This window comes from Rattus norvegicus, chromosome 20 (genome assembly GCF_021556685.1).
Source record: "Rattus norvegicus strain SHRSP/BbbUtx chromosome 20, alternate assembly SHRSP_T2T, whole genome shotgun sequence".
Lineage (NCBI taxonomy): Eukaryota > Metazoa > Chordata > Mammalia > Rodentia > Muridae > Rattus > Rattus norvegicus.
Genome location: NC_141553.1, coordinates 26,900,739 through 27,022,634, shown reverse-complemented (window position 1 = coordinate 27,022,634; position 121,896 = coordinate 26,900,739). Strand labels below are relative to the sequence as shown.

General features: G+C 41.1%; 1 pseudogene; it reads right to left on the bottom strand.

Moving 5' to 3' along the window:
- Positions 1-2,431: 2,431 nt before the first annotated feature.
- Positions 2,432-78,408, bottom strand: LOC147998611 (amine sulfotransferase-like; annotated as a pseudogene).
- Between the last annotated feature and the right edge of the window lie 43,488 nt (positions 78,409-121,896).

The following is a 121,896-nucleotide window of genomic DNA, read 5'->3' as shown; positions in this document are numbered from 1 at the left end:
TTTATTGACATGAGCCCTCTGAGTGGGGATTATAGGTTTAATATGGAAGCTTGCACAGTTAAAAATGGTGTCAGAAGTTTGAATAAAGTGTTTATCAAACAATGGCCTACTGAAAAGGAGTTGGAGATGCCTGATAGCCCTTGGCTTAGTTTTGGTGAAGAGATTTTAAGGCTCAGGGAAATTGCAATGCTAGAGTGGATACATAAAACCTAATTCTCCACAATGGGAGGGCCCAGAAGGTATGCCCTTCACAAATCCTATAAGACGCAAACTGGTGAGATGGGCACCAGCACATTTGAAGGGTTTTGTTCTTACCCTTTTCCTTGTGCCAGACCTTAGGGTTGGAGATGCTGCTGTTCAATTAGATTAATTAAATGCAATGGGTTTAATTGGGCCCCGAGTTGACAAGGGCCAGGTGGCAGCATTGAATCGCCAGAGATAAAGTAATCATAGTTATTATAATGGACAGCATAGACAAAATGTTTATAATGACATAGCCCATAATGGCCAGCACAGGAGAGATGAAATTTATAATGGCATGACTTGTTTGGACCTTGGGTACTGGCTAATGAGTTGTGTTGTTTCCAGGCATGAAATAGACGGGAAGTCTACTATTTATCCATTTGATCTGTGGTTTGCCTTGGAGTTATCTATATTTTGATGCTAATTCCACTGCCCAAGGACAGCTGCCTAGTCGAGTACTCAGGAATCAGGTGACTTCACCAGAAACTTCTCCCCATTGAATTATAAAATACAGGTGAGGGGCAGGTACAGGATAGAAGGAAGCCTGTCATTGGAGGAGAAGGAAGGATGGGCGGGAGAGAAGTTTGAAGGAAGAGGAGGAGATTGGAATGGAAAGAAGACAGGGGGTAGAAGGAGAGAAGCCATAGCAGGACAATGGAAGCTGACGTTAAGATCCGCTCTGTGTATTTACAGGCTGTTATTAATGTTCTTAAGGGATGGGTGGTACCGGGCTTTGTATGTTTAAGTGGGCAATTATATCTTACCAGTTGGGTCAAAGGTTATTGTGTTGTGTGTTCTTTTATGTGACGGTTTGAGTGTAGGAAAGTGTGCTGTGGCTGGAGACACTGGGCAGCCGCGGAGTTGGGATATGTTTCTACCAAGATATCTAGCAGGTATTTTGGGGCACTGAGGTGCTGAACCTAGCAGGATAAGAGACGATATCCTTTTTTTATTTTTATATTTTTACAACAACACAGAAAAATTCTCAAACAAATAAAAGAACGGCTACATTGGATCACAACAAAAGGCAATCTCGGCTATTGAATCAGTTTCCAGACTTGAGCCAATTTGCAGAACCCCTTAAATTAAAGGGTGGTCAGGTTCCACTGAGGAAGGATCTTGATAAGACACCCTCCTTCTCAGAGTGTGCCATCCTCTTCAGATCCTCACAGCTCCCCCTCCACCTCAGAGTGAATCCTCCTCGAGTTTCTCTTCTTCCCCAGAGCTCCTCCTCCTGGTCCTATGAAGCTCCAAACTTCTCAACTGAATTTCAGAAAGCACATGAAAAGGCAATGGCTGCGGGTCTGCCCATTTGCTGTGAAAGGGGTGCGAGGCGGGCCCAACCCCAACCCCTGTGCCAGGGGTACTGGAACTTGGCAGTCCCTCCCCTCTGGGCAGTGCTGGAGTGGGCAGAGGGGAACCCCAGGGCTTCTTGTCACATGAGGGAGGATGGAGTAAGCTGTTTTCGGTTGTCCTGGTCTGAGGCTAAGATACCAGAACCATCTAGAATCTGGTAAAGGGCAGGTTTTGAGGGGCTCACCCCAGAGAAGTCACGGAGCTGGGGAACCTGCCTGTAGCCAGGCCTCAGGGCTGAGGATCTCTGTTGTACAGTGAGCAGGGTGGAGCCTGACTCCTGGACCTTTGCATAACTTGCTGTTTGAAATGTATTCTGGGCTTCCTTGGGACAGGTAGTACCTAAGCAAGCCAATAAATAACATGCCTCCATGGCCCCTGCATCAGCTCCTGCTCCTTGACCTGCTTGAGTTCCAGTCCTGCTGACTTCCTTCCTGAACAACAATGTGGAGGTGTAAGCTGAATAAACCCTCTTCTCCCCAACTTGCTTCTTGGTCATGATGTGTGTGCAGGGGTAGAAACCCCGACTAAGACAAATTGGGGAAAGGTTGAACTCTGATTGCTAGGAACTGGGAAGAATCCTGTATGGGGGTGGGGGGGGAGTGAGGGTGTAAGAGCGTGATTGGATAAGACCAATGCATGCTGTTTTCATAGATGAAAGTACCACACTGACTCTAATAATCGAAGGATAATTTCTTGAAAAGCAAATATACTTTAGATACATAAGATTATCTTTATTGATCAGGGGGCTAAATAAAAAGGAATCACAAGAGACAACAATAAGGAGAAGAGCCATGGGGTAGACCTGCCAGTAAAGGAAGTGCTGGATGTCAGGAACTGTGAGGTATGAGGATACCTGGGAGATGAGAAATCTTCAAAACACCATTCTCATCTTACCTTCTTCATAGCTTCATAGCTAGGAACATTATATTGAAATCATGACTGTGTTCATATCAGCCTCTGATGTGGTCAAACTAACAGCTTGCTAGAAATGAAGGGAAAGTTACTGAGTATTAACCAATGTCAAGGCACTATATTTAATAAACAGAAAACTCAATTAATTTTTGTTTCTGATTTAATTATTCAGAAATAAAAACAAAACCTCAACAATCTGATATCTTCATAACTGTTTTGAAAGAGTTATTTGGGTATAAGAAACACACAAGGTAATACTAACTTATTTATGGCCACAGCAAGACCTATATTGAAAATTTCAAGGGTTTGTTTCTGGACACACTGATAATTGTTAAGGCAATGGCTGCTCTTGCAGAGGGCCTGAGTGTGCTTCTCTGTATTCACAAGGCAATTCAGAACCCAGGTATAGCTCTAGTTCCAGGGAATCCGATGCACTCTTTTGACCTCTGTATTCAATGCACATATATGATGTAAACTCAGACCTGCAGGCAAAACACTCATAATAAAACAAAACAAAATGAAACAAATCAATTGAAAATATTTTAATGAAGAAGTTCAAGGGTCTAAATTTAAAGCTACATTTAGGGGAAGTTACTTTCTCTCCTATCTGAAGGAAACTGTCTCCATTTCTCATACCCTATAGGGTCTCTGAATGGCAGTGTTTCCTGACTACAATGAAACAGAACCTGAATATAATAATAGCCATATGTGAGATCATGATTCCACACTCCTTATGCCTTTTTCATTAATCAATTCTCTATTGTGGAATAAAAACATTTTCAGCTTCCCAACAAGTGTATCCCATTCAGAGCACAAGTTTGCTATATGACTCTTCATATGCCACTGGATGGAAGAAAAAAATACATAAATGTTTGTAAATATCTGTGTTCTTGCCAAAATACCTAAATTGTAAGTTTGATAACCTTCAAACTGTTCTGACAATGGCAGAAAATCTGGTGTTCATCATGTTAAGTTGCTTCAGAATTATTGTTGCTTTTTATATGCATCCTCTTACTCCCACCTTCTTTTGGATATGTGTTCCCTAAATTGAGACAGCTTAAAGGTCATCTGTACTTTATAAATAAATGAGAGGGATTAAAAATTACCTTTTCTATCAAGGGATTTCTCTAGATAATGGTCTATGGTATCTGTAGGTTAGAAGAAATCAACCCAATTTGAAAAAGGAAACAACGAGATCAAAGTGTGTTTGGGATTTCTGTGAATATAAAGAATATGCAGAAAAAAGGGTATTAAACAACCATGTAATAGTTCATTATCCACAGAAATATTTATCTTCATGCAGGTAATAGTTATGAAAGTTTAGTTGTTTATCAACTTGATGTTTGAGGCTATAATAAGTGAATGAATACTTTCATTTACATAGTATTTTCATTCATGCACAGGAACACAGGTTAACCTTCTTGAAATTGTTATTTGTAAAGTTGATAAATATAGTAAACACATTTTCCTTATTATTGCAAATGACATTCATTGAGTTTGCTGAGATATTTGATATACAATCAGGGTAGCACTGGATATGATCAACTCTAAACAGAGAATTTAAAAAGAAAATTCTCATAACACTATGAATAATAACAAGTGTATTACCTGTATCAGAAGATATATCTATATCTATATGTATATTTATATCTATAGCTATATCTATATATGGTCTTGAAACCAGGGAGATTCTTAAATTAGGTCTTGTATTAAGTTTTTGCCATTTTACTTTTTATTTTAATTTTTTGTAAAATAATTTCAAAGTTGGTGGATAGAGATAGGTAGGGACTTTGGAAGGATTTGGGGATGAGAAAGAATATTGGCAAAATAGCTTTAAATGCAATTTTTATTTTAATGAATAAAAATAAAAGTGTGAAATCATATTGTTAAAAACTAAAAATGTTTGATGATACTAAAAGTAAAAATGTTACTAATCAAATTAAATCACAAAATTATAAATCATGAGAAAGTCCACAAATATAAGCACTTTAGTATCTAGAAGTGACAGAATTAACATCAGTAGTATGCTAAAATCATTATTATGAGAAAATGGACCCATGGTAGATACCTTTCACAGAATCATTGTGAATAAGTATCAAACATCTTTAATCACGTTATTGAGAACAGATATGCAAATTAAATCCTGTGTGAGACACCATTCAAGAACTGCTACTTAAGTCTGATATATCAAAATCCCAGAAGAAAAATAAGAATTCATCCTTTGCTGATTTTAGCAATTACGGATTCTCCACTTTCTTTAGAAACAGCACCACCTCCTTAAGTCCAGTACTCTGGTACTTGTGGCTCTGTAATTCCATTCCTAGATGTGGATTCTGTGAAGACTTGGGGAAGAATACTCAGGAGACATATTCAAAAATGTTCAGATGCACCATCATAGCACAAATACTGAAAAATTATATTATTCAATTATTAATGTATTTTATGTCTATAAAAAGCAGCTGAGCTCTCTGACATACTTTAGTCTTTTTGTCATTAAGAGCTTTTGGTACTAAGTAATATGAAAGCTGGTAAGTGAGGATGGCATTTTGACATAGTCTAATTTGTGAATATTGTACTCAAAGCATGGTGCTCTCTTTCTTGTTTGGATATTTTCTGTGTTATTCCACTGACCTCAGAACTGAGGTCAAGCTGAGGATCTGCTGTGCCCAAACGGTACATGGCAAAATATATAACAATCCTGCTGTAAATCCTGAGGTAGATTTAAGTAATAAATATCTATAGTAATAAACTCAATCTTAAAGAAATATGTGCCTTAAAAATATTCCATGTATGTTAATGTACCACTGTAGTTTTAATTTGATTTTTATTTATATTTGGATATAAAATTCAAAAAGGTAAAAATTAAGGGCTCTGACTTCTTTTTTTAATTGTGTAGTTTTTCTATTCTGCTTTTTGGATAATGTTTACTCAGTGATTAATCCTGTAGCTTCTCTGTAGTCTATGTTCCACGGAAAGTCTTTTATTGTAGGATTTTAAACCACATTTGCAGATAGATGCTCTTTGTAAATGTTAATGTGTATAATCTTATAAAACCAATATGAACTCTCTGTGGTAAAATCACATCAGGGTGAGTAGTATTTACATCTTTTACCTTTTTATTTGTTTAGAGCCTCATTGCCTAGTTATTTTTGATCTGGTGTGTGTGTGTGTGTGTGTGTGTGTGTGTGTGTGTGTGTGTGAGAGAGAGAGAGAGGGGGGGGAGGGAGGGGGAGGGAGAAGGAGAGAGGAGATAAAGATATTTGTGCATATACACATTCATATGTGATTTCAGTCATGCACATGTAGAATACCTTTGTAAGTGTAAAGTCCTGTAGAGTACAATTGCCTTCAACCTTGGTTAAGATAGGGATTTTTGTTTGTTTTTTGAGGATGTGGTCTGCCTGACTCATAAAATTCTGGAGATTATCCTGTCTGTCTCTGCCACCTCACCATAGGGATGTCAAAATTACAGAAATACATTACCACATCAGTCTACAGGTGTTTAAGTGATTCCAACTCAGGTCTTCATGCTTACAAGGCCAAGATATATTTGCTCATTGAGCCACATCTCAGCCTTGAGAAGACTTTTATGGCTGAGCTATGTACAATTCCACTGTCTATAGTATTCAAATGCAATACACACTTTTTTTTAGAGCTATTTGGATATTTTATTTATTTACATTTCAAATCTTGTCCCCCTTCCTGATCTCTCCTCTGCAAACTCCTCATCTTATCTCCCCTCTCCTTTGCCTCTAATTGAATGTCCTACCCCCACCCATTCCTACCTCACCTCTCTAGAATCCCTTTATGCTGGGTCTACAAGCCTCTACAGGACTAATTAATGCCAGATAAGGCCATCCTCTGCTACATATGTACTTGGAGCCAGGGAGCTATCCATGTATACTTTTTGGTTGGCGAGTTAGTCCCTGGGAGGTCTGGGGGAAGAGGGGGTCCATTTAGCTGATACTGTTCTTCTTTATATTGGATTGCAATTCCTTTCGGCTCCTTTAGTCTTTCCCCTAACCGACTCTTCATTGGGGTCCCTGGGCTTAGTCCAATGGTTGGCTGTGAGTATCTGCATCTGTCTTAGATGCTGGTGGAGCCTCTCAGAAGACAGCCATACTAGGCTCCTGCCTGGGAGTACTTCTTGGCATAAGTAGTTGTGTTGGGATTTGATGTCTGCAGATGGGATGGGTCTAAAAATGGGGAGGCCTCTGGTTGGCCTTTCTTTCAGTCTGTGTCATTTTTTTTGTGCCTGTGTTTCCATTATATGGGAATAATTCTAGTTTAAAATTTTTCCGATGAGTGGGTGACCCTGTTCCTTAACTGGGGGCCATGCCTATCTACTGATGGTGATCTCTTCAGTTTCTATCTCCACTCCACTGCGTATTTCAGCTAATGTCAACCCTTTTGGGTCATGGAAATATTTCCTTCAGTGTGCTTTAAGAGGCATTGTTACACTCCCAGTCAGGAAGCTCATGATGAAATACATAATGGGTGATAGGTGAGATATGGCAATGACTCAATGCCATTTTTTTCACTTCATCAATATTCTCTATGAATAGACTCTCCATTGATCAATGTTATGTCCTGTGTAAATTTTTATAGTGCACTTCAAAGGTTAAATTTAAGTTTTCTATTTCAAAACCAATGCCATCTACCTCAACTGAAACAATGTGTGTCTGTTGTTAATTTGCAAAAAATGTTTCTTTTTTTCTCTTCTCCTATTTAACATCCTTTTCCTCCTAATTTTCCGATCACATCAATGATCAACAATTCTCATACCAATGCTAATTTTGTCTATTTTAATGCAAGAAAATGCTTGTATAATTTCATTCGATAGCAGAAATCACCAAGCTACTGTTCCTATTTTAAAAGGCTGTTAATGGTGGTTGTAAATATTTATCTTATAGGGTCACAGTAGTGATAGCTCTGATGTGCTCTGTGACCTTGACATCATTAATTGAAACACTTTCATTCTCATTTTTCCTGAAAAATGGAGAAATTTACCAATGTATGTTATATATATATATATCATTCATTCATTTGTATGGGGTAAAGAACAATTTAATTTTTAAAGTTCCCCTCTTGTGGCACTCAGCAATTATAATTATTTCTTATATTGCTTTCTAATTGTTTATAATGAATTTTAACTTGAATATTATATTACACCAGGAATGGTAGTGCACACCTTTAATCCCAGCACTTTGGAGGCAGATGTGGGTGGATTTCTGTGCATTCAACTTATATCACAACACTTTCCTCCATCCTTTTACTAATTACAACCCCTGTCATGTCCATAGCTCTCATCTTCAGCCAGACACCTCCCCACCCTCTGAAACTGGCTTAGTTTGGCTTTTACTGCTGTGAACAGAAACCCTGAGCAAGGCAACTCTTATAAAAAAACCAAAAAACCAAAAACAAAAACCCCCAACAGTTACTTGTGGCTTGTTTACAGGTTCAGAGGCTCAGTCTATTATCATCAAGGCATGGCAGCTTTCAGGCAGTCATGGTACAGGAGGAGCTGTGTGTTCTACATCTTCATCTGAAGAAGAAGACTGGTTTCCAGGCAGCTAGAATGAAGGTCTTAAAGCTCATGCTTACAGTGAGACACTTATTGAACCCCAACAAGTCCATACCTTCATATAGTGCCACTCTCTGGGCCAAGCATATTCAAACAACCACATACCACTCCTTGGCCCCCATAGGCTTTTTCAAATATATGAATCTATGGGGCCCGCACCTAAAAATATCATAATGCAAAATACATTTAGTCCAAAATTCAAAAGTCCTCATAGACTATAGCAGTATCAACAGTGTTAGAAGTCCAGAGTTCAAAGTCTCTTCTTAGATCCTTCCAATCACTTAACTGTAGTCCACAAAGCAAGAGAGGAAACCAGCTGGGCAAACTCCAAACTCTGCATCCCCATGTCAAAGCAGTCTTGAGATTTCCAACTACTTCATCTTTATTGACTACAACAATTTTTTTCTCCTGGGATGGATCCACTCTCTTTTAGTATCTTTCCTCAGCAGATATCCCTCAACTCTGGCATCTCTAACGTCTTGGGGTCTCCAAGTCAACTTCAACTGCACAGCTTCTTGTTCCAGTGACTGAGAGCCATACATAATCTTATGGGTTCCTCCAGCTCTGCCCTCTGTAGCACTCTAAGGTCAGGTTGACTCCACTCCACTGCTGCTGCTGTTTTTGGTGATCGTCTCATGGTACTGGCATCTCCAATACACTAGAGTCTTCTGCTGCAACTAGGCTTCACTAACATCCTTTCATAGTCTCTCTTCATGGTCCTGAGCCTCAAATCCATTGCGTGAGCCCTTTAGCCCTGGGCAGTCAATTACAACTGAATTTCATATCATGAATCCCAATAGCATTCATCTCCCCTCTCTTACATATCAGCTGTCTGCCCTTGCCACTTACCCCAGAAAAGACAATTAAAAAGAAAAAAGAGAAATTATTTTAAAAAGTGTACCGCCCTCTCTGTGGAAGCTGTAGTATGTAGCATGTCACAGTGTGGTACAGAGTATACCTTTTTGTCCCAACAGCTTCACTTCAAAATGTTTATTGAATGACTAAACAGTCTGTGTTGAAGCATCTGGTTTCTGATACACTATCAATACCAGATCTTCACTTGGATTGTCTTCAGATATTCTGTTATTACTGTGTCAAGGAAATCTTATACATGTGGATCTGCAGGACCCCAACCCTTGACACACTCCAGCTAAATTGTTCAGCCTGTGAGCTCTCCTGTGTCAGCACCACCAAGGCCAGATCCCCAAGTGAGGTACAGACTTCATCTTTCAAGTGCTGCAACAGACAAGGGCAAAGGAAAGTTCTCCTGCTCTCACATCCGTGGCCAATCACCTGGGCCACCACCACCAATGTCAGATCTACTATGCTACCTACAGTGCAGGCCTGCTCTTTTGAGTGCTGCAGTCAATGATGGGTAGGTTCATCTCTCTTACTCTTATGCCCTTGGGCCCAGCTCATGCACATGCTTCAGGTGAGGGAAAGTGGAGACACCTCTCCCTGACCCATGCCTACAGGGCAGATGAGGGGCAAAGCTGGCACAACAGAACCCTGGCCCCAAGGGCCCACTTTACTGCATGACCAGGTGAGATGCAGACTCATTCTCCCTGGACCAGCTCTTTGTCATACCTCCAGAGCCAGGTTTCCCATGCTGCCCAGTCAAGGGTTAGAGCCAGGTCTCCTGATCCAGGCAAGGGTGACTGTAAGTATTGGTCTAGGAGTGGGACCTTGAAATTTCTTTCTTCCTTGCTAGCATGTCTATTGAGATTTTCATAGTTCAGGTATTGCTTAGGCAGTCATGTTATTGTGATGTCATGAGTATCTTGTCTCTGTATTGCTTCTTTGTCATTTTTAGAGTCACAATATTTTACTTTTTCATTAATTTATATACAAATTGCAGACCCCTCCCTCATCCCTTGATCACAAATCCCTCCTCTTTTTACATTCTCAGAGAAGGGGAAGGCCCCTCTTGGGTAACAGCCAGCCCTGCGACATCAAATGGCAGCAGTGCTAAGTGGATCCTTTATCACTGAGGCCAGATCAGGCAGTCCAGATAGGTGAAGGGGATCCAATGGCAGGCAACAGAGTCAATGACAGACCCCATTCCAACTGTTAGGGGACCCATATGAAGACCAATCTGTGCATCTACTACAAATGTGTGCAGATTTAAGTTCAGCCCCTGCATGTCCTTTGATTGGTGGTTTAGTCTCTATGTGAGCTCCCATGATCCCAGGTTAGTTGACTCTATAGGTCTTCTCTGGTGTCTTTGACCTCTCAAACTTGCTCCTGTCTATCACTCTTCCTCAAAACTCCCTAACCTCTACCTGATGTTCAGTTGTGAGTCTCTGTATCTTTTGTACATCTGCTACTAGATGAAACTGTCTCTCAGGAGACAGTTATGCTCGTCTCCTCTCTGGGAGCATAGCAGAGTATAATCAATAGTGTTAAGTGTTGGTTCTGTCCTATGGGATGGGTCACATGTGGGACTGTCATAAGTTAGCTGCCGCAGACTGCCCAGGGGAGTGTATCAGCAGAGGGACCAAGACTTGGATTTCAGGTAGAGAACGGATTCTGTGCGACAGATAGACACAAACTTGAGGTGTGTGCTGCTGCAAAAAGCTTTACTTCTTGGCACAGATTTAAGCAGTTAGAACAGGTACATCATAATTGGCAATCATCCAGCTCTTATTCATCACCCCACCAAATGTCCCTTGCAAAGAGGAAAGCTGAATGTACAGTCCAAGAAACAATTCTCAGCTACAGACAATAGTTTAGAAAACTGCAGTCATACTGCCAGACTTGTGGGCACCAGATATACATTCAACATTTACCTTTATTTTAATTAAGTTTCAACTGTATGTTTATGGCCCCTCAAGATAATATGGAAACTCTTGTAACCATTCTATAATTTCTTTTATTTCTTGCTCAATGTTAATTTCTCTTTTCCTTCTAGTTAACTCTTGATAATTTTGCTCAACTTGTTGGAACTTATCAATGATCTTTCTAGAAGAGTCACTACTATTCTGAATCATGCTAAACAAAACTTTCCCAAAAGGGGGGAAAGGCTTTTCTGGAAAAGTCATGTTCCTAATAGCTGTAATTAATCTCTCTCCTATTTGCTGGGAACTAATAGTGCATCAGTTGAGTTCATCGCAGCCGTTGAGTTCAGGATCATGATGGTGTGAGACGTTTCTGTCTCTGAACTTTCAGTTCCTGAAACATCTAAAGGTACATGACCATCTTCTCACACTGCTATATTCTTAAAATCAGATATTGTTGACAGGCTTAAAGTTGTTAAAATCACCAAGGCTAGAACACAGAAGGCACCTCCACCTAGTCATCATCTTTTTGTAGGGAGACTGTCAGGGACCTCCAGGAGGCCAAGCCATTCCAGGCACATGCCTCTGTTCTGGATAGTAATGAAGCACAAGAGCTTCATGTCACACAGACTCCACTGGAGTGGGCGTGGCAATTAGCCATTCCCTCAGTCTCTGCTCCATCTTGATCCCTGCATATCTTGTAGGTGGAACAAATTTTGGGTCAAAGGTTTTGTAGGTGGCTTGATGTACCCTCCCTCTACTGGAAGTCTCACTTGGCTATAAGACATGGCCAACCTGGTCTCCATATCCCCAGATAAGAAGAGTCTCAGTTCGGGTCAACCCCATAGACCACCTGGAACCTATTAGCTATCAGGTCTCCAATTTGTCCCAGACTTGTCCCCTCAATCCATTGTCATTATCACTCCCAACCCTCCCCCACACTTCCTTTCCTCATCCTGATCCTCATTCCATTTCCATTACTCATCCATTCTCCCACCCAGTCTCCTCCCTCCATTCATTTCCCATGACTATTTTGTTTACCCTTATGAGTGAGATTCCTGCATCCTCCCTTGGACCTTCATTATTTAGTTTCTTTGGGTCTGTGAATTATAGTATGGTTAACCTATACTTTATGGTTCATGTCCACTTATAATTGAGCAAATACTATACATGCCTTTCTGGGTCTGGGTTACCTGAGGATGATATTTTTCTAGTTCTATTTGCCTGAAAAATTCCTGATGTCTTTTTTAAAATAATTCAGTAGTATTCATTTGTATTGATACACCACATTTTCTTTATCCATTCCTCAGTTGAGAAACATCTCATATATTTCCAATTTCTGACAATTATGAATAAAGCTGCTATTAAAATACTTGAACAAGTAAGTGTCCTTGTGATATAGTGGGTCTTCTTTTGGGTATATGCCCAATAATGGTATGGCTGTGTCTTGGGATAGAGTTATTCTATTTTTTCTCAGAAAATTCCAAATTTATTTCCAAAGTTGTTGTACATGTCTCTACTCTCAACAGCAATGGAGGAGTGTTCTCCTTGCTCCCACATTTTCACCAATAGTTTCTGTCACTTGAATTTTTAATTTTAGGCATTTTGACAGGTTTAGGATAGAATTTCAGACTCATTTGTAATTTCCCTGATAACTATACATGTTGAACTTTTTTTGAGTGCTTCTGTTGAGGAATTTCTGTTTGGTTCTGTACCCAATTTTTTCTGTTCTGTGTTTTCATTAGTTGGTTTATTTATGCACTTTTCATCCTGATCACTTCCCCCCTCCTGATTCTCCCTTACATAGCCCTTCCCTAGATCCTGCTTTGTCTTGTTATCTGAGAAAGGGAGGCCCTCCTGGGTTTCTCCAACATGGCACAAGTCTCTCTAGGGCTAGGTGCATATTCTCCCATTTGCCAGGAAAGACAGCTCAGTTAGGAGAATGGATTCCACAGACAGGCAGTATTTTTAGGAAAAGCCTGCACTCCAGTTGTTAGGGGACCCACATGAAGACTGAGCTATACAAGTGTTAAATAAGTGCAGGGGGCCTAGGTCCAGCCTGTATATCCTCTTTAGGTGGTGTTTCAGTCTCTGAGAGGCCCCCAACAGGGTTCTGTAGATCTTTTCGTGACATTCTTAACCCCTTTGGTGCCCTCAAACCTTCCTCAATCTCCTCCATAAGAGTCCCCAAGCTCCATCCAAAGTTTGATTGTGGGTCTCTGCATCTGTTTCAGTCAGCTGCTGGGTGGGGCCTTAAAGAAGACAGTTATGCTATGCTCCTATATGCAAGTATAGCAGAGTATCAGCAGTAGTGTCAAATACTGGTCCTTGTCCATGGGATGGGTCTCAAGTTGGGCCAGTTATTGGTTGGTCACGTCCTTAATCTCTGCTCCATCTTTGTCCCTGAATTTCTTGTAGATAGGACAAATTTTGTGTACCTCATTTTTATTTTTATTATTTATTTATTTTTATCCCAAATTCTGCTACCCACATCTTGTCACACCCTCACAAAGTCCCTCCCAGTGTTGTTTGTTTTTTTGGTATCTAATTTTTTGAGTTCTTTATATAATTTGGTTATTAGTTCTTCGTTAGTGAATGTTTTTTCCTATGCAGGAGGCTGCTGTTTTGTCCTATGAATTATGTCTTTAGCCTTGTAAAAGCTTTTCAGTTTCATAATGCCCCAATTAGTAATTGCTTATCTTAGTGCCTGGACTATTGCTTTTCTGCTAAGTATTTTGTCAACTTTGCCAATATGTTCAAGTAGTTCTCCATTTTCTCTTCTTTTAGATTTAGTATGTCTGGTTTTATGTAGGTATCTTTGATCCACTTGGACTCTGGCTTTATGCAGGATGATAAATATAGCTCTATTTGCATCTTATACATACAGACATCCACTTAGATCAGCACCATTTGTTGGAAATACTTTCATTTCTCCATTGTATGGTTTTGGCTTCTTTGTAAAATATCAAGTGTCCTTAGGTGTGTAGTTTATATCTGGGTCTTCAATTCTATTCCATTGATCAACCTATCTGTTTTTATGCCAATACCATGTGGGTTTTATTACCATTGCTTTGTAGTACAGTTTGAAATCAGATTTGGTGATACCTCCAAATGATTTTTTTAATTTTACAAATTGTTTTAGCTATCCTGAATTTTTTAATTTTTCCATATAAACTTTAAAATACCTCTTCCAAAGTCTATGAAGAATTGTGTTGGAATTTTGATGGAAATTGCATTGAATCTCAAGATTGCTTTTGGTAAGATGGCCATTTTTTCCTATGTTAATCCTACGATGAGCATGGAAGATCTTTCCATAGTGTGATATCTTCTTCAGTTTCTTTTCTCAGAGACTTTAAGTCCTTGTCATACAGGTATTTCCCTTGCTTATTTAGAGTTACAACAAAATATTTTCCGTTATTTGTGGCTATTTGGAACACTGTTGGTTCCCTAAGTTCTTTCTCAGCCTATTTATTGTTTATGGAAATAAGGGCTATTGATATTTTTGAATTAATTTTATATTAAGCCATATTGCTGAAGGTTGCTCATTAGCTGTAGAATTTCTAGAAAAGCTGCTCTTTTATAGAATTTTTCAGGTAACTTATATATACTATCATATCATCTTATCAAGGACCTTTCTGTTAATTGTAAACAGTATTAAATAAAGTCAACTATTGATCAAGAGGCAGAGCAAACATCCAGTTGACCGAGAAGAGACATAGAATAAAACCAGAGAATAGGTAGAAATCAGAAGAATGGATAGAGAGACAGGGAGTAGAAAGAAGGGACATTGAGTTTGAGGGGATTTTGAGACAGCATGGGGAAGAACTTCCTTTTGGGACACTGTGGAGGACGGTCAGCTGCTTTCTCTGCCTCTCTGAACTGGTAGGCTTTCACCCAAGCATCTGGCTACTAAGTCTTAATTTGCAAAATCAAATGTTTGAGATTTTGTTAAAAACAAAATTTGGTACTCCAATGCTTGACATGACTACATGGACAGGGAAATCATGCCAGCTGTAGGAAACTAAGAAGCTATCAGATTTGGTAACTCACTGGGTAGTTCTCAAGGAGACAGATAAGGATGAGAAATACTATAACACAAGGCACTTGGACTGCATATATAGATATATTAGATGGCTTGAAAGTAGAATCAGAAAATTGAAAAGTTAAAAGACTTAACTGAAATTACTTCAGTAACAGTCATGATTATCATTGTTGTTGATTTTTTGTATTTCAGATTTTATCCTTAATACCCATTACTAGCTTTCTGTACTCTCTAAAAGAGAAAACATTTAGAGATACAGGAGAAAGAAAACTCTGTTGACTGATGAGATAGAAACATTCAAAAGACTTATAAACACAAGTAAAATACAGACCCAGACAGGGGAATTTAGAAAAACCTTAGATAGACTTGTCTTTCTTAGAAATGAAAATAGGAAAAATACTCAGATATAGACAGAAGAATAGATAAGAACCTACTGTAGCACCCCATGATGAAACTGAAGAGACTATGACCCAATGTTTTAGAAAATCAATTTCAGTTTGTCCAGGTATTCTGGATCTACAAGCAGATGATAGACATTCCTAAGTTTATGGAAAAATTAAATGGAATCCTGTAGACATATTAGGTTTGAGAAAATGTAAGAAAGTGATTGTTTCATAATGTTTGTTGGGGTCCAGGAATTGCCTCACACAACACTGATCCAAGTTAGACAGAAATAGTTTATTAAGCATATGCCCCAAGGCTGATCAACCAGAGTCATGATCCAGATTCGGGACCTGAATTATGACATTGACTGAAGATCCTACAAAATTTTAATGGGTAAAATCACAAACATCTGTGTAAAGTTATTCAAGCAGTCATGATTTAGGGATAGGGAATTTCCTTAGGAACATGACTTTGTTGTACATTTATCCTGTTTCCATTGGTTGGGGTATTCAACTGATTTAGGGGATTTGCCTTGTCTAAAGTCCATATCTTAAGTTGTATACCAGGATGGGACTTGCCTTGTCTAACATTCATGTCTTAACTGGCCAACTAGGTTGTCAGTTACCCACATGCCTGTCTTTTTCTGCCAAGTAGGATGTCAGGTATCAGAGATATTACTCAACCACTTCTCAAAGTGGAAGTCTTATTCTAAATAGTTTCTTAACTTTGGTGTAGGTGTCTCTTTTATGTTGGGGTCCATCCCAGGGACAAGTTATACCATAAAGACTTGTACAGAGGTACAGGAAATTCTGCTGGGTGGTTGGTTTGGGTCCAAATTTATGGTTGGTAATTATGCAGAAATATTTCTACTGACTCCTACTATTTTTTTTTATTAACTTGAGTATTTCTTATATACATTTCGAGTGTTATTCCCTTTCCCGGTTTCCGGGCAAACATCCCCCTCCCCCCTCCCCTTCCTTATGGGTGTTCCCCTCCCAACCCTCCCCCCATTGCCGCCCTCCCCCCACCAGTCTAGTTCACTGGGGGTTCAGTCTTAGCAGGACCCAGGGCTTCCCCTTCCACTGGTGCTCTTACTAGGATATTCATTGCTACCTATGGGGTCAGAGTCCAGGGTCAGTCCATTACTGACTCCTACTATTATTGGGTTCTAAGAACATAGAATATGTAATCAACGTGGGTATGAGAAAGTTTTCTATTAACATCTGAAGCATACAAGAAAGTTTCGTTTTAATAGATGGCTCGACAGATAATGGTTCTCTAGGCCTCAACCTTCTGTGATATTAAATTAATGGATAACACAGAAGAAAATTGTCTCCCAAGAGTGGAAAGATTTGACAAAAGCAGTGTTAGAAGCTGGTTCTCATTTACAATGGCAAACACAATTGAAAGAGGAAGCTAGGGCCATAGAACAATGCATAAGGCTAGAGGCATTGGTATTTCCCTGCCCCGACCCATAGGACAGTCAGCAGGGGTTGCGGACCACCTAGGAGAGAGTGAAGGACAAGAAGTATAAAGAAGGACGCCAAGACAGGAGTCTGATCAAGGTGACATGTTGGGAGCGATGCCCTTGAAACCTTCCATTATTGATGTTATTATTATGGTTAGAATTAAGTATGACTGGGTTCATGGAAAATCCCCAGCCAGCTGCAGAAGACTAATACAAATCTGGTGGTTAGGGTGAATAATGATATGATAAAGCTTTGACCTTGCTGAGAAATACATCTGATGTCAAGATGACTAATGTGATGACCTATAACCTTTCTGAAAAACCAACATCCTGTTGACATCAGCTGACCACAGGAATACTGTGTTCTTGGCCTGAGTAAATGTTTCACACTTCCCCCCTCCCTCTGTTACCCATGTTATGGTATAAATTCAGCCTTGGGAAAAAGTAAAATTGTTGCCTTGATCAGACTCTTGTCTTGGCGTCCTTCTTTGCATCTCTTGTCCCCTATTCTCTTCCAGGTACCCTCAGCACCCTCGTTGGCAAATGGTGCCCAATGTGGGGCTGTTTGGAGATCTCCTGGTGGAGAACATCATCCCCTGTGAATAGACAGGCCTGTCTTTCTTCTTTGTCAGAGCCTTTGCTCCCTGTCCCCCACCCCCGCTTCTGGCAACCATGGACCGTCTGACCTTGGTTCAGATGCTTGGTGTCTATCTCCCCAGACGATGCAGATCTCAGTGGTGAGTGATGGGACAAGCATTATAGAGGTACCTTTTGTGACAGGACTCAGGCAGTCCCTCAGGATGCGAGGAATAGGGTTAAGAAAAAGATTTAAATAAATTCTTGGCAGTCCAGACACCGCCCGGACCTGAAGGGGACTGGTCAACAGTTCTCTGCACCCAAATCCCATGGGAGGGAGAGCTAAACGTTCAGAGGGGCAGACATGCCTGGGAGAGACTACACTCTGCCCACATTTCTGACTCCAGAGGAAAACACCTAACACCATTTGGGACCCTGGTGCACGGGGCCCCCGGGAGAAGGCAGCACAGGCCCTCCTGGTTGCTGCCCTCACGGAGAGCTCAAAAGCAGACCCCCCATGAGCAACTTGAGCTGCAGGACCACAGGTAAGACCAACTTTTCTGCTCTAAGCGACCTGCCTGGTGGACTCAGGACACAGGCCCACAGGGAACAGTTGAAGACCAGTAGACAGGAAAGACTACACGCCCGAAAGCAGAACACTCTGTTCCATAACTGGCTGAAAGAAAACAGGAAAACAGATCTACAGCACTCCTGACACACAGGCCAATAGGATTGTCTAGCCACTGTCAGAAATAGCAGAACAAGGTAACACAGGAGACAACCTGAAGGCAAGAGGCAAGCACAGGAACCCAAGCAACAGAAACCAAGACTACATAGCATAAGTGGAGCCCAATTCTCCCACCAAAGCAAACAATGAATATCCAAACACACCAGAAAAGCAAGATCTAGATTTAAAATCACATTTGATCATGATGCTGGAGGACTTCAAGAAGGACATGAAGAACTCCCTTAGAGAAAAGCAGGAAAACACAAATAAATGAGGAGAAGCCTATAGAGAGGAAATGCAAAAATCCCTGAAATAATTACAGGAAAACACAATCAAACAGGTGATGGAATTAAAAATGGAAATAGAAGGAATAAAGAAAGCACACAGGGAAACAACCCTGGATATAGAAAACCAAAGGAAGAGACTAGGAGTCATAGATACAAGCATCACCAACAGAATACAAGAGATAGAAGAGAGAATCTCAGGAGCAGAAGATTCCATAGAATTCATCGACACAACGGTCAAAGATAATATAAAAGGGGAAAAGCTGCTGATCCAAAACATACAGGAAATCCAGTACTCAATGAGAAGATCAAACCTAAGGATAATAGGTATAGAAGAGAGTGAAGAGTCCCAGTTCAAAGGACCAGTAAATATCTTCAACAAAATCATAGAAGGAAAATGTCCCTAACCTAAAGAAAGAGATGCCCATAAACATACAAGAAGCCTATAGAACTCCAAATAGATTGGACCAGAAAAGAAACTCCTCCCATCACATAATAGTCAAAACACCAAATGCACAAAATAAAGAAAGATATTAAAAGCAATAAGGGAAAAAGGTCAAGTAAAATATAAAGGCAAACCTATCAGAATCGCACCAGACTTCTCACCAGAGACTATGAAAGCCAGGAGATCCTGGACAGATGTCATACAGGCCCTAAGAGAACACAAATGCCAGCCAAGGTTACGGTATCCAGCAAGACTCTCAATTAACATAGATGGAGAAACCAAGATATTCCATGACAAAACGAAATTTATACAATATCTTTCTACAAATCCAGCGCTACAAAGGATACTAAGTGGTAAAGCCCAACATAAGGAGGCAAGCTACACTCTAGAAAAAGCAAGAAACTAATCGTCTTGGCAACAAAACAAAGGGAAGGAAAGCACACAAACATAATATCCAAATATGAATATAACAGGAAGCAATAATCACTATTCCTTAATATCTCTCAACATCAATGGTCTCAACTCCCCAATAAAAAGACATAGATTAACAAACTGGATATGCAATGAGGACCCTGCATTCTGCTGCCTACAGGAAACACACCTCAGAGACAAAGACAGACACTACCTCAAAGTGAAAGCCTGGAAAACAACTTTCCAAGCAAATGGTCTTAAGAAGCAAGCTGGAGTAGCCATTCTAATATTGAATAAAATTGATTTTCAAGTAGAAGTCATCAAAAAAGATAAGGAAGGACACTTCATATTCATCAAAGGAAAAATCCACCAAGATGAACTCTCAATCCTAAATATCTATGCTCCAAATACAAGGGCACCTACATACATAAAAGAAACCTTAGTAAAGCTCAAAGCACACATTGCACCTCACACAACAATAGTAGTAGATTTTAACACCCCACTCTCATCAATGGACAGATCATGGAAACAGAAATTAAACAGAGACATAGACAGACTAAGAGAAATCATGAACCAAATGGACTTAACAGATATTTATAGAACATTCTATCCTAAAACAAAAGGATATACCTTCTTCTCACCACCTCATGGTACTTTCTCCAAAATTGACCATATAATTGATCATAAAACAGGCCTTAACAGATACAGAAAGATAGAAATAATCCCATGGGTCCTATCAGACCTCCACGGGCTAAAGCTGGTCTTCAATAACAATAAGGGAAGAATGCCCACATATACATGGAAGTTGAACATTGCTCTACTCAATGATAACCTGGTCAAGGAGGAAATAAAGAAAGAAATTAAAGACTTCTTAGAATTTAATGAAAATGAAGGTATAACATACCCAAACTTATGGGACACAATGAAAGCTGTGCTAAGAGGAAAACTCATAGCTCTGAGTGCCTGCAGAAAGAAACAAGAAAGAGCATATGTCAGCAGCTTGACAGCAAACCTAAAAACTCTAGAACAAAAAGAAGCAAATACACCCAGGGGGAGTAGAAGGCAGGAAATAATCAAACTCAAAGCTGAAATCAACAGAACCAAAAGTTGATTCTTTGAGAGAATCAACATGATAGATAAACCCAGACTAACGAGAGGACACAGAGAGTGTGTCCAAATTAACAAAATGAGAAATGAAAAGGGAGACATAACTAGAGAATCAGAGGAAAATCAAAAAATCATCAGATCCTACTACAAAAGCCTATATTCAACAAAACTTGAAAATCTGCTGAAAATGGACAATTTCCTAGATGGATACCAGGTACCAAAGTTAAATCAGGAACAGATAAACCATTTAAACAACTCCATAACTCCTAAAGAAATAGAAGCAGTCATTAAAGGTCTCCCAACCAAAAAGAGCCCAGGTCAAGATGGGTTCAGAGCAGAATTCTGTCAGACCATCATAGAAGACTTTATACCAATACTTTCCAAACTATTCCACAAAATTGAAACAGATGAAGTGCTACCAAATTCCCTCTATAAAGCCTCAATTACTCTTATACCTAAATACACAAAGACCCAACAAAGAAAGAGAACTTCAGAACAATTTCTCTTATGAATGTCGACGCAAAAATACTCAAGAAAATTCTGGCTAACGGAATCCAAGAGCACATAAAAACAATCATCCACCATGATCAAGTAGGCTTCATCTCAGGCATGCAGGAATGGTTTAATATATGGAAAGCCATCAACGTGATCCATTATATAGACAAACTGAAAGAACAAAACCACATGATCATTCCATTAGATGCTGAGAAAGCATTTGACAAAATTCAACACCCCTTCATGATAAGAGTCATAGAAAGAACAGGAATTCAAGGCCCATACCTAAACATTGTAAAAGTCATATACAGCAAACCAGTAGCTAACATTAAACTAAATGGAGAGAGACTTGAAGCATTCCCACTAAAATCAGAGACTAGACAAGGCTTCCCACTCTTTTCCTACTTATTCAGCATAGTCTTGAAGTTCTAGCCAGAGCAGTCAGACAACAAAAGGAGATCCAGGGGATAGAGATTAGAAAAGAAGAAGTCAAAATATCACTATTTGCAGATGATATGATAGTGATCCCAAAGGTTCCACCAGAGAACTACTAAATCTGATAAACACCTTCAGCAAAGTGGCTGGGTATAAAAATCAGTAGCCTTCCTCTACACAAAAGAGAAACAAGCCGAGAATGAAATTAGGGAACCGGCACCCTTCATAATAGTCCCAAAAAATATAAAATACCTCAGTGTGACTTTAACCAAGCAAGTAAAAGATCTGAGTGATAAGAACTTCAGGCCTCTGAAGAAAGAAATTGAAGAAGACCACAGAAGATGGAAAAATCTCCCATGCTCATGGATTGGCAGGATTAACATAGTAAAAATGGCCATTTTATCAAAAGCGATCTACAGATTCAATGCAATCCCCATCAAAATATCAATCCAATTCTTCAGAGAGTTTGACAGAACAATTTGCAAATTCATCTGGAATAACAAAAAGCCCAGGATGGCTAAAACTCTCCTCAAAAATAAAAGGACTTCTGGGGGAATCATTATCCCTGAACTCAAGCAGTATTACAGAGCAATAGTGATAAAAACTGCATGGTATTGGTACAGAGACAGACAGATAGACCAGTGGAATAGAATTGAAGACCCAGAAATGAACCCACACACCTATGGTCACTTGATTTTTGATAAAGGAGCCAAAACCATCCAATGGAAAAAGATAGTATTTTCAGCAAATGGTGCTCATTCAACTGGAGGTCAGTATGTAGAAGAATGCAGATTGACCCATGCTTATCACCCTGTACAAAGCTTTAGTCCAAGTGGATCAAGGACCTCCACATCAAACCAGATGTACTCAAACTAATAGAAGAAAAAGCGGGGAAGCATCTCAAACACATGGGTTCTGGAGATTATTTCCTGAACAAAACACTATGGCTTATGCTCTAAGATCAAGAATCAGCAAATGGGATCTCATAAAACTGCAAAGCTTCTGTAAGGCAAAGGACACTGTTGTTAGGACAAAACGGCAACCAAGAGATTGGGAAAAGATCTTTACCAATCCTACAACAGATAGAGGCCTTATATCCAAAATATACAAAGAACTCAAGAAGTTAGACCGCAGGGAGACAAATAACTCTATTAAAAATGGGGTTCAGGGTTGGGGATTTAGCTCAGTGGTAGAGCGCTTGCCTAGGAAGCGCAAGGCCCTGGGTTCGGTCCCCAGCTCCAAAAAAAAGAACCAAGAAAAATGGGGTTCAAAGCTAAACAAAGAATTCACAGCTGAGGAATGCCAAATGGCTGAGAAACACCTAAAGAAATGTTCATTATCTTTAGTCATAAGGGAAATGCAAATTAGAACAACCCTGAGATTTCACCTTACACCAATGAGAATGGCTAAGATCAAAAACCCAGGTGACAGCAAATGCTGGCGAGGATGTGGAGAAAGAGGAACACTCCTCCATTGTTGGTGGGTTTGCAGACTGGTACAACCATTCTGGAAATCAGTGTGTAGGTTCCTCAGAAAATTGGATATTGAACTACCTGACGCCCCAGCTATACTTCTCTTGGGCGTATACCCAAATGATGCCCCAACATATAACAAAGACTATTGCTCTACTATGTTCACAGCAACCTTATTTATAATAGCCAGAAGCTGGAAAGAACCCAGATGCCCTTCAACAGAGGAATGGATACAGAAAATGTGGTACATCTACACAATGGAATATTACCCAGCTATCAAAAACAATGACTTTATGAAATTCATAGGCAAATGGGTGGAAGTGGAAAATATCATCCTGAGTGAGGTAACCCAGTCACAGAAAAACACATGGTATACACTCATTGATAAGTGGCTATTAGCCCTAATGCTTGACTTACCCTAGATGCAGAGAACACATGAAACTCAAGAAGGATGACCAAAATGTGAATGCTTCACTCCTTCTTTAAAAGGGGGAACAAGAATATCCTTGGGAGGGAATAGGGAGGCAAAGTTTAAACAGAGGCAGAAGGAACACCCATTCAGAGCCTGCCCCACATGTGGCCTATACATATACAGCCACCCAATTAGATAAGATGGATGAAGCAAAGAAGTACAGGTCGACAGGAACCGGATGTAGATCTCTCCTGAGTGACACAGCCAGCGTACAGCAAATACATAGGCCAATGCCAGCAGCGAACCACTGAACTCTGAACAGGATCCCCGTTGAAGGAATCAGAGAAAGGACTGGAAGAGTTGAAGGGGCTCGAGACCCCATATGAACAACAATGCCAACCATCTAGAGGTTCCAGGGACTAAGCCACTACCCAAAGACTATACATGGACTGACCCTGGGCTCCAACCTCATAGGTAGCAATGAATAGCCTAGTAAGAGCACCAGTGGAAGGGGAAGCCCTTGGTCTTTGCAAGACTGAACTCCCAGTGAACATGATTGTTGGGTGGAGGGCGGTAATGGGGGTAGGATGGGGAGGGGAACACCCATATAGAAGGGGATGAGGAGGGGTTAGGGGAATGTTGGCCTGGAAACCGGGAAAGGGAATTGAAGATATAAGAATTTCTCCAAAGCACTCTCACTTTCTCCATGAATTCTGTAAGTTCTACATTGTCGTTGCTGGATGCAAGTGTGATTTTAAGGCTATAAGAAGAATTTCATGGAAACAATATCACTTTCTCAATAAACTCTGTAAGATCTTCATATTCCTATATCTTGAAAAGTACGCTTGAATCAAGCAAGATCTGTTGGGAACTTACAGACTTCGCCAAGAACCTCAGATTCTGTCCGTGAAAATTTTCCCATATAGTGAAAAGTATGCTTGAATCAAGCATGTCCTATTGGGATCTAAGAGAATTCGCCAAGAAACCGAGATTCTGTCAGTGAAAAATTTCCTATATCTTGATATGTACTTTTGAATAAAGCACATCCTATGGGGAGCTAATAGAATTTGCCAAGAAACTGAGATTCTGTCCATGAACATTTTCCTATATCTTGAAAAGTATGCTTGAACTCAGCACTTCCTACTGGGAACTAACAGAATTTGCCGAGCAACTGAGATTTTTTTTCGTGAAAAATTTCCATTATCTTGAAAAGTATGCTTGAATAATGCACTCTTACTATTGCGAAATAACAGAATTCGGCAAGAAACTGAGATTCTGTCAATGAAAATTTTCTCATATCTTGAAAAGTACACATGAATGAAACACATTCTGTTTCTATTGGGCAGGAACAGAATTTGCTGAGAAACAGAGATTCTGTACATGAAATTTTTATTTTATCTTGAAAAGTATGCTTGAATCCAGCACGTCCTATTGGGAACTAAAAGAATTTGCCGAGTAATTCAGTTTCTGTCCGTGAATATTTTCCTATCTTGAAAAGTATGCTTGAATCAAACACATCGTATTGGGAATTAACAGAATTCACTGAGAAACTGAAATTCTGCCCGTGAAAATATTCCTATATCTCAAAAAGTATGCTTGAATCAACCACTTCCTACTGGGAACTAAGAGAATTCACTGAGAAACTGAGATTCTGTCAGTGACAATTTTGCTATGTCTTGAAAAGTATGCTTGAATGGAGCACTTCCTATTGGGAACTAAGGGAATTCGCCAAGAAACTCATATTCTGCCCGTGAAAATTTTTCTATATCTTGAAAAGTATGCTTGAAACAATCATGTCCTATTGGGAACTAATATAATTCTCTGAGAAACCCAGATTCTGTCTGTGAATATTTTCCTAAATCTTGAAAAGTACGCTTGAATCAAGCATGACATATTGGGAACTAAAACAATTTGCAGAGAAACTGAGATTCTGTCATTGAAATTTTTCTTACGTCTTGAAAAGTACATGTGAATCAAGCACTTCTTTCCAGGAACTAGCAGAATCCGCTGAGAAACAGATTCTACCGGTGAAAAATTTCCTATATCTTGCAAATTATGCTTGAAACAAGCACTTCCTAATGGGAACTAAGAGAATTCGCCGAAAAACTGAGATTCTACAAGTGAATATTTTACTATATCTTGAAGTGTATGCTTGAATCAAGCACATCCTATTGGGAACTACCAGAATTCAGCGAGAAATTGAGATTCTGTTCTTCCACATTTTCCTATATCTTGAAAAGTACGCTTGAATCAAGCACTTCTTATTAGGAATTAGCAGAATACACCAAGAAACTGAATCTGTCAGTGAAAATTTTCCTATATCTTGAAAAGTACTCTTGAATCAAGCGAATCCTATTGGGAAGTAAATGAATTCACCACGAAAGTGAGATTGTGTTCGTAAAAGTTTTCTTTTATCTTGAAAAGAAGCTTAAATCAAGCACATCCTATTGGGAACTAACAGAATTCACTGAGAAGCTTAGATTCTGTCCGTGATAGTTTTCCTTTATCTTGAAAAGTATGCTTGAGTCAAACACATACTATTGGGAACCAAAAGCATTTGCCGAGAAACTGAGATTCTGTCAGTGATAATTTTCCTAATCCGTGTAAAGCACGCTTGAATCAATCATGTCATATTGGGAACTTACACAGTGCACCGAGAAACTGATATTCTATGTGTGACCATTTTTCTATATCTTGAAAAGTATGCTTTTAATCAAGCATGCCCTATTGGGAACTAACAGAGTTTGCGAGAAACACAGATTCTGTTGTGAAAATCTTCCTATAACTTGCAAAGTACACTTGAATCAAGCACATCGTATTGGGCACTATCAAAATTCACCAAGAAACTGAGATTCTGTTTGTGTAACTAACACAAGTTGCCAAGAAACTGAGATTCTGTCCGCGAACATTTTCATATATCTTGAAAAGTAGGCTTGAATCAAGCACATCCTACTGTGAACTAACAGGATTCAACGAGAAAGTTAGATTCTGTCTGTGACAGTTTTCCTTTATCTTGAAAAACATGCAAGAATCAAACACATCCTATTGGGAACTAAGAGTATTTGTTGAGAAATTGAGATTCTGTCAGTGATAATTTTCCTTTATGGTGAAAAGTATGCTTGAATCAAGCACGTAGTATTGGGAACTAAGAGAATTCACTGAGAAACTGAGATTCTGTCCGTGAACATTTTCCTATATCTTGAAAAGTATGCTTGAATCAAGCACTTCCTATGTGAACTAAGAGAATAAACTGAGATACTGAGATTCTGTCCTTGAAAATTTTGGTATATCTTGAAAAGAAGACTTGATCCAACCATGTCCTACTGAGAACTAAGAGAATTTGCTGAAAAACTGAATCTGTCAGTGAAATTTTACTATATCTTGAAAAGTACTCTTGAATCAAGCATCTCCTATTGAGAACTAACAGAATTCCCCAAGGAAACTCAGATTGTGTCTGTGAAAATTTTCCTATGTCTTGAAAAGTACATTTGAATCAAGAACATCCTATTGGGAACTAACAGAATTCCTGAGAGACTTAGATTTTGTCCATTAAAAATTTCCAATACCTTGAAAAGCACGCTTTTTTCAAGGACGTTCTCTTGGGACCTAACAGAATTCACGAGCCACTCAGATTCTGCCTGTGAAAATTTTTTACATCTTGCAAAGTACATTTGAATCAAGCACATCCTAATGGGACCTAACAGAATTCAATGAGAAACTGAGATTTTGTTCATGAAAATTTTCCTATATCTTGAAAAGAACTCTTGAATCAACCACGTCCTTCTGGGAACTGAGAATTCGCCACGAAACTGAGAATTTGTGAGTGAAAATTTTCCTGTACCTTGAAAAATACACTTGAATCGAGCACGTCATATTGGATACTATCAGAATTCACTGAGAAAGTGAGATTCTGTCCATGAAAGTTTTCCTTAATCTTGAAAGTACGCTTGAATCAAGCATGTCCTATTGGGACCTAACAGAATTTGCTGAGAAACTCAGATTCTGTCTGTGAAAATTTTCATACATCTTGCAAAGTACGCTTGAATCAAGCACTTCCTAATGGGACCTAACAGAATTCAATGAGATACTGAGATTTTGTTCAGGAAAATTTCCTATATCTTGAAAAGAACTCTTGAATCAACCACGTCCTTCTGGGAACTAAGAGAATTCACTAAGAAACTGAGAAGCTGTTAGTGAAATTTTTCCTGTACCTTAAGAAGTACGCTTTAACCAAGCAGGTCCTAATGGCAACTAACAGAATTTGCTGAGACTGTGATTCTGTCCCTGAGTATTTTCCTTTGTCTTGAAAACTACGCTTGTACCAAGCACAGCCTTTTGGGAACTAACAGAATTCATCAAGAAACAGAGATTCTGTCTGTGAATATTTTCCTAAATCATGAAAAGTATGCTTGAACGAAGCACATAATATTGTGAAATAATACAGTTCACTGAGAAACTGAGATTCTGTCCATGAAAATTTTCCTATATCTTGAAAAGTACACCTTAATCAAACACTTCCTAATGAGAACTAAGAGAATTCGCCGAAAAACTGAGATTCTGTCCCTGAATTTTTTTCCTATATCTTGAAAAGTACACTTGAATCAAGGACTTCCTATTCGGATTTAAGAGAATACACCGAGAAACTGTGATTCTGTCCGTAAAAATTTTCGTTTATCTTGAAAAGAATGCTCAAATCAACTTCGTCATACTGGGAACTCAGAGAATTTGCTGAGAAACTGAATCTGTCAGTGAAAATTTTCCTATATCATGTAATGTACGCTTGAATCAAGCACATCCTGTTGGGAACTAACATTATTCACTGAGAAACACAGATTCTGTCTGTGAACGTTTTCCTATATCTTGAAAAGTATGCTTGAATCAAGCAAATCCTATTGGGAAGTAAGAGAATTCACCGTGAAACTGAGATTGTGTCCGTGATAATTTCTTTTATCTTGACAATTATGCTTGAATCAAGCACCTCCTATTGGGAACTAACAGAATGAACTGAAAAACTGAGAGTGTCATGAAAATTTTACTTTATCTTGAAAAGTATGCTTGAATTAAGGACATCCTATTGGGAACAAACAGCGTTCGCTGAGAAATTCAGATTCTGTTCATGGATATTTTCCTATATCTCGAAAAGTACGCTTAAATCAAGCACATCCTAATGGGACTTAACATAATTTACTGAGAAACTGTGATTCTGCCTGTGAGAATAGTCCTATATCTTGAAAAGTATGCTTGAACCTAGCACTTCCTACTGGAAACTAAGATTATTCACTGAGAACCTGAGATTCTATCAGTGACAATTTTGCTATATCTTCAAAAGTGTGCTTGAAAGAAACACTTCCTATTGGGAACTAAGAGAATTCGCCTAGAAACTGACATTCTGTCCGTGAAAATTTTCCTATATCTTGTAAAGTATGCTTGAACTAAGCAGGTCCTACTGGGAACTAACATAATCCGCCAAGAAACCTAGATTCTGTCTGTGAATATTTTCCTAAATCTTGAAAAGTATGCTTGAATCATGCACATCCTATTGGAATTAAGAGAATTCAACGAGAAACTTAAATTCTTTCAGTGACAGTATTCTTTTTTTCCTTGAAAAGTACGCATGAATTAAGCACACCCTATTGGGACCTAACAGTATTTGTTGAGAAACTGAGATTCTGCCAGTGATAATTTTCCTATATGGTGAAAAGTACGCTTGAATAAAGCACGTCGTATTGGCAGCTATCAGAATTTACAGAGAAACTGACATTCTCTGCGTGAACATTTTCCTATATCTTGAAAAGTATTCTTGAATCAAGCACTCCCTATTGGGAACGATGCGAATACACAGAGAAACTGAGATTCTGTCCGTGAAAATTTTTGTATATTGAAAAGAACGCTAGAATCAACCACGTCCTACTGAGACCGAAGAGAATTCACCGTGAAAGAGAATCTATCAGTGAAAATTTTCCTATACCTTGAAGAGTACACTTTTCCTGAATGGAGCTGCAGTTTCTAAGCGAACTCTTCCTTTCAAGTGGGACTGACTTGTAGAAGGTGTAGTTTTCAAGGTATAGGCAGGGCAAGTTTTCACGAAAGGAGCTGCAGGTTCTAACCCAATTCTCTTCGTTCCAAGCGAAACACTTGTACCAGGGGTAGATTTCAAGATAAAGGCAGGGAAAAATTTTGAGAATGGAGCTGCAGTTTCTAAGCGAATTCTCTTAATTCCGAGCGTGACACACTTGTAGCAGGCAAAGTTTTCAAGATATAGGCAGGAAAAGTTTTCTCAAATGGAGCTGCATTTTTTTAAGCGAATTCTCTTTGTTCCAAGTGGGACTCACTTGTAGCAGGCGTAGGTTTCAAGATATAGGGAAGGCAAGTTTTCACGAAAGGAGCTGCAGTTTCTAAGCGTATTCTCTTCATTCCAAGCGAGACTTACTCATACCAGGCCGAGTTTTCAAGATACAGGCAGGGAAAGTTTTCGAGAATGGAGCTGCACTTTTTTTTTTTGTTCTTTTTTTCGGAGCTGGGGACCGAACCCAAGGCCTTGTGCTTCCTAGGTAAGTGCTCTACCACTGAGCTAAATCCCCAGCCCCGGAGCTGCACTTTCTAGGCGAATTCTTTTTGTTACAAGTGTGACTCACGTGTAGTAGGCATAGCTTTCAAGATATAGACAAAGCAAGTGTTTGGCGAATGGAATCGCAGTTTCATGGCGATTTCTCTTCCTTCCAAGCAGGACTCACTTATAGCAGGCATAGTTTTCAAGATATAGGCAGGGAATATATTTGCGAATGCACGAGCAGTTTCTGAGCGAATTCTCTTTGTTCAAAGCGGGACTCACTTGTAGCAGACGCAGTTTTCAAGATACAGGCAGGGCAAGTTTTAGCAAATGGAGCTTCAGGTTCTAAGCAAATTCTCTTCATTCCAAGCAGGACTCTCTTGTAGCAGGTGTAGCTTTCAAGATACAGACAAAGAAAGCATTTGGTGAACATAATCACAGTTTCTTGGTGAATTATCTTCATGCCAAGCAGTACTCACTTGTCGCAGGCATAGTTTGCAAGATATGGCAGGGAAATTTTTTGTGAATGGACCTGCAGTTTTTAAGCGAATTCTCTTTGTTCCAAGTGGGAACCACTTGTAGCAGGCTTAGTTTTCAAGATTTAGGCAGAAAAAGGTTTCACGTACAGAGCTGCAGTTTCCAAGCGAATTCTCTTTGTTCAAAGCGGGACTCACTTGTAGCAGGCCTAGTTCTCAAGATATAGGCAGGGAACGTTTTCACGAATGGACCTGCAGTTTCTAAGTGAATTCTCTTCATTCAAAGCGGGATTCACTTGTAGCAAGCCTACTTTTCAAGGTACAGGCAGGGAAAGTTTTCTAGAATTGAGCTGCAGGTTCTAAGCGAATTCTCTTCGTTCCATGTAAGAACCACTTAGAGCAGGCGTAGTTTCAAGATTTAGGCAGGGCAAGTTTTTGCGAATGGAGCTGCAGTTTCTCAGCGAATTTTCTTCGTTCCAAGTGCGACCCAATTGTAGCAGGCGTGGTTTTCAAAATATGGGCAGGTAAATTTTTGCCAATGGAGCTGCAGTTTCTAAGTGAAATCTCTTCATTCCAAGTGCAAACCAATTGTAGCAGGCGTGGTTTTTAAGATATAGGCAGGGAAAGTTTTCACGAATGGAGCTGCAGTATCTAAGCGAATTCTCTTCGTTCCAAGTGGGAACCACTCTGGCAGACGTATTTTTCATGATATAGGCAGGAAAAGGTTTCCGGTATGGAGCTGCAGTTTCTAAGCGAATTCTCTTCGTTCCAATCAGTACGCCCTTGGATCAGGCACAGTATTAAAGATATAGAGAGGGAAGGTTTTCGGAAATTGAGCTGCAGTATCTAAGCGAATTCTCTTTGTTCCAAGCGGGACTCACATGTTTCAGGCATAGTTTTCAAGATATAGCCAGGGAAAATTTTCGCGGATGGAGCTGTCGTTTATAAGTGAATTCTCTTCGTTCCAAGCAGTACGCCCTTGGATCAGGCACAGTATTAAAGATATATAGAGAGAAGGTTTTCGGAAATTGAGCTGCAGTATCTAAGCGAATTCTCTTTGTTCCAAGCGGGACTCACATGTTTCAGGCATAGTTTTCAAGATATAGCCAGGGAAAATTTTCGCGGATGGAGCTGTCGTTTATAAGTGAATTCTCTTCGTTCCAAGCAGTACGCCCTTGGATCAGGCACAGTATTAAAGATATAGAGAGGGAAGGTTTTCGGAAATTGAGCTGCAGTATCTAAGCGAATTCTCTTTGTTCCAAGCGGGACTCACATGTTTCAGGCATAGTTTTCAAGATATAGCCAGGGAAAATTTTCGCGGATGGAGCTGTCGTTTATAAGTGAATTCTCTTCGTTCCAAGCAGGACTCTCTTGTAGCAGGCGTAGTTTTCAAGATATAGGCAGGGAAAGTTTTCGCGAAAGGAGCTGCAGTCTCTAAGTGAATTTTCTTCGTTCCAATTGGGAAGCTATTGTAGCAGGCGTAGTTTTCAAGATAATGGGAGGGTAAGTTTTTGCAATTGGAGCAGCAGTTTCTTTTTTTTCTTTTTTTTTTAACCATAGTAATTTTTTTTATTAACTTGAGTATTTCTTATTTACATTTCGAGTGTTATTCCCTTTCCCAGTTTCCGAGCAAACATCTCCCTAATCCCTCCCCCTCCCCTTCTTTATGGGTGTTCCCCTCCCCATCCTCCCCCCATTGCCGCCCTCCCCCCAACAATCACGTTCACTGGGGGTTCAGTCTTAGCAGGACCCTGGGCTTTCCCTTCCACTGGTGCTCTTACTAGGATATTCATTGGAGTGGTAGTTTCTAAGCGAATTCTCTTCGTTCCAAGCGGGACTCACTTGTATCAGGCATAGTTTTCAAGATATAGAGAGGGAAAGTTTTCGTGAATGGAGCTGCCGTTTCTAAGCTAATTCAATTTGTTCCAAGTGGGAACCACTCTGGCAGACATATTTTTTCTGATATAGGCAGGAAAAGGTTTCCCGTATGGACCTGCAGTTTCTAAGCGAATTCTATTCGTTCCAAGCAGGACTCTATTGTACCAGGCGTAGTTTTCTTGATATAGGCAAGGAAAGTTTTCCTGAATGGAGCTGTAGAGTCTAAGCTAATTCTCTACGTTCCAAGTAGGAACCACTCTGGCAGGCGTATTTTTCATGATATCGGCAGGGAAAGGATTTCCATATGGACCTGCAGTTTCTAAGCAAATTCCATTCGTTCCAAGCGGGACTCACTTGTATGCGGCATAATTTTCAAGACATAGACAGCGAAAATTTTCACGAATGGAACTGCCGTTTCCAAGCTAATTCTCCTCGTTCCAAGTGCGAACCACTGTTGCAGGCATATTTTTCTTGATATAGGCAGAGACAGTTTTCGAGTATGCAGCTGCAGTATCTAAGCGAATTCTCTTAATTCGAAGCAGGACTCTACCGTAGCAGGCATAGTTTCAAGTTATAGGCAGGGCAAGTTTTCGTGAATGGAGCTTCAGTTTCTAACCAAATTTTCTTCGTTCCAAGCGGGATTCTCTTGTAGAAGCGTAGTTTTGAAGATATAGGCAGGGCAAGTTTTCGAAAATGGAGCTGCATTTTATGAGCGAATTCTTTTCGTTCCAAGTGGGAATCTACTGTAGCAGGCATAGTTGTATCAGGATTAGTTTTCAAGTTATAACCAGGGAAAATTTTCGCGAATGGAGCTGCAGTTTCTCAGCGAATTCTCTTCGTTCCAAGTGGGAACCATTCTGGCAGGCGTATTTTTCATGATATAGGCAGGGAAAGTTTTCCCATATGAAGCTGCAGATTCTAAGCGAATTCTCTTCGTTCCAAGCGGGATTCACTTGCATCGGGTGTAGTTTTCAAGATATAGAGTGGGAAAGTTTTCAGAAATGGAGCTGTTGTTTCTAAGCGAATTCTATTCGTTCCAAGGGGGACTCACTTGTATCAGGCATAGTTCTATATACATAGTTCTCTGTATATAACCAGGGAAAATTTTTGCGAATGGAGCTGCAGTTTCTTTTTTTTCTTTTCTTTTTTTTTTTTTTTGAATGTGGTTTCCAAATTCATTTTGGAACCTAGGACTCTCTGGATGGGAATATCCAAGGATCTGCAAATACAAATAAGAAACAAGAGGCTGCTGGTCCGGTATTTCCAAATGACCTATGATGAAGATTAACAATTTGAAAAAAAAGGCTCATTTTAAAGAATATTATAACATGTATTTTAACTTCATTGTTTTTTTTCTTATTAACTTGAGTATTTCTTATATACACTTCGAGTGTTATTCCGTTTCCCGGTTTCCGGGCCAACATCCCCCCTAACGCTTCCCCCTCCCCTTCTTTATGGGTGTTCCTCTCTCCATCCTACCCCTATTGCCGCCCTCCCCCCAACAGTCTAGTTCACTGGGGCTTCAGTCTTAGCAGGACCCAGGGCTTCCCCTTCCACTGGTGCTCTTACTAGGATATTCAATGCTACCTATGAGGTCAGAGTCCAGGGGCAGTCCATGTATAGTCTTTAGGTAGTGGCTTAGTCCCTGGAGCTCTGGTTGCTTGGGATTGTTGTACATATGGGGTCTCGAGCCCCTTCAAGCTCTTCCAGTTCTTTTTCTGATTCCTTCAACGGGAGTCCTATTCTCAGTTCAGTGGTTTGCTGCTGGCATTCGCCTCTGTGTTTGCTGTATTCTGGCTGTGTCTCTCAGGAGTGATCTACATCCGGCTCCTGTCGGCCTGCACTTCTTTGCTTCATCCATCTTGTCTAATTGGGTGCCTGTATATGTATGGGCCACATGTGTTCCTTCAGTCTCTGTTTTAATCTTTGCCTCTCTATTCCCTGCCAAGGGTATTCTTGTTCCCCTTTTAAAGAAGGAGTGAAGCATTCACATTTTGATCATCCTTCTTGAGTTTCATTTGTTCTAGGCATCTAGGGTGATTCAAGCATTTGGGCTAATAGCCACTTATCAACGAATGCATACCATGTATGTCTTTCTGTGATTGGGTTAGCTCACTCAGGATGATATTTTCCAGTTCCAACCATTTGCCTACGAATTTCATAAAGTCATTGTTTTTGATAGCTGAGTAATATTCCATTGTGTAGATGTACCACATTTTCTGTATCCATTCCTCTGTTGAAGGGCATCTGGGTTCTTTCCAGCTTCTGGCTATTATAAATAAGGCTGCGATGAACATACTGGAGCACGTGTCTCTTTTATATGTTGAGGCATCTTTTGGGTATATGCCCAAGAGAGGTATAGCTGGATCCTCAGGCAGTTCAATGTCCAATTTTCTGAGGAACCTCCAGACTGATTTCCAGAATGGTTGTACCAGTCTGCAACCCCACCAACAATGGAGGAGTGTTCCTCTTTCTCCGCATCCTCGCCAACATCTGCTGTCACCTGAGTTTTTGATCTTAGCCATTCTCACGGGCATGAGGTGAAATCTCAGGGTTGTTTTGATTTGCATTTCCCTTATGACTAAAGATGTTGAACATTTCTTTAGGTGTTTCTCAGCCATTCGGCATTCCTCAGCTGTGAATTCTTTGTTTAGCTCTGAACCCCATTTTTTAATAGGGTTATTTGTCTCCCTGCGGTCTAACTTCTTGAGTTCTTTATATATTTTGGATATAAGACCTCTATCTGTTGTACGATGGCTAAAGATCCTTTCCCAATCTGTTGGTTGCCGTTTTGTCCTAACCACAGTGTCCTTTGCCTTACAGAAACTTTGCAGTTTTATGAGATCCCATTTGTTGATTCTTGATCTTAGAGCATAAGCCATTGGTGTTTTGTTCAGGAAATGTTTTCCAGTGCCCATGTGTTCCAGATGGAGCTGCAGTTTCTAAGCGAATTCTCTTCGTTCCAAGGGGGACTCATTTGTATCAGGCATAGTTCTATATATATAGTCAGAGAAAATTTTCGCGAATGGAGCTGCAGTTTCAGAGAGAATTCTCTTCGTTCCAGGTGGGAACCACTCTGGCAGGCCTATTTTTCATGATATAGGCAGGGAAAGGTTTCCCTTATGGAGCTGCACTTTCTAAGCAAATTCTCTTTGTTCCAAGCGGGATTCACTTGTAGGTAGCGTAGATTTCAGGATATAGGCAGGGGAAATTTTCGCGATTGAAACTGCACTTTTAAGCGAATTCTCTTCGTTCCAAGTGAGAACCACTGTGGCAAGCAAATTTTTCATTATATAGGCAGGGAAAGTTTTCCTTTATGGACCTCCTATTTCTAAGCGAATTCTCTTCGTTCCAAGCGGGACTCACTTGTAGCAAGCGCAGATTGCAAGATATAGGCAGGGGAAATTTTCGCGATTGAGACTGCACTTTTTAAGTGAAATTTCTTCGTTCCAAGCGCGACTCTATTGTAGCAGGTGTAGTTTTCAAGATATAGGCAGCGCAGGTTTTCAGGAATGGAGCTGCATTTTCTAAGCGAATTCTCTTCGTTCCTAGCGGGATTCACTTGCAGGAAGTGTAGATTAGAAGATATGGGCAGGGGAAATTTTCGTGATTGGAACTGCACTTTTTAAGCGAATTCTCTTCCTTCCAAGTGGGACTCACTTGCATGAGGCGTACTTTTTAAGATATAGAGAGGGAATCTTTTCAGATTTGGAGCTGTTGATTCTAAGTGAATTCACTACGTTCCAAGGAGGACTCACTTGTATCAGGCATAGTTCTCTATATATAGCCAGGGAAAATTTTCGCGAATGGAGATGCAGTTTCTAAGTGAATTCTCTTCGTTCCAAGCAGGAACCACTCTGGCAGGCGTATTTTTCATGATATAGGTAGGGTGAGGTTTCCCATATGAGGCGGCAGTTTCTAAGCGAATTCTCTTTGTTCTGAGCGGGACTTTATTGTAGCAGGCATAGTTTTCTTGATATAGGCAGGGAAAATTTTCGCAAATGGACCTGTAGTTTCTAAGCGAATTCTCTTCATTTCAAGGGTTACTCACTTGTATCAGGCATAGTTCTCTATATATAGCCAAGGAAAATCGCGAATAGAGATGCAGTTTCTAAGCGAATTCTCTTCGTTCGTAGCCGGACTCACTTGTATGAAGTATGTTTTCAAGATACATTCAGTGCATTAATCACAATTGGAGCTGCAGTCTCTAAGCGAATTCTCTTCGTTCCAAGCGGGACTCTATTATACCAGGCGTAGTTTTCAAGATTTAGGCAGTGGAGGTTTTCAGGAATGGAGCTGCATTTTCTAAGCGAATTCTCTTCGTTCCTAGCGGGATTCACTTGTAGGAAGTGTAGATTTCAAGATAAAGGCGGGGGAAATTTTCACGATGGGAACTGCACTTTTTAAGCAAATTCTCTCTGTTCAAAACGGGATTCACTTGCATCAAGTGTAGTTTTCAAGATATAGAGTGGGAATGTTTTCAGAAATGGAGCTGTTGTTTCTAAGCGAATTCTATTCCTTCCAAGGGGGACTCACTTGTATCAGGCACAATTCTCTGTATATAACCAGGGAAAATTTTCGCAAATGGACCTGCAGTTCTAAGCGAATTCTCTTCCTTCCAAGCAGATTCACTGGTACAAAGCATAGATTTCAAGATATAGGCAAGGGAAATTTTCTCGATTGGAACTGCACTTTTTAAGGGAATTCTCTTCCTTCCAAGTGGGACTCACTTGCATGAGGCGTAGTTTTTAAGATATAGAGTGGGAAACTTTTCAGATTATGGAGCTGTTGTTTCTAAGCGAATTCACTACGTTCCAAGGCGGACTCACTTGTATCAGGCATAGTTCTCTATATATAGCCAGGGAAAATTTTTGCGAATGGAGATGCAGTTTCTAAGCAAATTGTCTTCGTTCGAAGCGGGACTCACTTGTATGAGGCATGGTTTTCAAGATATACTCTGGGCAGTTTTTCACAATTGGAGCTGCAGTCTCTAAGCGAATTCTCTTCATTCCAAGTGGGACTCTATTATAGCAGGCATACTTTTGTTGATATGGGCAGGGAAGGTTTTCGCAATTGTAGCTGCAGTTTCTAAGAGAATTCTCTACCTTCCAAGGTGGACTCTACTGTAGCAGGCATGTAGTAGTTTTTTTGATACAGGCATGGAAATTTTTCACGAACGGAGCTATCGTTTCTAAGCGAATTCTCTTCGTTCCGAGTGGGAACCACTTGTAGTGGCGTATTTTTCATGATATAGCCAGGGAAAGTTTTCCTTTACGGAGCTGCAATTTCTAAGCGAACTCTCTTCGTTCCAAGCGGGACTCACTTGGAGGAAGCATAGATATCAAGATATAGGCAGGGTAAATTTTTGCGATTGGAACTGCACTTTTTAAGCAAATTCTCTTCGTTCCAAGCGGGACTCACTTGCATCAAGCGTAGTTTTTAAGATATAGAGTGGGAAAGTTTTCGGAAATGGAGCTATAGTTTCTAAACGAATTCTCTTCGTTTCAAGGGTTACTCACTTGTATCAAGCATAGTGCTCTATATATAGGCAGGGAAAATTTTCGCGAATGGAGCTACAGTTTCTAAGCGAATTCTCTTCGTTTCAACTGGGAATCTATTGTAGCAGACATAGTTTTCTTTATATAGGCAGGGAAGGTATTCGCAAATGGAGCTGCACTTTCTAAGCAAATTCTCTTCGTTCCTAGCGGGATTCACTTGTAGGAAGCATAGATTTCAAGATATACGTAGGGGAAATTTTCGCGATTGGAACTGCACTTTTTCAGTGAATTTTCTTCATTCCAAGCGCGACTCTATTGTAGCAGGCGTACTTTTCAAGATATAGGCAGTGCAGGTTTTCAGGAATGGAGCTGCATTTTCTAAGCGAATTCTCTTCGTTCCTAGCGGGATTCACTTGTAGGAAGTGTAGATTTCAAGATATAGAGTTGGAAAGTTTTCTGAAATGGAGCTGTTATTTCTAAGCGAATTCTATTCCTTCCAAGGGGGACTCACTTGTATCAGGCATAGTTCTCTGTATATAACCAGGGAAAATTTTCGCGAATGGATTTGCAGTTTCTAAGCGAATTCTCTTCCTTTCAAGCGGATTTACTTGTACAAAGCGTAGATTTCAAGATAAAGGCGGGGGACATTTTCGTGATTGGAACTGCACTTTCTAAGCGAATTCTCTTCGTTTCCACTGGGAATCTATTGTAGCAGACGTAGTTTTCTTTATACAGGCAGGGAAGGTTTTCGCAAACGGAGCTGCACTTTCTAAGCAAATTCTCTTCGTTCCTACGGGATTCACTTGTAGGAACTGTAGATTTCAAGATATAGGCAGGGGAAATTTTCGTGATTGGAACTGCACTTTTTAATCGGATTCTCTTCGTTCCAAGCGGGATTCCCTTGCATCAGGTGTAGTATTCAAGACATAGAGTGGGAAAGTTTTCACAAATGGAGCTGTTGTTTCTTAGCGTATTCTATTCCTTCCAACGGGAACTCACTTGTATCAGGCATAGTTCTCTGTATATTACCAGGGAAAATTTTCGCGTATGGACCTGCATTTTCTCAGCGAATTCTCTTACTTCCAAGCGGGATTCAATTGTACGAAGTGTAGATTTCAAGATATAGGCAGGGGAAATTTTCGCGATTGGAACTGCACTTTTTAAGCGAATTCTCTTCCTTCCAAGTGGGACTCACTTGCAAGAGGCGAGGTTTTTAAGATATAGAGTGGGAAACTTTTCGGATATGGAGCTGTTGTTTCTAAGCGAATTCACTACGTTCCAAAGCGGACTCACTTGTATCAGGCATAGTTCTCTATATATACCCAGGGAAAATTTTCGCGAATGGAGATGCAGTTTCTAAGTAAATTGTCTTCGTTCGAAGCGGGACTCACTTGTATGAGGCATGGTTTTCAAGATATACTCTGGGCAGTTTTTCACAACTGGAGCTGCAGTCTGTAAGCAAATTCTCTTCATTCCAAGTGGGACTCTGTGGCATAGTTTTGTTGATATGGGCAGGGAAGTTTTTCGCAATTGTAGCTGCAGTTTCTAAGAGAATTCTCTTCCTTCCAAGACGGAGTGTACTGTAGCAGGCGTAGGAGTTTTGATACAGGCATCGAAATTTTTCACGAACGGAGGTATAGTTTCTAAGCGAATTCCTTCGTTCAGCGTGGGAACCACTTGTAGTGGCGTAGTTTTCATGATATAGCCAGGAAAAGTTTTCCTTTACGGAGCTGCTATTTTTAATCGAATTCTTTTCGTTCCAAGCGGGACTCATTTGTAGAAAGCGTAGATTTCCAGATATACGCAGGGGAAATTATTGCGATTGGAACTGCACTTTTTAAGCGAATTCTCTTCTTTCCAAGCAGGACTCACTTGCATGAAGCGTAGTTTTCAAGACATAGAGTGTGAAAGTTTTCGGAAATGGAGCTATAGTTTCTAAGCAAATTCTCTTCGTTTCATGGGTTACACATTTGTATCAGGCATAGTGCTCTATATATAGGCAGGGAAAATTTTCACGAATGGAGCTGCAGGTTCTCAGCGAATTCTCTTCCTTCCAAGCGGATTCACTTGTACAAAGCGTAGACTTCAAGATATAGGAAGGGGAAATTTTCGCGATTGGAACTGCACTTTTTAAGCGAATTCTCTTCGTTCTAAGCGGGACTCACTTGCATCAAGCGTAGTTTTTAAGATATAGAGTGGGAAAGTTTTCGGAAATGGAGCTATAGTTTCTAAGCGAATTCTCTTCGTTTCAAGGGTTTACTCACTTGTATCAAGCATAGTGCTCTATATATAGGCAGGGAAAATTTTCGCGAATGGAGCTACAGTTTCTAAACGAATTCTCTTCGTTTCCACTGGGAATCTATTGTAGCAGACATAGTTTTCTTTATATAGGCAGGGAAGGTGTTCGCAAATGGAGCTGCACTTTCTAAGCAAATTCTCTTCGTTCCTAGCGGGATTCCCTTGTAGGAAGCATAGATTTCAAGATATACGTAGGGGAAATTTTCGCGATTGGAACTGCACTTTTTCAGTGAATTTTCTTCATTCCAAGCGCGACTCTATTGTAGCAGGCGTACTTTTCAAGATATAGGCAGTGCAGGTTTTCAGGAATGGAGCTGCATTTTCTAAGCGAATTCTCTTCGTTCCTAGCGGGATTCACTTGTAGGAAGTGTAGATTTCAAGATATAGAGTTGGAAAGTTTTCTGAAATGGAGCTGTTATTTCTAAGCGAATTCTATTCCTTCCAAGGGGGACTCACTTGTATCAGGCATAGTTCTCTGTATATAACCAGGGAAAATTTTCGCGAATGGATTTGCAGTTTCTAAGCGAATTCTCTTCCTTTCAAGCGGATTTACTTGTACAAAGCGTAGATTTCAAGATAAAGGCGGGGGACATTTCGTGATTGGAACTGCACTTTCTAAGCGAATTCTCTTCGTTTCCACTGGGAATCTATTGTAGCAGACGTAGTTTTCTTTATACAGGCAGGGAAGGTTTTCGCAAACAGAGCTGCACTTTTTCTAAGCAAATTCTCTTCGTTCCTACGGGATTCACTTGTAGGAACTGTAGATTTCAAGATATAGGCAGGGGAAATTTTCGTGATTGGAACTGCACTTTTTAATCGGATTCTCTTCGTTCCAAGCGGGATTCCCTTGCATCAGGTGTAGTATTCAAGACATAGAGTGGGAAAGTTTTCACAAATGGAGCTGTTGTTTCTTAGCGTATTCTATTCCTTCCAACGGGAACTCACTTGTATCAGGCATAGTTCTCTGTATATTACCAGGGAAAATTTTCGCGAATGGACCTGCATTTTCTCAGCGAATTCTCTTACTTCCGAGCGGGATTCAATTGTACGAAGTGTAGATTTCAAGATATAGGCAGGGGAAATTTTCGCGATTGGAACTGCACTTTTTAAGTGAATTCTCTTCCTTCCAAGTGGGACTCACTTGCAAGAGGCGTAGTTTTTAAGAGATAGAGTGGGAAACTTTTCGGATATGGAGCTGTTGTTTCTAAGCGAATTCACTACGTTCCAAAGCGGACTCACTTGTATCAGGCATAGTTCTCTATATATACCCAGGGAAAATTTTCGCGAATGGAGATGCAGTTTCTAAGTAAATTGTCTTCGTTCGAAGCGGGACTCACTTGTATGAGGCATGGTTTTCAAGATATACTCTGGGCAGTTTTTCACAACTGGAGCTGCAGTCTGTAAGCGAATTCTCTTCATTCCAAATGGGACTCTGTGGCATAGTTTTGTTGATATGGGCAGGGAAGTTTTTCGCAATTGTAGCTGCAGTTTCTAAGAGAATTCTCTTCCTTCCAAGACGGAGTGTACTGTAGCAGGCGTAGGAGTTTTGATACAGGCATCGAAATTTTTCACGAACGGAGCTATAGTTTCTAAGCGAATTCTCTTCATTCCGAGTGGGAACCACTTGTAGTGGCGTATTTTTCATGATATATCCAGGGAAAGTTTTCCTTTACGGAGCTGCAATTTCTAAGCGAATTCTCTTCGTTCCAAGCGGGACTCACTTGTACGAAGCGTAGATTTCATAATATAGGCAGCGGAAATTTTCGCGATGGGAACTGCACTTTTTAAGGGAATTCTCTTCCTTCCAAGTGGGACTCACTTGCATGAAGCGTAGTTTCTAAGATATAGAGTGGGAAACTTTTCGGATATGGAGCTGTTGTTTCTAAGCGAATTCACTACGTTCCAAGGCGGACTCACTTGTATCAGGCATAGTTCTCTATATATAGCGAGGGAAAATTTTCACGAATGGAGATGCTGTTTCTAAGCGAATTGTCTTCGTTCGAAGCGGGACTCACTTGTATGAGGCATGGTTTTCAAGATATACTCTGGGCAGTTTTTCACAATTGGAGCTGCAGTCTGTAAGCGAATTCTCTTCATTCCAAGTGGGACTCTATGGCATAGTTTTGTTGATATGGGCAGGGAAGTTTTTCGCAATTGTAGCTGCAGTTTCTAAGAGAATTCTCTTCCTTCCAAGACGGACTCTACTGTAGCAGGAGTAGGTTTTTTGATACAGGCATGGAAATTTTTCACGAACGGAGGTATAGTTTCTAAGCGAATTCCTTCGTTCAGCGTGGGAACCACTTGTAGTGGCGTAGTTTTCATGATATAGCCAGGGAAAGTTTTCCTTTACGGAGCTGCTATTTTTAATCAAATTCTTTTCGTTCCAAGCGGGACTCATTTGTAGAAAGCGTAGATTTCCAGATATACGCAGGGGAAATTATTGCGATTGGAACTGCACTTTTTAAGCGAATTCTCTTCTTTCCAAGCAGGACTCACTTGCATGAAGCGTAGTTTTCAAGACATAGAGTGTGAAAGTTTTCGGAAATGGAGCTATAGTTTCTAAGCAAATTCTCTTCGTTTCATGGGTTACACATTTGTATCAGGCATAGTGCTCTATATATAGGCAGGGAAAATTTTCACGAATGGAGCTGCAGGTTCTCAGCGAATTCTCTTCCTTCCAAGCGGATTCACTTGTACAAAGCGTAGACTTCAAGATATAGGAAGGGGAAATTTTCGCGATTGGAACTGCACTTTTTAAGCGAATTCTCTTCGTTCTAAGCGGGACTCACTTGCATCAAGCGTAGTTTTTAAGATATAGAGTGGGAAAGTTTTCGGAAATGGAGCTATAGTTTCTAAGCGAATTCTCTTCGTTTCAAGGGTTTACTCACTTGTATCAAGCATAGTGCTCTATATATAGGCAGGGAAAATTTTCGCGAATGGAGCTACAGTTTCTAAACGAATTCTCTTCGTTTCCACTGGGAATCTATTGTAGCAGACATAGTTTTCTTTATATAGGCAGGGAAGGTGTTCGCAAATGGAGCTGCACTTTCTAAGCAAATTCTCTTCGTTCCTAGCGGGATTCCCTTGTAGGAAGCATAGATTTCAAGATATACGTAGGGGAAATTTTCGCGATTGGAACTGCACTTTTTCAGTGAATTTTCTTCATTCCAAGCGCGACTCTATTGTAGCAGGCGTACTTTTCAAGATATAGGCAGTGCAGGTTTTCAGGAATGGAGCTGCATTTTCTAAGCGAATTCTCTTCGTTCCTAGCGGGATTCACTTGTAGGAAGTGTAGATTTCAAGATATAGAGTTGGAAAGTTTTCTGAAATGGAGCTGTTATTTCTAAGCGAATTCTATTCCTTCCAAGGGGGACTCACTTGTATCAGGCATATTTCTCTGTATATAACCAGGGAAAATTTTCGCGAATGGATTTGCAGTTTCTAAGCGAATTCTCTTCCTTTCAAGCGGATTTACTTGTACAAAGCGTAGATTTCAAGATAAAGGCGGGGGACATTTTCGTGATTGGAATTGCACTTTCTAAGCGAATTCTCTTCGTTTCCACTGGGAATCTATTGTAGCAGACGTAGTTTTCTTTATACAGGCAGGGAAGGTTTTCGCAAACGGAGCTGCACTTTCTAAGCAAATTCTCTTCGTTCCTACGGGATTCACTTGTAGGAACTGTAGATTTCAAGATATAGGCAGGGGAAATTTTCGTGATTGGAACTGCACTTTTTAATCGGATTCTCTTCATTCCAAGCGGGATTCCCTTGCATCAGGTGTAGTATTCAAGACATAGAGTGGGAAAGTTTTCAGAAATGGAGCTGTTGTTTCTTAGCGTATTCTATTCTTTCCAACGGGAACTCACTTGTATCAGGCATAGTTCTCTGTATATTACCAGGGAAAATTTTCGCGAATGGACCTGCATTTTCTCAGCGAATTCTCTTACTTCCGAGCGGGATTCAATTGTACGAAGTGTAGATTTCAAGATATAGGCAGGGGAAATTTTCGCGATTGGAACTGCACTTTTTAAGCGAATTCTCTTCCTTCCAAGTGGGACTCACTTGCAAGAGGCGTAGTTTTTAAGATATAGAGTGGGAAACTTTTCGGATATGGAGCTGTTGTTTCTAAGCGAATTCACTACGTTCCAAAGCGGACTCACTTGTATCAGGCATAGTTCTCTATATATACCCAGGGAAAATTTTCGCGAATGGAGATGCAGTTTCTAAGTAAGTTGTCTTCGTTCGAAGCGGGACTCACTTGTATGAGGCATGGTTTTCAAGATATACTCTGGGCAGTTTTTCACAATTGGAGCTGCAGTCTGTAAGCGAATTCTCTTCATTCCAAGTGGGACTCTGTGGCATAGTTTTGTTGATATGGGCAGGGAAGTTTTTCGCAATTGTAGCTGCAGTTTCTAAGAGAATTCTCTTCCTTCCAAGACGGACTGTACTGTAGCAGGCGTAGGAGTTTTGATACAGGCATCGAAATTTTTCACGAACGGAGCTATAGTTTCTAAGCGAATTCTCTTCATTCCGAGTGGGAACATCTTGTAGTGGCGTATTTTTCATGATATAGCCAGGGAAAGTTTTCCTTTACGGAGCTGCAATTTCTAAGCGAATTCTCTTCGTTCCAAGCGGGACTCACTTGTACGAAGCGTAGATTTCATAATATAGGCAGCGGAAATTTTCGCGATGGGAACTGCACTTTTTAAGGGAATTCTCTTCCTTCCAAGTGGGACTCACTTGCATGAAGCGTAGGTTCTAAGATATAGAGTGGGAAACTTTTCGGATATGGAGCTGTTGTTTCTAAGCGAATTCACTACGTTCCAAGGCGGACTCACTTGTATCAGGCATAGTTCTCTATATATAGCGAGGGAAAATTTTCACGAATGGAGATGCTGTTTCTAAGCGAATTGTCTTCGTTCGAAGCGGGACTCACTTGTATGAGGCATGGTTTTCAAGATATACTCTGGGCAGTTTTTCACAATTGGAGCTGCAGTCTGTAAGCGAATTCTCTTCATTCCAAGTGGGACTCTATGGCATAGTTTTGTTGATATGGGCAGGAAAGTTTTTCGCAATTGTAGCTGCATTTTCTAAGAGAATTCTCTTCCTTCCAAGACGGACTCTACTGTAGCAGGCGTAGGTTTTTTGATACAGGCATGGAAATTTTTCACGAACGGAGGTATAGTTTCTAAGCGAATTCCTTCGTTCAGCGTGGGAACCACTTGTAGTGGCGTAGTTTTCATGATATAGCCAGGGAAAGTTTTCCTTTACGGAGCTGCTATTTTTAATCGAATTCTTTTCGTTCCAAGCGGGACTCATTTGTAGAAAGCGTAGATTTCCAGATATACGCAGGGGAAATTATTGCGATTGGAACTGCACTTTTTAAGCGAATTCTCTTCTTTCCAAGCAGGACTCACTTGCATGAAGCGTAGTTTTCAAGACATAGAGTGTGAAAGTTTTCGGAAATGGAGCTATAGTTTCTAAGCAAATTCTCTTCGTTTCATGGGTTACACATTTGTATCAGGCATAGTGCTCTATATATAGGCAGGGAAAATTTTCGCGAATGGAGCTGCAGGTTCTCAGCGAATTCTCTTCCTTCCAAGCGGATTCACTTGTACAAAGCGTAGACTTCAAGATATAGGAAGGGGAAATTTTCGCGATTGGAACTGCACTTTTTAAGCGAATTCTCTTCGTTCCAAGCGGGACTCACTTGCATCAAGCGTAGTTTTTAAGATATAGAGTGGGAAAGTTTTCGGAAATGGAGCTATAGTTTCTAAGCGAATTCTCTTCGTTTCAAGGGTTTACTCACTTGTATCAAGCATAGTGCTCTATATATAGGCAGGGAAAATTTTCGCGAATGGAGCTACAGTTTCTAAACGAATTCTCTTCGTTTCCACTGGGAATCTATTGTAGCAGACATAGTTTTCTTTTCTTTATATAGGCAGGGAAGGTGTTCGCAAATGGAGCTGCACTTTCTAAGCAAATTCTCTTCGTTCCTAGCGGGATTCCCTTGTAGGAAGCATAGATTTCAAGATATACGTAGGGGAAATTTTCGCGATTGGAACTGCACTTTTTCAGTGAATTTTCTTCATTCCAAGCGCGACTCTATTGTAGCAGGCGTACTTTTCAAGATATAGGCAGTGCAGGTTTTCAGGAATGGAGCTGCATTTTCTAAGCGAATTCTCTTCGTTCCTAGCGGGATTCACTTGTAGGAAGTGTAGATTTCAAGATATAGAGTTGGAAAGTTTTCTGAAATGGAGCTGTTATTTCTAAGCGAATTCTATTCCTTCCAAGGGGGACTCACTTGTATCAGGCATATTTCTCTGTATATAACCAGGGAAAATTTTCGCGAATGGATTTGCAGTTTCTAAGCGAATTCTCTTCCTTTCAAGCGGATTTACTTGTACAAAGCGTAGATTTCAAGATAAAGGCGGGGGACATTTTCGTGATTGGAACTGCACTTTCTAAGCGAATTCTCTTCGTTTCCACTGGGAATCTATTGTAGCAGACGTAGTTTTCTTTATACAGGCAGGGAAGGTTTTCGCAAACGGAGCTGCACTTTCTAAGCAAATTCTCTTCGTTCCTACGGGATTCACTTGTAGGAACTGTAGATTTCAAGATATAGGCAGGGGAAATTTTCGTGATTGGAACTGCACTTTTTAATCGGATTCTCTTCGTTCCAAGCGGGATTCCCTTGCATCAGGTGTAGTATTCAAGACATAGAGTGGGAAAGTTTTCAGAAATGGAGCTGTTGTTTCTTAGCGTATTCTATTCCTTCCAACGGGAACTCACTTGTATCAGGCATAGTTCTCTGTATATTACCAGGGAAAATTTTCGCGAATGGACCTGCATTTTCTCAGCGAATTCTCTTACTTCCGAGCGGGATTCAATTGTACGAAGTGTAGATTTCAAGATATAGGCAGGGGAAATTTTCGCGATTGGAACTGCACTTTTTAAGCGAATTCTCTTCCTTCCAAGTGGGACTCACTTGCAAGAGGCATAGTTTTTAAGATATAGAGTGGGAAACTTTTCGGATATGGAGCTGTTGTTTCTAAGCGAATTCACTACGTTCCAAAGCGGACTCACTTGTATCAGGCATAGTTCTCTATATATACCCAGGGAAAATTTTCGCGAATGGAGATGCAGTTTCTAAGTAAGTTGTCTTCGTTCGAAGCGGGACTCACTTGTATGAGGCATGGTTTTCAAGATATACTCTGGGCAGTTTTTCACAATTGGAGCTGCAGTCTGTAAGCGAATTCTCTTCATTCCAAGTGGGACACTGTGGCATAGTTTTGTTGATATGGGCAGGGAAGTTTTTCGCAATTGTAGCTGCAGTTTCTAAGAGAATTCTCTTCCTTCCAAGACGGACTGTACTGTAGCAGGCGTAGGAGTTTTGATACAGGCATCGAAATTTTTCACGAATGGAGCTATAGTTTCTAAGCGAATTCTCTTCATTCCGAGTGGGAACCACTTGTAGTGGCGTATTTTTCATGATATAGCCAGAGAAAGTTTTCCTTTACGGAGCTGCAATTTCTAAGCGAATTCTCTTCGTTCCAAGCGGGACTCACTTGTACGAAGCGTAGATTTCATAATATAGGCAGCGGAAATTTTCGCGATGGGAACTGCACTTTTTAAGGGAATTCTCTTCCTTCCAAGTGGGACTCACTTGCATGAAGCGTACGTTCTAAGATATAGAGTGGGAAACTTTTCGGATATGGAGCTGTTGTTTCTAAGCGAATTCACTACGTTCCAAGGCGGACTCACTTGTATCAGGCATAGTTCTATATATAGCGAGGGAAAATTTTCACGAATGGAGATGCTGTTTCTAAGCGAATTGTCTTCGTTCGAAGCGGGACTCACTTGTATGAGGCATGGTTTTCAAGATATACTCTGGGCAGTTTTTCACAATTGGAGCTGCAGTCTGTAAGCGAATTCTCTTCATTCCAAGTGGGACTCTATGGCATAGTTTTGTTGATATGGGCAGGGAAGTTTTTCGCAATTGTAGCTGCAGTTTCTAAGAGAATTCTCTTCCTTCCAAGACGGACTCTACTGTAGCAGGCGTAGGTTTTTTGATACAGGCATGGAAATTTTTCACGAACGGAGGTATAGTTTCTAAGCGAATTCCTTCGTTCAGCGTGGGAACCACTTGTAGTGGCGTATTTTTCATGATATAGCCAGGGAAAGTTTTCCTTTACGGAGCTGCTATTTTTAATCGAATTCTTTTCGTTCCAAGCGGGACTCATTTGTAGAAAGCGTAGATTTCCAGATATACGCAGGGGAAATTATTGCGATTGGAACTGCACTTTTTAAGCGAATTCTCTTCTTTCCAAGCAGGACTCACTTGCATGAAGCGTAGTTTTCAAGACATAGAGTGTGAAAGTTTTCGGAAATGGAGCTATAGTTTCTAAGCAAATTCTCTTCGTTTCATGGGTTACACATTTGTATCAGGCATAGTGCTCTATATATAGGCAGGGAAAATTTTCACGAATGGAGCTGCAGGTTCTCAGCGAATTCTCTTCCTTCCAAGCGGATTCACTTGTACAAAGCGTAGACTTCAAGATATAGGAAGGGGAAATTTTCGCGATTGGAACTGCACTTTTTAAGCGAATTCTCTTCGTTCCAAGCGGGACTCACTTGCATCAAGCGTAGTTTTTAAGATATAGAGTGGGAAAGTTTTCGGAAATGGAGCTATAGTTTCTAAGCGAATTCTCTTCGTTTCAAGGGTTTACTCACTTGTATCAAGCATAGTGCTCTATATATAGGCAGGGAAAATTTTCGCGAATGGAGCTACAGTTTCTAAACGAATTCTCTTCGTTTCCACTGGGAATCTATTGTAGCAGACATAGTTTTCTTTATATAGGCAGGGAAGGTGTTCGCAAATGGAGCTGCACTTTCTAAGCAAATTCTCTTCGTTCCTAGCGGGATTCCCTTGTAGGAAGCATAGATTTCAAGATATACGTAGGGGAAATTTTCGCGATTGGAACTGCACTTTTTCAGTGAATTTTCTTCATTCCAAGCGCGACTCTATTGTAGCAGGCGTACTTTTCAAGATATAGGCAGTGCAGGTTTTCAGGAATGGAGCTGCATTTTCTAAGCGAATTCTCTTCGTTCCTAGCGGGATTCACTTGTAGGAAGTGTAGATTTCAAGATATAGAGTTGGAAAGTTTTCTGAAATGGAGCTGTTATTTCTAAGCGAATTCTATTCCTTCCAAGGGGGACTCACTTGTATCAGGCATAGTTCTCTGTATATAACCAGGGAAAATTTTCGCGAATGGATTTGCAGTTTCTAAGCGAATTCTCTTCCTTTCAAGCGGATTTACTTGTACAAAGCGTAGATTTCAAGATAAAGGCGGGGGACATTTTCGTGATTGGAACTGCACTTTCTAAGCGAATTCTCTTCGTTTCCACTGGGAATCTATTGTAGCAGACGTAGTTTTCTTTATACAGGCAGGGAAGGTTTTCGCAAACGGAGCTGCACTTTCTAAGCAAATTCTCTTCGTTCCTACGGGATTCACTTGTAGGAACTGTAGATTTCAAGATATAGGCAGGGGAAATTTTCGTGATTGGAACTGCACTTTTTAATCGGATTCTCTTCGTTCCAAGCGGGATTCCCTTGCATCAGGTGTAGTATTCAAGACATAGAGTGGGAAAGTTTTCACAAATGGAGCTGTTGTTTCTTAGCGTATTCTATTCCTTCCAACGGGAACTCACTTGTATCAGGCATAGTTCTCTGTATATTACCAGGGAAAATTTTCGCGAATGGACCTGCATTTTCTCAGCGAATTCTCTTACTTCCGAGCGGGATTCAATTGTACGAAGTGTAGATTTCAAGATATAGGCAGGGGAAATTTTCGCGATTGGAACTGCACTTTTTAAGCGAATTCTCTTCCTTCCAAGTGGGACTCACTTGCAAGAGGCGTAGTTTTTAAGATATAGAGTGGGAAACTTTTCGGATATGGAGCTGTTGTTTCTAAGCGAATTCACTACGTTCCAAAGCGGACTCACTTGTATCAGGCATAGTTCTCTATATATACCCAGGGAAAATTTTCGCGAATGGAGATGCAGTTTCTAAGTAAATTGTCTTCGTTCGAAGCGGGACTCACTTGTATGAGGCATGGTTTTCAAGATATACTCTGGGCAGTTTTTCACAATTGGAGCTGCAGTCTGTAAGCGAATTCTCTTCATTCCAAGTGGGACTCTGTGGCATAGTTTTGTTGATATGGGCAGGGAAGTTTTTCGCAATTGTAGCTGCAGTTTCTAAGAGAATTCTCTTCCTTCCAAGACGGACTGTACTGTAGCAGGCGTAGGAGTTTTGATACAGGCATCGAAATTTTTCACGAACGGAGCTATAGTTTCTAAGCGAATTCTCTTCATTCCGAGTGGGAACCACTTGTAGTGGCGTATTTTTCATGATATAGCCAGAGAAAGTTTTCCTTTACGGAGCTGCAATTTCTAAGCGAATTCTCTTCGTTCCAAGCGGGACTCACTTGTACGAAGCGTAGATTTCATAATATAGGCAGCGGAAATTTTCGCGATGGGAACTGCACTTTTTAAGGGAATTCTCTTCCTTCCAAGTGGGACTCACTTGCATGAAGCGTAGGTTCTAAGATATAGAGTGGGAAACTTTTCGGATATGGAGCTGTTGTTTCTAAGCGAATTCACTACGTTCCAAGGCGGACTCACTTGTATCAGGCATAGTTCTATATATAGCGAGGGAAAATTTTCACGAATGGAGATGCTGTTTCTAAGCGAATTGTCTTCGTTCGAAGCGGGACTCACTTGTATGAGGCATGGTTTTCAAGATATACTCTGGGCAGTTTTTCACAATTGGAGCTGCAGTCTGTAAGCGAATTCTCTTCATTCCAAGTGGGACTCTATGGCATAGTTTTGTTGATATGGGCAGGGAAGTTTTTCGCAATTGTAGCTGCAGTTTCTAAGAGAATTCTCTTCCTTCCAAGACGGACTCTACTGTAGCAGGCGTAGGTTTTTTGATACAGGCATGGAAATTTTTCACGAACGGAGGTATAGTTTCTAAGCGAATTCCTTCGTTCAGCGTGGGAACCACTTGTAGTGGCGTATTTTTCATGATATAGCCAGGGAAAGTTTTCCTTTACGGAGCTGCTATTTTTAATCGAATTCTTTTCGTTCCAAGCGGGACTCATTTGTAGAAAGCGTAGATTTCCAGATATACGCAGGGGAAATTATTGCGATTGGAACTGCACTTTTTAAGCGAATTCTCTTCTTTCCAAGCAGGACTCACTTGCATGAAGCGTAGTTTTCAAGACATAGAGTGTGAAAGTTTTCGGAAATGGAGCTATAGTTTCTAAGCAAATTCTCTTCGTTTCATGGGTTACACATTTGTATCAGGCATAGTGCTCTATATATAGGCAGGGAAAATTTTCACGAATGGAGCTGCAGGTTCTCAGCGAATTCTCTTCCTTCCAAGCGGATTCACTTGTACAAAGCGTAGACTTCAAGATATAGGAAGGGGAAATTTTCGCGATTGGAACTGCACTTTTTAAGCGAATTCTCTTCGTTCCAAGCGGGACTCACTTGCATCAAGCGTAGTTTTTAAGATATAGAGTGGGAAAGTTTTCGGAAATGGAGCTATAGTTTCTAAGCGAATTCTCTTCGTTTCAAGGGTTTACTCACTTGTATCAAGCATAGTGCTCTATATATAGGCAGGGAAAATTTTCGCGAATGGAGCTACAGTTTCTAAACGAATTCTCTTCGTTTCCACTGGGAATCTATTGTAGCAGACATAGTTTTCTTTTCTTTATATAGGCAGGGAAGGTGTTCGCAAATGGAGCTGCACTTTCTAAGCAAATTCTCTTCGTTCCTAGCGGGATTCCCTTGTAGGAAGCATAGATTTCAAGATATACGTAGGGGAAATTTTCGCGATTGGAACTGCACTTTTTCAGTGAATTTTCTTCATTCCAAGCGCGACTCTATTGTAGCAGGCGTACTTTTCAAGATATAGGCAGTGCAGGTTTTCAGGAATGGAGCTGCATTTTCTAAGCGAATTCTCTTCGTTCCTAGCGGGATTCACTTGTAGGAAGTGTAGATTTCAAGATATAGAGTTGGAAAGTTTTCTGAAATGGAGCTGTTATTTCTAAGCGAATTCTATTCCTTCCAAGGGGGACTCACTTGTATCAGGCATAGTTCTCTGTATATAACCAGGGAAAATTTTCGCGAATGGATTTGCAGTTTCTAAGCGAATTCTCTTCCTTTCAAGCGGATTTAATTGTACAAAGCGTAGATTTCAAGATAAAGGCGGGGGACATTTTCGTGATTGGAACTGCACTTTCTAAGCGAATTCTCTTCGTTTCCACTGGGAATCTATTGTAGCAGACGTAGTTTTCTTTATACAGGCAGGGAAGGTTTTCGCAAACGGAGCTGCACTTTCTAAGCAAATTCTCTTCGTTCCTACGGGATTCACTTGTAGGAACTGTAGATTTCAAGATATAGGCAGGGGAAATTTTCGTGATTGGAACTGCACTTTTTAATCGGATTCTCTTCGTTCCAAGCGGGATTCCCTTGCATCAGGTGTAGTATTCAAGACATAGAGTGGGAAAGTTTTCACAAATGGAGCTGTTGTTTCTTAGCGTATTCTATTCCTTCCAACGGGAACTCACTTGTATCAGGCATAGTTCTCTGTATATTACCAGGGAAAATTTTCGCGAATGGACCTGCATTTTCTCAGCGAATTCTCTTACTTCCGAGCGGGATTCAATTGTACGAAGTGTAGATTTCAAGATATAGGCAGGGGAAATTTTCGCGATTGGAACTGCACTTTTTAAGCGAATTCTCTTCCTTCCAAGTGGGACTCACTTGCAAGAGGCGTAGTTTTTAAGATATAGAGTGGGAAACTTTTCGGATATGGAGCTGTTGTTTCTAAGCGAATTCACTACGTTCCAAAGCGGACTCACTTGTATCAGGCATAGTTCTCTATATATACCCAGGGAAAATTTTCGCGAATGGAGATGCAGTTTCTAAGTAAATTGTCTTCGTTCGAAGCGGGACTCACTTGTATGAGGCATGGTTTTCAAGATATACTCTGGGCAGTTTTTCACAATTGGAGCTGCAGTCTGTAAGCGAATTCTCTTCATTCCAAGTGGGACTCTGTGGCATAGTTTTGTTGATATGGGCAGGGAAGTTTTTCGCAATTGTAGCTGCAGTTTCTAAGAGAATTCTCTTCCTTCCAAGACGGACTGTACTGTAGCAGGCGTAGGAGTTTTGATACAGGCATCGAAATTTTTCACGAACGGAGCTATAGTTTCTAAGCGAATTCTCTTCATTCCGAGTGGGAACCACTTGTAGTGGCGTATTTTTCATGATATAGCCAGAGAAAGTTTTCCTTTACGGAGCTGCAATTTCTAAGCGAATTCTCTTCGTTCCAAGCGGGACTCACTTGTACGAAGCGTAGATTTCATAATATAGGCAGCGGAAATTTTCGCGATGGGAACTGCACTTTTTAAGGGAATTCTCTTCCTTCCAAGTGGGACTCACTTGCATGAAGCGTAGGTTCTAAGATATAGAGTGGGAAACTTTTCGGATATGGAGCTGTTGTTTCTAAGCGAATTCACTACGTTCCAAGGCGGACTCACTTGTATCAGGCATAGTTCTATATATAGCGAGGGAAAATTTTCACGAATGGAGATGCTGTTTCTAAGCGAATTGTCTTCGTTCGAAGCGGGACTCACTTGTATGAGGCATGGTTTTCAAGATATACTCTGGGCAGTTTTTCACAATTGGAGCTGCAGTCTGTAAGCGAATTCTCTTCATTCCAAGTGGGACTCTATGGCATAGTTTTGTTGATATGGGCAGGGAAGTTTTTCGCAATTGTAGCTGCAGTTTCTAAGAGAATTCTCTTCCTTCCAAGACGGACTCTACTGTAGCAGGCGTAGGTTTTTTGATACAGGCATGGAAATTTTTCACGAACGGAGGTATAGTTTCTAAGCGAATTCCTTCGTTCAGCGTGGGAACCACTTGTAGTGGCGTATTTTTCATGATATAGCCAGGGAAAGTTTTCCTTTAGGGAGCTGCTATTTTTAATCGAATTCTTTTCGTTCCAAGCGGGACTCATTTGTAGAAAGCGTAGATTTCCAGATATACGCAGGGGAAATTATTGCGATTGGAACTGCACTTTTTAAGCGAATTCTCTTCTTTCCAAGCAGGACTCACTTGCATGAAGCGTAGTTTTCAAGACATAGAGTGTGAAAGTTTTCGGAAATGGAGCTATAGTTTCTAAGCAAATTCTCTTCGTTTCATGGGTTACACATTTGTATCAGGCATAGTGCTCTATATATAGGCAGGGAAAATTTCCACGAATGGAGCTGCAGGTTCTCAGCGAATTCTCTTCCTTCCAAGCGGATTCACTTGTACAAAGCGTAGACTTCAAGATATAGGAAGGGGAAATTTTCGCGATTGGAACTGCACTTTTTAAGCGAATTCTCTTCGTTCCAAGCGGGACTCACTTGCATCAAGCGTAGTTTTTAAGATATAGAGTGGGAAAGTTTTCGGAAATGGAGCTATAGTTTCTAAGCGAATTCTCTTCGTTTCAAGGGTTTACTCACTTGTATCAAGCATAGTGCTCTATATATAGGCAGGGAAAATTTTCGCGAATGGAGCTACAGTTTCTAAACGAATTCTCTTCGTTTCCACTGGGAATCTATTGTAGCAGACATAGTTTTCTTTTCTTTATATAGGCAGGGAAGGTGTTCGCAAATGGAGCTGCACTTTCTAAGCAAATTCTCTTCGTTCCTAGCGGGATTCCCTTGTAGGAAGCATAGATTTCAAGATATACGTAGGGGAAATTTTCGCGATTGGAACTGCACTTTTTCAGTGAATTTTCTTCATTCCAAGCGCGACTCTATTGTAGCAGGCGTACTTTTCAAGATATAGGCAGTGCAGGTTTTCAGGAATGGAGCTGCATTTTCTAAGCGAATTCTCTTCGTTCCTAGCGGGATTCACTTGTAGGAAGTGTGGATTTCAAGATATAGAGTTGGAAAGTTTTCTGAAATGGAGCTGTTATTTCTAAGCGAATTCTATTCCTTCCAAGGGGGACTCACTTGTATCAGGCATAGTTCTCTGTATATAACCAGGGAAAATTTTCGCGAATGGATTTGCAGTTTCTAAGCGAATTCTCTTCCTTTCAAGCGGATTTACTTGTACAAAGCGTAGATTTCAAGATAAAGGCGGGGGACATTTTCGTGATTGGAACTGCACTTTCTAAGCGAATTCTCTTCGTTTCCACTGGGAATCTATTGTAGCAGACGTAGTTTTCTTTATACAGGCAGGGAAGGTTTTCGCAAACGGAGCTGCACTTTCTAAGCAAATTCTCTTCGTTCCTACGGGATTCACTTGTAGGAACTGTAGATTTCAAGATATAGGCAGGGGAAATTTTCGTGATTGGAACTGCACTTTTTAATCGGATTCTCTTCGTTCCAAGCGGGATTCCCTTGCATCAGGTGTAGTATTCAAGACATAGAGTGGGAAAGTTTTCACAAATGGAGCTGTTGTTTCTTAGCGTATTCTATTCCTTCCAACGGGAACTCACTTGTATCAGGCATAGTTCTCTGTATATTACCAGGGAAAATTTTCGCGAATGGACCTGCATTTTCTCAGCGAATTCTCTTACTTCCGAGCGGGATTCAATTGTACGAAGTGTAGATTTCAAGATATAGGCAGGGGAAATTTTCGCGATTGGAACTGCACTTTTTAAGCGAATTCTCTTCCTTCCAAGTGGGACTCACTTGCAAGAGGCGTAGTTTTTAAGATATAGAGTGGGAAACTTTTCGGATATGGAGCTGTTGTTTCTAAGCGAATTCACTACGTTCCAAAGCGGACTCACTTGTATCAGGCATAGTTCTCTATATATACCCAGGGAAAATTTTCGCGAATGGAGATGCAGTTTCTAAGTAAATTGTCTTCGTTCGAAGCGGGACTCACTTGTATGAGGCATGGTTTTCAAGATATACTCTGGGCAGTTTTTCACAATTGGAGCTGCAGTCTGTAAGCGAATTCTCTTCATTCCAAGTGGGACTCTGTGGCATAGTTTTGTTGATATGGGCAGGGAAGTTTTTCGCAATTGTAGCTGCAGTTTCTAAGAGAATTCTCTTCCTTCCAAGACGGACTGTACTGTAGCAGGCGTAGGAGTTTTGATACAGGCATCGAAATTTTTCACGAACGGAGCTATAGTTTCTAAGCGAATTCTCTTCATTCCGAGTGGGAACCACTTGTAGTGGCGTATTTTTCATGATATAGCCAGAGAAAGTTTTCCTTTACGGAGCTGCAATTTCTAAGCGAATTCTCTTCGTTCCAAGCGGGACTCACTTGTACGAAGCGTAGATTTCATAATATAGGCAGCGGAAATTTTCGCGATGGGAACTGCACTTTTTAAGGGAATTCTCTTCCTTCCAAGTGGGACTCACTTGCATGAAGCGTACGTTCTAAGATATAGAGTGGGAAACTTTTCGGATATGGAGCTGTTGTTTCTAAGCGAATTCACTACGTTCCAAGGCGGACTCACTTGTATCAGGCATAGTTCTATATATAGCGAGGGAAAATTTTCACGAATGGAGATGCTGTTTCTAAGCGAATTGTCTTCGTTCGAAGCGGGACTCACTTGTATGAGGCATGGTTTTCAAGATATACTCTGGGCAGTTTTTCACAATTGGAGCTGCAGTCTGTAAGCGAATTCTCTTCATTCCAAGTGGGACTCTATGGCATAGTTTTGTTGATATGGGCAGGGAAGTTTTTCGCAATTGTAGCTGCAGTTTCTAAGAGAATTCTCTTCCTTCCAAGACGGACTCTACTGTAGCAGGCGTAGGTTTTTTGATACAGGCATGGAAATTTTTCACGAACGGAGGTATAGTTTCTAAGCGAATTCCTTCGTTCAGCGTGGGAACCACTTGTAGTGGCGTATTTTTCATGATATAGCCAGGGAAAGTTTTCCTTTACGGAGCTGCTATTTTTAATCGAATTCTTTTCGTTCCAAGCGGGACTCATTTGTAGAAAGCGTAGATTTCCAGATATACGCAGGGGAAATTATTGCGATTGGAACTGCACTTTTTAAGCGAATTCTCTTCTTTCCAAGCAGGACTCACTTGCATGAAGCGTAGTTTTCAAGACATAGAGTGTGAAAGTTTTCGGAAATGGAGCTATAGTTTCTAAGCAAATTCTCTTCGTTTCATGGGTTACACATTTGTATCAGGCATAGTGCTCTATATATAGGCAGGGAAAATTTTCACGAATGGAGCTGCAGGTTCTCAGCGAATTCTCTTCCTTCCAAGCGGATTCACTTGTACAAAGCGTAGACTTCAAGATATAGGAAGGGGAAATTTTCGCGATTGGAACTGCACTTTTTAAGCGAATTCTCTTCGTTCCAAGCGGGACTCACTTGCATCAAGCGTAGTTTTTAAGATATAGAGTGGGAAAGTTTTCGGAAATGGAGCTATAGTTTCTAAGCGAATTCTCTTCGTTTCAAGGGTTTACTCACTTGTATCAAGCATAGTGCTCTATATATAGGCAGGGAAAATTTTCGCGAATGGAGCTACAGTTTCTAAACGAATTCTCTTCGTTTCCACTGGGAATCTATTGTAGCAGACATAGTTTTCTTTTCTTTATATAGGCAGGGAAGGTGTTCGCAAATGGAGCTGCACTTTCTAAGCAAATTCTCTTCGTTCCTAGCGGGATTCCCTTGTAGGAAGCATAGATTTCAAGATATACGTAGGGGAAATTTTCGCGATTGGAACTGCACTTTTTAAGTGAATTTTCTTCATTCCAAGCGCGACTCTATTGTAGCAGGCGTACTTTTCAAGATATAGGCAGTGCAGGTTTTCAGGAATGGAGCTGCATTTTCTAAGTGAATTCTCTTCGTTCCTAGCGGGATTCACTTGTAGGAAGTGTAGATTTCAAGATATAGAGTTGGAAAGTTTTCTGAAATGGAGCTGTTATTTCTAAGCGAATTCTATTCCTTCCAAGGGGGACTCACTTGTATCAGGCATAGTTCTCTGTATATAACCAGGGAAAATTTTCGCGAATGGATTTGCAGTTTCTAAGCGAATTCTCTTCCTTTCAAGCGGATTTACTTGTACAAAGCGTAGATTTCAAGATAAAGGCGGGGGACATTTTCGTGATTGGAACTGCACTTTCTAAGCGAATTCTCTTCGTTTCCACTGGGAATCTATTGTAGCAGACGTAGTTTTCTTTATACAGGCAGGGAAGGTTTTCGCAAACGGAGCTGCACTTTCTAAGCAAATTCTCTTCGTTCCTACGGGATTCACTTGTAGGAACTGTAGATTTCAAGATATAGGCAGGGGAAATTTTCGTGATTGGAACTGCACTTTTTAATCGGATTCTCTTCGTTCCAAGCGGGATTCCCTTGCATCAGGTGTAGTATTCAAGACATAGAGTGGGAAAGTTTTCACAAATGGAGCTGTTGTTTCTTAGCGTATTCTATTCCTTCCAACGGGAACTCACTTGTATCAGGCATAGTTCTCTGTATATTACCAGGGAAAATTTTCGCGAATGGACCTGCATTTTCTCAGCGAATTCTCTTACTTCCGAGCGGGATTCAATTGTACGAAGTGTAGATTTCAAGATATAGGCAGGGGAAATTTTCGCGATTGGAACTGCACTTTTTAAGCGAATTCTCTTCCTTCCAAGTGGGACTCACTTGCAAGAGGCGTAGTTTTTAAGATATAGAGTGGGAAACTTTTCGGATATGGAGCTGTTGTTTCTAAGCGAATTCACTACGTTCCAAAGCGGACTCACTTGTATCAGGCATAGTTCTCTATATATACCCAGGGAAAATTTTCGCGAATGGAGATGCAGTTTCTAAGTAAATTGTCTTCGTTCGAAGCGGGACTCACTTGTATGAGGCATGGTTTTCAAGATATACTCTGGGCAGTTTTTCACAATTGGAGCTGCAGTCTGTAAGCGAATTCTCTTCATTCCAAGTGGGACTCTGTGGCATAGTTTTGTTGATATGGGCAGGGAAGTTTTTCGCAATTGTAGCTGCAGTTTCTAAGAGAATTCTCTTCCTTCCAAGACGGACTGTACTGTAGCAGGCGTAGGAGTTTTGATACAGGCATCGAAATTTTTCACGAACGGAGCTATAGTTTCTAAGCGAATTCTCTTCATTCCGAGTGGGAACCACTTGTAGTGGCGTATTTTTCATGATATAGCCAGAGAAAGTTTTCCTTTACGGAGCTGCAATTTCTAAGCGAATTCTCTTCGTTCCAAGCGGGACTCACTTGTACGAAGCGTAGATTTCATAATATAGGCAGCGGAAATTTTCGCGATGGGAACTGCACTTTTTAAGGGAATTCTCTTCCTTCCAAGTGGGACTCACTTGCATGAAGCGTAGGTTCTAAGATATAGAGTGGGAAACTTTTCGGATATGGAGCTGTTGTTTCTAAGCGAATTCACTACGTTCCAAGGCGGACTCACTTGTATCAGGCATAGTTCTATATATAGCGAGGGAAAATTTTCACGAATGGAGATGCTGTTTCTAAGCGAATTGTCTTCGTTCGAAGCGGGACTCACTTGTATGAGGCATGGTTTTCAAGATATACTCTGGGCAGTTTTTCACAATTGGAGCTGCAGTCTGTAAGCGAATTCTCTTCATTCCAAGTGGGACTCTATGGCATAGTTTTGTTGATATGGGCAGGGAAGTTTTTCGCAATTGTAGCTGCAGTTTCTAAGAGAATTCTCTTCCTTCCAAGACGGACTCTACTGTAGCAGGCGTAGGTTTTTTGATACAGGCATGGAAATTTTTCACGAACGGAGGTATAGTTTCTAAGCGAATTCCTTCGTTCAGCGTGGGAACCACTTGTAGTGGCGTATTTTTCATGATATAGCCAGGGAAAGTTTTCCTTTACGGAGCTGCTATTTTTAATCGAATTCTTTTCGTTCCAAGCGGGACTCATTTGTAGAAAGCGTAGATTTCCAGATATACGCAGGGGAAATTATTGCGATTGGAACTGCACTTTTTAAGCGAATTCTCTTCTTTCCAAGCAGGACTCACTTGCATGAAGCGTAGTTTTCAAGACATAGAGTGTGAAAGTTTTCGGAAATGGAGCTATAGTTTCTAAGCAAATTCTCTTCGTTTCATGGGTTACACATTTGTATCAGGCATAGTGCTCTATATATAGGCAGGGAAAATTTTCACGAATGGAGCTGCAGGTTCTCAGCGAATTCTCTTCCTTCCAAGCGGATTCACTTGTACAAAGCGTAGACTTCAAGATATAGGAAGGGGAAATTTTCGCGATTGGAACTGCACTTTTTAAGCGAATTCTCTTCGTTCCAAGCGGGACTCACTTGCATCAAGCGTAGTTTTTAAGATATAGAGTGGGAAAGTTTTCGGAAATGGAGCTATAGTTTCTAAGCGAATTCTCTTCGTTTCAAGGGTTTACTCACTTGTATCAAGCATAGTGCTCTATATATAGGCAGGGAAAATTTTCGCGAATGGAGCTACAGTTTCTAAACGAATTCTCTTCGTTTCCACTGGGAATCTATTGTAGCAGACATAGTTTTCTTTTCTTTATATAGGCAGGGAAGGTGTTCGCAAATGGAGCTGCACTTTCTAAGCAAATTCTCTTCGTTCCTAGCGGGATTCCCTTGTAGGAAGCATAGATTTCAAGATATACGTAGGGGAAATTTTCGCGATTGGAACTGCACTTTTTAAGTGAATTTTCTTCATTCCAAGCACGACTCTATTGTAGCAGGCGTACTTTTCAAGATATAGGCAGTGCAGGTTTTCAGGAATGGAGCTGCATTTTCTAAGTGAATTCTCTTAGTTCCTAGCGGGATTCACTTGTAGGAAGTGTAGATTTCAAGATATAGAGTTGGAAAGTTTTCTGAAATGGAGCTGTTATTTCTAAGCGAATTCTATTCCTTCCAAGGGGGACTCACTTGTATCAGGCATAGTTCTCTGTATATAACCAGGGAAAATTTTCGCGAATGGATTTGCAGTTTCTAAGCGAATTCTCTTCCTTTCAAGCGGATTTACTTGTACAAAGCGTAGATTTCAAGATAAAGGCGGGGGACATTTTCGTGATTGGAACTGCACTTTCTAAGCGAATTCTCTTCGTTTCCACTGGGAATCTATTGTAGCAGACGTAGTTTTCTTTATACAGGCAGGGAAGGTTTTCGCAAACGGAGCTGCACTTTCTAAGCAAATTCTCTTCGTTCCTACGGGATTCACTTGTAGGAACTGTAGATTTCAAGATATAGGCAGGGGAAATTTTCGTGATTGGAACTGCACTTTTTAATCGGATTCTCTTCGTTCCAAGCGGGATTCCCTTGCATCAGGTGTAGTATTCAAGACATAGAGTGGGAAAGTTTTCACAAATGGAGCTGTTGTTTCTTAGCGTATTCTATTCCTTCCAACGGGAACTCACTTGTATCAGGCATAGTTCTCTGTATATTACCAGGGAAAATTTTCGCGAATGGACCTGCATTTTCTCAGCGAATTCTCTTACTTCCGAGCGGGATTCAATTGTACGAAGTGTAGATTTCAAGATATAGGCAGGGGAAATTTTCGCGATTGGAACTGCACTTTTTAAGCGAATTCTCTTCCTTCCAAGTGGGACTCACTTGCAAGAGGCGTAGTTTTTAAGATATAGAGTGGGAAACTTTTCGGATATGGAGCTGTTGTTTCTAAGCGAATTCACTACGTTCCAAAGCGGACTCACTTGTATCAGGCATAGTTCTCTATATATACCCAGGGAAAATTTTCGCGAATGGAGATGCAGTTTCTAAGTAAGTTGTCTTCGTTCGAAGCGGGACTCACTTGTATGAGGCATGGTTTTCAAGATATACTCTGGGCAGTTTTTCACAATTGGAGCTGCAGTCTGTAAGCGAATTCTCTTCATTCCAAGTGGGACTCTGTGGCATAGTTTTGTTGATATGGGCAGGGAAGTTTTTCGCAATTGTAGCTGCAGTTTCTAAGAGAATTCTCTTCCTTCCAAGACGGACTGTACTGTAGCAGGCGTAGGAGTTTTGATACAGGCATCGAAATTTTTCACGAACGGAGCTATAGTTTCTAAGCGAATTCTCTTCATTCCGAGTGGGAACCACTTGTAGTGGCGTATTTTTCATGATATAGCCAGAGAAAGTTTTCCTTTACGGAGCTGCAATTTCTAAGCGAATTCTCTTCGTTCCAAGCGGGACTCACTTGTACGAAGCGTAGATTTCATAATATAGGCAGCGGAAATTTTCGCGATGGGAACTGCACTTTTTAAGGGAATTCTCTTCCTTCCAAGTGGGACTCACTTGCATGAAGCGTAGGTTCTAAGATATAGAGTGGGAAACTTTTCGGATATGGAGCTGTTGTTTCTAAGCGAATTCACTACGTTCCAAGGCGGACTCACTTGTATCAGGCATAGTTCTATATATAGCGAGGGAAAATTTTCACGAATGGAGATGCTGTTTCTAAGCGAATTGTCTTCGTTCGAAGCGGGACTCACTTGTATGAGGCATGGTTTTCAAGATATACTCTGGGCAGTTTTTCACAATTGGAGCTGCAGTCTGTAAGCGAATTCTCTTCATTCCAAGTGGGACTCTATGGCATAGTTTTGTTGATATGGGCAGGGAAGTTTTTCGCAATTGTAGCTGCAGTTTCTAAGAGAATTCTCTTCCTTCCAAGACGGACTCTACTGTAGCAGGCGTAGGTTTTTTGATACAGGCATGGAAATTTTTCACGAACGGAGGTATAGTTTCTAAGCGAATTCCTTCGTTCAGCGTGGGAACCACTTGTAGTGGCGTATTTTTCATGATATAGCCAGGGAAAGTTTTCCTTTACGGAGCTGCTATTTTTAATCGAATTCTTTTCGTTCCAAGCGGGACTCATTTGTAGAAAGCGTAGATTTCCAGATATACGCAGGGGAAATTATTGCGATTGGAACTGCACTTTTTAAGCGAATTCTCTTCTTTCCAAGCAGGACTCACTTGCATGAAGCGTAGTTTTCAAGACATAGAGTGTGAAAGTTTTCGGAAATGGAGCTATAGTTTCTAAGCAAATTCTCTTCGTTTCATGGGTTACACATTTGTATCAGGCATAGTGCTCTATATATAGGCAGGGAAAATTTCCACGAATGGAGCTGCAGGTTCTCAGCGAATTCTCTTCCTTCCAAGCGGATTCACTTGTACAAAGCGTAGACTTCAAGATATAGGAAGGGGAAATTTTCGCGATTGGAACTGCACTTTTTAAGCGAATTCTCTTCGTTCCAAGCGGGACTCACTTGCATCAAGCGTAGTTTTTAAGATATAGAGTGGGAAAGTTTTCGGAAATGGAGCTATAGTTTCTAAGCGAATTCTCTTCGTTTCAAGGGTTTACTCACTTGTATCAAGCATAGTGCTCTATATATAGGCAGGGAAAATTTTCGCGAATGGAGCTACAGTTTCTAAACGAATTCTCTTCGTTTCCACTGGGAATCTATTGTAGCAGACATAGTTTTCTTTTCTTTATATAGGCAGGGAAGGTGTTCGCAAATGGAGCTGCACTTTCTAAGCAAATTCTCTTCGTTCCTAGCGGGATTCCCTTGTAGGAAGCATAGATTTCAAGATATACGTAGGGGAAATTTTCGCGATTGGAACTGCACTTTTTCAGTGAATTTTCTTCATTCCAAGCGCGACTCTATTGTAGCAGGCGTACTTTTCAAGATATAGGCAGTGCAGGTTTTCAGGAATGGAGCTGCATTTTCTAAGCGAATTCTCTTCGTTCCTAGCGGGATTCACTTGTAGGAAGTGTGGATTTCAAGATATAGAGTTGGAAAGTTTTCTGAAATGGAGCTGTTATTTCTAAGCGAATTCTATTCCTTCCAAGGGGGACTCACTTGTATCAGGCATAGTTCTCTGTATATAACCAGGGAAAATTTTCGCGAATGGATTTGCAGTTTCTAAGCGAATTCTCTTCCTTTCAAGCGGATTTACTTGTACAAAGCGTAGATTTCAAGATAAAGGCGGGGGACATTTTCGTGATTGGAACTGCACTTTCTAAGCGAATTCTCTTCGTTTCCACTGGGAATCTATTGTAGCAGACGTAGTTTTCTTTATACAGGCAGGGAAGGTTTTCGCAAACGGAGCTGCACTTTCTAAGCAAATTCTCTTCGTTCCTACGGGATTCACTTGTAGGAACTGTAGATTTCAAGATATAGGCAGGGGAAATTTTCGTGATTGGAACTGCACTTTTTAATCGGATTCTCTTCGTTCCAAGCGGGATTCCCTTGCATCAGGTGTAGTATTCAAGACATAGAGTGGGAAAGTTTTCACAAATGGAGCTGTTGTTTCTTAGCGTATTCTATTCCTTCCAACGGGAACTCACTTGTATCAGGCATAGTTCTCTGTATATTACCAGGGAAAATTTTCGCGAATGGACCTGCATTTTCTCAGCGAATTCTCTTACTTCCGAGCGGGATTCAATTGTACGAAGTGTAGATTTCAAGATATAGGCAGGGGAAATTTTCGCGATTGGAACTGCACTTTTTAAGCGAATTCTCTTCCTTCCAAGTGGGACTCACTTGCAAGAGGCGTAGTTTTTAAGATATAGAGTGGGAAACTTTTCGGATATGGAGCTGTTGTTTCTAAGCGAATTCACTACGTTCCAAAGCGGACTCACTTGTATCAGGCATAGTTCTCTATATATACCCAGGGAAAATTTTCGCGAATGGAGATGCAGTTTCTAAGTAAGTTGTCTTCGTTCGAAGCGGGACTCACTTGTATGAGGCATGGTTTTCAAGATATACTCTGGGCAGTTTTTCACAATTGGAGCTGCAGTCTGTAAGCGAATTCTCTTCATTCCAAGTGGGACTCTGTGGCATAGTTTTGTTGATATGGGCAGGGAAGTTTTTCGCAATTGTAGCTGCAGTTTCTAAGAGAATTCTCTTCCTTCCAAGACGGACTGTACTGTAGCAGGCGTAGGAGTTTTGATACAGGCATCGAAATTTTTCACGAACGGAGCTATAGTTTCTAAGCGAATTCTCTTCATTCCGAGTGGGAACCACTTGTAGTGGCGTATTTTTCATGATATAGCCAGAGAAAGTTTTCCTTTACGGAGCTGCAATTTCTAAGCGAATTCTCTTCGTTCCAAGCGGGACTCACTTGTACGAAGCGTAGATTTCATAATATAGGCAGCGGAAATTTTCGCGATGGGAACTGCACTTTTTAAGGGAATTCTCTTCCTTCCAAGTGGGACTCACTTGCATGAAGCGTAGGTTCTAAGATATAGAGTGGGAAACTTTTCGGATATGGAGCTGTTGTTTCTAAGCGAATTCACTACGTTCCAAGGCGGACTCACTTGTATCAGGCATAGTTCTATATATAGCGAGGGAAAATTTTCACGAATGGAGATGCTGTTTCTAAGCGAATTGTCTTCGTTCGAAGCGGGACTCACTTGTATGAGGCATGGTTTTCAAGATATACTCTGGGCAGTTTTTCACAATTGGAGCTGCAGTCTGTAAGCGAATTCTCTTCATTCCAAGTGGGACTCTATGGCATAGTTTTGTTGATATGGGCAGGGAAGTTTTTCGCAATTGTAGCTGCAGTTTCTAAGAGAATTCTCTTCCTTCCAAGACGGACTCTACTGTAGCAGGCGTAGGTTTTTTGATACAGGCATGGAAATTTTTCACGAACGGAGGTATAGTTTCTAAGCGAATTCCTTCGTTCAGCGTGGGAACCACTTGTAGTGGCGTATTTTTCATGATATAGCCAGGGAAAGTTTTCCTTTACGGAGCTGCTATTTTTAATCGAATTCTTTTCGTTCCAAGCGGGACTCATTTGTAGAAAGCGTAGATTTCCAGATATACGCAGGGGAAATTATTGCGATTGGAACTGCACTTTTTAAGCGAATTCTCTTCTTTCCAAGCAGGACTCACTTGCATGAAGCGTAGTTTTCAAGACATAGAGTGTGAAAGTTTTCGGAAATGGAGCTATAGTTTCTAAGCAAATTCTCTTCGTTTCATGGGTTACACATTTGTATCAGGCATAGTGCTCTATATATAGGCAGGGAAAATTTCCACGAATGGAGCTGCAGGTTCTCAGCGAATTCTCTTCCTTCCAAGCGGATTCACTTGTACAAAGCGTAGACTTCAAGATATAGGAAGGGGAAATTTTCGCGATTGGAACTGCACTTTTTAAGCGAATTCTCTTCGTTCCAAGCGGGACTCACTTGCATCAAGCGTAGTTTTTAAGATATAGAGTGGGAAAGTTTTCGGAAATGGAGCTATAGTTTCTAAGCGAATTCTCTTCGTTTCAAGGGTTTACTCACTTGTATCAAGCATAGTGCTCTATATATAGGCAGGGAAAATTTTCGCGAATGGAGCTACAGTTTCTAAACGAATTCTCTTCGTTTCCACTGGGAATCTATTGTAGCAGACATAGTTTTCTTTTCTTTATATAGGCAGGGAAGGTGTTCGCAAATGGAGCTGCACTTTCTAAGCAAATTCTCTTCGTTCCTAGCGGGATTCCCTTGTAGGAAGCATAGATTTCAAGATATACGTAGGGGAAATTTTCGCGATTGGAACTGCACTTTTTCAGTGAATTTTCTTCATTCCAAGCGCGACTCTATTGTAGCAGGCGTACTTTTCAAGATATAGGCAGTGCAGGTTTTCAGGAATGGAGCTGCATTTTCTAAGCGAATTCTCTTCGTTCCTAGCGGGATTCACTTGTAGGAAGTGTGGATTTCAAGATATAGAGTTGGAAAGTTTTCTGAAATGGAGCTGTTATTTCTAAGCGAATTCTATTCCTTCCAAGGGGGACTCACTTGTATCAGGCATAGTTCTCTGTATATAACCAGGGAAAATTTTCGCGAATGGATTTGCAGTTTCTAAGCGAATTCTCTTCCTTTCAAGCGGATTTACTTGTACAAAGCGTAGATTTCAAGATAAAGGCGGGGGACATTTTCGTGATTGGAACTGCACTTTCTAAGCGAATTCTCTTCGTTTCCACTGGGAATCTATTGTAGCAGACGTAGTTTTCTTTATACAGGCAGGGAAGGTTTTCGCAAACGGAGCTGCACTTTCTAAGCAAATTCTCTTCGTTCCTACGGGATTCACTTGTAGGAACTGTAGATTTCAAGATATAGGCAGGGGAAATTTTCGTGATTGGAACTGCACTTTTTAATCGGATTCTCTTCGTTCCAAGCGGGATTCCCTTGCATCAGGTGTAGTATTCAAGACATAGAGTGGGAAAGTTTTCACAAATGGAGCTGTTGTTTCTTAGCGTATTCTATTCCTTCCAACGGGAACTCACTTGTATCAGGCATAGTTCTCTGTATATTACCAGGGAAAATTTTCGCGAATGGACCTGCATTTTCTCAGCGAATTCTCTTACTTCCGAGCGGGATTCAATTGTACGAAGTGTAGATTTCAAGATATAGGCAGGGGAAATTTTCGCGATTGGAACTGCACTTTTTAAGCGAATTCTCTTCCTTCCAAGTGGGACTCACTTGCAAGAGGCGTAGTTTTTAAGATATAGAGTGGGAAACTTTTCGGATATGGAGCTGTTGTTTCTAAGCGAATTCACTACGTTCCAAAGCGGACTCACTTGTATCAGGCATAGTTCTCTATATATACCCAGGGAAAATTTTCGCGAATGGAGATGCAGTTTCTAAGTAAATTGTCTTCGTTCGAAGCGGGACTCACTTGTATGAGGCATGGTTTTCAAGATATACTCTGGGCAGTTTTTCACAATTGGAGCTGCAGTCTGTAAGCGAATTCTCTTCATTCCAAGTGGGACTCTGTGGCATAGTTTTGTTGATATGGGCAGGGAAGTTTTTCGCAATTGTAGCTGCACTTTCTAAGAGAATTCTCTTCCTTCCAAGACGGACTGTACTGTAGCAGGCGTAGGAGTTTTGATACAGGCATCGAAATTTTTCACGAACGGAGCTATAGTTTCTAAGCGAATTCTCTTCATTCCGAGTGGGAACCACTTGTAGTGGCGTATTTTTCATGATATAGCCAGAGAAAGTTTTCCTTTACGGAGCTGCAATTTCTAAGCGAATTCTCTTCGTTCCAAGCGGGACTCACTTGTACGAAGCGTAGATTTCATAATATAGGCAGCGGAAATTTTCGCGATGGGAACTGCACTTTTTAAGGGAATTCTCTTCCTTCCAAGTGGGACTCACTTGCATGAAGCGTAGGTTCTAAGATATAGAGTGGGAAACTTTTCGGATATGGAGCTGTTGTTTCTAAGCGAATTCACTACGTTCCAAGGCGGACTCACTTGTATCAGGCATAGTTCTATATATAGCGAGGGAAAATTTTCACGAATGGAGATGCTGTTTCTAAGCGAATTGTCTTCGTTCGAAGCGGGACTCACTTGTATGAGGCATGGTTTTCAAGATATACTCTGGGCAGTTTTTCACAATTGGAGCTGCAGTCTGTAAGCGAATTCTCTTCATTCCAAGTGGGACTCTATGGCATAGTTTTGTTGATATGGGCAGGGAAGTTTTTCGCAATTGTAGCTGCAGTTTCTAAGAGAATTCTCTTCCTTCCAAGACGGACTCTACTGTAGCAGGCGTAGGTTTTTTGATACAGGCATGGAAATTTTTCACGAACGGAGGTATAGTTTCTAAGCGAATTCCTTCGTTCAGCGTGGGAACCACTTGTAATGGCGTATTTTTCATGATATAGCCAGGGAAAGTTTTCCTTTACGGAGCTGCTATTTTTAATCGAATTCTTTTCGTTCCAAGCGGGACTCATTTGTAGAAAGCGTAGATTTCCAGATATACGCAGGGGAAATTATTGCGATTGGAACTGCACTTTTTAAGCGAATTCTCTTCTTTCCAAGCAGGACTCACTTGCATGAAGCGTAGTTTTCAAGACATAGAGTGTGAAAGTTTTCGGAAATGGAGCTATAGTTTCTAAGCAAATTCTCTTCGTTTCATGGGTTACACATTTGTATCAGGCATAGTGCTCTATATATAGGCAGGGAAAATTTTCACGAATGGAGCTGCAGGTTCTCAGCGAATTCTCTTCCTTCCAAGCGGATTCACTTGTACAAAGCGTAGACTTCAAGATATAGGAAGGGGAAATTTTCGCGATTGGAACTGCACTTTTTAAGCGAATTCTCTTCGTTCCAAGCGGGACTCACTTGCATCAAGCGTAGTTTTTAAGATATAGAGTGGGAAAGTTTTCGGAAATGGAGCTATAGTTTCTAAGCGAATTCTCTTCGTTTCATGGGTTTACACACTTGTATCAAGCATAGTGCTCTATATATAGGCAGGGAAAATTTTCGCGAATGGAGCTACAGTTTCTAATCGAATTCTCTTCGTTTCCACTGGGAATCTATTGTAGCAGACATAGTTTTCTTTTCTTTATATAGGCAGGGAAGGTGTTCGCAAATGGAGCTGCACTTTCTAAGCAAATTCTCTTCGTTCCTAGCGGGATTCACTTGTAGGAAGCATAGATTTCAAGATATACGTAGGGGAAATTTTCGCGATTGGAACTGCACTTTTTCAGTGAATTTTCTTCATTCCAAGCGCGACTCTATTGTAGCAGGCGTACTTTTCAAGATATAGGCAGTGCAGGTTTTCAGGAATGGAGCTGCATTTTCTAAGCGAATTCTCTTCGTTCCTAGCGGGATTCACTTGTAGGAAGTGTAGATTTCAAGATATAGAGTTGGAAAGTTTTCTGAAATGGAGCTGTTATTTCTAAGCGAATTCTATTCCTTCCAAGGGGGACTCACTTGTATCAGGCATAGTTCTCTGTATATAACCAGGGAAAATTTTCGCGAATGGATTTGCAGTTTCTAAGCGAATTCTCTTCCTTTCAAGCGGATTTACTTGTACAAAGCGTAGATTTCAAGATAAAGGCGGGGGACATTTTCGTGATTGGAACTGCACTTTCTAAGCGAATTCTCTTCGTTTCCACTGGGAATCTATTGTAGCAGACGTAGTTTTCTTTATACAGGCAGGGAAGGTTTTCGCAAACGGAGCTGCACTTTCTAAGCAAATTCTCTTCGTTCCTACGGGATTCACTTGTAGGAACTGTAGATTTCAAGATATAGGCAGGGGAAATTTTCGTGATTGGAACTGCACTTTTAATCGGATTCTCTTCGTTCCAAGCGGGATTCCCTTGCATCAGGTGTAGTATTCAAGACATAGAGTGGGAAAGTTTTCAGAAATGGAGCTGTTGTTTCTTAGCGTATTCTATTCCTTCCAACGGGAACTCACTTGTATCAGGCATAGTTCTCTGTATATTACCGGGGAAAATTTTCGCGAATGGACCTGCATTTTCTCAGTGAATTCTCTTACTTCCGAGCGGGATTCAATTATACGAAGTGTAGATTTCAAGATATAGGCAGGGGAAATTTTCGCGATTGGAACTGCACTTTTTAAGCGAATTCTCTTCCTTCCAAGTGGGACTCACTTGCAAGAGGCATAGTTTTTAAGATATAGAGTGGGAAACTTTTCGGATATGGAGCTGTTGTTTCTAAGCGAATTCACTACGTTCCAAGGCGGACTCATTTGTATCAGGCATAGTTCTATATATAGCGAGGGAAAATTTTCACGAATGGAGATGCTGTTTCTAAGCGAATTGTCTTCGTTCGAAGCGGGACTCACTTGTATGAGGCATGGTTTTCAAGATATACTCTGGGCAGTTTTTCACAATTGGAGCTGCAGTCTGTAAGCGAATTCTCTTCATTCCAAGTGGGACTCTATGGCATAGTTTTGTTGATATGGGCAGGGAAGTTTTTCGCAATTGTAGCTGCAGTTTCTAAGAGAATTCTCTTCCTTCCAAGACGGACTCTACTGTAGCAGGCGTAGGTTTTTTGATACAGGCATGGAAATTTATCACGAACGGAGGTATAGTTTCTAAGCGAATTCCTTCGTTCAGCGTGGGAACCACTTGTAGTGGCGTATTTTTCATGATATAGCCAGGGAAAGTTTTCCTTTACGGAGCTGCTATTTTTAATCGAATTCTTTTCGTTCCAAGCGGGACTCATTTGTAGAAAGCGTAGATTTCCAGATATACGCAGGGGAAATTATTGCGATTGGAACTGCACTTTTTAAGCGAATTCTCTTCTTTCCAAGCAGGACTCACTTGCATGAAGCGTAGTTTTCAAGACATAGAGTGTGAAAGTTTTCGGAAATGGAGCTATAGTTTCTAAGCAAATTCTCTTCGTTTCATGGGTTACACATTTGTATCAGGCATAGTGCTCTATATATAGGCAGGGAAAATTTTCACGAATGGAGCTGCAGGTTCTCAGCGAATTCTCTTCCTTCCAAGCGGATTCACTTGTACAAAGCGTAGACTTCAAGATATAGGAAGGGGAAATTTTCGCGATTGGAACTGCACTTTTTAAGCGAATTCTCTTCGTTCCAAGCGGGACTCACTTGCATCAAGCGTAGTTTTTAAGATATAGAGTGGGAAAGTTTTCGGAAATGGAGCTATAGTTTCTAAGCGAATTCTCTTCGTTTCAAGGGTTTACTCACTTGTATCAAGCATAGTGCTCTATATATAGGCAGGGAAAATTTTCGCGAATGGAGCTACAGTTTCTAAACGAATTCTCTTCGTTTCCACTGGGAATCTATTGTAGCAGACATAGTTTTCTTTATATAGGCAGGGAAGGTGTTCGCAAATGGAGCTGCACTTTCTAAGCAAATTCTCTTCGTTCCTAGCGGGATTCCCTTGTAGGAAGCATAGATTTCAAGATATACGTAGGGGAAATTTTCGCGATTGGAACTGCACTTTTTCAGTGAATTTTCTTCATTCCAAGCGCGACTCTATTGTAGCAGGCGTACTTTTCAAGATATAGGCAGTGCAGGTTTTCAGGAATGGAGCTGCATTTTCTAAGCGAATTCTCTTCGTTCCTAGCGGGATTCACTTGTAGGAAGTGTAGATTTCAAGATATAGAGTTGGAAAGTTTTCTGAAATGGAGCTGTTATTTCTAAGCGAATTCTATTCCTTCCAAGGGGGACTCACTTGTATCAGGCATATTTCTCTGTATATAACCAGGGAAAATTTTCGCGAATGGATTTGCAGTTTCTAAGCGAATTCTCTTCCTTTCAAGCGGATTTACTTGTACAAAGCGTAGATTTCAAGATAAAGGCGGGGGACATTTTCGTGATTGGAACTGCACTTTCTAAGCGAATTCTCTTCGTTTCCACTGGGAATCTATTGTAGCAGACGTAGTTTTCTTTATACAGGCAGGGAAGGTTTTCGCAAACGGAGCTGCACTTTCTAAGCAAATTCTCTTCGTTCCTACGGGATTCACTTGTAGGAACTGTAGATTTCAAGATATAGGCAGGGGAAATTTTCGTGATTGGAACTGCACTTTTTAATCGGATTCTCTTCGTTCCAAGCGGGATTCCCTTGCATCAGGTGTAGTATTCAAGACATAGAGTGGGAAAGTTTTCACAAATGGAGCTGTTGTTTCTTAGCGTATTCTATTCCTTCCAACGGGAACTCACTTGTATCAGGCATAGTTCTCTGTATATTACCAGGGAAAATTTTCGCGAATGGACCTGCATTTTCTCAGCGAATTCTCTTACTTCCGAGCGGGATTCAATTGTACGAAGTGTAGATTTCAAGATATAGGCAGGGGAAATTTTCGCGATTGGAACTGCACTTTTTAAGCGAATTCTCTTCCTTCCAAGTGGGACTCACTTGCAAGAGGCATAGTTTTTAAGATATAGAGTGGGAAACTTTTCGGATATGGAGCTGTTGTTTCTAAGCGAATTCACTACGTTCCAAAGCGGACTTACTTGTATCAGGCATAGTTCTCTATATATACCCAGGGAAAATTTTCGCGAATGGAGATGCAGTTTCTAAGTAAATTGTCTTCGTTCGAAGCGGGACTCACTTGTATGAGGCATGGTTTTCAAGATATACTCTGGGCAGTTTTTCACAATTGGAGCTGCAGTCTGTAAGCGAATTCTCTTCATTCCAAGTGGGACTCTGTGGCATAGTTTTGTTGATATGGGCAGGGAAGTTTTTCGCAATTGTAGCTGCAGTTTCTAAGAGAATTCTCTTCCTTCCAAGACGGACTGTACTGTAGCAGGCGTAGGAGTTTTGATACAGGCATCGAAATTTTTCACGAACGGAGCTATAGTTTCTAAGCGAATTCTCTTCATTCCGAGTGGGAACCACTTGTAGTGGCGTATTTTTCATGATATAGCCAGAGAAAGTTTTCCTTTACAGAGCTGCAATTTCTAAGCGAATTCTCTTCGTTCCAAGCGGGACTCACTTGTACGAAGCGTAGATTTCATAATATAGGCAGCGGAAATTTTCGCGATGGGAACTGCACTTTTTAAGGGAATTCTCTTCCTTCCAAGTGGGACTCACTTGCATGAAGCGTAGGTTCTAAGATATAGAGTGGGAAAATTTTCTGATATGGAGCTGTTGTTTCTAAGCGAATTCACTACGTTCCAAGGCGGACTCACTTGTATCAGGCATAGTTCTATATATAGCGATGGAAAATTTTCACGAATGGAGATGCTGTTTCTAAGCGAATTGTCTTCGTTTGAAGCGGGACTCACTTGTATGAGGCATGGTTTTCAAGATATACTCTGGGCAGTTTTTCACAATTGGAGGTGCAGTCTGTAAGCGAATTCTCTTCATTCCAAGTGGGACTCTATGGCATAGTTTTGTAGATATGGGCAGGGAAGTTTTTCGCAATTGTAGCTGCAGTTTCTAAGAGAATTCTCTTCCTTCCAAGACGGACTCTACTGTAGCAGGCGTAGGTTTTTTGATACAGGCATGGAAATTTTTCACGAACGGAGGTATAGTTTCTAAGCGAATTCCTTCGTTCCGCGTGGGAACCACTTGTAGTGGCGTATTTTTCATGATATAGCCAGGGAAAGTTTTCCTTTATGGAGCTGCTATTTTTAATCGAATTCTTTTCGTTCCAAGCGGGACTCATTTGTAGAAAGCGTAGATTTCCAGATATACGCAGGGGAAATTATTGCGATTGGAACTGCACTTTTTAAGCGAATTCTCTTCTTTCCAAGCAGGACTCACTTGCATGAAGCGTAGTTTTCAAGACATAGAGTGTGAAAGTTTTCGGAAATGGAGCTATAGTTTCTAAGCAAATTCTCTTCGTTTCATGGGTTACACATTTGTATCAGGCATAGTGCTCTATATATAGGCAGGGAAAATTTTCGCGAATGGAGCTGCAGGTTCTCAGCGAATTCTCTTCCTTCCAAGCGGATTCACTTGTACAAAGCGTAGACTTCAAGATATAGGAAGGGGAAATTTTCGCGATTGGAACTGCACTTTTTAAGCGAATTCTCTTCGTTCCAAGCGGGACTCACTTGCATCAAGCGTAGTTTTTAAGATATAGAGTGGGAAAGTTTTCGGAAATGGAGCTATAGTTTCTAAGCGAATTCTCTTCGTTTCAAGGGTTTACTCACTTGTATCAAGCATAGTGCTCTATATATAGGCAGGGAAAATTTTCGCGAATGGAGCTACAGTTTCTAAACGAATTCTCTTCGTTTCCACTGGGAATCTATTGTAGCAGACATAGTTTTCTTTATATAGGCAGGGAAGGTGTTCGCAAATGGAGCTGCACTTTCTAAGCAAATTCTCTTCGTTCCTAGCGGGATTCCCTTGTAGGAAGCATAGATTTCAAGATATACGTAGGGGAAATTTTCGCGATTGGAACTGCACTTTTTCAGTGAATTTTCTTCATTCCAAGCGCGACTCTATTGTAGCAGGTGTACTTTTCAAGATATAGGCAGTGCAGGTTTTCAGGAATGGAGCTGCATTTTCTAAGCGAATTCTCTTCGTTCCTAGCGGGATTCACTTGTAGGAAGTGTGGATTTCAAGATATAGAGTTGGAAAGTTTTCTGAAATGGAGCTGTTATTTCTAAGCGAATTCTATTCCTTCCAAGGGGGACTCACTTGTATCAGGCATAGTTCTCTGTATATAACCAGGGAAAATTTTCGCGAATGGATTTGCAGTTTCTAAGCGAATTCTCTTCCTTTCAAGCGGATTTACTTGTACAAAGCGTAGATTTCAAGATAAAGGCGGGGGACATTTTCGTGATTGGAACTGCACTTTCTAAGCGAATTCTCTTCGTTTCCACTGGGAATCTATTGTAGCAGACGTAGTTTTCTTTATACAGGCAGGGAAGGTTTTCGCAAACGGAGCTGCACTTTCTAAGCAAATTCTCTTCGTTCCTACGGGATTCACTTGTAGGAACTGTAGATTTCAAGATATAGGCAGGGGAAATTTTCGTGATTGGAACTGCACTTTTTAATCGGATTCTCTTCGTTCCAAGCGGGATTCCCTTGCATCAGGTGTAGTATTCAAGACATAGAGTGGGAAAGTTTTCACAAATGGAGCTGTTGTTTCTTAGCGTATTCTATTCCTTCCAACGGGAACTCACTTGTATCAGGCATAGTTCTCTGTATATTACCGGGGAAAATTTTCGCGAATGGACCTGCATTTTCTCAGCGAATTCTCTTACTTCCGAGCGGGATTCAATTGTACGAAGTGTAGATTTCAAGATATAGGCAGGGGAAATTTTCGCGATTGGAACTGCACTTTTTAATCGGATTCTCTTCGTTCCAAGCGGGATTCCCTTGCATCAGGTGTAGTATTCAAGACATAGAGTGGGAAAGTTTTCACAAATGGAGCTGTTGTTTCTTAGCGTATTCTATTCCTTCCAACGGGAACTCACTTGTATCAGGCATAGTTCTCTGTATATTACCGGGGAAAATTTTCGCGAATGGACCTGCATTTTCTCAGCGAATTCTCTTACTTCCGAGCGGGATTCAATTGTACGAAGTGTAGATTTCAAGATATAGGCAGGGGAAATTTTCGCGATTGGAACTGCACTTTTTAAGCGAATTCTCTTCCTTCCAAGTGGGACTCACTTGCAAGAGGCATAGTTTTTAAGATATAGAGTGGGAAACTTTTCGGATATGGAGCTGTTGTTTCTAAGCGAATTCACTACGTTCCAAAGCGGACTCATTTGTATCAGGCATAGTTCTATATATAGCGAGGGAAAATTTTCACGAATGGAGATGCTGTTTCTAAGCGAATTGTCTTCGTTCGAAGCGGGACTCACTTGTATGAGGCATGGTTTTCAAGATATACTCTGGGCAGTTTTTCACAATTGGAGCTGCAGTCTGTAAGCGAATTCTCTTCATTCCAAGTGGGACTCTATGGCATAGTTTTGTTGATATGGGCAGGGAAGTTTTTCGCAATTGTAGCTGCAGTTTCTAAGAGAATTCTCTTCCTTCCAAGACGGACTCTACTGTAGCAGGCGTAGGTTTTTTGATACAGGCATGGAAATTTTTCACGAACGGAGGTATAGTTTCTAAGCGAATTCCTTCGTTCAGCGTGGGAACCACTATTAGTGGCGTATTTTTCATGATATAGCCAGGGAAAGTTTTCCTTTACGGAGCTGCTATTTTTAATCGAATTCTTTTCGTTCCAAGCGGGACTCATTTGTAGAAAGCGTAGATTTCCAGATATACGCAGGGGAAATTATTGCGATGGGAACTGCACTTTTTAAGCGAATTCTCTTCTTTCCAAGCAGGACTCACTTGCATGAAGCGTAGTTTTCAAGACATAGAGTGTGAAAGTTTTCGGAAATGGAGCTATAGTTTCTAAGCAAATTCTCTTCGTTTCATTGGTTACACATTTGTATCAGGCATAGTGCTCTATATATAGGCAGGGAAAATTTTCACGAATGGAGCTGCAGGTTCTCAGCGAATTCTCTTCCTTCCAAGCGGATTCACTTGTACAAAGCGTAGACTTCAAGATATAGGAAGGGGAAATTTTCGCGATTGGAACTGCACTTTTTAAGCGAATTCTCTTCGTTCCAAGCGGGACTCACTTGCATCAAGCGTAGTTTTTAAGATATAGAGTGGGAAAGTTTTCGGAAATGGAGCTATAGTTTCTAATTGAATTCTCTTCGTTTCAAGGGTTTACTCACTTGTATCAAGCATAGTGCTCTATATATAGGCAGGGAAAATTTTCGCGAATGGAGCTACAGTTTCTAAACGAATTCTCTTCGTTTCCACTGGGAATCTATTGTAGCAGACATAGTTTTCTTTTCTTTATATAGGCAGGGAAGGTGTTCGCAAATGGAGCTGCACTTTCTAAGCAAATTCTCTTCGTTCCTAGCGGGATTCCCTTGTAGGAAGCATAGATTTCAAGATATACGTAGGGGAAATTTTCGCGATTGGAACTGCACTTTTTCAGTGAATTTTCTTCATTCCAAGCGCGACTCTATTGTAGCAGGCGTACTTTTCAAGATATAGGCAGTGCAGGTTTTCAGGAATGGAGCTGCATTTTCTAAGCGAATTCTCTTCGTTCCTAGCGGGATTCACTTGTAGGAAGTGTAGATTTCAAGATATAGAGTTGGAAAGTTTTCTGAAATGGAGCTGTTATTTCTAAGCGAATTCTATTCCTTCCAAGGGGGACTCACTTGTATCAGGCATATTTCTCTGTATATAACCAGGGAAAATTTTCGCGAATGGATTTGCAGTTTCTAAGCGAATTCTCTTCCTTTCAAGCGGATTTACTTGTACAAAGCGTAGATTTCAAGATAAAGGCGGGGGACATTTTCGTGACTGGAACTGCACTTTCTAAGCGAATTCTCTTCGTTTCCACTGGGAATCTATTGTAGCAGACGTAGTTTTCTTTATACAGGCAGGGAAGGTTTTCGCAAACGGAGCTGCACTTTCTAAGCAAATTCTCTTCGTTCCTACGGGATTCACTTGTAGGAACTGTAGATTTCAAGATATAGGCAGGGGAAATTTTCGTGATTGGAACTGCACTTTTTAATCGGATTCTCTTCGTTCCAAGCGGGATTCCCTTGCATCAGGTGTAGTATTCAAGACATAGAGTGGGAAAGTTTTCACAAATGGAGCTGTTGTTTCTTAGCGTATTCTATTCCTTCCAACGGGAACTCACTTGTATCAGGCATAGTTCTCTGTATATTACCAGGGAAAATTTTCGCGAATGGATCTGCATTTTCTCAGCGAATTCTCTTACTTCCGAGCGGGATTCAATTGTACGAAGTGTAGATTTCAAGATATAGGCAGGGGAAATTTTCGCGATTGGAACTGCACTTTTTAAGCGAATTCTCTTCCTTCCAAGTGGGACTCACTTGCAAGAGGCGTAGTTTTTAAGATATAGAGTGGGAAACTTTTCGGATATGGAGCTGTTGTTTCTAAGCGAATTCACTACGTTCCAAAGCGGACTCACTTGTATCAGGCATAGTTCTCTATATATACCCAGGGAAAATTTTCGCGAATGGAGATGCAGTTTCTAAGTAAATTGTCTTCGTTCGAAGCGGGACTCACTTGTATGAGGCATGGTTTTCAAGATATACTCTGGGCAGTTTTTCACAATTGGAGCTGCAGTCTGTAAGCGAATTCTCTTCATTCCAAGTGGGACTCTGTGGCAGAGTTTTGTTGATATGGGCAGGGAAGTTTTTCGCAATTGTAGCTGCAGTTTCTAAGAGAATTCTCTTCCTTCCAAGACGGACTGTACTGTAGCAGGCGTAGGAGTTTTGATACAGGCATCGAAATTTTTCACGAACGGAGCTATAGTTTCTAAGCGAATTCTCTTCATTCCGAGTGGGAACATCTTGTAGTGGCGTATTTTTCATGATATAGCCAGGGAAAGTTTTCCTTTACGGAGCTGCAATTTCTAAGCGAATTCTCTTCGTTCCAAGCGGGACTCACTTGTACGAAGCGTAGATTTCATAATATAGGCAGCGGAAATTTTCGCGATGGGAACTGCACTTTTTAAGGGAATTCTCTTCCTTCCAAGTGGGACTCACTTGCATGAAGCGTAGTTTCTAAGATATAGAGTGGGAAACTTTTCGGATATGGAGCTGTTGTTTCTAAGCGAATTCACTACGTTCCAAGGCGGACTCACTTGTATCAGGCATAGTTCTATATATAGCGAGGGAAAATTTTCACGAATGGAGATGCTGTTTCTAAGCGAATTGTCTTCGTTCGAAGCGGGACTCACTTGTATGAGGCATGGTTTTCAAGATATACTCTGGGCAGTTTTTCACAATTGGAGCTGCAGTCTGTAAGCGAATTCTCTTCATTCCAAGTGGGACTCTATGGCATAGTTTTGTTGATATGGGCAGGGAAGTTTTTCGCAATTGTAGCTGCATTTTCTAAGAGAATTCTCTTCCTTCCAAGACGGACTCTACTGTAGCAGGCGTAGGTTTTTTGATACAGGCATGGAAATTTTTCACGAACGGAGGTATAGTTTCTAAGCGAATTCCTTCGTTCCGCGTGGGAACCACTTGTAGTGGCGTATTTTTCATGATATAGCCAGGGAAAGTTTTCCTTTACGGAGCTGCTATTTTTAATCGAATTCTTTTCGTTCCAAGCGGGACTCATTTGTAGAAAGCGTAGATTTCCAGATATACGCAGGGGAAATTATTGCGATTGGAACTGCACTTTTTAAGCGAATTCTCTTCTTTCCAAGCAGGACTCACTTGCATGAAGCGTAGTTTTCAAGACATAGAGTGTGAAAGTTTTCGGAAATGGAGCTATAGTTTCTAAGCAAATTCTCTTCGTTTCATGGGTTACACATTTGTATCAGGCATAGTGCTCTATATATAGGCAGGGAAAATTTTCACGAATGGAGCTGCAGGTTCTCAGCGAATTCTCTTCCTTCCAAGCGGATTCACTTGTACAAAGCGTAGACTTCAAGATATAGGAAGGGGAAATTTTCGCGATTGGAACTGCACTTTTTAAGCGAATTCTCTTCGTTCCAAGCGGGACTCACTTGCATCAAGCGTAGTTTTTAAGATATAGAGTGGGAAAGTTTTCGGAAATGGAGCTATAGTTTCTAAGCGAATTCTCTTCGTTTCAAGGGTTTACTCACTTGTATCAAGCATAGTGCGCTATATATAGGCAGGGAAAATTTTCGCGAATGGAGCTACAGTTTCTAAGCGAATTCTCTTCGTTTCCACTGGGAATCTATTGTAGCAGACATAGTTTTCTTTATATAGGCAGGGAAGGTGTTCGCAAATGGAGCTGCACTTTCTAAGCAAATTCTCTTCGTTCCTAGCGGGATTCACTTGTAGGAAGCATAGATTTCAAGATATACGTAGGGGAAATTTTCGCGATTGGAACTGCACTTTTTCAGTGAATTTTCTTCATTCCAAGCGCGACTCTATTGTAGCAGGCGTACTTTTCAAGATATAGGCAGTGCAGGTTTTCAGGAATGGAGCTGCATTTTCTAAGCGAATTCTCTTCGTTCCTAGCGGGATTCACTTGTAGGAAGTGTAGATTTCAAGATATAGAGTTGGAAAGTTTTCTGAAATGGAGCTGTTATTTCTAAGCGAATTCTATTCCTTCCAAGGGGGACTCACTTGTATCAGGCATAGTTCTCTGTATATAACCAGGGAAAATTTTCGCGAATGGATTTGCAGTTTCTAAGCGAATTCTCTTCCTTTCAAGCGGATTTACTTGTACAAAGCGTAGATTTCAAGATAAAGGCGGGGGACATTTTCGTGATTGGAACTGCACTTTCTAAGCGAATTCTCTTCGTTTCCACTGGGAATCTATTGTAGCAGACGTAGTTTTCTTTATACAGGCAGGGAAGGTTTTCGCAAACGGAGCTGCACTTTCTAAGCAAATTCTCTTCGTTCCTACGGGATTCACTTGTAGGAACTGTAGATTTCAAGATATAGGCAGGGGAAATTTTCGTGATTGGAACTGCACTTTTTAATCGGATTCTCTTCGTTCCAAGCGGGATTCCCTTGCATCAGGTGTAGTATTCAAGACATAGAGTGGGAAAGTTTTCACAAATGGAGCTGTTGTTTCTTAGCGTATTCTATTCCTTCCAACGGAAACTCACTTGTATCAGGCATAGTTCTCTGTATATTACCAGGGAAAATTTTCGCGAATGGACCTGCATTTTCTCAGCGAATTCTCTTACTTCCGAGCGGGATTCAATTGTACGAAGTGTAGATTTCAAGATATAGGCAGGGGAAATTTTCGCGATTGGAACTGCACTTTTTAAGCGAATTCTCTTCCTTCCAAGTGGGACTCACTTGCAAGAGGCGTAGTTTTTAAGATATAGGGTGGGAAACTTTTCGGATATGGAGCTGTTTTTTCTAAGCGAATTCACTACGTTCCAAAGCGGACTCACTTGTATCAGGCATAGTTCTCTATATATACCCAGGGAAAATTTTCGCGAATGGAGAGGCAGTTTCTAAGTAAATTGTCTTCGTTCGAAGCAGGACTCACTTGTATGAGGCATGGTTTTCAAGATATACTCTGGGCAGTTTTTCACAATTGGAGCTGCAGTCTGTAAGCGAATTCTCTTCATTCCAAGTGGGACTCTGTGGCAGAGTTTTGTTGATATGGGCAGGGAAGTTTTTCGCAATTGTAGCTGCAGTTTCTAAGAGAATTCTCTTCCTTCCAAGACGGACTGTACTGTAGCAGGCGTAGGAGTTTTGATACAGGCATCGAAAATTTTCACGAACGGAGCTATAGTTTCTAAGCGAATTCTCTTCATTCCGAGTGGGAACATCTTGTAGTGGCGTATTTTTCATGATATAGCCAGGGAAAGTTTTCCTTTACGGAGCTGCAATTTCTAAGCGAATTCTCTTCGTTCCAAGCGGGACTCACTTGTACGAAGCGTAGATTTCATAATATAGGCAGCGGAAATTTTCGCGATGGGAACTGCACTTTTTAAGGGAATTCTCTTCCTTCCAAGTGGGACTCACTTGCATGAAGCGTAGTTTCTAAGATATAGAGTGGGAAACTTTTCGGATATGGAGCTGTTGTTTCTAAGCGAATTCACTACGTTCCAAGGCGGACTCACTTGTATCAGGCATAGTTCTCTATATATACCCAGGGAAAATTTTCACGAATGGAGATGCTGTTTCTAAGCGAATTGTCTTCGTTCGAAGCGGGACTCACTTGTATGCGGCATGGTTTTCAAGATATACTCTGGGCAGTTTTTCACAATTGGAGCTGCAGTCTGTAAGCGAATTCTCTTCATTCCAAGTGGGACTCTATGGCATAGTTTTGTTGATATGGGCAGGGAAGTTTTTCGCAATTGTAGCTGCATTTTCTAAGAGAATTCTCTTCCTTCCAAGACGGACTCTACTGTAGCAGGCGTAGGTTTTTTGATACAGGCATGGAAATTTTTCACGAACGGAGGTATAGTTTCTAAGCGAATTCCTTCGTTCCGCGTGGGAACCACTTGTAGTGGCGTATTTTTCATGATATAGCCAGGGAAAGTTTTCCTTTACGGAGCTGCTATTTTTAATCGAATTCTTTTCGTTCCAAGCGGGACTCATTTGTAGAAAGCGTAGATTTCCAGATATACGCAGGGGAAATTATTGCGATTGGAACTGCACTTTTTAAGCGAATTCTCTTCTTTCCAAGCAGGACTCACTTGCATGAAGCGTAGTTTTCAAGACATAGAGTGTGAAAGTTTTCGGAAATGGAGCTATAGTTTCTAAGCAAATTCTCTTCGTTTCATGGGTTACACATTTGTATCAGGCATAGTGCTCTATATATAGGCAGGGAAAATTTTCGCGAATGGAGCTGCAGGTTCTCAGCGAATTCTCTTCCTTCCAAGCGGATTCACTTGTACAAAGCGTAGACTTCAAGATATAGGAAGGGGAAATTTTCGCGATTGGAACTGCACTTTTTAAGCGAATTCTCTTCGTTCCAAGCGGGACTCACTTGCATCAAGCGTAGTTTTTAAGATATAGAGTGGGAAAGTTTTCGGAAATGGAGCTATAGTTTCTAAGCGAATTCTCTTCGTTTCAAGGGTTTACTCACTTGTATCAAGCATAGTGCGCTATATATAGGCAGGGAAAATTTTCGCGAATGGAGCTACAGTTTCTAAGCGAATTCTCTTCGTTTCCACTGGGAATCTATTGTAGCAGACATAGTTTTCTTTTCTTTATATAGGCAGGGAAGGTGTTCGCAAATGGAGCTGCACTTTCTAAGCAAATTCTCTTCGTTCCTAGCGGGATTCACTTGTAGGAAGCATAGATTTCAAGATATACGTAGGGGAAATTTTCGCGATTGGAACTGCACTTTTTCAGTGAATTTTCTTCATTCCAAGCGCGACTCTATTGTAGCAGGCGTACTTTTCAAGATATAGGCAGTGCAGGTTTTCAGGAATGGAGCTGCATTTTCTAAGCGAATTCTCTTCGTTCCTAGCGGGATTCACTTGTAGGAAGTGTAGATTTCAAGATATAGAGTTGGAAAGTTTTCTGAAATGGAGCTGTTATTTCTAAGCGAATTCTATTCCTTCCAAGGGGGACTCACTTGTATCAGGCATAGTTCTCTGTATATAACCAGGGAAAATTTTCGCGAATGGATTTGCAGTTTCTAAGCGAATTCTCTTCCTTTCAAGCGGATTTACTTGTACAAAGCGTAGATTTCAAGATAAAGGCGGGGGACATTTTCGTGATTGGAACTGCACTTTCTAAGCGAATTCTCTTCGTTTCCACTGGGAATCTATTGTAGCAGACGTAGTTTTCTTTATACAGGCAGGGAAGGTTTTCGCAAACGGAGCTGCACTTTCTAAGCAAATTCTCTTCGTTCCTACGGGATTCACTTGTAGGAACTGTAGATTTCAAGATATAGGCAGGGGAAATTTTCGTGATTGGAACTGCACTTTTTAATCGGATTCTCTTCGTTCCAAGCGGGATTCCCTTGCATCAGGTGTAGTATTCAAGACATAGAGTGGGAAAGTTTTCACAAATGGAGCTGTTGTTTCTTAGCGTATTCTATTCCTTCCAACGGGAACTCACTTGTATCAGGCATAGTTCTCTGTATATTACCAGGGAAAATTTTCGCGAATGGACCTGCATTTTCTCAGCGAATTCTCTTACTTCCGAGCGGGATTCAATTGTACGAAGTGTAGATTTCAAGATATAGGCAGGGGAAATTTTCGCGATTGGAACTGCACTTTTTAAGCGAATTCTCTTCCTTCCAAGTGGGACTCACTTGCAAGAGGCGTAGTTTTTAAGATATAGAGTGGGAAACTTTTCGGATATGGAGCTGTTGTTTCTAAGCGAATTCACTACGTTCCAAAGCGGACTCACTTGTATCAGGCATAGTTCTCTATATATACCCAGGGAAAATTTTCGCGAATGGAGATGCAGTTTCTAAGTAAATTGTCTTCGTTCGAAGCGGGACTCACTTGTATGAGGCATGGTTTTCAAGATATACTCTGGGCAGTTTTTCACAATTGGAGCTGCAGTCTGTAAGCGAATTCTCTTCATTCCAAGTGGGACTCTGTGGCAGAGTTTTGTTGATATGGGCAGGGAAGTTTTTCGCAATTGTAGCTGCAGTTTCTAAGAGAATTCTCTTCCTTCCAAGACGGACTGTACTGTAGCAGGCGTAGGAGTTTTGATACAGGCATCGAAATTTTTCACGAACGGAGGTATAGTTTCTAAGCGAATTCTCTTCATTCCGAGTGGGAACATCTTGTAGTGGCGTATTTTTCATGATATAGCCAGGGAAAGTTTTCCTTTACGGAGCTGCAATTTCTAAGCGAATTCTCTTCGTTCCAAGCGGGACTCACTTGTACGAAGCGTAGATTTCATAATATAGGCAGCGGAAATTTTCGCGATGGGAACTGCACTTTTTAAGGGAATTCTCTTCCTTCCAAGTGGGACTCACTTGCATGAAGCGTAGTTTCTAAGATATAGAGTGGGAAACTTTTCGGATATGGAGCTGTTGTTTCTAAGCGAATTCACTACGTTCCAAGGCGGACTCACTTGTATCAGGCATAGTTCTCTATATATAGCGAGGGAAAATTTTCACGAATCGAGATGCTGTTTCTAAGCGAATTGTCTTCGTTCGAAGCGGGACTCACTTGTATGAGGCATGGTTTTCAAGATATACTCTGGGCAGTTTTTCACAATTGGAGCTGCAGTCTGTAAGCGAATTCTCTTCATTCCAAGTGGGACTCTATGGCATAGTTTTGTTGATATGGGCAGGGAAGTTTTTCGCAATTGTAGCTGCATTTTCTAAGAGAATTCTCTTCCTTCCAAGACGGACTCTACTGTAGCAGGCGTAGGTTTTTTGATACAGGCATGGAAATTTTTCACGAACGGAGGTATAGTTTCTAAGCGAATTCCTTCGTTCCGCGTGGGAACCACTTGTAGTGGCGTATTTTTCATGATATAGCCAGGGAAAGTTTTCCTTTACGGAGCTGCTATTTTTAATCGAATTCTTTTCGTTCCAAGCGGGACTCATTTGTAGAAAGCGTAGATTTCCAGATATACGCAGGGGAAATTATTGCGATTGGAACTGCACTTTTTAAGCGAATTCTCTTCTTTCCAAGCAGGACTCACTTGCATGAAGCGTAGTTTTCAAGACATAGAGTGTGAAAGTTTTCGGAAATGGAGCTATAGTTTCTAAGCAAATTCTCTTCGTTTCATGGGTTACACATTTGTATCAGGCATAGTGCTCTATATATAGGCAGGGAAAATTTTCGCGAATGGAGCTGCAGGTTCTCAGCGAATTCTCTTCCTTCCAAGCGGATTCACTTGTACAAAGCGTAGACTTCAAGATATAGGAAGGGGAAATTTTCGCGATTGGAACTGCACTTTTTAAGCGAATTCTCTTCGTTCCAAGCGGGACTCACTTGCATCAAGCGTAGTTTTTAAGATATAGAGTGGGAAAGTTTTCGGAAATGGAGCTATAGTTTCTAAGCGAATTCTCTTCGTTTCAAGGGTTTACTCACTTGTATCAAGCATAGTGCGCTATATATAGGCAGGGAAAATTTTCGCGAATGGAGCTACAGTTTCTAAGCGAATTCTCTTCGTTTCCACTGGGAATCTATTGTAGCAGACATAGTTTTCTTTATATAGGCAGGGAAGGTGTTCGCAAATGGAGCTGCACTTTCTAAGCAAATTCTCTTCGTTCCTAGCGGGATTCACTTGTAGGAAGCATAGATTTCAAGATATACGTAGGGGAAATTTTCGCGATTGGAACTGCACTTTTTCAGTGAATTTTCTTCATTCCAAGCGCGACTCTATTGTAGCAGGCGTACTTTTCAAGATATAGGCAGTGCAGGTTTTCAGGAATGGAGCTGCATTTTCTAAGCGAATTCTCTTCGTTCCTAGCGGGATTCACTTGTAGGAAGTGTAGATTTCAAGATATAGAGTTGGAAAGTTTTCTGAAATGGAGCTGTTATTTCTAAGCGAATTCTATTCCTTCCAAGGGGGACTCACTTGTATCAGGCATAGTTCTCTGTATATAACCAGGGAAAATTTTCGCGAATGGATTTGCAGTTTCTAAGCGAATTCTCTTCCTTTCAAGCGGATTTACTTGTACAAAGCGTAGATTTCAAGATAAAGGCGGGGGACATTTTCGTGATTGGAACTGCACTTTCTAAGCGAATTCTCTTCGTTTCCACTGGGAATCTATTGTAGCAGACGTAGTTTTCTTTATACAGGCAGGGAAGGTTTTCGCAAACGGAGCTGCACTTTCTAAGCAAATTCTCTTCGTTCCTACGGGATTCACTTGTAGGAACTGTAGATTTCAAGATATAGGCAGGGGAAATTTTCGTGATTGGAACTGCACTTTTTAATCGGATTCTCTTCGTTCCAAGCGGGATTCCCTTGCATCAGGTGTAGTATTCAAGACATAGAGTGGGAAAGTTTTCACAAATGGAGCTGTTGTTTCTTAGCGTATTCTATTCCTTCCAACGGGAACTCACTTGTATCAGGCATAGTTCTCTGTATATTACCAGGGAAAATTTTCGCGAATGGACCTGCATTTTCTCAGCGAATTCTCTTACTTCCGAGCGGGATTCAATTGTACGAAGTGTAGATTTCAAGATATAGGCAGGGGAAATTTTCGCGATTGGAACTGCACTTTTTAAGCGAATTCTCTTCCTTCCAAGTGGGACTCACTTGCAAGAGGCGTAGTTTTTAAGATATAGGGTGGGAAACTTTTCGGATATGGAGCTGTTGTTTCTAAGCGAATTCACTACGTTCCAAAGCGGACTCACTTGTATCAGGCATAGTTCTCTATATATACCCAGGGAAAATTTTCGCGAATGGAGATGCAGTTTCTAAGTAAATTGTCTTCGTTCGAAGCGGGACTCACTTGTATGAGGCATGGTTTTCAAGATATACTCTGGGCAGTTTTTCACAAGTGGAGCTGCAGTCTGTAAGCGAATTCTCTTCATTCCAAGTGGGACTCTGTGGCAGAGTTTTGTTGATATGGGCAGGGAAGTTTTTCGCAATTGTAGCTGCAGTTTCTAAGAGAATTCTCTTCCTTCCAAGACGGACTGTACTGTAGCAGGCGTAGGAGTTTTGATACAGGCATCGAAATTTTTCACGAACGGAGCTATAGTTTCTAAGCGAATTCTCTTCATTCCGAGTGGGAACATCTTGTAGTGGCGTATTTTTCATGATATAGCCAGGGAAAGTTTTCCTTTACGGAGCTGCAATTTCTAAGCGAATTCTCTTCGTTCCAAGCGGGACTCACTTGTACGAAGCGTAGATTTCATAATATAGGCAGCGGAAATTTTCGCGATGGGAACTGCACTTTTTAAGGGAATTCTCTTCCTTCCAAGTGGGACTCACTTGCATGAAGCGTAGTTTCTAAGATATAGAGTGGGAAACTTTTCGGATATGGAGCTGTTGTTTCTAAGCGAATTCACTACGTTCCAAGGCGGACTCACTTGTATCAGGCATAGTTCTCTATATATACCCAGGGAAAATTTTCACGAATGGAGATGCTGTTTCTAAGCGAATTGTCTTCGTTCGAAGCGGGACTCACTTGTATGAGGCATGGTTTTCAAGATATACTCTGGGCAGTTTTTCACAATTGGAGCTGCAGTCTGTAAGCGAATTCTCTTCATTCCAAGTGGGACTCTATGGCATAGTTTTGTTGATATGGGCAGGGAAGTTTTTCGCAATTGTAGCTGCATTTTCTAAGAGAATTCTCTTCCTTCCAAGACGGACTCTACTGTAGCAGGCGTAGGTTTTTTGATACAGGCATGGAAATTTTTCACGAACGGAGGTATAGTTTCTAAGCGAATTCCTTCGTTCCGCGTGGGAACCACTTGTAGTGGCGTATTTTTCATGATATAGCCAGGGAAAGTTTTCCTTTACGGAGCTGCTATTTTTAATCGAATTCTTTTCGTTCCAAGCGGGACTCATTTGTAGAAAGCGTAGATTTCCAGATATACGCAGGGGAAATTATTGCGATTGGAACTGCACTTTTTAAGCGAATTCTCTTCTTTCCAAGCAGGACTCACTTGCATGAAGCGTAGTTTTCAAGACATAGAGTGTGAAAGTTTTCGGAAATGGAGCTATAGTTTCTAAGCAAATTCTCTTCGTTTCATGGGTTACACATTTGTATCAGGCATAGTGCTCTATATATAGGCAGGGAAAATTTTCGCGAATGGAGCTGCAGGTTCTCAGCGAATTCTCTTCCTTCCAAGCGGATTCACTTGTACAAAGCGTAGACTTCAAGATATAGGAAGGGGAAATTTTCGCGATTGGAACTGCACTTTTTAAGCGAATTCTCTTCGTTCCAAGCGGGACTCACTTGCATCAAGCGTAGTTTTTAAGATATAGAGTGGGAAAGTTTTCGGAAATGGAGCTATAGTTTCTAAGCGAATTCTCTTCGTTTCAAGGGTTTACTCACTTGTATCAAGCATAGTGCGCTATATATAGGCAGGGAAAATTTTCGCGAATGGAGCTACAGTTTCTAAGCGAATTCTCTTCGTTTCCACTGGGAATCTATTGTAGCAGACATAGTTTTCTTTATATAGGCAGGGAAGGTGTTCGCAAATGGAGCTGCACTTTCTAAGCAAATTCTCTTCGTTCCTAGCGGGATTCACTTGTAGGAAGCATAGATTTCAAGATATACGTAGGGGAAATTTTCGCGATTGGAACTGCACTTTTTCAGTGAATTTTCTTCATTCCAAGCGCGACTCTATTGTAGCAGGCGTACTTTTCAAGATATAGGCAGTGCAGGTTTTCAGGAATGGAGCTGCATTTTCTAAGCGAATTCTCTTCGTTCCTAGCGGGATTCACTTGTAGGAAGTGTAGATTTCAAGATATAGAGTTGGAAAGTTTTCTGAAATGGAGCTGTTATTTCTAAGCGAATTCTATTCCTTCCAAGGGGGACTCACTTGTATCAGGCATAGTTCTCTGTATATAACCAGGGAAAATTTTCGCGAATGGATTTGCAGTTTCTAAGCGAATTCTCTTCCTTTCAAGCGGATTTACTTGTACAAAGCGTAGATTTCAAGATAAAGGCGGGGGACATTTTCGTGATTGGAACTGCACTTTCTAAGCGAATTCTCTTCGTTTCCACTGGGAATCTATTGTAGCAGACGTAGTTTTCTTTATACAGGCAGGGAAGGTTTTCGCAAACGGAGCTGCACTTTCTAAGCAAATTCTCTTCGTTCCTACGGGATTCACTTGTAGGAACTGTAGATTTCAAGATATAGGCAGGGGAAATTTTCGTGATTGGAACTGCACTTTTTAATCGGATTCTCTTCGTTCCAAGCGGGATTCCCTTGCATCAGGTGTAGTATTCAAGACATAGAGTGGGAAAGTTTTCACAAATGGAGCTGTTGTTTCTTAGCGTATTCTATTCCTTCCAACGGGAACTCACTTGTATCAGGCATAGTTCTCTGTATATTACCAGGGAAAATTTTCGCGAATGGACCTGCATTTTCTCAGCGAATTCTCTTACTTCCGAGCGGGATTCAATTGTACGAAGTGTAGATTTCAAGATATAGGCAGGGGAAATTTTCGCGATTGGAACTGCACTTTTTAAGCGAATTCTCTTCCTTCCAAGTGGGACTCACTTGCAAGAGGCGTAGTTTTTAAGATATAGAGTGGGAAACTTTTCGGATATGGAGCTGTTGTTTCTAAGCGAATTCACTACGTTCCAAAGCGGACTCACTTGTATCAGGCATAGTTCTCTATATATACCCAGGGAAAATTTTCGCGAATGGAGATGCAGTTTCTAAGTAAATTGTCTTCGTTCGAAGCGGGACTCACTTGTATGAGGCATGGTTTTCAAGATATACTCTGGGCAGTTTTTCACAAGTGGAGCTGCAGTCTGTAAGCGAATTCTCTTCATTCCAAGTGGGACTCTGTGGCAGAGTTTTGTTGATATGGGCAGGGAAGTTTTTCGCAATTGTAGCTGCAGTTTCTAAGAGAATTCTCTTCCTTCCAAGACGGACTGTACTGTAGCAGGCGTAGGAGTTTTGATACAGGCATCGAAATTTTTCACGAACGGAGCTATAGTTTCTAAGCGAATTCTCTTCATTCCGAGTGGGAACATCTTGTAGTGGCGTATTTTTCATGATATAGCCAGGGAAAGTTTTCCTTTACGGAGCTGCAATTTCTAAGCGAATTCTCTTCGTTCCAAGCGGGACTCACTTGTACGAAGCGTAGATTTCATAATATAGGCAGCGGAAATTTTCGCGATGGGAACTGCACTTTTTAAGGGAATTCTCTTCCTTCCAAGTGGGACTCACTTGCATGAAGCGTAGTTTCTAAGATATAGAGTGGGAAACTTTTCGGATATGGAGCTGTTGTTTCTAAGCGAATTCACTACGTTCCAAGGCGGACTCACTTGTATCAGGCATAGTTCTCTATATATAGCGAGGGAAAATTTTCACGAATCGAGATGCTGTTTCTAAGCGAATTGTCTTCGTTCGAAGCGGGACTCACTTGTATGAGGCATGGTTTTCAAGATATACTCTGGGCAGTTTTTCACAATTGGAGCTGCAGTCTGTAAGCGAATTCTCTTCATTCCAAGTGGGACTCTATGGCATAGTTTTGTTGATATGGGCAGGGAAGTTTTTCGCAATTGTAGCTGCATTTTCTAAGAGAATTCTCTTCCTTCCAAGACGGACTCTACTGTAGCAGGCGTAGGTTTTTTGATACAGGCATGGAAATTTTTCACGAACGGAGGTATAGTTTCTAAGCGAATTCCTTCGTTCCGCGTGGGAACCACTTGTAGTGGCGTATTTTTCATGATATAGCCAGGGAAAGTTTTCCTTTACGGAGCTGCTATTTTTAATCGAATTCTTTTCGTTCCAAGCGGGACTCATTTGTAGAAAGCGTAGATTTCCAGATATACGCAGGGGAAATTATTGCGATTGGAACTGCACTTTTTAAGCGAATTCTCTTCTTTCCAAGCAGGACTCACTTGCATGAAGCGTAGTTTTCAAGACATAGAGTGTGAAAGTTTTCGGAAATGGAGCTATAGTTTCTAAGCAAATTCTCTTCGTTTCATGGGTTACACATTTGTATCAGGCATAGTGCTCTATATATAGGCAGGGAAAATTTTCGCGAATGGAGCTGCAGGTTCTCAGCGAATTCTCTTCCTTCCAAGCGGATTCACTTGTACAAAGCGTAGACTTCAAGATATAGGAAGGGGAAATTTTCGCGATTGGAACTGCACTTTTTAAGCGAATTCTCTTCGTTCCAAGCGGGACTCACTTGCATCAAGCGTAGTTTTTAAGATATAGAGTGGGAAAGTTTTCGGAAATGGAGCTATAGTTTCTAAGCGAATTCTCTTCGTTTCAAGGGTTTACTCACTTGTATCAAGCATAGTGCGCTATATATAGGCAGGGAAAATTTTCGCGAATGGAGCTACAGTTTCTAAGCGAATTCTCTTCGTTTCCACTGGGAATCTATTGTAGCAGACATAGTTTTCTTTATATAGGCAGGGAAGGTGTTCGCAAATGGAGCTGCACTTTCTAAGCAAATTCTCTTCGTTCCTAGCGGGATTCACTTGTAGGAAGCATAGATTTCAAGATATACGTAGGGGAAATTTTCGCGATTGGAACTGCACTTTTTCAGTGAATTTTCTTCATTCCAAGCGCGACTCTATTGTAGCAGGCGTACTTTTCAAGATATAGGCAGTGCAGGTTTTCAGGAATGGAGCTGCATTTTCTAAGCGAATTCTCTTCGTTCCTAGCGGGATTCACTTGTAGGAAGTGTAGATTTCAAGATATAGAGTTGGAAAGTTTTCTGAAATGGAGCTGTTATTTCTAAGCGAATTCTATTCCTTCCAAGGGGGACTCACTTGTATCAGGCATAGTTCTCTGTATATAACCAGGGAAAATTTTCGCGAATGGATTTGCAGTTTCTAAGCGAATTCTCTTCCTTTCAAGCGGATTTACTTGTACAAAGCGTAGATTTCAAGATAAAGGCGGGGGACATTTTCGTGATTGGAACTGCACTTTCTAAGCGAATTCTCTTCGTTTCCACTGGGAATCTATTGTAGCAGACGTAGTTTTCTTTATACAGGCAGGGAAGGTTTTCGCAAACGGAGCTGCACTTTCTAAGCAAATTCTCTTCGTTCCTACGGGATTCACTTGTAGGAACTGTAGATTTCAAGATATAGGCAGGGGAAATTTTCGTGATTGGAACTGCACTTTTTAATCGGATTCTCTTCGTTCCAAGCGGGATTCCCTTGCATCAGGTGTAGTATTCAAGACATAGAGTGGGAAAGTTTTCACAAATGGAGCTGTTGTTTCTTAGCGTATTCTATTCCTTCCAACGGGAACTCACTTGTATCAGGCATAGTTCTCTGTATATTACCAGGGAAAATTTTCGCGAATGGACCTGCATTTTCTCAGCGAATTCTCTTACTTCCGAGCGGGATTCAATTGTACGAAGTGTAGATTTCAAGATATAGGCAGGGGAAATTTTCGCGATTGGAACTGCACTTTTTAAGCGAATTCTCTTCCTTCCAAGTGGGACTCACTTGCAAGAGGCGTAGTTTTTAAGATATAGAGTGGGAAACTTTTCGGATATGGAGCTGTTGTTTCTAAGCGAATTCACTACGTTCCAAAGCGGACTCACTTGTATCAGGCATAGTTCTCTATATATACCCAGGGAAAATTTTCGCGAATGGAGATGCAGTTTCTAAGTAAATTGTCTTCGTTCGAAGCGGGACTCACTTGTATGAGGCATGGTTTTCAAGATATACTCTGGGCAGTTTTCCACAATTGGAGCTGCAGTCTGTAAGCGAATTCTCTTCATTCCAAGTGGGACTCTGTGGCAGAGTTTTGTTGATATGGGCAGGGAAGTTTTTCGCAATTGTAGCTGCAGTTTCTAAGAGAATTCTCTTCCTTCCAAGACGGACTGTACTGTAGCAGGCGTAGGAGTTTTGATACAGGCATCGAAATTTTTCACGAACGGAGCTATAGTTTCTAAGCGAATTCTCTTCATTCCGAGTGGGAACATCTTGTAGTGGCGTATTTTTCATGATATAGCCAGGGAAAGTTTTCCTTTACGGAGCTGCAATTTCTAAGCGAATTCTCTTCGTTCCAAGCGGGACTCACTTGTACGAAGCGTAGATTTCATAATATAGGCAGCGGAAATTTTCGCGATGGGAACTGCACTTTTTAAGGGAATTCTCTTCCTTCCAAGTGGGACTCACTTGCATGAAGCGTAGTTTCTAAGATATAGAGTGGGAAACTTTTCGGATATGGAGCTGTTGTTTCTAAGCGAATTCACTACGTTCCAAGGCGGACTCACTTGTATCAGGCATAGTTCTCTATATATACCCAGGGAAAATTTTCACGAATCGAGATGCTGTTTCTAAGCGAATTGTCTTCGTTCGAAGCGGGACTCACTTGTATGAGGCATGGTTTTCAAGATATACTCTGGGCAGTTTTTCACAATTGGAGCTGCAGTCTGTAAGCGAATTCTCTTCATTCCAAGTGGGACTCTATGGCATAGTTTTGTTGATATGGGCAGGGAAGTTTTTCGCAATTGTAGCTGCATTTTCTAAGAGAATTCTCTTCCTTCCAAGACGGACTCTACTGTAGCAGGCGTAGGTTTTTTGATACAGGCATGGAAATTTTTCACGAACGGAGGTATAGTTTCTAAGCGAATTCCTTCGTTCCGCGTGGGAACCACTTGTAGTGGCGTATTTTTCATGATATAGCCAGGGAAAGTTTTCCTTTACGGAGCTGCTATTTTTAATCGAATTCTTTTCGTTCCAAGCGGGACTCATTTGTAGAAAGCGTAGATTTCCAGATATACGCAGGGGAAATTATTGCGATTGGAACTGCACTTTTTAAGCGAATTCTCTTCTTTCCAAGCAGGACTCACTTGCATGAAGCGTAGTTTTCAAGACATAGAGTGTGAAAGTTTTCGGAAATGGAGCTATAGTTTCTAAGCAAATTCTCTTCGTTTCATGGGTTACACATTTGTATCAGGCATAGTGCTCTATATATAGGCAGGGAAAATTTTCGCGAATGGAGCTGCAGGTTCTCAGCGAATTCTCTTCCTTCCAAGCGGATTCACTTGTACAAAGCGTAGACTTCAAGATATAGGAAGGGGAAATTTTCGCGATTGGAACTGCACTTTTTAAGCGAATTCTCTTCGTTCCAAGCGGGACTCACTTGCATCAAGCGTAGTTTTTAAGATATAGAGTGGGAAAGTTTTCGGAAATGGAGCTATAGTTTCTAAGCGAATTCTCTTCGTTTCAAGGGTTTACTCACTTGTATCAAGCATAGTGCGCTATATATAGGCAGGGAAAATTTTCGCGAATGGAGCTACAGTTTCTAAGCGAATTCTCTTCGTTTCCACTGGGAATCTATTGTAGCAGACATAGTTTTCTTTATATAGGCAGGGAAGGTGTTCGCAAATGGAGCTGCACTTTCTAAGCAAATTCTCTTCGTTCCTAGCGGGATTCACTTGTAGGAAGCATAGATTTCAAGATATACGTAGGGGAAATTTTCGCGATTGGAACTGCACTTTTTCAGTGAATTTTCTTCATTCCAAGCGCGACTCTATTGTAGCAGGCGTACTTTTCAAGATATAGGCAGTGCAGGTTTTCAGGAATGGAGCTGCATTTTCTAAGCGAATTCTCTTCGTTCCTAGCGGGATTCACTTGTAGGAAGTGTAGATTTCAAGATATAGAGTTGGAAAGTTTTCTGAAATGGAGCTGTTATTTCTAAGCGAATTCTATTCCTTCCAAGGGGGACTCACTTGTATCAGGCATATTTCTCTGTATATAACCAGGGAAAATTTTCGCGAATGGATTTGCAGTTTCTAAGCGAATTCTCTTCCTTTCAAGCGGATTTACTTGTACAAAGCGTAGATTTCAAGATAAAGGCGGGGGACATTTTCGTGATTGGAACTGCACTTTCTAAGCGAATTCTCTTCGTTTCCACTGGGAATCTATTGTAGCAGACGTAGTTTTCTTTATACAGGCAGGGAAGGTTTTCGCAAACGGAGCTGCACTTTCTAAGCAAATTCTCTTCGTTCCTACGGGATTCACTTGTAGGAACTGTAGATTTCAAGATATAGGCAGGGGAAATTTTCGTGATTGGAACTGCACTTTTTAATCGGATTCTCTTCGTTCCAAGCGGGATTCCCTTGCATCAGGTGTAGTATTCAAGACATAGAGTGGGAAAGTTTTCACAAATGGAGCTGTTGTTTCTTAGCGTATTCTATTCCTTCCAACGGGAACTCACTTGTATCAGGCATAGTTCTCTGTATATTACCAGGGAAAATTTTCGCGAATGGACCTGCATTTTCTCAGCGAATTCTCTTACTTCCGAGCGGGATTCAATTGTACGAAGTGTAGATTTCAAGATATAGGCAGGGGAAATTTTCGCGATTGGAACTGCACTTTTTAAGCGAATTCTCTTCCTTCCAAGTGGGACTCACTTGCAAGAGGCGTAGTTTTTAAGATATAGAGTGGGAAACTTTTCGGATATGGAGCTGTTGTTTCTAAGCGAATTCACTACGTTCCAAAGCGGACTCACTTGTATCAGGCATAGTTCTCTATATATACCCAGGGAAAATTTTCGCGAATGGAGATGCAGTTTCTAAGTAAATTGTCTTCGTTCGAAGCGGGACTCACTTGTATGAGGCATGGTTTTCAAGATATACTCTGGGCAGTTTTCCACAATTGGAGCTGCAGTCTGTAAGCGAATTCTCTTCATTCCAAGTGGGACTCTGTGGCAGAGTTTTGTTGATATGGGCAGGGAAGTTTTTCGCAATTGTAGCTGCAGTTTCTAAGAGAATTCTCTTCCTTCCAAGACGGACTGTACTGTAGCAGGCGTAGGAGTTTTGATACAGGCATCGAAATTTTTCACGAACGGAGCTATAGTTTCTAAGCGAATTCTCTTCATTCCGAGTGGGAACATCTTGTAGTGGCGTATTTTTCATGATATAGCCAGGGAAAGTTTTCCTTTACGGAGCTGCAATTTCTAAGCGAATTCTCTTCGTTCCAAGCGGGACTCACTTGTACGAAGCGTAGATTTCATAATATAGGCAGCGGAAATTTTCGCGATGGGAACTGCACTTTTTAAGGGAATTCTCTTCCTTCCAAGTGGGACTCACTTGCATGAAGCGTAGTTTCTAAGATATAGAGTGGGAAACTTTTCGGATATGGAGCTGTTGTTTCTAAGCGAATTCACTACGTTCCAAGGCGGACTCACTTGTATCAGGCATAGTTCTCTATATATACCCAGGGAAAATTTTCACGAATCGAGATGCTGTTTCTAAGCGAATTGTCTTCGTTCGAAGCGGGACTCACTTGTATGAGGCATGGTTTTCAAGATATACTCTGGGCAGTTTTTCACAATTGGAGCTGCAGTCTGTAAGCGAATTCTCTTCATTCCAAGTGGGACTCTATGGCATAGTTTTGTTGATATGGGCAGGGAAGTTTTTCGCAATTGTAGCTGCATTTTCTAAGAGAATTCTCTTCCTTCCAAGACGGACTCTACTGTAGCAGGCGTAGGTTTTTTGATACAGGCATGGAAATTTTTCACGAACGGAGGTATAGTTTCTAAGCGAATTCCTTCGTTCCGCGTGGGAACCACTTGTAGTGGCGTATTTTTCATGATATAGCCAGGGAAAGTTTTCCTTTACGGAGCTGCTATTTTTAATCGAATTCTTTTCGTTCCAAGCGGGACTCATTTGTAGAAAGCGTAGATTTCCAGATATACGCAGGGGAAATTATTGCGATTGGAACTGCACTTTTTAAGCGAATTCTCTTCTTTCCAAGCAGGACTCACTTGCATGAAGCGTAGTTTTCAAGACATAGAGTGTGAAAGTTTTCGGAAATGGAGCTATAGTTTCTAAGCAAATTCTCTTCGTTTCATGGGTTACACATTTGTATCAGGCATAGTGCTCTATATATAGGCAGGGAAAATTTTCGCGAATGGAGCTGCAGGTTCTTAGCGAATTCTCTTCCTTCCAAGCGGATTCACTTGTACAAAGCGTAGACTTCAAGATATAGGAAGGGGAAATTTTCGCGATTGGAACTGCACTTTTTAAGCGAATTCTCTTCGTTCCAAGCGGGACTCACTTGCATCAAGCGTAGTTTTTAAGATATAGAGTGGGAAAGTTTTCGGAAATGGAGCTATAGTTTCTAAGCGAATTCTCTTCGTTTCAAGGGTTTACTCACTTGTATCAAGCATAGTGCGCTATATATAGGCAGGGAAAATTTTCGCGAATGGAGCTACAGTTTCTAAGCGAATTCTCTTCGTTTCCACTGGGAATCTATTGTAGCAGACATAGTTTTCTTTATATAGGCAGGGAAGGTGTTCGCAAATGGAGCTGCACTTTCTAAGCAAATTCTCTTCGTTCCTAGCGGGATTCACTTGTAGGAAGCATAGATTTCAAGATATACGTAGGGGAAATTTTCGCGATTGGAACTGCACTTTTTCAGTGAATTTTCTTCATTCCAAGCGCGACTCTATTGTAGCAGGCGTACTTTTCAAGATATAGGCAGTGCAGGTTTTCAGGAATGGAGCTGCATTTTCTAAGCGAATTCTCTTCGTTCCTAGCGGGATTCACTTGTAGGAAGTGTAGATTTCAAGATATAGAGTTGGAAAGTTTTCTGAAATGGAGCTGTTATTTCTAAGCGAATTCTATTCCTTCCAAGGGGGACTCACTTGTATCAGGCATAGTTCTCTGTATATAACCAGGGAAAATTTTCGCGAATGGATTTGCAGTTTCTAAGCGAATTCTCTTCCTTTCAAGCGGATTTACTTGTACAAAGCGTAGATTTCAAGATAAAGGCGGGGGACATTTTCGTGATTGGAACTGCACTTTCTAAGCGAATTCTCTTCGTTTCCACTGGGAATCTATTGTAGCAGACGTAGTTTTCTTTATACAGGCAGGGAAGGTTTTCGCAAACGGAGCTGCACTTTCTAAGCAAATTCTCTTCGTTCCTACGGGATTCACTTGTAGGAACTGTAGATTTCAAGATATAGGCAGGGGAAATTTTCGTGATTGGAACTGCACTTTTTAATCGGATTCTCTTCGTTCCAAGCGGGATTCCCTTGCATCAGGTGTAGTATTCAAGACATAGAGTGGGAAAGTTTTCACAAATGGAGCTGTTGTTTCTTAGCGTATTCTATTCCTTCCAACGGGAACTCACTTGTATCAGGCATAGTTCTCTGTATATTACCAGGGAAAATTTTCGCGAATGGACCTGCATTTTCTCAGCGAATTCTCTTACTTCCGAGCGGGATTCAATTGTACGAAGTGTAGATTTCAAGATATAGGCAGGGGAAATTTTCGCGATTGGAACTGCACTTTTTAAGCGAATTCTCTTCCTTCCAAGTGGGACTCACTTGCAAGAGGCGTAGTTTTTAAGATATAGAGTGGGAAACTTTTCGGATATGGAGCTGTTGTTTCTAAGCGAATTCACTACGTTCCAAAGCGGACTCACTTGTATCAGGCATAGTTCTCTATATATACCCAGGGAAAATTTTCGCGAATGGAGATGCAGTTTCTAAGTAAATTGTCTTCGTTCGAAGCGGGACTCACTTGTATGAGGCATGGTTTTCAAGATATACTCTGGGCAGTTTTTCACAATTGGAGCTGCAGTCTGTAAGCGAATTCTCTTCATTCCAAGTGGGACTCTGTGGCAGAGTTTTGTTGATATGGGCAGGGAAGTTTTTCGCAATTGTAGCTGCAGTTTCTAAGAGAATTCTCTTCCTTCCAAGACGGACTGTACTGTAGCAGGCGTAGGAGTTTTGATACAGGCATCGAAATTTTTCACGAACGGAGCTATAGTTTCTAAGCGAATTCTCTTCATTCCGAGTGGGAACATCTTGTAGTGGCGTATTTTTCATGATATAGCCAGGGAAAGTTTTCCTTTACGGAGCTGCAATTTCTAAGCGAATTCTCTTCGTTCCAAGCGGGACTCACTTGTACGAAGCGTAGATTTCATAATATAGGCAGCGGAAATTTTCGCGATGGGAACTGCACTTTTTAAGGGAATTCTCTTCCTTCCAAGTGGGACTCACTTGCATGAAGCGTAGTTTCTAAGATATAGAGTGGGAAACTTTTCGGATATGGAGCTGTTGTTTCTAAGCGAATTCACTACGTTCCAAGGCGGACTCACTTGTATCAGGCATTAGTTCTCTATATATAGTGAGGGAAAATTTTCACGAATGGAGATGCTGTTTCTAAGCGAATTGTCTTCGTTCGAAGCGGGACTCACTTGTATGAGGCATGGTTTTCAAGATATACTCTGGGCAGTTTTTCACAATTGGAGCTGCAGTCTGTAAGCGAATTCTCTTCATTCCAAGTGGGACTCTATGGCATAGTTTTGTTGATATGGGCAGGGAAGTTTTTCGCAATTGTAGCTGCATTTTCTAAGAGAATTCTCTTCCTTCCAAGACGGACTCTACTGTAGCAGGCGTAGGTTTTTTGATACAGGCATGGAAATTTTTCACGAACGGAGGTATAGTTTCTAAGCGAATTCCTTCGTTCCGCGTGGGAACCACTTGTAGTGGCGTATTTTTCATGATATAGCCAGGGAAAGTTTTCCTTTACGGAGCTGCTATTTTTAATCGAATTCTTTTCGTTCCAAGCGGGACTCATTTGTAGAAAGCGTAGATTTCCAGATATACGCAGGGGAAATTATTGCGATTGGAACTGCACTTTTTAAGCGAATTCTCTTCTTTCCAAGCAGGACTCACTTGCATGAAGCGTAGTTTTCAAGACATAGAGTGTGAAAGTTTTCGGGAATGGAGCTATAGTTTCTAAGCAAATTCTCTTCGTTTCATGGGTTACACATTTGTATCAGGCATAGTGCTCTATATATAGGCAGGGAAAATTTTCGCGAATGGAGCTGCAGGTTCTCAGCGAATTCTCTTCCTTCCAAGCGGATTCACTTGTACAAAGCGTAGACTTCAAGATATAGGAAGGGGAAATTTTCGCGATTGGAACTGCACTTTTTAAGCGAATTCTCTTCGTTCCAAGCGGGACTCACTTGCATCAAGCGTAGTTTTTAAGATATAGAGTGGGAAAGTTTTCGGAAATGGAGCTATAGTTTCTAAGCGAATTCTCTTCGTTTCAAGGGTTTACTCACTTGTATCAAGCATAGTGCGCTATATATAGGCAGGGAAAATTTTCGCGAATGGAGCTACAGTTTCTAAGCGAATTCTCTTCGTTTCCACTGGGAATCTATTGTAGCAGACATAGTTTTCTTTATATAGGCAGGGAAGGTGTTCGCAAATGGAGCTGCACTTTCTAAGCAAATTCTCTTCGTTCCTAGCGGGATTCACTTGTAGGAAGCATAGATTTCAAGATATACGTAGGGGAAATTTTCGCGATTGGAACTGCACTTTTTCAGTGAATTTTCTTCATTCCAAGCGCGACTCTATTGTAGCAGGCGTACTTTTCAAGATATAGGCAGTGCAGGTTTTCAGGAATGGAGCTGCATTTTCTAAGCGAATTCTCTTCGTTCCTAGCGGGATTCACTTGTAGGAAGTGTAGATTTCAAGATATAGAGTTGGAAAGTTTTCTGAAATGGAGCTGTTATTTCTAAGCGAATTCTATTCCTTCCAAGGGGGACTCACTTGTATCAGGCATAGTTCTCTGTATATAACCAGGGAAAATTTTCGCGAATGGATTTGCAGTTTCTAAGCGAATTCTCTTCCTTTCAAGCGGATTTACTTGTACAAAGCGTAGATTTCAAGATAAAGGCGGGGGACATTTTCGTGATTGGAACTGCACTTTCTAAGCGAATTCTCTTCGTTTCCACTGGGAATCTATTGTAGCAGACGTAGTTTTCTTTATACAGGCAGGGAAGGTTTTCGCAAACGGAGCTGCACTTTCTAAGCAAATTCTCTTCGTTCCTACGGGATTCACTTGTAGGAACTGTAGATTTCAAGATATAGGCAGGGGAAATTTTCGTGATTGGAACTGCACTTTTTAATCGGATTCTCTTCGTTCCAAGCGGGATTCCCTTGCATCAGGTGTAGTATTCAAGACATAGAGTGGGAAAGTTTTCACAAATGGAGCTGTTGTTTCTTAGCGTATTCTATTCCTTCCAACGGGAACTCACTTGTATCAGGCATAGTTCTCTGTATATTACCAGGGAAAATTTTCGCGAATGGACCTGCATTTTCTCAGCGAATTCTCTTACTTCCGAGCGGGATTCAATTGTACGAAGTGTAGATTTCAAGATATAGGCAGGGGAAATTTTCGCGATTGGAACTGCACTTTTTAAGCGAATTCTCTTCCTTCCAAGTGGGACTCACTTGCAAGAGGCGTAGTTTTTAAGATATAGAGTGGGAAACTTTTCGGATATGGAGCTGTTGTTTCTAAGCGAATTCACTACGTTCCAAAGCGGACTCACTTGTATCAGGCATAGTTCTCTATATATACCCAGGGAAAATTTTCGCGAATGGAGATGCAGTTTCTAAGTAAATTGTCTTCGTTCGAAGCGGGACTCACTTGTATGAGGCATGGTTTTCAAGATATACTCTGGGCAGTTTTTCACAATTGGAGCTGCAGTCTGTAAGCGAATTCTCTTCATTCCAAGTGGGACTCTGTGGCAGAGTTTTGTTGATATGGGCAGGGAAGTTTTTCGCAATTGTAGCTGCAGTTTCTAAGAGAATTCTCTTCCTTCCAAGACGGACTGTACTGTAGCAGGCGTAGGAGTTTTGATACAGGCATCGAAATTTTTCACGAACGGAGCTATAGTTTCTAAGCGAATTCTCTTCATTCCGAGTGGGAACATCTTGTAGTGGCGTATTTTTCATGATATAGCCAGGGAAAGTTTTCCTTTACGGAGCTGCAATTTCTAAGCGAATTCTCTTCGTTCCAAGCGGGACTCACTTGTACGAAGCGTAGATTTCATAATATAGGCAGCGGAAATTTTCGCGATGGGAACTGCACTTTTTAAGGGAATTCTCTTCCTTCCAAGTGGGACTCACTTGCATGAAGCGTAGTTTCTAAGATATAGAGTGGGAAACTTTTCGGATATGGAGCTGTTGTTTCTAAGCGAATTCACTACGTTCCAAGGCGGACTCACTTGTATCAGGCATTAGTTCTCTATATATAGTGAGGGAAAATTTTCACGAATGGAGATGCTGTTTCTAAGCGAATTGTCTTCGTTCGAAGCGGGACTCACTTGTATGAGGCATGGTTTTCAAGATATACTCTGGGCAGTTTTTCACAATTGGAGCTGCAGTCTGTAAGCGAATTCTCTTCATTCCAAGTGGGACTCTATGGCATAGTTTTGTTGATATGGGCAGGGAAGTTTTTCGCAATTGTAGCTGCATTTTCTAAGAGAATTCTCTTCCTTCCAAGACGGACTCTACTGTAGCAGGCGTAGGTTTTTTGATACAGGCATGGAAATTTTTCACGAACGGAGGTATAGTTTCTAAGCGAATTCCTTCGTTCCGCGTGGGAACCACTTGTAGTGGCGTATTTTTCATGATATAGCCAGGGAAAGTTTTCCTTTACGGAGCTGCTATTTTTAATCGAATTCTTTTCGTTCCAAGCGGGACTCATTTGTAGAAAGCGTAGATTTCCAGATATACGCAGGGGAAATTATTGCGATTGGAACTGCACTTTTTAAGCGAATTCTCTTCTTTCCAAGCAGGACTCACTTGCATGAAGCGTAGTTTTCAAGACATAGAGTGTGAAAGTTTTCGGAAATGGAGCTATAGTTTCTAAGCAAATTCTCTTCGTTTCATGGGTTACACATTTGTATCAGGCATAGTGCTGTATATATAGGCAGGGAAAATTTTCGCGAATGGAGCTGCAGGTTCTCAGCGAATTCTCTTCCTTCCAAGCGGATTCACTTGTACAAAGCGTAGACTTCAAGATATAGGAAGGGGAAATTTTCGCGATTGGAACTGCACTTTTTAAGCGAATTCTCTTCGTTCCAAGCGGGACTCAATTGCATCAAGCGTAGTTTTTAAGATATAGAGTGGGAAAGTTTTCGGAAATGGAGCTATAGTTTCTAAGCGAATTCTCTTCGTTTCAAGGGTTTACTCACTTGTATCAAGCATAGTGCGCTATATATAGGCAGGGAAAATTTTCGCGAATGGAGCTACAGTTTCTAAGCGAATTCTCTTCGTTTCCACTGGGAATCTATTGTAGCAGACATAGTTTTCTTTATATAGGCAGGGAAGGTGTTCGCAAATGGAGCTGCACTTTCTAAGCAAATTCTCTTCGTTCCTAGCGGGATTCACTTGTAGGAAGCATAGATTTCAAGATATACGTAGGGGAAATTTTCGCGATTGGAACTGCACTTTTTCAGTGAATTTTCTTCATTCCAAGCGCGACTCTATTGTAGCAGGCGTACTTTTCAAGATATAGGCAGTGCAGGTTTTCAGGAATGGAGCTGCATTTTCTAAGCGAATTCTCTTCGTTCCTAGCGGGATTCACTTGTAGGAAGTGTAGATTTCAAGATATAGAGTTGGAAAGTTTTCTGAAATGGAGCTGTTATTTCTAAGCGAATTCTATTCCTTCCAAGGGGGACTCACTTGTATCAGGCATAGTTCTCTGTATATAACCAGGGAAAATTTTCGCGAATGGATTTGCAGTTTCTAAGCGAATTCTCTTCCTTTCAAGCGGATTTACTTGTACAAAGCGTAGATTTCAAGATAAAGGCGGGGGACATTTTCGTGATTGGAACTGCACTTTCTAAGCGAATTCTCTTCGTTTCCACTGGGAATCTATTGTAGCAGACGTAGTTTTCTTTATACAGGCAGGGAAGGTTTTCGCAAACGGAGCTGCACTTTCTAAGCAAATTCTCTTCGTTCCTACGGGATTCACTTGTAGGAACTGTAGATTTCAAGATATAGGCAGGGGAAATTTTCGTGATTGGAACTGCACTTTTTAATCGGATTCTCTTCGTTCCAAGCGGGATTCCCTTGCATCAGGTGTAGTATTCAAGACATAGAGTGGGAAAGTTTTCACAAATGGAGCTGTTGTTTCTTAGCGTATTCTATTCCTTCCAACGGGAACTCACTTGTATCAGGCATAGTTCTCTGTATATTACCAGGGAAAATTTTCGCGAATGGACCTGCATTTTCTCAGCGAATTCTCTTACTTCCGAGCGGGATTCAATTGTACGAAGTGTAGATTTCAAGATATAGGCAGGGGAAATTTTCGCGATTGGAACTGCACTTTTTAAGCGAATTCTCTTCCTTCCAAGTGGGACTCACTTGCAAGAGGCGTAGTTTTTAAGATATAGAGTGGGAAACTTTTCGGATATGGAGCTGTTGTTTCTAAGCGAATTCACTACGTTCCAAAGCGGACTCACTTGTATCAGGCATAGTTCTCTATATATACCCAGGGAAAATTTTCGCGAATGGAGATGCAGTTTCTAAGTAAATTGTCTTCGTTCGAAGCGGGACTCACTTGTATGAGGCATGGTTTTCAAGATATACTCTGGGCAGTTTTTCACAATTGGAGCTGCAGTCTGTAAGCGAATTCTCTTCATTCCAAGTGGGACTCTGTGGCAGAGTTTTGTTGATATGGGCAGGGAAGTTTTTCGCAATTGTAGCTGCAGTTTCTAAGAGAATTCTCTTCCTTCCAAGACGGACTGTACTGTAGCAGGCGTAGGAGTTTTGATACAGGCATCGAAATTTTTCACGAACGGAGCTATAGTTTCTAAGCGAATTCTCTTCATTCCGAGTGGGAACATCTTGTAGTGGCGTATTTTTCATGATATAGCCAGGGAAAGTTTTCCTTTACGGAGCTGCAATTTCTAAGCGAATTCTCTTCGTTCCAAGCGGGACTCACTTGTACGAAGCGTAGATTTCATAATATAGGCAGCGGAAATTTTCGCGATGGGAACTGCACTTTTTAAGGGAATTCTCTTCCTTCCAAGTGGGACTCACTTGCATGAAGCGTAGTTTCTAAGATATAGAGTGGGAAACTTTTCGGATATGGAGCTGTTGTTTCTAAGCGAATTCACTACGTTCCAAGGCGGACTCACTTGTATCAGGCATTAGTTCTCTATATATAGTGAGGGAAAATTTTCACGAATGGAGATGCTGTTTCTAAGCGAATTGTCTTCGTTCGAAGCGGGACTCACTTGTATGAGGCATGGTTTTCAAGATATACTCTGGGCAGTTTTTCACAATTGGAGCTGCAGTCTGTAAGCGAATTCTCTTCATTCCAAGTGGGACTCTATGGCATAGTTTTGTTGATATGGGCAGGGAAGTTTTTCGCAATTGTAGCTGCATTTTCTAAGAGAATTCTCTTCCTTCCAAGACGGACTCTACTGTAGCAGGCGTAGGTTTTTTGATACAGGCATGGAAATTTTTCACGAACGGAGGTATAGTTTCTAAGCGAATTCCTTCGTTCCGCGTGGGAACCACTTGTAGTGGCGTATTTTTCATGATATAGCCAGGGAAAGTTTTCCTTTACGGAGCTGCTATTTTTAATCGAATTCTTTTCGTTCCAAGCGGGACTCATTTGTAGAAAGCGTAGATTTCCAGATATACGCAGGGGAAATTATTGCGATTGGAACTGCACTTTTTAAGCGAATTCTCTTCTTTCCAAGCAGGACTCACTTGCATGAAGCGTAGTTTTCAAGACATAGAGTGTGAAAGTTTTCGGGAATGGAGCTATAGTTTCTAAGCAAATTCTCTTCGTTTCATGGGTTACACATTTGTATCAGGCATAGTGCTCTATATATAGGCAGGGAAAATTTTCGCGAATGGAGCTGCAGGTTCTCAGCGAATTCTCTTCCTTCCAAGCGGATTCACTTGTACAAAGCGTAGACTTCAAGATATAGGAAGGGGAAATTTTCGCGATTGGAACTGCACTTTTTAAGCGAATTCTCTTCGTTCCAAGCGGGACTCACTTGCATCAAGCGTAGTTTTTAAGATATAGAGTGGGAAAGTTTTCGGAAATGGAGCTATAGTTTCTAAGCGAATTCTCTTCGTTTCAAGGGTTTACTCACTTGTATCAAGCATAGTGCGCTATATATAGGCAGGGAAAATTTTCGCGAATGGAGCTACAGTTTCTAAGCGAATTCTCTTCGTTTCCACTGGGAATCTATTGTAGCAGACATAGTTTTCTTTATATAGGCAGGGAAGGTGTTCGCAAATGGAGCTGCACTTTCTAAGCAAATTCTCTTCGTTCCTAGCGGGATTCACTTGTAGGAAGCATAGATTTCAAGATATACGTAGGGGAAATTTTCGCGATTGGAACTGCACTTTTTCAGTGAATTTTCTTCATTCCAAGCGCGACTCTATTGTAGCAGGCGTACTTTTCAAGATATAGGCAGTGCAGGTTTTCAGGAATGGAGCTGCATTTTCTAAGCGAATTCTCTTCGTTCCTAGCGGGATTCACTTGTAGGAAGTGTAGATTTCAAGATATAGAGTTGGAAAGTTTTCTGAAATGGAGCTGTTAATTCTAAGCGAATTCTATTCCTTCCAAGGGGGACTCACTTGTATCAGGCATAGTTCTCTGTATATAACCAGGGAAAATTTTCGCGAATGGATTTGCAGTTTCTAAGCGAATTCTCTTCCTTTCAAGCGGATTTACTTGTACAAAGCGTAGATTTCAAGATAAAGGCGGGGGACATTTTCGTGATTGGAACTGCACTTTCTAAGCGAATTCTCTTCGTTTCCACTGGGAATCTATTGTAGCAGACGTAGTTTTCTTTATACAGGCAGGGAAGGTTTTCGCAAACGGAGCTGCACTTTCTAAGCAAATTCTCTTCGTTCCTACGGGATTCACTTGTAGGAACTGTAGATTTCAAGATATAGGCAGGGGAAATTTTCGTGATTGGAACTGCACTTTTTAATCGGATTCTCTTCGTTCCAAGCGGGATTCCCTTGCATCAGGTGTAGTATTCAAGACATAGAGTGGGAAAGTTTTCACAAATGGAGCTGTTGTTTCTTAGCGTATTCTATTCCTTCCAACGGGAACTCACTTGTATCAGGCATAGTTCTCTGTATATTACCAGGGAAAATTTTCGCGAATGGACCTGCATTTTCTCAGCGAATTCTCTTACTTCCGAGCGGGATTCAATTGTACGAAGTGTAGATTTCAAGATATAGGCAGGGGAAATTTTTGCGATTGGAACTGCACTTTTTAAGCGAATTCTCTTCCTTCCAAGTGGGACTCACTTGCAAGAGGCGTAGTTTTTAAGATATAGAGTGGGAAACTTTTCGGATATGGAGCTGTTGTTTCTAAGCGAATTCACTACGTTCCAAAGCGGACTCACTTGTATCAGGCATAGTTCTCTATATATACCCAGGGAAAATTTTCGCGAATGGAGATGCAGTTTCTAAGTAAATTGTCTTCGTTCGAAGCGGGACTCACTTGTATGAGGCATGGTTTTCAAGATATACTCTGGGCAGTTTTTCACAATTGGAGCTGCAGTCTGTAAGCGAATTCTCTTCATTCCAAGTGGGACTCTATGGCATAGTTTTGTTGATATGGGCAGGGAAGTTTTTCGCAATTGTAGCTGCATTTTCTAAGAGAATTCTCTTCCTTCCAAGACGGACTCTACTGTAGCAGGCGTAGGTTTTTTGATACAGGCATGGAAATTTTTCACGAACGGAGGTATAGTTTCTAAGCGAATTCCTTCGTTCCGCGTGGGAACCACTTGTAGTGGCGTATTTTTCATGATATAGCCAGGGAAAGTTTTCCTTTACGGAGCTGCTATTTTTAATCGAATTCTTTTCGTTCCAAGCGGGACTCATTTGTAGAAAGCGTAGATTTCCAGATATACGCAGGGGAAATTATTGCGATTGGAACTGCACTTTTTAAGCGAATTCTCTTCTTTCCAAGCAGGACTCACTTGCATGAAGCGTAGTTTTCAAGACATAGAGTGTGAAAGTTTTCGGGAATGGAGCTATAGTTTCTAAGCAAATTCTCTTCGTTTCATGGGTTACACATTTGTATCAGGCATAGTGCTCTATATATAGGCAGGGAAAATTTTCGCGAATGGAGCTGCAGGTTCTCAGCGAATTCTCTTCCTTCCAAGCGGATTCACTTGTACAAAGCGTAGACTTCAAGATATAGGAAGGGGAAATTTTCGCGATTGGAACTGCACTTTTTAAGCGAATTCTCTTCGTTCCAAGCGGGACTCACTTGCATCAAGCGTAGTTTTTAAGATATAGAGTGGGAAAGTTTTCGGAAATGGAGCTATAGTTTCTAAGCGAATTCTCTTCGTTTCAAGGGTTTACTCACTTGTATCAAGCATAGTGCGCTATATATAGGCAGGGAAAATTTTTGCGAATGGAGCTACAGTTTCTAAGCGAATTCTCTTCGTTTCCACTGGGAATCTATTGTAGCAGACATAGTTTTCTTTATATAGGCAGGGAAGGTGTTCGCAAATGGAGCTGCACTTTCTAAGCAAATTCTCTTCGTTCCTAGCGGGATTCACTTGTAGGAAGCATAGATTTCAAGATATACGTAGGGGAAATTTTCGCGATTGGAACTGCACTTTTTCAGTGAATTTTCTTCATTCCAAGCGCGACTCTATTGTAGCAGGCGTACTTTTCAAGATATAGGCAGTGCAGGTTTTCAGGAATGGAGCTGCATTTTCTAAGCGAATTCTCTTCGTTCCTAGCGGGATTCACTTGTAGGAAGTGTAGATTTCAAGATATAGAGTTGGAAAGTTTTCTGAAATGGAGCTGTTATTTCTAAGCGAATTCTATTCCTTCCAAGGGGGACTCACTTGTATCAGGCATAGTTCTCTGTATATAACCAGGGAAAATTTTCGCGAATGGATTTGCAGTTTCTAAGCGAATTCTCTTCCTTTCAAGCGGATTTACTTGTACAAAGCGTAGATTTCAAGATAAAGGCGGGGGACATTTTCGTGATTGGAACTGCACTTTCTAAGCGAATTCTCTTCGTTTCCACTGGGAATCTATTGTAGCAGACGTAGTTTTCTTTATACAGGCAGGGAAGGTTTTCGCAAACGGAGCTGCACTTTCTAAGCAAATTCTCTTCGTTCCTACGGGATTCACTTGTAGGAACTGTAGATTTCAAGATATAGGCAGGGGAAATTTTCGTGATTGGAACTGCACTTTTTAATCGGATTCTCTTCGTTCCAAGCGGGATTCCCTTGCATCAGGTGTAGTATTCAAGACATAGAGTGGGAAAGTTTTCACAAATGGAGCTGTTGTTTCTTAGCGTATTCTATTCCTTCCAACGGGAACTCACTTGTATCAGGCATAGTTCTCTGTATATTACCAGGGAAAATTTTCGCGAATGGACCTGCATTTTCTCAGCGAATTCTCTTACTTCCGAGCGGGATTCAATTGTACGAAGTGTAGATTTCAAGATATAGGCAGGGGAAATTTTCGCGATTGGAACTGCACTTTTTAAGCGAATTCTCTTCCTTCCAAGTGGGACTCACTTGCAAGAGGCGTAGTTTTTAAGATATAGAGTGGGAAACTTTTCGGATATGGAGCTGTTGTTTCTAAGCGAATTCACTACGTTCCAAAGCGGACTCACTTGTATCAGGCATAGTTCTCTATATATACCCAGGGAAAATTTTCGCGAATGGAGATGCAGTTTCTAAGTAAATTGTCTTCGTTCGAAGCGGGACTCACTTGTATGAGGCATGGTTTTCAAGATATACTCTGGGCAGTTTTTCACAATTGGAGCTGCAGTCTGTAAGCGAATTCTCTTCATTCCAAGTGGGACTCTGTGGCAGAGTTTTGTTGATATGGGCAGGGAAGTTTTTCGCAATTGTAGCTGCAGTTTCTAAGAGAATTCTCTTCCTTCCAAGACGGACTGTACTGTAGCAGGCGTAGGAGTTTTGATACAGGCATCGAAATTTTTCACGAACGGAGCTATAGTTTCTAAGCGAATTCTCTTCATTCCGAGTGGGAACATCTTGTAGTGGCGTATTTTTCATGATATAGCCAGGGAAAGTTTTCCTTTACGGAGCTGCAATTTCTAAGCGAATTCTCTTCGTTCCAAGCGGGACTCACTTGTACGAAGCGTAGATTTCATAATATAGGCAGCGGAAATTTTCGCGATGGGAACTGCACTTTTTAAGGGAATTCTCTTCCTTCCAAGTGGGACTCACTTGCATGAAGCGTAGTTTCTAAGATATAGAGTGGGAAACTTTTCGGATATGGAGCTGTTGTTTCTAAGCGAATTCACTACGTTCCAAGGCGGACTCACTTGTATCAGGCATAGTTCTCTATATATAGCGAGGGAAAATTTTCACGAATCGAGATGCTGTTTCTAAGCGAATTGTCTTCGTTCGAAGCGGGACTCACTTGTATGAGGCATGGTTTTCAAGATATACTCTGGGCAGTTTTTCACAATTGGAGCTGCAGTCTGTAAGCGAATTCTCTTCATTCCAAGTGGGACTCTATGGCATAGTTTTGTTGATATGGGCAGGGAAGTTTTTCGCAATTGTAGCTGCATTTTCTAAGAGAATTCTCTTCCTTCCAAGACAGACTCTACTGTAGCAGGCGTAGGTTTTTTGATACAGGCATGGAAATTTTTCACGAACGGAGGTATAGTTTCTAAGCGAATTCCTTCGCTCCGCGTGGGAACCACTTGTAGTGGCGTATTTTTCATGATATAGTCAGGGAAAGTTTTCCTTTACGGAGCTGCTATTTTTAATCGAATTCTTTTCGTTCCAAGCGGGACTCATTTGTAGAAAGCGTAGATTTCCAGATATACGCAGGGGAAATTATTGCGATTGGAACTGCACTTTTTAAGCGAATTCTCTTCTTTCCAAGCAGGATTCACTTGCATGAAGCGTAGTTTTCAAGACATAGAGTGTGAAAGTTTTCGGGAATGGAGCTATAGTTTCTAAGCAAATTCTCTTCGTTTCATGGGTTACACATTTGTATCAGGCATAGTGCTCTATATATAGGCAGGGAAAATTTTCGCGAATGGAGCTGCAGGTTCTCAGCGAATTCTCTTCCTTCCAAGCGGATTCACTTGTACAAAGCGTAGACTTCAAGATATAGGAAGGGGAAATTTTCGCGATTGGAACTGCACTTTTTAAGCGAATTCTCTTCGTTCCAAGCGGGACTCACTTGCATCAAGCGTAGTTTTTAAGATATAGAGTGGGAAAGTTTTCGGAAATGGAGCTATAGTTTCTAAGCGAATTCTCTTCGTTTCAAGGGTTTACTCACTTGTATCAAGCATAGTGCGCTATATATAGGCAGGGAAAATTTTCGCGAATGGAGCTACAGTTTCTAAGCGAATTCTCTTCGTTTCCACTGGGAATCTATTGTAGCAGACATAGTTTTCTTTTCTTTATATAGGCAGGGAAGGTGTTCGCAAATGGAGCTGCACTTTCTAAGCAAATTCTCTTCGTTCCTAGCGGGATTCACTTGTAGGAAGCATAGATTTCAAGATATACGTAGGGGAAATTTTCGCGATTGGAACTGCACTTTTTCAGTGAATTTTCTTCATTCCAAGCGCGACTCTATTGTAGCAGGCGTACTTTTCAAGATATAGGCAGTGCAGGTTTTCAGGAATGGAGCTGCATTTTCTAAGCGAATTCTCTTCGTTCCTAGCGGGATTCACTTGTAGGAAGTGTAGATTTCAAGATATAGAGTTGGAAAGTTTTCTGAAATGGAGCTGTTATTTCTAAGCGAATTCTATTCCTTCCAAGGGGGACTCACTTGTATCAGGCATAGTTCTCTGTATATAACCAGGGAAAATTTTCGCGAATGGATTTGCAGTTTCTAAGCGAATTCTCTTCCTTTCAAGCGGATTTACTTGTACAAAGCGTAGATTTCAAGATAAAGGCGGGGGACATTTTCGTGATTGGAACTGCACTTTCTAAGCGAATTCTCTTCGTTTCCACTGGGAATCTATTGTAGCAGACGTAGTTTTCTTTATACAGGCAGGGAAGGTTTTCGCAAACGGAGCTGCACTTTCTAAGCAAATTCTCTTCGTTCCTACGGGATTCACTTGTAGGAACTGTAGATTTCAAGATATAGGCAGGGGAAATTTTCGTGATTGGAACTGCACTTTTTAATCGGATTGTCTTCGTTCCAAGCGGGATTCCCTTGCATCAGGTGTAGTATTCAAGACATAGAGTGGGAAAGTTTTCACAAATGGAGCTGTTGTTTCTTAGCGTATTCTATTCCTTCCAACGGGAACTCACTTGTATCAGGCATAGTTCTCTGTATATTACCAGGGAAAATTTTCGCGAATGGGCCTGCATTTTCTCAGCGAATTCTCTTACTTCCGAGCGGGATTCAATTGTACGAAGTGTAGATTTCAAGATATAGGCAGGGGAAATTTTCGCGATTGGAACTGCACTTTTTAAGCGAATTCTCTTCCTTCCAAGTGGGACTCACTTGCAAGAGGCGTAGTTTTTAAGATATAGAGTGGGAAACTTTTCGGATATGGAGCTGTTGTTTCTAAGCGAATTCACTACGTTCCAAAGCGGACTCACTTGTATCAGGCATAGTTCTCTATATATACCCAGGGAAAATTTTCGCGAATGGAGATGCAGTTTCTAAGTAAATTGTCTTCGTTCGAAGCGGGACTCACTTGTATGAGGCATGGTTTTCAAGATATACTCTGGGCAGTTTTTCACAATTGGAGCTGCAGTCTGTAAGCGAATTCTCTTCATTCCAAGTGGGACTCTGTGGCAGAGTTTTGTTGATATGGGCAGGGAAGTTTTTCGCAATTGTAGCTGCAGTTTCTAAGAGAATTCTCTTCCTTCCAAGACGGACTGTACTGTAGCAGGCGTAGGAGTTTTGATACAGGCATCGAAATTTTTCACGAACGGAGCTATAGTTTCTAAGCGAATTCTCTTCATTCCGAGTGGGAACATCTTGTAGTGGCGTATTTTTCATGATATAGCCAGGGAAAGTTTTCCTTTACGGAGCTGCAATTTCTAAGCGAATTCTCTTCGTTCCAAGCGGGACTCACTTGTACGAAGCGTAGATTTCATAATATAGGCAGCGGAAATTTTCGCGATGGGAACTGCACTTTTTAAGGGAATTCTCTTCCTTCCAAGTGGGACTCACTTGCATGAAGCGTAGTTTCTAAGATATAGAGTGGGAAACTTTTCGGATATGGAGCTGTTGTTTCTAAGCGAATTCACTACGTTCCAAGGCGGACTCACTTGTATCAGGCATAGTTCTCTATATATAGCGAGGGAAAATTTTCACGAATCGAGATGCTGTTTCTAAGCGAATTGTCTTCGTTCGAAGCGGGACTCACTTGTATGAGGCATGGTTTTCAAGATATACTCTGGGCAGTTTTTCACAATTGGAGCTGCAGTCTGTAAGCGAATTCTCTTCATTCCAAGTGGGACTCTATGGCATAGTTTTGTTGATATGGGCAGGGAAGTTTTTCGCAATTGTAGCTGCATTTTCTAAGAGAATTCTCTTCCTTCCAAGACAGACTCTACTGTAGCAGGCGTAGGTTTTTTGATACAGGCATGGAAATTTTTCACGAACGGAGGTATAGTTTCTAAGCGAATTCCTTCGCTCCGCGTGGGAACCACTTGTAGTGGCGTATTTTTCATGATATAGTCAGGGAAAGTTTTCCTTTACGGAGCTGCTATTTTTAATCGAATTCTTTTCGTTCCAAGCGGGACTCATTTGTAGAAAGCGTAGATTTCCAGATATACGCAGGGGAAATTATTGCGATTGGAACTGCACTTTTTAAGCGAATTCTCTTCTTTCCAAGCAGGATTCACTTGCATGAAGCGTAGTTTTCAAGACATAGAGTGTGAAAGTTTTCGGGAATGGAGCTATAGTTTCTAAGCAAATTCTCTTCGTTTCATGGGTTACACATTTGTATCAGGCATAGTGCTCTATATATAGGCAGGGAAAATTTTCGCGAATGGAGCTGCAGGTTCTCAGCGAATTCTCTTCCTTCCTAGCGGATTCACTTGTACAAAGCGTAGACTTCAAGATATAGGAAGGGGAAATTTTCGCGATTGGAACTGCACTTTTTAAGCGAATTCTCTTCGTTCCAAGCGGGACTCACTTGCATCAAGCGTAGTTTTTAAGATATAGAGTGGGAAAGTTTTCGGAAATGGAGCTATAGTTTCTAAGCGAATTCTCTTCGTTTCAAGGGTTTACTCACTTGTATCAAGCATAGTGCGATATATATAGGCAGGGAAAATTTTCGCGAATGGAGCTACAGTTTCTAAGCGAATTCTCTTCGTTTCCACTGGGAATCTATTGTAGCAGACATAGTTTTCTTTTCTTTATATAGGCAGGGAAGGTGTTCGCAAATGGAGCTGCACTTTCTAAGCAAATTCTCTTCGTTCCTAGCGGGATTCACTTGTAGGAAGCATAGATTTCAAGATATACGTAGGGGAAATTTTCGCGATTGGAACTGCACTTTTTCAGTGAATTTTCTTCATTCCAAGCGCGACTCTATTGTAGCAGGCGTACTTTTCAAGATATAGGCAGTGCAGGTTTTCAGGAATGGAGCTGCATTTTCTAAGCGAATTCTCTTCGTTCCTAGCGGGATTCACTTGTAGGAAGTGTAGATTTCAAGATATAGAGTTGGAAAGTTTTCTGAAATGGAGCTGTTATTTCTAAGCGAATTCTATTCCTTCCAAGGGGGACTCACTTGTATCAGGCATAGTTCTCTGTATATAACCAGGGAAAATTTTCGCGAATGGATTTGCAGTTTCTAAGCGAATTCTCTTCCTTTCAAGCGGATTTACTTGTACAAAGCGTAGATTTCAAGATAAAGGCGGGGGACATTTTCGTGATTGGAACTGCACTTTCTAAGCGAATTCTCTTCGTTTCCACTGGGAATCTATTGTAGCAGACGTAGTTTTCTTTATACAGGCAGGGAAGGTTTTCGCAAACGGAGCTGCACTTTCTAAGCAAATTCTCTTCGTTCCTACGGGATTCACTTGTAGGAACTGTAGATTTCAAGATATAGGCAGGGGAAATTTTCGTGATTGGAACTGCACTTTTTAATCGGATTGTCTTCGTTCCAAGCGGGATTCCCTTGCATCAGGTGTAGTATTCAAGACATAGAGTGGGAAAGTTTTCACAAATGGAGCTGTTGTTTCTTAGCGTATTCTATTCCTTCCAACGGGAACTCACTTGTATCAGGCATAGTTCTCTGTATATTACCAGGGAAAATTTTCGCGAATGGGCCTGCATTTTCTCAGCGAATTCTCTTACTTCCGAGCGGGATTCAATTGTACGAAGTGTAGATTTCAAGATATAGGCAGGGGAAATTTTCGCGATTGGAACTGCACTTTTTAAGCGAATTCTCTTCCTTCCAAGTGGGACTCACTTGCAAGAGGCGTAGTTTTTAAGATATAGAGTGGGAAACTTTTCGGATATGGAGCTGTTGTTTCTAAGCGAATTCACTACGTTCCAAAGCGGACTCACTTGTATCAGGCATAGTTCTCTATATATACCCAGGGAAAATTTTCGCGAATGGAGATGCAGTTTCTAAGTAAATTGTCTTCGTTCGAAGCGGGACTCACTTGTATGAGGCATGGTTTTCAAGATATACTCTGGGCAGTTTTTCACAATTGGAGCTGCAGTCTGTAAGCGAATTCTCTTCATTCCAAGTGGGACTCTGTGGCAGAGTTTTGTTGATATGGGCAGGGAAGTTTTTCGCAATTGTAGCTGCAGTTTCTAAGAGAATTCTCTTCCTTCCAAGACGGACTGTACTGTAGCAGGCGTAGGAGTTTTGATACAGGCATCGAAATTTTTCACGAACGGAGCTATAGTTTCTAAGCGAATTCTCTTCATTCCGAGTGGGAACATCTTGTAGTGGCGTATTTTTCATGATATAGCCAGGGAAAGTTTTCCTTTACGGAGCTGCAATTTCTAAGCGAATTCTCTTCGTTCCAAGCGGGACTCACTTGTACGAAGCGTAGATTTCATAATATAGGCAGCGGAAATTTTCGCGATGGGAACTGCACTTTTTAAGGGAATTCTCTTCCTTCCAAGTGGGACTCACTTGCATGAAGCGTAGTTTCTAAGATATAGAGTGGGAAACTTTTCGGATATGGAGCTGTTGTTTCTAAGCGAATTCACTACGTTCCAAGGCGGACTCACTTGTATCAGGCATAGTTCTCTATATATAGCGAGGGAAAATTTTCACGAATCGAGATGCTGTTTCTAAGCGAATTGTCTTCGTTCGAAGCGGGACTCACTTGTATGAGGCATGGTTTTCAAGATATACTCTGGGCAGTTTTTCACAATTGGAGCTGCAGTCTGTAAGCGAATTCTCTTCATTCCAAGTGGGACTCTATGGCATAGTTTTGTTGATATGGGCAGGGAAGTTTTTCGCAATTGTAGCTGCATTTTCTAAGAGAATTCTCTTCCTTCCAAGACGGACTCTACTGTAGCAGGCGTAGGTTTTTTGATACAGGCATGGAAATTTTTCACGAACGGAGGTATAGTTTCTAAGCGAATTCCTTCGTTCCGCGTGGGAACCACTTGTAGTGGCGTATTTTTCATGATATAGTCAGGGAAAGTTTTCCTTTACGGAGCTGCTATTTTTAATCGAATTCTTTTCGTTCCAAGCGGGACTCATTTGTAGAAAGCGTAGATTTCCAGATATACGCAGGGGAAATTATTGCGATTGGAACTGCACTTTTTAAGCGAATTCTCTTCTTTCCAAGCAGGACTCACTTGCATGAAGCGTAGTTTTCAAGACATAGAGTGTGAAAGTTTTCGGGAATGGAGCTATAGTTTCTAAGCAAATTCTCTTCGTTTCATGGGTTACACATTTGTATCAGGCATAGTGCTGTATATATAGGCAGGGAAAATTTTCGCGAATGGAGCTGCAGGTTCTCAGCGAATTCTCTTCCTTCCAAGCGGATTCACTTGTACAAAGCGTAGACTTCAAGATATAGGAAGGGGAAATTTTCGCGATTGGAACTGCACTTTTTAAGCGAATTCTCTTCGTTCCAAGCGGGACTCACTTGCATCAAGCGTAGTTTTTAAGATATAGAGTGGGAAAGTTTTCGGAAATGGAGCTATAGTTTCTAAGCGAATTCTCTTCGTTTCAAGGGTTTACTCACTTGTATCAAGCATAGTGCGCTATATATAGGCAGGGAAAATTTTCGCGAATGGAGCTACAGTTTCTAAGCGAATTCTCTTCGTTTCCACTGGGAATCTATTGTAGCAGACATAGTTTTCTTTTCTTTATATAGGCAGGGAAGGTGTTCGCAAATGGAGCTGCACTTTCTAAGCAAATTCTCTTCGTTCCTAGCGGGATTCACTTGTAGGAAGCATAGATTTCAAGATATACGTAGGGGAAATTTTCGCGATTGGAACTGCACTTTTTCAGTGAATTTTCTTCATTCCAAGCGCGACTCTATTGTAGCAGGCGTACTTTTCAAGATATAGGCAGTGCAGGTTTTCAGGAATGGAGCTGCATTTTCTAAGCGAATTCTCTTCGTTCCTAGCGGGATTCACTTGTAGGAAGTGTAGATTTCAAGATATAGAGTTGGAAAGTTTTCTGAAATGGAGCTGTTATTTCTAAGCGAATTCTATTCCTTCCAAGGGGGACTCACTTGTATCAGGCATAGTTCTCTGTATATAACCAGGGAAAATTTTCGCGAATGGATTTGCAGTTTCTAAGCGAATTCTCTTCCTTTCAAGCGGATTTACTTGTACAAAGCGTAGATTTCAAGATAAAGGCGGGGGACATTTTCGTGATTGGAACTGCACTTTCTAAGCGAATTCTCTTCGTTTCCACTGGGAATCTATTGTAGCAGACGTAGTTTTCTTTATACAGGCAGGGAAGGTTTTCGCAAACGGAGCTGCACTTTCTAAGCAAATTCTCTTCGTTCCTACGGGATTCACTTGTAGGAACTGTAGATTTCAAGATATAGGCAGGGGAAATTTTCGTGATTGGAACTGCACTTTTTAATCGGATTGTCTTCGTTCCAAGCGGGATTCCCTTGCATCAGGTGTAGTATTCAAGACATAGAGTGGGAAAGTTTTCACAAATGGAGCTGTTGTTTCTTAGCGTATTCTATTCCTTCCAACGGGAACTCACTTGTATCAGGCATAGTTCTCTGTATAATACCAGGGAAAATTTTCGCGAATGGGCCTGCATTTTCTCAGCGAATTCTCTTACTTCCGAGCGGGATTCAATTGTACGAAGTGTAGATTTCAAGATATAGGCAGGGGAAATTTTCGCGATTGGAACTGCACTTTTTAAGCGAATTCTCTTCCTTCCAAGTGGGACTCACTTGCAAGAGGCGTAGTTTTTAAGATATAGAGTGGGAAACTTTTCGGATATGGAGCTGTTGTTTCTAAGCGAATTCACTACGTTCCAAAGCGGACTCACTTGTATCAGGCATAGTTCTCTATATATACCCAGGGAAAATTTTCGCGAATGGAGATGCAGTTTCTAATTAAATTGTCTTCGTTCGAAGCGGGACTCACTTGTATGAGGCATGGTTTTCAAGATATACTCTGGGCAGTTTTTCACAATTGGAGCTGCAGTCTGTAAGCGAATTCTCTTCATTCCAAGTGGGACTCTGTGGCAGAGTTTTGTTGATATGGGCAGGGAAGTTTTTCACAATTGTAGCTGCAGTTTCTAAGAGAATTCTCTTCCTTCCAAGACGGACTGTACTGTAGCAGGCGTAGGAGTTTTGATACAGGCATCGAAATTTTTCACGAACGGAGCTATAGTTTCTAAGCGAATTCTCTTCATTCCGAGTGGGAACATCTTGTAGTGGCGTATTTTTCATGATATAGCCAGGGAAAGTTTTCCTTTACGGAGCTGCAATTTCTAAGCGAATTCTCTTCGTTCCAAGCGGGACTCACTTGTACGAAGCGTAGATTTCATAATATAGGCAGCGGAAATTTTCGCGATGGGAACTGCACTTTTTAAGGGAATTCTCTTCCTTCCAAGTGGGACTCACTTGCATGAAGCGTAGTTTCTAAGATATAGAGTGGGAAACTTTTCGGATATGGAGCTGTTGTTTCTAAGCGAATTCACTACGTTCCAAGGCGGACTCACTTGTATCAGGCATAGTTCTCTATATATAGCGAGGGAAAATTTTCACGAATCGAGATGCTGTTTCTAAGCGAATTGTCTTCGTTCGAAGCGGGACTCACTTGTATGAAGCATGGTTTTCAAGATATACTCTGGGCAGTTTTTCACAATTGGAGCTGCAGTCTGTAAGCGAATTCTCTTCATTCCAAGTGGGACTCTATGGCATAGTTTTGTTGATATGGGCAGGGAAGTTTTTCGCAATTGTAGCTGCATTTTCTAAGAGAATTCTCTTCCTTCCAAGACAGACTCTACTGTAGCAGGCGTAGGTTTTTTGATACAGGCATGGAAATTTTTCACGAACGGAGGTATAGTTTCTAAGCGAATTCCTTCGCTCCGCGTGGGAACCACTTGTAGTGGCGTATTTTTCATGATATAGTCAGGGAAAGTTTTCCTTTACGGAGCTGCTATTTTTAATCGAATTCTTTTCGTTCCAAGCGGGACTCATTTGTAGAAAGCGTAGATTTCCAGATATACGCAGGGGAAATTATTGCGATTGGAACTGCACTTTTTAAGCGAATTCTCTTCTTTCCAAGCAGGATTCACTTGCATGAAGCGTAGTTTTCAAGACATAGAGTGTGAAAGTTTTCGGGAATGGAGCTATAGTTTCTAAGCAAATTCTCTTCGTTTCATGGGTTACACATTTGTATCAGGCATAGTGCTCTATATATAGGCAGGGAAAATTTTCGCGAATGGAGCTGCAGGTTCTCAGCGAATTCTCTTCCTTCCAAGCGGATTCACTTGTACAAAGCGTAGACTTCAAGATATAGGAAGGGGAAATTTTCGCGATTGGAACTGCACTTTTTAAGCGAATTCTCTTCGTTCCAAGCGGGACTCACTTGCATCAAGCGTAGTTTTTAAGATATAGAGTGGGAAAGTTTTCGGAAATGGAGCTATAGTTTCTAAGCGAATTCTCTTCGTTTCAAGGGTTTACTCACTTGTATCAAGCATAGTGCGCTATATATAGGCAGGGAAAATTTTCGCGAATGGAGCTACGGTTTCTAAGCGAATTCTCTTCGTTTCCACTGGGAATCTATTGTAGCAGACATAGTTTTCTTTTCTTTATATAGGCAGGGAAGGTGTTCGCAAATGGAGCTGCACTTTCTAAGCAAATTCTCTTCGTTCCTAGCGGGATTCACTTGTAGGAAGCATAGATTTCAAGATATACGTAGGGGAAATTTTCGCGATTGGAACTGCACTTTTTCAGTGAATTTTCTTCATTCCAAGCGCGACTCTATTGTAGCAGGCGTACTTTTCAAGATATAGGCAGTGCAGGTTTTCAGGAATGGAGCTGCATTTTCTAAGCGAATTCTCTTCGTTCCTAGCGGGATTCACTTGTAGGAAGTGTAGATTTCAAGATATAGAGTTGGAAAGTTTTCTGAAATGGAGCTGTTATTTCTAAGCGAATTCTATTCCTTCCAAGGGGGACTCACTTGTATCAGGCATAGTTCTCTGTATATAACCAGGGAAAATTTTCGCGAATGGATTTGCAGTTTCTAAGCGAATTCTCTTCCTTTCAAGCGGATTTACTTGTACAAAGCGTAGATTTCAAGATAAAGGCGGGGGACATTTTCGTGATTGGAACTGCACTTTCTAAGCGAATTCTCTTCGTTTCCACTGGGAATCTATTGTAGCAGACGTAGTTTTCTTTATACAGGCAGGGAAGGTTTTCGCAAATGGAGCTGCACTTTCTAAGCAAATTCTCTTCGTTCCTACGGGATTCACTTGTAGGAACTGTAGATTTCAAGATATAGGCAGGGGAAATTTTCGTGATTGGAACTGCACTTTTTAATCGGATTGTCTTCGTTCCAAGCGGGATTCCCTTGCATCAGGTGTAGTATTCAAGACATAGAGTGGGAAAGTTTTCACAAATGGAGCTGTTGTTTCTTAGCGTATTCTATTCCTTCCAACGGGAACTCACTTGTATCAGGCATAGTTCTCTGTATATTACCAGGGAAAATTTTCGCGAATGGGCCTGCATTTTCTCAGCGAATTCTCTTACTTCCGAGCGGGATTCAATTGTACGAAGTGTAGATTTCAAGATATAGGCAGGGGAAATTTTCGCGATTGGAACTGCACTTTTTAAGCGAATTCTCTTCCTTCCAAGTGGGACTCACTTGCAAGAGGCGTAGTTTTTAAGATATAGAGTGGGAAACTTTTCGGATATGGAGCTGTTGTTTCTAAGCGAATTCACTACGTTCCAAAGCGGACTCACTTGTATCAGGCATAGTTCTCTATATATACCCAGGGAAAATTTTCGCGAATGGAGATGCAGTTTCTAAGTAAATTGTCTTCGTTCGAAGCGGGACTCACTTGTATGAGGCATGGTTTTCAAGATATACTCTGGGCAGTTTTTCACAATTGGAGCTGCAGTCTGTAAGCGAATTCTCTTCATTCCAAGTGGGACTCTGTGGCAGAGTTTTGTTGATATGGGCAGGGAAGTTTTTCGCAATTGTAGCTGCAGTTTCTAAGAGAATTCTCTTCCTTCCAAGACGGACTGTACTGTAGCAGGCGTAGGAGTTTTGATACAGGCATCGAAATTTTTCACGAACGGAGCTATAGTTTCTAAGCGAATTCTCTTCATTCCGAGTGGGAACATCTTGTAGTGGCGTATTTTTCATGATATAGCCAGGGAAAGTTTTCCTTTACGGAGCTGCAATTTCTAAGCGAATTCTCTTCGTTCCAAGCGGGACTCACTTGTACGAAGCGTAGATTTCATAATATAGGCAGCGGAAATTTTCGCGATGGGAACTGCACTTTTTAAGGGAATTCTCTTCCTTCCAAGTGGGACTCACTTGCATGAAGCGTAGTTTCTAAGATATAGAGTGGGAAACTTTTCGGATATGGAGCTGTTGTTTCTAAGCGAATTCACTACGTTCCAAGGCGGACTCACTTGTATCAGGCATAGTTCTCTATATATAGCGAGGGAAAATTTTCACGAATCGA